Source organism: Lygodium microphyllum, chromosome 5, assembly GCF_053477565.2.
Source record: "Lygodium microphyllum isolate KBCC chromosome 5, Lygodium_microphyllum_v1.1.10, whole genome shotgun sequence".
Classification (NCBI taxonomy): Eukaryota; Viridiplantae; Streptophyta; class Polypodiopsida; order Schizaeales; family Lygodiaceae; genus Lygodium; species Lygodium microphyllum.
The window spans coordinates 171,877,353-172,021,531 of record NC_141139.1 but is presented as its reverse complement, the minus strand read 5'-3'; the positions used below and the strand labels follow the sequence as shown (position 1 = coordinate 172,021,531).

At 42.4% G+C, this 144,179-nt stretch overlaps 1 protein-coding gene across 1 annotated transcript; it reads right to left on the bottom strand.

Annotated features, from left to right (window-relative positions):
* Window positions 1-26,301: 26,301 nt before the first annotated feature.
* LOC148036702 (NADP-dependent malic enzyme-like) lies at window positions 26,302-140,769 on the bottom strand. Its single transcript, XM_087678757.1, has 20 exons — window positions 140,449-140,769; window positions 140,155-140,325; window positions 89,215-89,335; window positions 79,965-80,039; window positions 79,629-79,780; window positions 79,424-79,529; window positions 79,253-79,318; window positions 79,075-79,170; window positions 78,509-78,580; window positions 61,362-61,445; window positions 60,617-60,715; window positions 32,552-32,599; window positions 32,307-32,360; window positions 31,167-31,265; window positions 29,547-29,636; window positions 29,336-29,413; window positions 27,610-27,684; window positions 27,362-27,452; window positions 27,129-27,257; window positions 26,302-27,030 (listed from the first exon to the last, which is right to left on the bottom strand). Exons 1-20 carry the CDS (start codon window positions 140,718-140,720, stop codon window positions 26,942-26,944), a joined length of 2,067 nt encoding a protein of 688 aa, XP_087534883.1. The 5' UTR covers window positions 140,721-140,769; the 3' UTR covers window positions 26,302-26,941.
* Window positions 140,770-144,179: the final 3,410 nt, after the last annotated feature.

Below are 144,179 nucleotides of genomic sequence, written 5' to 3'. Positions count from 1 at the left end.
GAAAACCTACTAATTGACTACTACAAGGTGTGCCGTGGATTGAGACTAGCGGACACCTCACACAGGTACACCCCACAGCAAAATGGGGTTGTAGAAAGAAAAAATTGGCATATTGCAGGAGTTGCATGAGCTTTGATGTGGCTGAAAAGAATATGCTTTAAAAAAATTTGAAGTTGTTCATATTGTTCTCTATATTATGAGCAGAGCTCCCACAACTTGTGTTCATGGGATGACCCGCGAAGAATGCTTTACAAGCAAGAAGCCCGATGTATCACACTTGAAGGTATTTTGTTGTGTTTCATATGTTCATGTGCCGGATGAGCTACGAAAGAAGCTTGATCCAAAGGCTGAAAAATGTATTTTTATCGGATACTCTTTACAGTAAAAAGGCTATCATTGTTATAACCCTGTCACAGGTGGGTTTAAAGTGAGTATAAATGTTATTTTTTATGAGATGAGCACTTGGTATGCACCTATTGGTGATGTATTAGATGATCATAATAATTATAATGATCATAATAGCTATATGTAGAAAAAAAAGCAAGAATCACAGAGTCTTAGTGGATCAGAAACATCATCTAGTACTATACCTAAAGTAAGCCCTTGGTCTAGGAGACTAAGGAATAACCCCAAATATTTAGGTGGATCTATAAGTGTTGCAGGCAAAGACAAAGGGAAGAAGAAAGTGTTAGTCTATTATGCACTGTTTGACTTAGAAGCCCACTTTCCTTTATGTTATATCTTATCTATACTTTGTGTACATTGTATAGTGTGTGGAAGAAGAAGAAAAAATTAGCAAGAAAATGTTTTGGCATCCATCTCTCTTCTTGTGTTCTTGAGTAAGCTTCCTCTTGTGTGTATAGCATGTGTTTAGTGCAGCAGCTCAAGCAAGTCCCCCTACCACGCAATTCTTGACATGGTCGTGGTACCCTTATTGAAAACCATTACTATTCTAACATTGCTGATGGCAAGATCAATGCACTACGAGTCATAGTCAACATTACAATGAGCTTGTCTTTTAAACATGCGGCCCAATAGTGATTTCTTACCAACACTTTGCTTGTTAGGTAGCATATAAAAGACAATGGGTATGCTCTCAGTCTCAATAGAAACCATTAGTTTGCATTTCCCTAAGAGTGGATAGGCCTGTCCCCCAAATGGGCTAAGTTTTGCATTGGTTGTTTGCAATTGGGATTGACCCGTGGTAGTCTAATGTTCATGCGTTCAGATATTTGAGTCGGCTCCCTCTCATCATTAGCGCATTAAGGGTGTATGCCTTCTGGGCAGTCATGGTTATTTGTAGGTAGACTGGTGCCACTGCTTCCTCCTCCTCCAATTCCGTGATGGTTGCAGCGCTCACATTCTGTGATGGTCCTATCATCATAGGTTCATGAAGTGGATGTGAAGGAGGGTAATACTTTTTTATGTGACTTCCATTGAAAAAGCCTATGCCCTCTCCCTCTATAGTTTTGAGTTCCACATTTTCTATTCTACTGATATTACAAACCTTGAAGGGTCCCAATCCCCTGATTCTCATTTTCTACGTGTGTCCCTTGATAGAGTATAGCAAGACTAGGTGTCCTTGCCTAAATTCTCCTTGTTTGACGTGTTTGTCAAACCAATACTTGCATCATACCTTTCACATATTAGAGCATGGGTTACAATGAGATGAGTCTCAAATAGGCATTCCAACTCTACCAACCGATTTGTCCATGCTTCTTGGACCTCCCATCTCACTTGGATTGTTATTCTCAATATTGGAACAAAGAACTCTACTGATAGAATAGCTTTGGTTCCATAGGTCAATCTGAATGGAGTTTATCCTATGGCTATTTTGTAGGCCGTCCTATATGCCCACAAAGCTACCATGAGCTTATTGTCCTAGTCACTGCATGAAGTAGAGACTACTTTTGTTAGGACATTCACCAAGATCTTGTTCCTGGACTCGTCTTAATCATTGGCTTGAGGATAATATGATGAGTGATCACTTTATTGATGAAGTGTTGGTCACTAACCAACTCTATGGGACAACCAAACCATGAGATTACTCACTCCCCCAAAGTAACTTGGCCATGGTCCTAGCATCATTTTTGCAAGTTACTCGAACTTCCACCCACTTAGTGAGATAGTATGTGGTAACAATGATGTACTTGGCTTGAGAGTACTATACCACAAGGATCATAGATTGGAATGAATTATTCCTATATCCATTTTGTTATCCACGGCGAATACGGATAAATATCAATGCAATATATATATATATATATATATATACCTATCTATATGTCGGACTAATGAAGGCAATTTTCCACTTTTCAAATGGTTGGCACATGATCATTGGGGTGAACTCCATTTTGTCTTTACAAATAGGGACTTTCTTCTGTTGGAACTCATCATAGTGCTTCACAAACTTAGTTGCGTCATGGAATAGCATTGGCCACCACAATTGAGACAGGAGCACCTTGCGTGTTGTGGTGTCTCCACTACAATGTCCTCCAACAATCCCGTCATGTGCTTCCATGAGCACATCATGCATTTCATATTTGAAAACACATATCCTTAAGAGTCCATCCTATCCAATTGACCTATAATCAACTAATAGGGTTGGATTTTCAAGATCAATCTCCTTAACCTAGCATTTTCTATGGGTCATTTTGACAATCCATTCTCTAGGATGTGGACTATGTCATCACCCACTAGTAAGCTGTGAGGTCTTCTCTAAACAAATCTCATTTGTTGGACATTTTAAAAAGGTCTGCATCTACTAGGTCATTACTAAGGCCCTATCTAGTAGCTTCTCCTGTGGATATGTAGAATATGTGATCCACCACATAGTGTTGTTTTCCCTTGCGTACTACCACAAACAAGACAAATTTCAAAAGCAAAAGTAACCATTTAGCAATGTGTCCAATACGCACGGTTTGTTCACAAGATAAAGCAATGCTTGATGATCCACAAAGAAGGTAAAGGGTGTCACTAGAAGATAGTGTCTAAACTTCTTGACAGTGAACACCATGGCTAACCGTTCCCTCTTTGTTATGGAATATTTTATTTCCATATCAGTGAGTTTTCTACTAGCACAGTTCACACGACAATCGAGGTTATGCTCACCAGGTTGGCACAACATTGTCCCCACGGCAAACTTTTATGCATCAATGTGCACATGGAAGGTAATGGACCAATCTGGGGCTCTTAAGATAGGGACCAAAGTTACAGCCCATCTAAGTCTTTCATAGGCTTGTTGACATTCTTCAGTCCACTCGAATACTATCAATAGCTTGTACAAAGGTATAACAATCAATGCATAGTTCAGTACAAACCACCGTAGTACCCTGTGTGGCCTAAGAAGCATTGAACTCCCTTGAAGTTGGTCGGAAGGGGAAGGTCTACAAATATCCTAATTTTTTAGGATTATGTAGCTATTCCATTCCTTGACACAACATGCTCTAAAATACAACCATACTTCACCCACAATAAGTACTTTAAGGGGTTTAGTGAGAGACCCTATTTCCGATACTGTTCAAAGACTATTCATAGCTTTTCCAAGTGCTCTTCCCGATTGGTGTGGATGCACAAGTCATCAATGAAAACTTCCAACCATTTTTTGAGCATGTCCTTGAAGATGGCACACATGAGGCGCTGGAAGGTAGCTCATGCATTGGTCAGCCCAACTAGCATGACTATGTAGGCAAACACCCCCCATTTGGTGGTGAATGTCGTCTTGTGCCTATCGTTTAAATGGACTTGTACTTGGTTATAGCCTGAGAAGTCATATAGAAAAATGTAAGCTTCCTTTCACGCCAATCTCTCTAGCATGTGCTCAATGTATAGTAACGGGTAGTTGTCTCTCTTTATGGCTGCATTGACCTTCTTATAGTTTACACACACTCGAATCTTCCTATTCTTTTTCATGACTATGACTATGGGTGATACCCAATCCGTGTGCTCTATCTCATAAATGAATCCTGCCTTCAATAGCTTATAAATATATTCCTTCACTATATGTGCATGCTTAGGATTCATCATGTACTATTGTTGCTTGAGTGGTATTGCATCAAGGGTCATAGGGATGTTATGAGTCACGATATTTAGATAGCTATTTCTTTCATCTTGTTTAAGGACCATGAAAACACATCCATAAACTTCCTTCACAAATCTATGAGGTCGTTCTCTTTCTCCTTAGTTAGGTAGTTTGCTATGTACACGAGTTGAGGCTTATCCTCTCCCTCACCAAGTTGACTTCCTTAACTTTTGTTGGTCCTTCAATGAGTTTACTTGCTTGTCCTTTTCGCTTCGCTCCTATGAACATCACTATTCGATCACCCTTCTTGAACTTCGTGAAGCACTTGGGCAGGTCCTAGGGTTCCTTCTATGGTTCAACTTCTCAAGACTTTGATTGTTTCTTGTGCCTCTTGTGCCTTAGGTGGACTGGAAGGTCCCCCTTGATGCATTTAGTCCCAGGTGGTCAAAGGCATTTCAGGGTCACTATCAAAGCTCACCTCTGATACGAAGTTGTACTTGCCATCCTCACTAGAAGAGGCTATCTCTCGTGGTGGTCACAACTCTGAGGCTAACTCCACTCCAAATAATGGTGTGGTGCAATGCTAAACTAATCTTGCTTGCTCATAATCTACCACCTCTAACCATTCTAGCCAAGCTCAATCACAATCTACCTTGGCAACTCCTTTGTTCACTCTAAACATGTTGACCTCTCAAGGTTTAGTGTTTGCTCTTATTTGCTTAATCACTCTACCATCCGTGTCATATTCTATGGTCTCTACTTCCTCTTTGCTTTCCTCACTAATGGAGTCATAGACTTTGTACTCATCCTTGAAATCCTCATACTTGTATTGTGCATCATTTTCAGGGTTTTTTTTCTCACTTATCATGAGGGTCTAGTTATATGACAAGTTTAAGTCATGCACCTTAGTCCATCGCCACTCTTTGCTTTCCATAAGATCCTTGAGGGGCTTTAAATTGGAAGTTGGGTTGCCAACCAACTCACCTGACAAGTAGTCAAAGATCTCATGGAGTTTCCACTTGTTAGTTGGAACACGATAGGTGATTGGGCATTGGTTGACTAATGAAACTCTTAGGTACACTAACCCCTACTCCTGTGTCTATTGTCCCCTTTCACCTAGTATCTCCTAGGGCATGCATCTTAGTGCCTTGCCAAAAGGGCATTCACTTGTGGGAACTTAGACATTGGATTTTGCATTAGGCTTGGTATGTGTGTCATGGCCTCCTGGTCCAACAAGCCTTATGGCTCATGATTATCCATTTGTTCTACCCATAGCTTCAATCCTTGCCATAGTGCAGGGTTTTTCCTAAGCAATTCTCACAGTGACAATGTCACGGGAGTTGATATTAATGTGGTTAGAAAATTGCATACCATCTTTCCCTCCTCAGTTGCATGGGCTTCCTTCCAATGCTCTTGGGCAGCCCGCCTATTCATGGTATCCATGCTCTTCCCATGCAGCTATTCATGTGGCGGTGTCACCTCTCCTGCTTTCAGTACATGGGAGAGACTAGTGGGCTCATGGTTGAGAGTTCGTGGATCTCATCCTCAATGATAGGTTTAGCATCTCGCAAGTGAGCTTGTGCTTCTTTTATCCATTCATTGACCTTATCCACAGCCTTTAGCTACTGGTTGGGGTCAAGGTACTCTCCAACCTTAGCACTTTCCTTCTCTCTTGTCTTAGGGGCAGATGTTTCTACTTCTTCATCAGTGACCTATTTTTTCCTTTGTTAACATGGTCTCGCTCTCTGTCTTAAGTGTTATTTTTTCCTTAGTCCTCCTTTGCCATCTATTCTTCCCTATAGGAATGCATCTAGGTTGTTAGGTCCAGGTAATGAGATACCTTCTTGATTTGTTTAAGCTCAAGCCAGCCTTCTCTCTATTTGCTTGCTCATTTTCAGGTAGTGAGATGAGATATGCCCTGGATGACCACACGTCCAACATACTATGTGCTTATGGTTCTGAGCTCCTCCTAGGCCTCTACCTCTCATTCTGCCTGAGGCCATAACCATCATAGGCTTATAGTTCATCAATATGGGATTACCCTCTTCATCATAAGAGACATAAGGGTTCACACATAAGTCTTCCTCCAATGGTTGCTCCACAAAGTGCACTAGAGCATCACTTGGTGGATGGGTCAAGATAGGTCCTAGTAGACTGTGGATTCCCATTGGGTTGATGTCTGCCCTCAGAGCAATTGGCTTTGAATCATTAGGTGCTTGTAGAGCCAAAGGGGCTCCCCTTCCAAAGTACGGCTTCCTAATTATTGAATAGTATGGCTGAGTGTAAGATTACTAGTTAAGGAAACCGTCTTGGCAATCGGCATTGCATGGTGTCATGCCCAAATCTTCCATAGTTATTGGTACAAGGCCATAATCTAGGATCGAGACATTTAGATGGCAGCTGGTCCCCTCCACAATGCACAGATTGCATGTGAGGTCGTATTGGCCTTCGTGTTGACTCTTGAAGCCTAGTTAGCTCTAACTTCAGATCAGATATCACTTGGGTGTGGTTGACACTCTTTCCTTTATCTTGTTGACTGGGGGGCTGCTCATTTGCTAAGTGCGACAATTCTCTCAATGTTTCTAAACATGTTGCTCTGTGCTGCATACTCATAGATCTTCTCTCCTTAAGTAATTCATCCACCTATATGGCCTCCTCAAAGGCTCTTGCAAGCACATTTCTTTGTCGGTTTGAATTGCTTGCTAGGGCCTTACAGAGTTCTTCATTGCAAATTCCATTAATGAATACAGTACAGACTACTCTCTCATTGGGTCACTTAGTTGCATGTATCCTCTTGTAGAGACTCCTCACATATGTGATGTAGTGCCATAATTCTTGTTTGTCTTTTTGGTTGATATTCATCAACTTAACAATGAGGTTATTGGAGTACCCTACCTGCGAGAATCTCTTAATGAAGAGATCCTTTAAGTGGGTGAAGTCATTACATTCGGCATTGTCTAGACTAGTAAATCAAGCATGTCCCTTGTCTCCCGAGTAAAGATCAAATGCTTGTGCTCATTGAGTGAGATCCATGAGGTGATTAGCCTCCCACACCTGCTCAAACTGGTCAACGAAGCTATAGGGGTCATTTCTTGCTTGATATTTCTCAAGTTTCTTGGCAACTATGGGTATCTTTGTTTGGCCTGGTATTTAGGGGACTCCTAGCCTAGCTAGCAATGATGTTGTCAAGGCTACCCCACTTTTCTCGGTGCTCGTATTCTCTACCAATCGTTTTGTGAGTAGTTCACTCATTGTAAGGTCAGCTTCTAAGGCTCTCTCCCTATCGGCATTGCCTCCTATTCTATTTCTACCTGAGATGGCTAGGATCTTGTGAATCTCATCGAGCTCTCTCTCCTAACACAACCTCTGAGCCCTTTGCTCATGGTTATAGCTACCAATAAGCTGCAATGCTCTCCCTCCCAATCTCCTCTTCTCCTCATGGTTGGCTATGATATCAACTTTGCTAGCCTTACATGATGTGTTATCCTTGTCTGTTGGTCATCATACTATGTGACAAGTCACTGAATGTCATTCATGTACCCTACCACGTTAAGGTCAAGGACACGGTCGTCGAGGCTGTTCTCATTCAAGGTGGTGCTTACCATAGTGGTTGTCTCCTGATCCACTAGTTCTTCTATGAGATCAACTAGGCCAACTAAAGATACATCTCTAATCTTGGCTAGTCCCTTCTTCCCTCAGCGATTTGATGGTTCTGTCTTTCCTAGGTCTTTGTTTCTGGTGTCTTGGATCACTCATTTGGTTCCCAGGGTTGCACTCCTACTTATGGGTTTATTTTTAGCTTAATCCCCCTTAGTATGTTCCTTGCTAATCCAAACACTTATATGCCATAGTGGTGCGACTTGATGTGAGTTGTGCGAAATTAGGCTTTCCAACTTTCACATGTGATTAAGTATCTACAATGCAAAGTGTAGCATTTGATGAAGTCGATCACATCCAATCAATTTTGTGCCTTGCAGTTTCTTTGCATAGATCGTTATTATTCCTAACAATTGGTTTTGGATTCCTCGCGGGTTTTGATAGCTGGTCTAATGGATGTTCAATCCAAGTGGTTGACTTAGGTCTCTATCCAAGGTAGCGGTTGGTGGTCAGTTATTTCAGTCACTCCTAGACTGCTAGGTTAAGGTTTTTGAGTGCAAATAGCTCTATGTTCTCACTTTTTGGTATGAATTCCAATATGCTTGCTAAACACTTAGCAGTACGCCCTAACAGGTCCTAGAGTGGCAAAAAATAGTCAAAATAAGGGTTCTAAATACCTTTTATAAAAACTCGACTATCTAAGTCCCAAATTTAGATATTTGAGTGGCCTCCAATAGGTAAGTGATTAATCAAGTGGTCAAACTCGAACTCGGATGAGGGGTGCCTGTCCAAGCGTCGAAGTTCACCGTCTGAGGCATCTCAAGCCTGAATTTGGTTTGAGTTTGAGTGGACTTAACTGGCTTGGACGTTTGAGCCCGGTAGGCCATCCGAGGCATGTGGTCATTGTCCGAGCAGCACATAGGAACACTCCAAATGGCACAAATATATCACTTCAATGACTTAATGGACAACTTCTAATGCACCCAAGGTTCTAAATCAATACAACAATCATCAATGGAGACTCGAGGCATACCTAGAACGCTTGAATGTGTCAATGCCAAAAATTACTAGTATTGCTGCCTCTAGACCTATCAGTCCATGTTTCTCTCTCAATAGCTCTCTCTCAATCTCACAATGTGCAAATGAGCTCTCTCTTCCCCCTTTTCACCTTTTGTGTTCTCTCTTTCTCCCCTTACACTCTGTTTTCCTTCCTAGACATAAGAAAAACTTTTTCCTTTCTTCTCCCATTCCCTTTCCTGGTTATACAAAGAGTTATCTTTTCCTTCTTTTTCCTTATTTCCCAAACCTTGATCTCTCAAATCTGATCAAATTGCATTTCTCCTACTCTAACCAATGCATAGAAAGCTTTCTAAACCTAAACTAATCCACAAGAGAGATTGAATAGTCTCCTACTCCCTTACTTCCTACCTAAAACCAAGTGTTGTTCGAAGACAAAATCCTACTTCGCCACTCGATTTGGAGCACACAAGCACTTTAGCCTGAATTTGTTTGTCCCAACAACGAAACCAAAATGTCTTTGCTCTTATGAGAAAACCATTAAGACCCACAAACTGCTTATTGCTTCAAGCATTCCAAGCTGAGAGCTATGGCTACCTCTCACGTAGACGTGTGCACTCTTCCACACACAAATGTAGTGGGCTTACATTTGAATTCGATCGAGTGCCTCCTCCCACGAATCTATCGATAGCTCCACAATTCAAGATGCGTCCTCAAGCAAGCTCCAAGCTTTGATCTCCATAGCCATGTGCACAAGAAGCAAGAAGAGAAGAAGACAAAGATGAAGAGAGGGTAAGAAGAGCTTCTCCACAGTCCCTCACTCTCTCACACACACTTTCTTCCTCTCTCACACTCCCTCTCCCTCTCTCATACATAAGAAGGAAGCAAGAGCAAGAAGCAAGAAGAGAACAAGGTTGGCCACACACAAGAATGAGCTTCTTCATTCATTTCTTGACTTTTATGCATGCCCTATCCCCTCCTTGGGCAGCCATCCCCTTTTTTGTCTGACCTTCATCCATTCCTCTAATCTCTTTCCTTCTCCTTCCTATTAGCATTAGCCTCAATCTGCACCTCTCATTCTTTACAACTTGCAACAGGAGAGAGCCTAGTGCTCTTTTACAAAATAAATTGCAATTCGTCTGGTACTTTTCTTGCTAACATATTAATGTGTGGTTACACTTCGTATCTTCAAATTTTTTTTAGTGCGCCTTTATCCTCTGTCTTCCTATTGCCTTGGGACTATTTTTCATTTTTGATTTTTTTGAAATCTTTCATATTGGTCTTCTGAGGGTGTAACACCTTGTGTTAACAATATTTTGTAAGGGGTAAAGTCAATAAAAGTCAAAGCTAAAGTGTAAAATTTATTTGATAGTGGATTATTATTTTGCAAAGCTTCATTATATTACTTTGGGCATGTGTGTTATTCTTGTACTTCATGCATATTGTTATCATGGTTGTATTATTTTGTGAGAGTTGGGGTCACAATACCCATGCACGTTGTATTTACCTCCCATAGTGTATTCACACATATAACTATTGCATGGGTTATGCACATGTATTTGACATTGTATTAGTACATGCATGGTCTATTTAGGCTAAGGTATAAGCAGGCTTCAAGGAATGGTTAGCCTAGATCCCATAAAGTGGGTAGGAAACCCAAAAGAGAACCCTAAAACATAAAAGGGACACAAACCCTAAAACACAAATGAGGTGCCACCCTAGAAAAGTAATATAACCCTAATATTAATTTGTGTTTATATAAGGGTGGGAGGTCTCAATTTTATTCATCCTCTTGGTACATCTATATTGTAAAAGTTTTATTGGTAAACCATTTCGGTACATCCATGCTGCAAAAGATCTATCAATGTGACTATTCAAGCTTTATATTATCTTATTCTATTCTATCATTTTGCCTTCATCATTAAGAGCAAAAGAGAGAGTATCTATGAGGTGTGATGAGCAAGGATTGAAAGCAGGTGAAGTTATACATTGTCCTAATATTTTTTTTTCCTTATCTATTAGCTTCTCGACTCATTGGTGTACTGGGTGTAAGATACAAAAGAGCGACGATATTGGATTGTGTTATTTGGGTCATGAAATCATCTTTGAGCTTTCAAGCTTTCAAACTACAACATAGAAAGGTAAGTTTGTAAGTTCATTACACATCAAAGTTAGTCTTATATTCTTGCTTTCTTAGTTTGGAGAGAACAATGCATGGTTAGTTAGAGAGGAGTGTTGAGAGAAGGTGAGAGATTGTTGCTAAAGTGAATTGTAACTTCTGAAATAATAGAAATATGTCCATGTCCCAACTGTTGTAGGTTTAGCTCAACATTTTGGTTCCATTTTTTAGAACAAGAATGGTGCAACTGCCAAGGTTTTCATACTCCTACCATCTAGCGATATGGGAGGCTTGTCCGCTTGAGTGGATGAGATTGATGGGATATCGATCATCCACATTTGTGACTTTCTTACTCTGGAGCATGTGTAGTTAGTTTAGAAAGGCCAGGTTAGTTGGATTAAGTCTGAAAAGAAATTGCTAGACTAAATCAAATTACAAAAGTTAAACTTAAAAATACAAAATAACAACACAAAAATGCAAAAATTCAAAATACAAAACTCAAAACTCAAACTTTTCCTACTTTAAAAAACCATGCGATATTATTGTGGATTCAAAATACATTATTGTTGTTGGGTTATGTGTGCATTGAAGTAAAAACAACACAAAAACACAAAACGCAAAGCAAAAATACTAGATTTAAAACACTCAAAATTCAAATATTCTTACTTTTACAATTTGTGAATCAATATTGTAGATGTAACTTTCTTCTTATGGATGACTGATAATGTGAGAATTAAAGAAAGAAGAGTGAGCAAAACTTTGAAAACACAAAACTCAAAACTCAAAATGTAAAAGGCAAGGCAAGGCAAAAACTCAAAGCTCAAACTCGTCTTACTTGAACAATTTGTATCACACTATTGTGGATTGGAAACTTAAAATACAAAAGGCAAGGCAAGGCAAAAACTCAAAGCTCAAACTCGTCTTGAACAATTTGTATCACACTATTGTGGATTGAAAACTCGTAATGCTTGTCGTAGTTATTTGGTTGTACGTATATTGAAGGAAGTTAAGTGATCAAAATCCAAAAAAACATAGAACTCAACATGCAAAAATAAAATGTAAGGCCATTGTTTTGTTGTTTGTCACTTGTCGCCATATATTGAGTCGACTGATTGATTTTGGATCTCATTATTTTCTTTGATCTCGATTAACACCTCTTTTACCACACATATACACATAACTCATGAACACCCATTCACATGATCGTAGTAGGCACATATCTACCATTGTTATCTAGTAGTTGTGGAAGAAGTCAAACACATGACCAAGACTGAGCATAACAAGCATCGCTTGATTTCCATATTTCACATTGGGAAGTGCACAACAAGCAAGGAAGGCATTGCATTGGCCCAAGAAGCACAAGGTCAAACTGAGTTTTAAGAAAAATGGTATTCTAGCCGAGGTCTAGCTGCCAGATACAACAGTGGTCTCATGACTATTGCTGAGCAAAGAAAGGCACTCTATACTTCATACATGATCCAACATATATAGCCCATACATCTCTAAGAGTGCTTACGACTATCCATGATGTCAATATTTCTAAACTTGAAAAAATAGTTCTTTTGTGTGACAAACTTCTTTCAAAGAAAGAGCTACATATTGCAAGTCAATTGGGACAAAGCAACATCATGATTGGTGTCATTAGAAATATTTTCTACCTTACCCATAATCCATGACTTCTAGATGGCCATCCTTTGTTATAGGACAATCCCAACTTTAATGAGTGGTTTATTCCAAGGCTAAGTGACGTAGAACCTCATATTTCCTCTACTTTTACCACCATCTAGAATGAATCTTCATTCCATTGTGTGAAGCAAATTGATGTATATAAAATTTCTACTAACACCGACACAGTGTCTTAAAGTAGTGTGCTTGAAACTCCAAATTCTAGGCCCACAAATATTGATATCCCTACTAACCCACACCACCAAGTTGAGCCAACCGAATCTTAAGAATTCCCAGAGGAGGTTGCTCAAACTCACCTCTAGATCAACCCTACTAAACTCGACCCTCCTTCTCACCTCCATCCTTTGCTAGTATGTCAACCCTTAAGTACCATGGTTGCTCATTTGGCAAAGAATTTCAATTTCTCTAAAACAAAATGCCTACTTTAATTTAATGTCATATTCACTACTTATACCAAGCTATTCACCATGATTGATTTAGGCCTTGCTGATAATGAGATGATACAAGTTGCTTCAACATGGCATTCTACTTGGGAAGAGAGTGCTCACCTCTTCCATAAAAGCCTCTTGGTTCAAGATAAATATGCTAATCCTCTCCCTCACAAGCAATTGCAATCATGATGACTTACTCCCTTTTATGCTTCTATGACCAAAAACAATAACCAATCAATACTTGATCAACTTGAGCAAAATCACAATTCCTATAGTCTATTTTTACATATTTGGTTTTCTCATCAACTTGACCTTGTGGGACCACTTCACTGTGCTTTATTCTCCTAGCTCAAAATCTAGACTTCCCATAAGATTTCAAATATCACTTTACATTAAGCCAATTGCTTTGCAAGACTTTCCTCGCTTAGTGGTTTGATTACTTACCTTTGTGGATTGGCTACCAAACCAACTGATAGATGCCTTTGATGAATTGAAGTACAACCCAAATTTCTACACCCTGCGAATTCCAAGAACAACAAATCATTAACTTTTGTATAGAACTAACCATAGTTAACTTTTAATTTCTATATCATTTCACTCCATATGTTGCACTAACAAGAGCTGAAATCCCTTGAACCAAAGACCCTCTAACTTTTGGAACAATGCTACATCTTATGCAAGGGTAAGATTTAAGGTACATGCACTAACTTCTATTTGAGATACCATGATATAGAGAAATAATATTCATTACTTTCTTTCTATATTTTGCCTTTGAATCCAATTCCTAGTACTCTCAAGATTTCAATAAGTAAATGTAAGAAATGTCAAATGACAAAGCAATGCAATGAAAACTCAAGATTTGAAGCCAACATCATCAACAAAAGCAGCTTTCTCTAAAGATAACCTCACAACAACAAGATCATCTGAAAGACTTCAACAAGAGACAAAGACATCACCTACACACCCAGGATGCAGTCCTCAATTTCCTCGATGTAAAACCTCCATTGACTACAACATACAATGGTCATCTACTCCCTATAGTAAGGAGTTGAAAATTGTTTCATCATTCAACACAAATTTCTTCAACAACAATTTGGTTCTTCATCAAGCATCACTTCACCAACAATAAAGCAATGGGCTTTCCATGTGCCAACTTACTACTTAATCTTCATTGTGCACACTCTTGTGAAAAGCTCCTTTCTTGTGAGCCAGGTTTAATATCTCTATGTCAGCCTTGATCTCTCATACTTCAACTTTAATTTTGCAAGGTTGTTAGCCAAAGTTGTCTAACATTGTATTATTCAAGAAAGAGAGTAGAAGAAAAAAGCACACACAAAAAGATAACCAAAAAAAAAAAGAGAAAAGAAAAGAAAGAAAATGATATATGCACTCACATGCACTACACTACACCTAGGGGTCCTAATGTTGGATGTGTCCGAATAACCCTGTTCGGCTAGCTCCATCTCTAATCACCTAGCCCTTTTTCCATTTTCCCCCACAATTACCCAGGGCACATCAAGGTCAGCACACATCTAGAGAGTCTTAGCTCACCTTTGTTAGACCAATCTCCCTCATTTACTTGCAATTTTTTCCTCTCCACTTCATTTATCCTAGTGCCATCAAACAATTAACTCCAAACCAAGGTACTTCAAGCAAGAAGAGATCGGTTCCATCAACTGTCACTTATATTTCATCCAATAAAGAATCATATGCTTGAAGAGCTTATTGGCTTGGACTCCACTTTTTTTCCATCTCCTTTCAATGTTATGTCCCCAATATCTTCATCACCAATTCCCTTTTCCCTTTGCAATAGCAATTCTTCCCATCTTCATCAACTTTACAATTTCTTGCTTCATTCGCTATCGTCAATAGAAGAACCCTTGGAACTATCTTCTAAGCATTTAATTATGTATGCCCATACACTCACATAATATTGGCATTGTAACCTATTCACGATTTTGGGTCCTCAAGTGTGGGAAAATACTTTAGGCTTGCCTGGAGTTCTCAACCCATCCCCCAAACTAACAATATTCTATGTCATACCAAAAGTTGAAAACTAGCACTCTCTCCTAGTAAGTCAATGCACGTGAAGTTTTCCTTTGCATGTCCAAAGTTCTCTTGAGACTCTAAAGCCATTACTTCTACTTGAACACCAAATCTCCCATCTCTTATATCCTTTGATTTATTTTCTATGTCCATTCCCACCTTATCCCAATACTTCAAGAGGCATATTACTCTTATCTTCTATTATTCTTCATCAGCAGCATTGGCATGAGTGCCATGGAGCTGACACTCATCTCAAAGGGGGATAATATTAACAGTATTTTGTGAAGGCTGAAGTTAAAGAAGGTCCGATAGTAAAGTGCCATATTAATTTGATGGTGGATTATTATTTTGTGACGCTTCATTAAATTATTTTGGACACTTGTTTATTATTATTCACTTCATGGACATTATAATCGTGCTTGCATTACTTTGTGGTAAGAGCACCCTCACTATACCCACACACATTGTATTTATATCTCGTAGTTGTATTTGTCCTTGCAATTGTTATGTGGATTGTGCACATGTATTTGTCATTGTATTAGTGTAGGCATTGTCTATTTAGGCTAAGATGCAATCATCCTTTTAGCCTAGATTCCACATTGTATTTATATCTCGTAGTTGTATTTGTCCTTGCAATTGTTACGTTGTATTTGTCCTTGCAATTGTTACGTGGATTGTGCACATGTATTTGTCATTGTATTAGTGTAGGCATTGTCTATTTAGGCTAAGATGCAATCATCCTTTTAGCCTAGATTCCACATTGTATTTATATCTCGTAGTTGTATTTGTCCTTGCAATTGTTACGTGGATTGTGCACATGTATTTGTCATTGTATTAGTGTAGGCATTGTCTATTTAGGCTAAGATGCAATCATCCTTTTAGCCTAGATTCCACAAATTAGTGTAGGCATTGTCTATTTAGGCTAAGATGCAATCATCCTTTTAGCCTAGATTCCACAAATTAGATAGAACACCCAAAAGAAGATCTAAACCCTAATTTACAGTTATGCAAACCATAAAACGCAAAAGGAGTGAAAACCCTAAAACACAAAGAGAGTGCCACCTTAGAGAAACGACATAACCCTAACTCCAATTTATATCTACATAAGGATGGGAGGTCTCAATTTTATTTACCCTTTTGCATCATCCATGCTGCAAAAGCTCTGTTGATAAACCCCTTTGGTACATCCATGTTCCAAAAACTCTGCCAGTGCAACTATTCAAGCTTTCTATTATCTTCTTTTATTCTATTATCTTGCCTCCATTGTTGAGAGTGGCTGAGGGAGTGTGTGAGAGGTGTGTTGAGCAAGGGACTAAGGGTATTAGCTTGCTTATGTTAGCTATGTTAATATGTTATCTCCCGATCATGACCTCCTATCAAAGTCCAACAAAGACATAGGAGCTCTAGCAATTTAGGTGCGTTTCTTTTCTTTGTCACCTTTCTATGTGCATTCCTAGGCTTGTTTTTGCTTCCCACAATTTGCCTCCACCTCTCCAGCATTGTCATTGTCATTTCGAATTTTTTCGAGGAATCCCCTATTTTCTCTAACATTTTTCTTCAGTGACCAACATTTAGGGCATCTCCTAGATCAACTCGGCTAGTCTTTTGGTATTTTGGCTATTCATAGCCACACCCTCTACTTGGCAGACACACTCTCTTCAATCTTCAATCTTCCATTTGCAGGTGGGCACTCCAACGGTCCGAATCTCCGTGCTTGGTGCTGCAATCATCATGCCCTCACTCATGCTTTGGGCAACATGTAGCAATTGATCAATCCATCTCCATTGTATCAGCATTCTTCTTCATTCAGTGTAATATTCTTCTCTCTCTCTCTCTCTCTCTCTCTCTCTCTCTCTCTCTCTCTCTCTCTCTCTCTCTCTCTCTCTCTCTCTCTCTATGTATGTATGTGTGTGTGTATATGTGTATGCTTCTCTCTATGTTCATGGTTCTCTTCTGTTGCACTCTCACATGGTATCTTATGTTTGGGTTTTCATTGCAAGGGAGTAGCCCAGAGCTTCAAAACGCTAATTATCAACCTACATTTACTCCATTTCCAACCCGTACAAGCAGTCCACTATCGTTTGACCTTCCTAATAGCCAAGCGACAACATCAAGAGCCAAGCGATAGCTCTGACAGACGCCTTCATGCACATTGAAGATATCTTCCTCCATACCTTCGATGCAATAGCATCTTACCTTCATTACCCGTGAAGATACACTCCATGGTTCCAACTATTCCTTGTGGCCATGTAAGGTGGAGTGCATACTCGGTACCTTTGATCTTTGGGCTCTTGTTTCGGATTCCATCCCCGTCCTTAGGAGGATCCTACAAATGGGGATTCTATGAACTGAGCTACCTTAAGGGATTGGCTCAACATTCAAGCCTATTCCTTTCAATTTATGAGTTTCCAGGAATATGTCCTTATGCAAGTTCACATGTTGAAGATCATGACAAAAGTGTGGAAGAAGCTTGCATCTTTGTATTAGCATAGGATGTTTGCCCTCTGCCGACCTATGGGCATGGCCACCCTTGGGAAGGACAAGTATTTGATGCTGACTATTGACAACATGAATCATTATGTATGGCCTTATTTTCTAGAGTACAAGAGCAAGACATACTCTTGTTTCTAGGAGTGGAAGGTGTTTGTGGAGACAGACTGTTGAGACATTGGCAGTCACACTCAGCTTAGCCTCTTTGTATGGGGCAGTGTGCACTCAAGATGTAGAATCCCATATACACAGTGGTGGATAGTGCAACCTAGCCTATTCCTATAAAGCATTGTACTTGCTCTCATTTTGAATGCAATGTCATAGTACTTTTGTACATTGTGTCATTGTCAGTCCACTACACAAGATTGTGTTTATGAGTCCAAGCTTCCATCTTGGAACCTAATTCACTTATGTGACATCATTTGGTCTTGATGTATGTTACTTCATAAGCTCACGCTTCCTCTTTGAACCTCCATAGCCATGCTCTAGATCCGAAATTTTCTACATGGCATCAGAGCCCAATCAAGCATGGCCCAACTCTAGAAATCACTCCTTCAGCTCCTCTCAATCGTTTGTTAGCTCAGGTTGACATAAACCCTTCATCTTCTACCTCCATCTTCACTCTATCTCTCTTACCTGCCATAGTCAGCACTTACCTACCTCTGTTGAAGCAGCCATATCTCTTCAATCAAGTCATATCTCTTCGAGTTTTCCTCTCAACAGTTGTTCCCTGGGTCAAGGCACACCTTTACAGGCCAAAACTACCTAGCATTATGAAACATAGAGCCCGATAGTGTTAAAAAACACAAATCTGCCACAAATTATACTGCTATAAATTGGACATGTTTCATCTTCCTACAATGAACATTATTCCACGATTTATCATAGGGCATTTGTTGCTCATATAGGTGACTTACATCAACTAAGAGGAATTGAGAAAATTCCACACCAACAGAGAGATATTAGAAGATTACACAGAGGTGGTACTGCAAGAAGCCATAGCCAGCCTGTTGTTGTTCAACTAATGGCGCCATAGGGCTTTTTAAGTTTATCATATGGACTACCTCTTGATGAAATTTCAACTCAAATGGTCCACTAGGTGAGCTGCTATAGCCAAACTATTAGGCTATTGTCCTAAAACCGTATCTAGTAGCCATAGCCACTTACCTTTAAGCTCATTTTTTCCTTCATTTTCTCTCTCTTACCACTTAAACCAAACCTCTACTACTCTTATCCACTGAGAATTGGAGTTTCCAGCAAGATTTCACTATCCAACAAGCAAGCTTCGGAAAGCATTTGAATATTTGAAGTTTTCACCAAAGTACAAGCATCAAGTATGGTGAAATTTTATGCTACCATTGCGTGTGTTTTTCAACACACTACAAGTCAACTTAGTTATTGATCAACCTCAATCAAGTGAAGCCATTTTGAAGTTGTTTCCAGCAAGCATTTCCCATCAAATCAGCAAGCAGGGAAGAAATCTAAGCATCAAAGCATCAAACTCAAGTACCTGAAAGCATAGTATCTATTGATACTTATCAAATGTTATTTGACACTACATTCCTTGTGTCTCTTGACATAATTAAATATTTTGTTGCTCAAATCTTAGTGTTTTTGTGTTGATTTGCTGCTCTAACATAGGCAAGGACTTTCCAACTATTCGATTTAAAGGGGTTGGGTTTTACACTTGGCACCCGCAACAAGCTGATTTTGATGACGAAGGGTCTTTGGGCCATTACCAATGGCAAGGAGAATAAGCTTCAAGATGTAGACCTTGCAATTACTTGCCAAAAGAATGATAACAAAGCACAAGCCATCATTAAGCTGGAATTGAATGACAGCTACATCTACCATGTGGATATATGTGAAACCTCTAATGATACATGGAAGAGATTAAATACTTTGTTTGGTGCACAATCAAAGTCATCTAAGTATGGATTACGATTGAATTTTTTAGGCTAAATATGAAATCAAACACATCTCTTGCAACTCACTTAAACTACATGGAAAGTATCTTAACTCGACTTGCAGTAATTGATCTCAAGATGGATGAAGATATTTGTATTGGTGTGTTGTTAAAAAGCCTCTCTCTTAACTATAATAATGTGTCAACTACATTAATCAACATGCCTAGTCCTAAACTGGTTGACATTAAGGCCTCCCTACTAAAATAATAAAAGAAGGTAAAATCAAAAGAACAACCAAGCACCTCTAAAGATGAAGAAATGTTATATCTAAGTACCAAGTACAAGGGCAGGAAAGATCAATTGGTATGTGACTTCTGCAAAAAGGATCGAGCACACGAAGAAATTATGCCATGCTAGGAAGAGGTCCCAAAAGGCCTATCTAGTTGCTATTAAAGAAAAATAAGACCATGGAGCAAAAGAAGAAGAAGAAGAAGACTACCAAGAGAAGAACAAACCTCATCAGTCCTATTCTCATAGACTTTTTTAGCATTGTATTTGCCTAGCCCTAATGCTTCTGGCATAAGCTTGTAAACTTCTCATCTAAACCTTGTACTATAGCCTCTCTACACTTTGTGAGGCCTCTATTATAGCCTCTAGATGTCCACCATGTCTTTGGTATCCATACTTAGCCTTTTTTGTGACAACATCTCACGTTTACCAAGTTTGTGGTGTGCCCACACTTTGCACGTAGTTGCTCACTAAAACCTCTACACACTTTCTAGTTCTCTGGTTGAGATCTTGCCAATCACACTTAGCTTAGCCTCTTTGTATAGAGCAATGTGGGCTCAAGATGTAGAATCCCATATGCACAGTGGTGGAAAGTGCAGCCTACTCTATTCCTCTAAAGCATTGTACTTGCTCTCATTTTGAATGCGGTGTCATAGTACTTTTGTACTTCCAGCAAAGTGTCTGTGTTATTGTTAGTCCACTACACAAGATTGTGTTTATGAGTCCAAGCTTCCATCTTGAAACCTAATTCACTTATGTTGCATTTGGTCTTCATATATGTTACCTCATGAGCTCACTCTTCCTCTTTCAACCTCCATAGCCATGCTCTAGATCTGACATTTTCTACACAGATCAGTTCCAAAGTTCATGGCGTACAAGCGGATCATGGTAGAGAGTTTACTTATAACCTCTTTTCTCAGTTTTAGAAGGATCACAACATTCAAATGGAGTATACCCATCCGAACACACCTTTGGAGATTGATGTGGTGGAGTGTGCGAATCGAACCATGCTAGACATGGCCCAATCCATGTTGGAGCATCAAGGTCTTTCTCATTTCCTTTAGGGTGACACAATGCCTGTTGATTTTCACATCCACAACTGTTCCCCGACTTCTACATTACACGACATGACTCCCTACGAGGCTTGCTTTGGTTGAAAGCCCTCCATATCTCACTTCCACATCTTTGCATGTGATGCATTTGTCCATTTAGATAAAAAGAAGATGAAGACGACTCTTAACTTGAAATCAAAGAGGCTTATCTTCATGGGCTACAGCACTACCACGAAGGGCTATCGACTCTACAACCCGATGACACGGAAGCTTGAGATGAGCAAGGATGTAATCTTCGACGAGGCTTCAACCTTCGAGGATCCTATTGATGGTTCTATTGCAAGTAATTCTTTATCATTGACTGACCCTCCCCCACCCTTAGTTTCGCTACTTCCTTCCAAGTTGCCTCTCAACACCCCTTCTTCGTTTTTTGCTCCTCCCCTTCCTCCTTCTCCGCCTTCTACCGCAACTTCTCCACCACCTTTGATGGATGTGACTACTACTTCGTCATATATTTCCACCCCTTTAGCTTCTGTTATGTATTTTCACTTCTCCTCATACTTATAGTTGTACTTTATGTGAGATACTACTTCAATTATACTTCAAGATTAAATTTAATTGGCCATTTTGGCCTTCTCTCAACCTCTTTTCTTTTTTTGTAAAAGAATCTCTCTCTCTCTCTCTCTCTCTCTCTCTCTCTCTCTCTCTCTCTCTCTCTCTCTCTAGCATAGCCTTATACTACTAGTTAGTTGCTCTTTTTATCCACATTTAGCTTTAGATTCCCTTTGTTATAATGTTTATCTCCAAACACTTGTATGCTTTTTTGAGAAAGTTGTAACTTATGGTCTTATAGTTCATTTTAACATCTTACAAATGTTAACAAATTACCTCATTTCATCTCTCTATTTTTTTGAAAGCATGAAGATATCTTACAAGTGTTAACAAATTACAAAACATGGTTAAGGAGATCGCTCTAATTAAAGAGGAAATGCATCAACTCCAAAAGAAGGGAGAGGGGACTACCAAAGAAGTAATATATTGGGTTGAAAAGGTGGACGAGGACACCAAGGAGCTATATGCATTGATAAATATCTAGAAGGACCTACACACCTTAGCTTAGAGAGTGGGTAAGAAGGGCATTGAAGGGGAGAGTTTAAAGGAGCATGCTCTCATTTTCTACTTCCCTATTGTGCATGCGAGGAAAGATTTTCTCACTGAACATCACATTTTGAGCGAAAGGTATCGATGTATTCCTAGGGAATGATCTCACATCAACCCAACTTGCCCACATGAGTGAATGTATGCCAAGAATCAAGGCAGCTAGCAAGGAAGGCAAGCTAGCCTTCTACGGAGGAGAAAAAGTGGTCATCATGGAGAGACGCACCAACTGACAGTGTGAAACGTATGGGACCAGCCTTGTAGTAGCAACATGGAACTACAACAAAGCCCTAAGACTAGATATGGGGGCATTTGAAGAGCCATTCAAGGGGAGAGACGTAATTTTTTTACTTAGAGACACATCAAGAACCGCATACTACACTCCATGGGTGATAGGCTATAGATGCAAGTCAGCATACATGGAGACACGCACATACCAAAGTAGCAAGGGGTCAAGAGGTGTAGTAACTCTTTTTAGAGAGGAGCTCCAACAGATGATCCAAGTGGTTTGTAGAGATGAGCAAGCTAGATGTATACAGGTGAGAATAGGAGGTGAGGAGTGCACTCTATGCATTGCCTTATGCTATTTCCCCCTATGATATCTCCCTACACACAACCCAAGGGGCAATCACCATATGTAGTCTTACATGAGGATATTTGGGAGTTCTCAAGGGAGAGATGCCATCCTCCTAAAAGACTTCAATGCCTAAACGACCTCCCATCATGTATCTTTCTTCGATACAACTCAAGAGATGCTACCAGAGCAACATGTGGTAGAGTTACAAATGGAAGGACCTCTCAAAACATGGGAGAAGTCACAAAGTATGGGAGATAACTTGTGGAGATGGGTACAGCACTTGGACTGGCTATCCTTAATGGCCTAGCTAGATACCCCCTATCAAGCTCTTTCACATGTAGCCCCCATCAGCATGGCGTTGGGTGCTAACATAGTACACTATGTACTCGTTCCACTGACACTTATACCCTATATCCAAGATCTCTCAATCTCATCACATCTCCTCGGAGTGGTAATGGATCATGCTTATCTTTCATTGTGGATCTATAGTTTACTAATGTACAGACCCAACATAGAGCCCACCCTCATTTGATATACTTCTCTAGAGAGATAGAGGATATCTATGAGACAAAGCTCATCAGACTACTATAGGCTGCAAATCCTGATATTCCACTACAAGAGCTTACCCAACAATTTAGTGAGGCTCTACACACAACAACAGCAGTAGCCTTTCCACACACTAGCCCTACATAGAGAGCCTCCACTAGAGGTGGCAATAGCTGGTATGATGACGAGTGTTGCGAGACTAGAGCTCACCCACAATGAGAGGTAGCATTGGCATTCATTACCCACAAGAATGCAGAGCTAATCATCAAAAGTCTCATATGGCAAAAAAGAGCATTCTTAGCCCAGATAGAGGGAGACTTATTGAGTCAGGACTCTAGAAAGGCCTAGAGGCTTTTCAGAGAACATTGTTCAACCACACCCATCATATCACCCGGTACATGGGAGCAAAACATAGCTAGTCTCTACACAATAGTAGGCTAGTCTCCTCTCCCTAACACACCAAAGCCCTACCCAAAGACCACCACCTTCTTTACAGAGAATAGACTCCGTGAGGCTATTGGCAAACTTAGCATAGATAAGGCCCACGACCATGATGGATTAGTAAATGAGCACTTGACTTATGCTAGAGATTTGATGGCAGAGTTTCTAGCTTGCATGCTTAACATAGCAATGTGTGAGGGCCTCCTAAAGAGCTAGAGCACAAACAACATTCTATCTATCCTCAAGTCCCAAGATCCCACTTTACCCAATAACTAGAACTATTATGGTGAGACATACATTGGCTAAACTATATGCCTCCATCCTTAACCAAGAGTCTAGCATATTGGCAAAGATGTGGGGGCTCAAAGCACAAGGACATGCTTGCTTTAGGAGAGGCTACTCTACATTGGATCACATCCTTACACTCAAAGCAATCATTGAGGGTAGGGCTCATGGCCAACAGATCTATTGCAACTTAGTGGATTTCCACAATGCCTTTGACATAATGACAATAGACAAATTAATACAGAGACTACATGTTATGGGAGCACCCAAGGAGCTTGGTTGGTGGATCTTAGTACTACATGAGAGAATAGTTGCAAAGTATGAGCACCCAAGGGCCTTTCAACTCATGTTCACTCCACCATTAGGGTGAAGCAAGAATGCCCCCTTTCTCTAAAATTGTTTCATCATTACATTGATGGGATTGCTAACTACATATCAGAGGGGGGATATAGAGGAGATCTACTAGCTAGCACTTGGAGGCTGTAAATGACATTGTACTAATAGCAAAGCACTAAAGGGACTACAGAGATACCTACATGCACTACGCTCTTATCCATTAGACAATGGGCTCTGAGAGAATCTCAATAAAACCAAGGTGATGGTGTTTAACACCACCACACTGGATTAGTAGATCAACACCTAAACTCGCATATGGGAAGGAAGATTTGGAGTATACGGATTCCTATATATACCTTGGAGTACTATTCACATGTCCCACTTTCTCTATAAGGGAGACAATAGATACCGGACTGACTCAAGGATATGTAGCATTGGCTGGCTTGGAGAGGATGTGCTTAGAGATACAATTTCAATAACCCCATACCAAGATGTGGCTCTTTAGTACACTGGTCATGTCCACATTACTCTATCAAGTACAAATAATGGGTAGCAATCTAGATCATCGCAACCAATCAAGTCACACATGATCGTTGGAGGTTGATTGAGAGACCCCTTATATCCATAATCTCCAAGATTATCAAATGTAAGGCCTTCGTAACACATAAGATCATCAAATTGAAGCTAGTAGTTGTATCAGCTGCAATGAAGACCCTCATTCGATGATTAGTCATATGTGTACACACGTTATGGAATCTACGTAGACATAGATATGTGTGGTTCCCTATTAAGTCCTCTCAACACCTTGCCAAGGAGGGTGACACTTCTTGTTTGTATGCACAAATTTAAACCTTGTTTGACTTACATGGAACTCTCCACTTCTAGTACTCCCTTGATGCACAATTGCTTACCTTGAGCCGCTCAAAAATTGAAAGGATTATCAAGATGCATCTTACCCAACTAGATATGAGGACACGGTTGGCACAAAAACAAGAGCTAGGGACGAAGATGACTTTCTATAAAGAACATCTCCAAACCACAGATGATGATTTTATTATACGCACAAAACATATGGACACCTAACACCCACCTCTTATATGGAATTAGATGTGCTTTTAAACAAATGTGGTCTTCGCACCGATTAGAGATGGAGACCAACAAATATAGGCCTACACCACCAGAAGAGCGCATATGCCAAATATGTCAACTGGAGCCAGAGACAAAGGAGCACTATATTTGTCATACCCAATATACTATGAGATCCAAGGCCACTCCCATTGCCTCTTTAGAGAGATTTGGACCATTATCTGGAGTCATAGATTACAAAAACCAAATGTGCCTTGGTCTCTTTCTCTTCGAGATACCTTCGCTTCAAGACTCGCTCATCACGAGTACAATAGCTTCAAGACAAGGCCCCACTTAGAGAACTTACAGATTTCTTCACAAGAGAGACCCAAGCGATTTCAGCACAACTACAACCTCGACCTTCTATGCATACATGAGTATTGATTGATCAAACCATCTAGCTTGGTCGATCCAGACGTCTGAGACCTCGATACAAGCCTCAACAACACTTCCAAAGACAAATACGAGAGTATTGCCCGTGCTAGAGCCATGCATTCTACATCCCCATGAGATCATTCCCTAGACAAAGATACTCCCAACTTGCACCAGGGTCATCTAGATAGCTAGCATTACAAGGGGATACTAAGTGCTAGTATGCTCGAACGAAGGCATGGCTGCAATTATATGGGTTACATATAAATCACCTCCCCCCACTACAATACAACTTGAACTGCCCCTACTTCAAGCTCAAAGCTACATCATCAATATGGACATTATTCAAACACACATAGCCAAGACATGGGTGACACCTACTGAGGATTTGGAGACAAAGATAGCTTTATATCGAAAGCATCTTCTATGCATATCCCATGACAGCTTGTTCACCCAAGATACATTGATGCACACCTGTCTCATGGTGTACAATGTGCCATTAGGCAACTTCCTACATCCTCATACCAACTACGGATTGAGACAAGTAGATGCCTCGCCGCCTCAACCTCTATGCTAAACACACCCATTAGAGATATCCTGAGATGAGAGTGATTCCTGAGTTGTTCCACACTATTAGTTTTAGACATCATTTGTACTCATTAGCATGTATTGTTCACTGTTTATTTTCCATTTAGATAGTTATTGCATTAGATGTCAGCTATTTTTTGCACATGGGAAATTCTCTCTCTCTCTCTCTCTCTCTCTCTCTCTCTCTCTCTCTCTCTACATAAAGGCAGTCCGTTTGATATCAAGTGGAGAAATTGCCTATTGGACCTTATTTGAATCATGAGCACGTGTACCAGACCATGTTGGAGTTATAGGCACATCGTTACTTAGAGTATGCCAAACCCTGTTGGAGTTAAAGGCAAATGCTTATTAAGGGTCCATCAATCCAAGCAAGGGAGATGGTGGGGTACATGGCTGATTGTGATTGGCTTTTACAGGCTTGCTGAGGTATGTGGATAATTGTGATTGGTTTTCCAAGCTTGTGGGAGTTTGCTTATCAGAGATAGCTAAACGGTGGGCCCCTCCAACTTTTAGTTGCAAGGCTGCCTGAAATGCCTCACATGCCCAGGCTCTCTTGGTTCATATCAAACATCAACTGATCAATTTGGCTACATGTCTTTATATTTATAGCCTCCACTGAGATTGTCCTTTCTTATCTGTTATCTGTTTCTACATACTATATGACTCAATAACCACACTGTTGAAAAGTGTCCAAGTTAAGAATCCTTCCCAAGATGTTTCCCTAAGTGTACTTGATAGGATATGCATGTACAATAAAGGCATGCATAGACACAGAAAAGGCATCAGTCTCTTAACCTCTTACTCTCCATCACTTGCATTTGCACAGATCATCTGAAGAGGCCTTACCCAAAACTTTCAGTCACCGATACTTTCTGTAAACTGGATTATACATGCAGCTTTCTGCGTAAGCCACTAAATCTGCTGGCTTTGGAAGCTGTGTGGCAAAACCTGCAGGTCCCATCCAAAAGAGAAGACCAAAAGGACGGCCAATCAGAAGTAAGAGGATTTCATGACATTGGTCCACTGCTGAAAATCACAAGCCTTACCTAGCTCATAAGCTTTGTCTGCAACAGCCGCAGCTATATTAGCTGATATTTTTCTTATGTTTTTGAAGGGTGGGTAGATACGGCCCTGGAGAAGGTCATCGTCTGTCACCTGAGCAGCCAGAGCTCTTGCTGTTGCATAAAATGTCACAAAGGACCACATGTTACTCGGGAATTTTCAAACATCATTATGCTCATCACAGAATGAATTACTCATCAGTCTAAACCCTGAATACCTGCTGTTAGAAGCATGTCATCATGCACATGAATTGCTCCAGAGATGATTAAACCCAGTCCAAGGCCAGGGAATATGTATGCATTGTTTGCCTGGAGAGCAATGTCAGATCAGTTCTACCTCACAAAAAAGAAGAATGATTTCCACAAAGCTTGTTTCCAGGATAACACAAGCCAAAACTGCATCAAATAATCATTAACTATATCCATCACTGCAAATAACACAAGCATGAGGAGCATTTCTAAGTACTTGTCCTGGTGTAAAGCGCTTGCCATTCAAGGTGACTGGATCAAAAGGACTCCCCGTTCCAAATATTGCACGCCCCTGTTTGTGGATTGAAGAAATAGCAAGTGGTTAGGCCTCACTAAAAAACTGCACAAAACTTCAAGCTGTCTTCTGATGGTTTGACTCTCTCCATATGATGCAGGATCTTCAAATCAATTAGGACCCATGGTAACCAGTACCATAACTTCTTGTAATGTGAACGAAGCTTGGGACTAAAAGGCAAAAATATCAAACTTTAAAAAGCAAATTCAACCAAAACAGAACAGAGTCAAAATAGAGGGAGAAGACTGCACAGCAGGGGGTGCATATGCACAGACGTAAATAGGGGAGCCTGCAAAAGTCTGAGAAATAGTGACTTCCAACTAATAGCAATTAACATCCATTATGGTACATCATTGAGTTTTCATCTCAATTCTAGACCACTATTAAGGACTCAGAGAGCAGAAGATAGAAATTGAGATGGGTAAAATGGAGGGCTCATAATCTTCTTTCTTCTTCTGCTGCTTCTTTATTCATTCTCACTGCCTGCTTCTTCCTCTTACACACAATAGAGATACAAAAGAAGATAATATCTCTTGTTGGATTTTCTCCTGAAGGACCTTCACACTCCCTTCTATGCAAATGTATCAACACTCCCCCTCAAACATAGTATAAGCTTGAACATAATGAATGCCCAACGCACTTTTGAAGTATTCATACTTATCTTTACCTAATGCATTGGTAAGGAAATCTGGCACTTGGTCATGGGTGTTGATGTGAACCAAGTCTATCTCCCTTTCCAATACATTCTCTTTGATGAAGTGACAGTGAACTTCATTGTGTTTCATCCTTGCATGATAGACTAGATTCTTGGCCAACACAATAGTGCTTACACTGTCACAATAGAGCATCACACTCCGACCAATGTCAATCATAGGGCAGTAATCTCAGCCATGTCACTCGCATGCTGCTATTGCTATCCCACAATATTCTACCTCTGTACTAGACAATGCTACAGTAGGCTGCTTGTTACTACTACAACTTATCATGGTGGTACCTAAAAGAAAGCATAGCCACTTGTAAATCTCCTATACATAATGTTGCCAACCCTTCTCTACCCATAATCACAATAGCTACATGCTCTGATACTATTTGTTGGAAATTTTCAGAATTATGGAGATCGAATTCAATACAATCAATGTTAAGGAAGCAACAAATTATTGTGTGACATTAATGACAAAAAGAAAAAGAATTAGACAGCAAGCAAATCTTCTTCTTTGATCTTCATTCATCTTCATCTAACCTAAAAATTACATTGCATGGCTTTATTGGATGGCGTACCTCTTCACACCCTCCTATGTTCAATTAATTAAATAATGTCCCTTTTAATTATCCTAAGGTTAATCAACTTTGGGAGACTTTCATCAAAGTACATGATGTCCAAGCAACATGGGTATCAATCAAAAGGTCTTAACAAATACAATAAATTGCCACACATAATACATCCAAAATATCACAACACATCATTTATGATGAAGACAACACGCGATCATTACATCCTTCGCCATTTTCATATGCTACAATATAGGGAAGGACTAGCTTGATAGGCTACAATATAGGCAAAGATATCACCGCAAAAGTTAAACTATGAGCATTAAAAATGCATCGTTCCCAATGGCCAGCTACTTCAAAGAGAAGATGTTGGAACTACCTGTGTCCATGTGTAAGCCTCTTCTGCAGTACATTCAGCATTAGCTGTCGGATTTGACAAAGCCAAAACAACAGGTTTCTGTAGCATGAAGCCATATATTAGTAATTACTTAAAATAAAATGATACTTGCTTAATAAATCTACTTCATAGCATGTACTATGCATAAATCCAGAGCATAAAGAGGTCAAAAAATAGCACTTGAAATTGTTACCTCATTGCAAGAGGACATTGTTTCAAGGACTTCTTTTGTGAATGTGCTCCTTTTCCCCGATGACCCAATAAGAATTGTGGGTTTTAAAGCCTGCATCAATGTAAAGAAAGTTCTTGTAGAGGGGTTGACTCCTAGATACACAGACTTCACATTACTCATATGCTTTAGAAGCACTACTGTGATGCATCTGAATTTTATGCCCACGGCTGAGAGACTGACTGTGCAAATGAGCTGAAAAGGCCATGAAAATGAAAGAAAGAACTAAAAACACAACCAACAAAGACAAAACATAGCCAAAAAAAGATCATGGGCTTTCCAGAAAGCTAAACAAGCTCTTCTTAGGATTGAGCCACAAGCAATGAATCATGCAATGCATTTCAAGTGCAATTTGGCAAGAGCCAACCTTAATTATCTGTAGGCTGTGAATGTTTGCTATCCTTAGTTGATGCATTCAGCGCCTACTCCCGAGTTCCACCACCACCAAAAACCAGCCAAGTGGCACACTTCTTCAACTCTTTTGGGGCCTTCCTCCTCACAGACTTCATCACCCTGTACATTCCTCCCATGATTTTTTTCCCTTCCTCATTTTTTTCCATTTGCATCAAGTTGATATGCAGGTTCAATCTACGATTACAAAGCCCAATATGGTAGCCTCAGGTCAAGAGCCTCATTCAAACCAAGACTTCCAATTCCTAGCCTACTGGGTTACATTTTCTGAGCCTAGAGAGTAGAGACTACTAGAGTGAAGGAACAAGCTGAGGAGCTTCAGTGCACGACCTCCATGGTTGGATTGTTAGACATGTGTATCGGCCTATCAAACTAGTTTTTTGAGCTACATTAAAAGAGACCAGTTTGCTAGAGATAAAAGAGGAAAGTATGTTTCCTGTGTATCAACCAAGATGATTATCATGGTCAAGAGGTATGCAAGCTTGATGCCAGAGTCCTTCAATAGCGTATGTTAGGTACCAAGGCACCCCATTGCTCTCCTTTTTCTAGGTCTGGCCCTGGAATTCCAACTTTCAATACCTCACTCAAATCGGCAGGCTGCTCTTTTGTTGCTTGACTTGCAGCAAAGGCAATGGGCTAAGGACAGCTCCAATGTATCCACTTAGGGACTAAAGAATGAAAAAACAGTAAAGAATTCATCCCTTTCACTTGCTAGCTCTGCACTGTCAGACATCTTTTGAGAGATAAATGTTGGGACCCTCCCAAACACCCTTTATTTTAACTCAGGACTTAGTTCTAGAGTTTTGTGAGTTCAAACCATGGGTTGCATGTGATCAACAGTGCAATCAGCCTATCTGAATGGAAAGGCCATTTATTTCTTCGAATCAAATACTACGTAGAGGAAAGGATCCATCTTAAATCCTCAAATTTGATGAGTGTGTTTGTAAAATGGCCCTAATTAAAAAACATGTTTTGAATTGTCACACTTCTACATATAATAAAAAGTTAGATGACATGGCAACAACCCATTATTTCTGCATGTCATACGTAAAATTCATTACCCCTAGATATGCTTTCCCTTATTCATTCACTTAAACCCATAATTCCAAGGAAACTTCCGAAACTCCGGATTGGAGAAGAAACCAAAAACGTAAATGAATCCATCTCCCATACCTTCAGCGCTGACAACAGATCAGGATATCCTTCATGTTCATGAGCAAAATTTCTTTTGAAGTGTTGCAAAGTGTCCCATCTTGATTTCACAATAAGGCCCTGCCGTACAGGAAGAAGAGAAGCTGATAAAGGATCAACTCAAGAGAACAAACTGATTTCAGGAATCTGATACTAGTACATTCTCTTAATCAAATTTAGGGTGGACACGGAATGCCATAAAACGATTTGTCATTTTGAGAAGTCCATTTTTAAAACCAAAAGAACTGATAAATGCCATGTGAGGTGTAGTGCTAAACAAAATGGAACTTCACTACTATGTTGAGAAGTCTGCAAACATTCAGATACACATGTATGAGTCTACTTCCACAACCTAATGAAAGTTTTTATCAAAACAGAATTTGTTATTTTCTTTTTCCTTGAATTTGGGATACAACTGGGATTGGATGGTGAGTAAAGTGAAATTTTGAGCTAATAATCAAAACATGCTGCAAATCATACTGCCGATGCATTTTCAACAGCCAATAAAATCTATATCAAAGTTGCCACTACCTAGACATTAGGCGCAGTCATCACTTGAGGCCCCTCCTAAAGACACAAGTGATAGACAACATGGAGCCAGAGACGGGAGATAATCAACACGTAGTGGCTTGGCATGTTTGAAATGAAGATGTAGACAAAGAAGGACCCGATTCAGGCATGCACAAGAAGGCTTTGTGCCTTTCCTTGAGCCTCTATGAAGCACCTTGTTGCTTCACGAGTAGCCCATCTAGAAGGTGAAGAGAAAGAAAAGAGAGAAACAGAGGAGAGATAGAGAGACAGAGAGCATGATAGTGCAGGACACTCTTATTTTTCAAGGTCTTCAACAAGTTTTCCCTTCCATGCTGGCCAAAAGGCCTCTTGTACATCTGATTATTCTTTAATTTCAATAACTTTTATGGACACACAGAGAGAGAGAGAGAGAGAGAGAGAGAGATTATTTGCTGATGTAAATATTTATATGCAATAATTAAATCTTTCTCATGAAGAAATAAAGAGATACATTCTTTGTACTTAATATAATTACCCAGACAGAAAGAAAGAAAGATATATTAACATCTACATAAGGCCAATGTGACCTATGTGTGAGAGAGAGAGACCGACCTTTGAGTCCACCAACCAAATCTTTCTTCTAGCTTCTTCCAAGGTCACATTGTCCTATTCAAAGATACCAAGGTTGTTCAAAACCCCCAACTTATAGAGATTGCAGCATTTCCATGAATAAATCACCTCATGTTAAATAATCTCAACGCAAAGTACAAAATTACCATTGTAACAGGCTCCAAAAGTAAAACAAATATAAAACAAAAAAGGAGGTCTAGGAGGAGGCAATCCAACAGAATTCTTACCTGTTTTGCAATTTCTAAAGCAATCAACTCCGCAATGCCAGTACCAGCCTGAAGATACGAAATTACAATGAATTGTATTCTATGCTAATCTCTCATATACAGGTTAATTGCATTCTCTGCTTTGCGGTTAACTGTATTCTATGCTGATCTCCATATAGATGTTAATTGCTTTCTATGCTTTCCTAAAAACAATAAAATATCAAGAACACCATGACATACACAAAGAGAAACTTGTCATTTGTATAATGTTTTCCTAAGAAATATCCTTACATGTACACTTGGTGAACAAAACACAAACATGATAATGTTAAGAACAAAGAAACAAAACATATGCCAGAATTTCTAGGACCAACAAGATATCCCTCATTTCTTCCATGCAAGTGGAGAAGGGGAGCCGTTCATGCTCAAGGCCAACTTGCACAATGACACATGCACAAGTTGTCAAAAGACATGCAAGTCTAGCCCCCTTGAAGAGAGAGTATTTCTACACAAGTTTAGGAGTGAGAACCAAAATATAACTCTTCAACACACTAGCAACCAACAGTACACTTTTATCGAGCATGTGGGAGTTGGAAAGTTCCAGCCATGACAAGCTATATATAATGATATTCAAAACATAAAAGGCTAGTGAGAATGCAAAAGCTTGGAATTTAGAGCTCACTCATGTATCAAGGGGTTATAGGACTAAAGTGGGACAAGTGAAATGAGCCTTGGCTGATTCAAAGGGAAGTAAAATTACCAAATTAAATACTCTCAACAGGAGCTAGACCACTTGTACTTTGCACAAAGACAGCAAGCCTAGCACTCCCTTTGGTATTTCTTTAGATTACTAAGAAGGGCTTGGAATTGGGTTTCAAATGGCTGCATTTGAACTTTGTGCAATATTGTAATCCTACACAACTGCATTTAATGCTCTTGCTGCCTACATTTTTGTCATCTGCATCTATGTTTTCAGCCTTCCGTGTGTGAAGATATGCTAGGGTTTGTGCTAAGGAAACACACCATGTACGACCAAGACTGAAACACAAAGACTCAAATGGAGACAAGAAAAACTCAAACCCTAAATGCAAAGTGCAAAAACTCAAAACTCGGACACAAAGACAAACACAGAGAGAAGAAACTTTGAAGTGAATGAATGCTGTAAATGAATGTAAGAGTGTACAGAATGCCCAAGGGCAGAGCAATCCAATGTGGGATCCCAAGTGTTGTGACCACCAGTCGGACTGTGAGAGTATGGCAAACACCAAACATTGATCACCAAAATGTCAAGGAACTGAGGCAACACCAAGAGAGGTATTTGCTGATGTAGACGCAAGTACTACAGCAATCGCTTAGTGGGAGAGATGTCAAGATTGTGGGAGAGAAGGAAGGAGTCTCGCTTGAAGCTTTCTTGCTTGCATAATGGGGGAAGACACACAAGGGTGGAGGCTAAAAACAGTTTTCCTCTTCTTAGTTGTGTAAGCCAAAAGAACTCAAGTACAAAGAAATAGAAGAACCCTCTATATGGGTCTCAAACCAAACTCAACTAACTAAGGTGGCATACTAACTGAGCCACGAACTAGAGTAGATAAGGATAGCTATCATGTAGCTATTATTCAGGGGCGGTGTACCAACCGCATCTGCAACTGACAAGTCGGTGACATAAATACACAACGGTCACCCTGGCGTATCACGAGTGGAGCTCGATATCTCAACAAGAGATGGCAGCAACCTGTCGCCCGCGACTAGATCTTGAAAACACAAGCTGATCAGGTGCAATAATGACGCAATGGATGGAGGCCTCCAAACAGCAAGCCCATGGCTGAAAACAGACCACCTAGGGCTGAATAGTGATGGGCTACAATTGCTCAAGGCTAGACAGCAGATGGTAGGTTGCTAATGGCTGAAATCTACACGGCAGAGTGAGAAGCCTGCACCAACGGATTGGGGCTCAATGGTGGGTAGTCTATCTATTTATAGATGTCAAAGGGTGTTCCAAAGAATTACGGTTTTGAGGGACCACTGAAACTCTCTCAAAACGCCTATAAAAATTTATGTTTTCCATTAATTAAGAGTGTTTTGGGACTGTTTAAAAATGCTAATTAGCTGTAAAGATTGTTTTGGCTCAACATCCCCTCTTGGGCCCAAATCTCAGCCTAAAAGGAAAGGCCTATAATGTTTACCCCAAAGTATCATCAAACAAAGAGTGGGTGCTTGCTACCCAATGGCCTATCAAGACGAGAGGCGATGGTTATCTTACCAAGGGAGTCCAAATAGTCACCCCAGAGAGGACAAGGCATCGCACAAAGGGTGTTCATTGGTTGCTCAGTGGCCTACCAAGCCCTACAAAGGTGGATGAAACCACTTGAAAAAAAAAAAAATTCTTTTGTGGTGAAAAGTTAATTTTAGGGATGGTGTCTGATTAACTAATAGTGACCCAAAAGACGGAAGTGAGATGGTACATCCAACACATTACAAAACAGTACAAGCTTACCCAACCACTCGAGGATATCAATGACGAGAGAACGGTGTAATCCGTCAATGGAAACAACTTAGGATGTATCTAGTGGTGCTCTGCACAATGGGATGTATAGTATGCTACATGCTGAAGAATGCTCATGCAACAGGTGTTACTTGGACAATATCCGTCGTGGGCAAATTTTTCACTTGCCCAAGCACCCTAGTACAAAGATAATGAAATCATACAATGCATAAGAAAAGGTACAATAGGGAGGGAAAGGCGGATGTCGAAGACAAGTGCTGAAACCTATAGAATACCAAGGGTAGGAAACCCCTCTCAATCTGGATATCGATGCTGAAGAACGAAGTGGAACCTGAGGATATCGGTCTTCATGTGGTGCCGAGAACCATGTGGATGAAAATGATAAACCATCTCTAATGGAAGAGTAAGGATAGAAGTCACTGCCATAATAGCATCCACAGAGGTGTTGTACCATTCGCCTCGAGAGGGGAAGCCTTCATACTAGTAAAAGAGCAAAACTCCAAGTAGATGGAACCATGAAAGGAACTGCGTGCATCTCCTTTCTCCACCTCAGGAAGAACAAGTGCAAGCTTGCATCTTAGTTCTACACCGAAATACAAAACCCTACAAAAGAGATAAAAAATCTGCAAGCACAGAGCTGAGTAGCGAGATGCTCCAAAAAACAAAACTGAAAATCTTTTTTTTTTTAAAGCAAAGCTAAGTGCAATGCAATGAGTATGTTACTATCCAGTGGAAGTCTAAAAAAGAAAAGGCTAAGTGTGTGGCCACTATTCATATGAGAAGTATGCATAATGGATCCAAATGTGGACAAGGGGGATTGGGTATAGATATAGTAACCGCCTGTGCAGCCCATAGTGGAGGGATACTAACACGGAGAGTAGTCCATGGAAATCCCAGCATAGGAGTGACCCAAGGGATGTGTGACGGCATTCCATAAGTAGAGGATGGATATCCTTTCATCTCAAAAGGTCGTGCGGGGGGGTTGTGAGTATCTGAGGATAGTGAGGTGGATTTCCATCACAAGCGTCCCAAAGTGAAAGGATGTGGTAAAGTGGGGATATGTGAAAGATACAGTATTAAAGGGTGGCGTTCCCCATAACAATGCACCAAGAGATGGAGTGAATGGAGGGTAGGTAGAAGGTGGAAGGGAGAACGAGAAGGTATTAGGAGCGGAGATAGACAATCCAACCCCTAGTATACTTTGAGTAATAGTGAAATGTAATCCAAGATTTTGGATTGAAGATGTGAGTAGATCAAAATGTGGAGAAAATAGTGGTGGGATGGGAGGGAGTTGAGAAGTATAGTTTCCTTACTCAAATGAAACAAATGGTGGAGACATACCTGATGGAGGCAATTTGCTTCAAGAGCCTCCTCTATTAAAGTTAACATATTGAAAATCATCCGCATCCAGCATGACAAAAGAAGAAATAGAAGAGACTTTTGGCTTGCACGACTCAAAAGGATTATACAAACCTGATAGAAGGCTTGGTTCTGATGAAGGAGATGGATCACCAAACGCGCCAAATGTTATGGTCCCTCCAAGATCAAAGAGAGAGCCAATCTCACTAATCAATACAAATGGAATAGTAGCACTCATTCAAGGAGTATAAACCGAACTCTATGTGATGTGCAAGTACTGCTCAAACTCTTCATCTGTAAGATGACCAAAACGAGAAGAAAAATATGATAAAGGTGAAGTTATGTCTACATCCTCCCAGAGACCATAATGCCTTTTCAAAGCCTCCAATGATGGAGAAGCCTAATAGGGTGTCATAGGATCTAAAGAAGAAGGTCCCTAAGACATTAAGAGTCAGAATCGAGTCACGTGTGAGTCTTGCACAAAGACTAGCCTCCACAATCATCACAAGATACTCTTTAGAAGAGCACCGGCTCTGATATCATGTAAACATATGCTAGGGTTTGCACCAAGGAAACACATCATGTACAAACAGGACTGAAACACAAAGACTCAAACAAAGACAAGCAAAACATAAATTCTGAATGCAAAATGCAAAATGCAAGAACCCAAAACTCAAACACAAAGATAAACATAGAGAGAAAAAACTCTGACGTAAATGAATATAAGAGTGTACACAATGCCCAAGGGCAAGTTAATACAGTGCTTGAGAGTAATGTCCACCAGAGACGGATCCAAAGTGTTGTGACCATCAATTAGAGTGTCGAAGTTCGGAAAACACCAAACGCAGATCACCAGAGTGTCAAGGAATTGAGGCATCAATAGGAAAAACCAAATGCAAATCACCAAAGTGTCAGGGAATTAGAGTGTAGACAGCTCACTTGACAACAAAAATGTAGCTACTACAGTAGTCGCCTGGTGGAAGAGATGGCAACAGCCTGTCGCCTGACACTAGATGCTCAAAACGTAGGCTGATTAGGTGCTATGATGATGCAGCAAATGGAGACCTCCAAACAACAAGCCAATAGCTGAAAACATGCTGCCTAGGAGTGGATAGAGATGGGCTGAAGTCGATGATGGCTGGGCAACAGATGGTAGGTGGCTGATGGCTAAAAGCTGCACGCTAGAGTGAGAAACCTATACCAAAGGATTGAGACTAAATGGTGGCCAGCCCTTCTATTCATAGATATTGACAGGTGCCCCAAAGAATTAGGATTTTGGGGGACCACTGAAACTCTCTCGAACCACGCACCAAACTTGTGTTTTTCATTAATTAAGTGTGTTTTGGGGCCGTTAAAAAATGCTAATCAGCTGTAAAGCATGTTTTGACTCAAGATCGTGCTCCTATAGGCTGGGCAACAATATTTTCAACCTTTGTGAATATTTATTAGTTGTTGTCACTCTGATTCTCCCGGATTTTGCAAACATTTTGTGATCATCTCCCCTTGACACTACATGTGAACTCACGTTTCATGCAGTTTGTGTTGTGCTTGGTCGTACTCTCTCTTTCTATTCTATCTTTTCTTCTTGTCCTCTCCAAATGGCTCCTCTCTGTTGTTCTACTAATGACAAACTTCATGGCCTTCACTACTTTAGCATTGAGTGTTGTTATGAAAACATAGTTTGTGCACAAGCAATTGTGGTACATGGTTTTCCAGAGCTATTGAGGATCCTCAGCCTCCCAATCTCTTCCATCTGATTCGGACCAAGCCAACCATGAGGAAACAGTGCTTACATGTAATTCTGATGATCCCCCTGCATATTCTACTCTTCTCTCTTGTATCTCTAAATAGATTCTACGAGCCCTCTATGGATAGCTCCAACAGATGAAGTTCGAGCCTAAAGATACTATCCAATCATTCTTACTTCGGGTTACACATGTACTTATAGAAGACTATAAAGATCAAGATGGTATGATCCACCACCCATAGTTGCCTTCCTACATAGCGTGGACCTGTTCATACGGTACAGTACGGTATGAATCTGTACGATTCCATATGAAAGTACATCCACTTTTTGGCCACTGCATCAGGCACGTTTCGCGTCATGGCCAACGTAAATTCTGTGCTTTCTGCCCACGTGTTGGTCCTATTTTCTGCCCACATGGCACACTTGCCAGCCCATTGCCACTTGCCATTGGATGCCCGTTGCTCATTGGATGCCAATTGCCATTGGATCCCATGCTCTAGCCTCAGATACTCTTTTCCACACTCTTGTGCCTTCTCTCTTCTTCCACTTTGGATCTCTCTCTTCTTCCACTCTCTTCTCTAGCATATAAAAGGTGCTGCTCCCCTACATCCTTCCACACCAAATCAACAAGCATTTTCATTGCTCAATTCTCTCTCTCCAAGCAAGCTATCTATCTATCAAGATTCAAGCCTATCTTGATTCCTGCCTCCTCTCTCTCTAACTTCCAGCCCCTCTCTAACTTTCAAGCATCTCACTCTACCTCTCTTTCTCAAGGCTCAAGGCCCTTACTATCCCTTGGACCTCTCTCTCTCTCGCTCTCTCTCTCTCTTTTTTTTCGTAAAAGGTAATTGTATTAATTATGAAAAAAAGGTACAAGGTTACATAATTACAAGATACACAATGGCTCTAAGCCACCGTGTGTGAACTTGTCAGTACAAAACACGGACTAAGATACACAAGTCACGGTAAAGACACAAAGGAAATTGCCCTATGCCAGGGAAGCAAGTCTTCCCAAGGGAGCAAGTCAGAGTGCCGAACGAGATCTATCTGCCAAAGCAAGAGGCCTTTAAGCCTGGCAATGTGTCCCGGAACATTAGAGGCCGACTCAAAAAGAAAGGCATTCCGAGTAGTCCAATTATGCCAGCATCCGGAGTATCTGAGAAAATGAAACACGGTCTTCATATGCAACTGTGCCGGTGCCGGATATTTTGGGCGTGCAAAAACCCAATCGAAAGGACTCATTGAGAAGCCAACCACAGCTCGCCAAACCACAGACAAAAGCAACGAGATTTTCTTAGGGAGAGGGCAAGAGATAAATCGGTGACGGGCCGATTCCACAGTAGTGGTGCAGAAGAAACAGTTGTTGTTAGAGATGCGACGCTTGGAAAGGGCCGAGGCAAGAGAAAGACCACCAATCATTACCTTCATGACAGTTGCCTTCCACCATGACTGAGATTTCCGCAACCCCCATACAGTATTAGCTTTAGTGACCAGCCATTGATTATCTTTAATTAGAAGATGGTACACCTGGTTAGCCGAGGCCTTTTCCAAATTTAACCGACCTGCAAGGACCCACTCCTGCCAAGGGCGATCCACAGCTAGGGCAGGAAATGGTTGTCTGTTCTGGAGTACTGACAAAAGCTGTTCTCATAAATCATGGTATCCACGAGGGATTCGGAAAAGCCTCCTGGCAGTACGAAATGAAACGAAGACATTACAACTGGCAAGGGTGGCATCTGCAACTGAGGTCAAGCCCAAATGGGCCATGCGGTTAAATTTTGGTCTAAGCTCCTGTTTGCCTTCCCATGAAAGTAATCTCGAGGCTGCCAATAATTCCAGTTGAAAAGAGTTAGTATTTACACAGTCTTCCGCTGGAGACCAACGCGCCTTCTGAAGAACCAATTACCAGGAGCCGACCAAATGAAGGAGTAGAGGTGAGAAAGGACTCCAAAACCGAGAGTCTGCATTAAGCACATGCCACCAGGAGCCTCGAATTTGTGTATTCCCATGCAGAAGCCCGCGGTCCTCAAGAAAACAACGGGCTATAGCGGCCCACGGGTGATGCTCCACACACGTGCCACGAAAAAGAGACCAACGAAGTGCCAGCATATGAGTTTCGGCATCCAAAATAGCCCCACCACCCAGACGTTTGGGGGTACATGTATACGACCACGAAATCCACGAAATACCGGCATGCAATGAATCCTTCTTCCATAGCATGAAACGAATGGGCCAGGTGAGAGCATTCAAAGTAGTAGGAGTCCAAGGCAACAATGGTAAGAAATATATGAGCATTGGCAGCATAATTGTTTGAGCCACTTTGAGGCGAACATGGAAAGGCCACGCTTGCGACTTCCAATAGAGAAACTTCACTGCCAGTTTCTGTGAAATCCACTGTAGTAGTTGTTTCGACTGAACATCAACACCCAAAGGATACCCAAGATGCCTGACCATGGAACCACGGGGCACAACCTGTCCCTGCCAGCCGAATGACTGTAAATCGGACTCTGTACAACTAAGAAGGGCCGATTTGAAAGTATTGATACGAAGACCAGAAGCTTGACCAAAGAGCGTCCAGACATCTAAGGCCTTGCGTATATTGTCCTTGTCCACACATAAGATCATAAAATTGTCATCTGCCAAAGATTGACAAACGAAGTGCTGACCAAAAGGAAGAGACAATCCGGCCAACTGAGCAAAAGCTGCCATGGAGGATAATATCGACAAAACCGGATGAGTCGCCAAGGCAAAGAAGAGAGGACTCAAAGGACAACCCTGCCTCACAGAACATGCCAGGACAAAGGGCTCTGTAACACCACCATTTAGCATAACTCGCAAAGAGGCCGCCGCACTAATGGTGTAGATCAAGTGGGACATCCGAGTGCCAAAGCCCATCGTCGACATAAGTTCTGCAATGAAAGACCAGTCTAAATAGTCAAACGCCTTTTCCAGATCCAATTGGATCAATACCACTTCCTGACTGGAGTGCCTTGCATAGTCAATAGCCATTTGCACATTTAAGATATTATGCACAATGTTGCAGCCCTTAACTCTCTCTCTCTCTCTCTCTTTTTTTTTTTTCGTAAAAGATAATTGTATTAATTACGAAAAAAAGTACAAGATAACTTGATTACAAGATACATGACGCCAATCCAGGCCATCATGTGAAGAGGGGCTAAGTGCTACAAGTTACAAAGTTATGGCAAGGGGGCAGATGAAATTGCCATAAGCCAGGGACGGAAGTCCTCCCTAGAGAGCAAATCAGAATGCCGGAGAAGATCCAACTGCCAATACAAAAGGCCCTTAAGCCTCGCAATATGTCGCTGAACATTATAGGCGGAGTCAAAAAGAAAAGCATTCCTAATGGTCCAGTTATGCCAACAGCCCCAATATCGAAGAAAATGATACATGAGTTTCATATGTGGCTGTGCAGGAGTGGGGTATTTGGGCTGCCCGAAAACCCAATCAAATGGGCGCAGGGTGAATCCAACCGCTCCTTGCCAAATAGCCGACAAAAAGAACCAGATTTTTTTTGCGACAGGGCAAGAAATAAATCTGTGACGGGCCGATTCCACCGCAGTGGTGCAAAAGAAACAGTTGCCATTGGAGATTCGTCGCTTGGAAAGAGCCGACGCAAGCGGGAGACCACCAATCATCACTCTCCAAAGAAATACTTTACATTTGAAGGGGGTCTTGTTCAACCAGCCCTCCATCACAGTTGCCCTCCACCAGGACCGGGATTTTCGTAAGCCCCATAAAGCATTGGCTTTGGTAACTAACCATTGTTGATCTTTGATCAGAATATGATAAACTTGATTAGCAGAAGCTTTGCTTAAAGGCAGCCGGCCTTGTAGGTTCCAATCCTGCCAGGGATGATCTGAAGCAAGGGCAGGAAAGGGTTGTCTGTTCTGGAGCATCCGCAAAAGCTGTTCCCATAAAGGCCTATATCCCCGCGGAATCCTGTAAAGCCTCCTGGCTGTACGAAAAGATATAAGCACATTACGACTAGCAAGGGTGGCATCCGCGACCGAAGACAAGCCCAAACGAGCCATCCGGTTGAATTGTGGTCTAAGCTCATTTTTGCCTTCCCATACAAGTAAACGCGAGACTGCCAATAATTCCAATTGAAAAGAATTCGTAGTCAAGCGATCCTCCGCTGGATGCCACTGAGCCTTTAGAAGGACCCGTTTCCAGGAACATACCAAATGATTGAGCAGCGACGAGGAAGAACTGGAGAACCTTGAATCAGCATTAAGAACATCTCTCTCTCTCTCTCTCTCTCTCTCTCTCTCTCTCTCTCTCTCTCTCTCTCTCTCTCTCTCTCTCTCTCTCTCTCTCTCTCTCTCGCAAGCCTCTCTTTCACTCATGACTCTCTGTGAAGAAAGCTCCTAGGGTTTGCACTAAGAAAACACAGTGTACGACCACAATAGAAACACAAAGAGATAGACACACACAAAGAAAGCAAATCTCGAACCTTAAATGCAAAACTTAACACTCAAACACTAACAAAAGAAGAAAGAGAAAAACACAACTCTGAAGTGAATGATACTCTAAATGAATGTAAGAGTATACAAATACTCTAGGGCAGAGCAGTGTGTCAGAGAATAATATCCACCAAAGACGAATCCCAAGTCTGTGACCACCAATCAAAGTGTAGGATGGAGAGGATGCAACAAAAGCACATGTTAGGAGGACCTGGAGCACCGAATGCAAGCTAGACAGATGACGAAGAGGGCTAGCAGCAGCTATCTCCTAGTGTGGAGTTGTTGCCTGATGGAGAAAGCTGTCGCCAAGGAAGATGACACCAAACGCAAGATATGGATGCAGTTGCAAGCTGCTGCCAAGTGTAGAATAGGTCCAAATGCAGCAACAAAAGATAGCCTAATGATGGAGATGGGCTGCCAGTTGTGGCCCACACACTGGAGGAGAAAACGCAGCTACAAAAGATGTTGCAGGAATCTCAGGGGCTAGACAGCCACATCTGTGTGGACTAATGGCTAAAATCTGCACTCAAGGGTGTGAAACATGCACAAATGGGAATAAGGCTAAATGGGGGCAACCTGTCTATTTATAGATGTTGAAGGGTGCCCCAAAGAATAAGGGTTTTTGGGGGGCCACTGAAACTCTCTCGAACCACTCCCCTTTTTAGGGTTTTTCATTAATTAAGTGTGTTTTGGGGTTGTTTTAAGAATTCTAATCAGCTGAAAAGCATCTTTTAGCTCAATGCCCCCTCTCAAGCCCAAAACAAAGCCGAAAGGTTAGGCCAACCACTTGGATTTCTACTTACCCCAAGCTATCCCACCCCAAAGCAACCACACCATGAGACAAAGAGTACACATTGGCTGCCCACTGGCCTACCAAGACTACAAAGGCAATGGTTATCTTACCAAGGGAGTCAAAGCAGTCGCCCCAAAGAGGACAGGGCATCGGACAAAGGGTGCCCATCGGCTGCCCAGTGGCCTACCAAGCACTACAAAGGTGGATGGAACCACATTGAACTTTTCTCTTTAAAATGTGAGTTAAATTTTACGGGATGCCGCCAATTGAGTTACAGTGGCCTAGAAGATGGAAGTAGGGAGGGTACAACCAACACATCACAAAACAGTACGAGCTTACCCATCCACTCAAGGGTGTCGATGATGAGGGAAAATATGATGAGAGAGTATGGTGGTGTGGTGTCAACAGCCGCTAATGGAAACAGCTTAGAATCCGCTCAAGAGGTGCTTTGCACAATGAGATACAAACTATGCTACATGCTAATGAATGCTCATGTAGCAGGTGCCACTTGGATAGTCCCCCTCATGGGAAAATTGTTCACTTGCCCAAGCGCCCAAGTAGAAAGATGATGAAATCGTGTAGTGCAAAGAGGAAGGTTGAACAGGGAGAAGCAGCCGATGTCGAAGACAAAGTGCTGAAGCCTGTAGAATACCAAAAAGGGTAGAAAACCACTTCTCAACATGGATATAGATGCCGAAGAAGGAAAATGAGCCCGATGTCGATCTTCGTGTGGTGCCAAGAACCATAAGGAATGAAAGAAGATAACGAAGATAAAGTGGATGAAGCACCCCGCTGGAAGAGCAAGGTAGAAGTCACAGCCATGATAGCATCGAGAGAGATGCTGCACAATCCGCCGCGGGAGGGAAAACCGCCATGCTGAAAGAAAAGCAAGCACTGCTAGGATGATGAAACCATGAAAGGAACAGTACACATCCCCACATCTCTAGCCCAGGTAGGACCAATGTAATTTGCAAGTTAGCCCTACACTGAAATACAAAACCTTGCAAAAGAGATGAGAATTTGCAAACATAGAGATCAATGGTGAGAGGCTCCAAATCAAAACATAACAGAGAGAAAATCTAACTGAAAAGACAATGCAATGAATGTGTGTGTGTGAGTAAATGCAACAGAAGACTTAAGAACGAAAGAGCTAAGGACAATGAATCCCATGGGTTCGACTCTAAGAGTGCGAAGAATGGATGCTAGACTGACCTAGGGTAGCCTAAAGGACCTAGAGACATGCTAGTCTAAGATAGATATCCACCATCGCGTACATCCAATAGCAAGACTCTACCAAGGGAACACACGACGAGGTGGAGAGAAAGGTGAGATGGATGCATGAAATGCAAAGAGATAGGGACCTCCAAACCCATCAGCTATTCCCTCAAGGGTAGTGAAAGAGACTGTCTGCTAAGGTTGTGCTCGGGCTGTATCTCCAACAGCAACAATGGGTGCTAAAGGAGTAGATGAAGCACGAGCGGAAGGCATAGCCCCACTGGACTGTGCAGTTGCAACAGTCTGCTGAGACTTTTTAGGTGGAAGACCTTGGGTCTTGCAGCAACACTCCTCGTCCACATAGCCTGCTCTGTAGCAACGTATGCAAAAGCAGTTTTTCTAAGGGAGTTGTTGCCAGATAGATCTAGATTATTTGGTTCCATCTGAGGAAGAGGAGTCACCCTTTGATTGGCTTGCCTTCGCATCTTGCGAGTTCTTGCTTTCCCTTCCAAAGAAGAGGCAACCAACCCCCTTTGCTCTAAATAAGGCTATGATGAGGATTTCTTGTGGACTTGATCATGCAACCTCACGTAACACAAGAACTGACACTTAAACTCATAGAAGGTTGGTAATCAAGACAATGAGATAATGTGTTGAATTAAATTTGGTATTTTTCGGGCAACTTATTCAAGAAGAACTTGACCTGATCATCGTCTAACTTTGGAGAGCCAATAGTAGCAAACTTGACGAGTAACTACCAATATTCAACCAGGTTGACTTTCAAATCATCCCCTCCCTTAATAGAGAACTCTTGAAGCTCAAAGTCGAAATTTATAAACCGAGTACGATCTCGAGCTGCATAGCGGTCGAGAACATGACTCCAATGCTCTGACGCGAGCGGTAAGTGTTGTAACTAAGAGTGAAACTCCGAAAGCAAGTCCTACATCAACTCAACATTGGCTATGGCATTGCGGGCTTTCCATTAACAGATGTAGTCAGAGTGAGCTACCCAACATAGGCTCTAGACCAATGACGAGGTTCCAAAGACCCTAAGACTCAAGCACTTGTTGCATGAAATTCGACCAAGTGGTGAAATTTAAACCATTAAAACAAGTCTATCTGTGAAGGCATTCTTGGCCGTTGCAACAGAAGTGGTAGTGCTCGAAGGTGGGTAGTGTGAAAAAGTGTAATGGAGGTAAGATGAGGGAATGGAGTGCACTTGGAAATGGGCCCCAGAGTGTCCACCAAGCATGCGGGTAGTGTGCAAGGTGGATCCATAAGTAGGGATGGGCTGACTAGGCATGGGCATGGTAGTTGTATGAGTAACCCATGGTGGAGGTGGCATGGGAACACATGGAGCAAAAGATGGAAATCTATGCATAGATGTAACCCAAGGTAAGTGGGATGATGCACCATAAGCCGAGGATGGAATCCCCTGCATCTGAGTGGTCATGTGAGAGGTGAATCTAAGGGTAGTGAGGGGATGCCCATCATAGCCTTCCCAAGTGCTATGGGTATGCTCATTTGCAGAAAGGTAAGAGGCACTGTGTTAGAAGATAGCATTCCTCTAACAAAGTACCCTGGTGCAAAGAGGTAGAGAATGAGGTAGAAAAGGAGAAGGTACTGGGAGCGGAAATGGAAAATCCAACCTCTAATGTGTGGGAAGCAGATATGGAGTGTAATCCGAGATTTTGAAAGAATGAAGAGAGATGATCAAGGGTGGAGATAGAAAAGGGTTGTATGGAAGGGGAGTGAAAAGTGTGTGTTACATGCTCAAATGAAACAGAAGTTGTAGATGTACTTGAATTCCGTCTGCTTTGTAAGCCCTCTCTATTAAAGTTCACATATGCAAAAACTATCCGGATCTTCCACCTCAAATGAAGAAACAGGCGAGGGTTTTGATTCATTCAACTCAAAAGGGTTGTACGAACCTGACACTGGACCCGACTGAAATGATGAAGATGGATCACCAGACGCTCCAAATGTCGTATATCCTCGGTGATCAAAGAGGTGGCGAACCTCACCAACCAGTCCAAATGTGGTAGCAAAGCTTGTAGGAGAGGTATTATCGTACTTGTTGCGATAGTAGTCCTCAAAGTCCTCCTCTGTCATGTTAGAGAAATTTGGAATAGAAGTAGAAAAAAAAAGGTGAAGCTGAAACCAGAGTGTCATCCTCCTCACCTAGTCCATAATGTCATCGCACGGCCTCCAATGATGAAGAAGGCTGATAAGACATCATAGAAACTGGAGGAGAAGGTGTATGGGACATTGCGATTTGGTTACGAGCCATATTGTGTGCCTCGCAAAAAAAACAGCTCTCCACAATATCCGCAAGATACTCTTTACAAGAGCACCGGCTCTGATACCATGTGAAGAAAGTTGCTAGGGCTTGCACTGAGAAAACACAGAGTGTACGACCACGACGACACAGACACAAAAAGCAAAACTCAAACCCTAAATGCAAAACTCAAAGCTCAAACACAAACAGAAGAAGAGAGAGAATCACACAACTCTGAAGTGAATGAATACTACAAATGAATGTAAGAGTATACAAATACTCAAGGGCAGAGCAATGTGTCGGAGAGTGACGTCCACCGAAGACGGATCCCAAGTTTGTGACCACCACTCGCAATGTAGGATGGGAGGATGCAGCAAACATAGGTGTCAAGAGGACCTAGAGCACCAAACCCACGCTAAACAGATGACAAAGAGGACTGCCAACTATCGCCTGGTCTGGAGGAGTTGTTGCCTAATGAAGGAACCTATCGCCTAGGAAGATGACACCAAACGCAAGCTATGGATCTAGTCGCCAACTGCTGCAAGATGTAGAATAGATTCAAACACAGCAACAAAAGGTTACGTGATGATGGAGATAGGGTGCCAACTGTCGCCTACACACTGGAGGAGCAAACGCAACAGCTAGAGGTGTGGCAGCAGCCTTTAGGGCTGGACAGCCACGTATGTGTGGACTGATGGCTAAAATATGTACTTAAGGGTATGAAACCTGCACAAACGGGAATAAGGCTGGATGGGGGCAGCTTGTCCATTTATAGATGTTGAAGGGTGCCCCAAAGAATTAGGGTTTTTGGGCGACCACTGAAACTCTCTCGAACCGCTCTTCTTTTTAGGATTTTTAATTAATTAAGTGTGTTTTGGGGTTGTTTTAAGAATGTTAATCAGCTTAAAAGTGTGTTTTAGCTCAACACCCTCTCCATTGGCATCATGACTTGTGAGAAGCACAAGGCCTTTTATTTGCACGCCGTCCATGTATAGAGAGACACAAAGAAGTCCAACTCCCACCATTGGATGTGCAAGTATTGCGGAAAGCACTACAAAAGTGGTGTAACCCGACTTCTCCACCATCTTTCCAAGAAGGGGGAGCAAGTTGCTCCGTGTAAGGAAATCCCTCAAAACATCGCACACGAGATTCTCGCCAAGATGAAAGGGGGATCCACTAACACCTATGTCTACTAATGAGGAAGATCAAATGTGAGGGTATCTTCAACCGATGGGGGTAAGGCCTCACCGTTGGTCGCATGCGCTCCAGGTCCACATCCGGCTCCAGCAAAACACAGAGTGGAGGCTCATGCAACACCACAGAGGCAATCCTCTCTCTCTCTCAAGCTCCCAGACATGTGCATGGATCAACTGTATGATTTGTGGAAATAGAAATTGCACACAGCGTGATTAAGTGCAATCTCGCATTCAATATCCTAAAGCAAGAGCACTGAAAGAAGATGTTAAAAGCCATTGCCAATGTTGGTCCATGTGAAGGATGGACTGGTGTCACATAAGACGACGTAAGATCAAAAAATATTAATAAAGAGAAGGAGAGGATTGATAGTGCCCTTGATCCTATTCGGGCGGCATGGATAAAATATGGTTATTCCATTCTCACCCTTTGATGGAGTGATCATAAGAAACAGAGTATCATCAACAAACTTATCTCATGTCAATTCAACACTTACTTTTATAGAGCCCTAGGCATTGGCAAGAGGGGGAGGAAAACTACGGGCGCCTTCATCTATCGCCACATTTGACAAGCTGTCATTAAGATATATACAGTCTTAAAAGTTGAATCTTTCGAGACTCCTCTTTCTCTCTCTAAGTATTGTAATTTATGGTTGTAGATGGGGCCCTCGAATGTGGTGCAAATTTTTACCGACAATGTATCGACTTATCGGCACATGGGCCATTTGCTTGAGGCTGAGTTCCCCACAATTGCATGGACTCCATGTGCAAGTCATTGTTTGGACTTGCTAATGGAGGACATTGGAAAGCTCAAATGGGTAAAGAGAGTGGTCCACAAAGCCACATCAGTTCTCACCTTCTTCACAGTAAAGGTAAAGATGCTTGCGATGTGGCAAAGAGCAACGTAAGCAAAGCGAGTTGAATAAGGCTTCTTCATCTCGAGAGTGTTATGTACAAGGCGGCGGACATAAGCTTATCCATGGTTTTGCAACATTAGTACATCCAACCTACAAGTCGTTGGCGGTCATTGACGATAGAGGGCTCCATTCAGACCAGCTTGCTTATTTGACTTATGTGGTCCGTATGGATGGCCACATTCCAATGCTAGAGAAGCTAGTATGCTATGTGGATCAAAGACGGGTGTCAAAAGATGACATACCAACGAGACAATAGGGTTTGCGAGGAGGAACAAGAAGTGAACTCGGCAAACATGAACAAGAGAAGAGAAGAGAGAAGAAACTCTGATGAATGGAACGATGAAGATCTGAATCATGGAGTGAATGTGATACAAGGGAACAAGGGTGTCGTAGCACAAGCAAGATGATGGAAACAGCCACAAACCGCGAACCGCAATGTCCTCCTGAAGGGGTGTGAGGGTAGTGGAGAGGCTAGAGAGAAGAGGTGAGGGACTGAATGAATCAATCATAAAGAATAAATGAGAGAGTGGCCAACCCTAGACACAAAACGCAAAAATGCAAAAACGCAAACTACGGGTGAAGGGTGAAGCGTTTCTCAACACCCCCTCTCAAGCCCAAAAAGGAGAACAAGAGAAGAGTGAGGTGGAGATGCAATGCTACATGCTGAAAAATGCTCATGTAGCAGGTGTCACTTCGACAGTGTCCCTCGTGGGAAAATTGTTCACTTGCCCAAGCACCCTGGTACAAAGATGATGAAAACATGCAATGCATAGGAGAAATATCGGACTTTGTGTGATGCCAAGAACCATAAGAATATGGCCATACTCAATCTCGGGAGCTGGCTTCATACTGACCAAGGAACGAATCACCTTGTAATCTGAGAATACCACCTGAAATGAGACCTTTGAATATAGTCAGGAGAATGGATGAGCTATAGAACCCGAAACTCAACCTCGGGAGAGAAGCCACTAGCTCCGTGACTCCATGCTCGACGGAATACAAAGGCCTAGCCACCAAGTAGTTGTTGAAGATCCAAGGGCCCCGATCTAGGTAGATTCTCTAGATCCTGGGTATGAGTAGAGGAAATGACTTCTCAAAGAAGAGCCACTACTCAAAAGTGAAAGGTGGTGGTATGTAAAGAACTTCATGGCACATAGGGTCCCTCTCTGAATCGCAAGGAGAAGTAGAAGCCCCTTCTCAAGTCGACGAAAAACTAGAAGCTTCGAAGCTCCCTCTGAGGGCGAAGTAGGAAAATCCCCCTCTGAATCCCAGCCTGAGAGAGAAAGGGAATCCAACCACTCATGGCTCACAGACTGCGAATCATCTAATGATGAAGGAAGTGCCGCCGGTTGTGACGAAGAAGGTATCAGGGGCACGAAAGAAGAAGCTAGAAAGCACCCAAAAGTGGCCTCTCGAACTTGAGTGGAAGAGGGTGGGGAAGAAGGAGGCTCAAGATGAGCCAAGGATGGGGAACAATCGTGGGCTCTCAAGAGAGTGGACTGTGGAGGGGATATGGGCCGTAAAGCCACTATACCCGGAAGTGGATGGGGAAAATCTCCATGCTATGGGGTGGTCTCCAGGAGGGCTTATCGCCTCATAAGGTCTTAGAGCCTCTGTGTGCTCGAAAGAACTTAGTGCGTGTCAAGTGCGCCTTATTGCCTTGAGTATAATACTCTGATAGGTGATATAGAACAATCTCTGTGGCCTAGAAAGGAGAGGTGGCACAAGGAATGCCTAGTGGAAGACGCATATACTCTGGAGGGGTGGAGAACAGTCGCGGGCTCTCACGAGAGTGGATTGTGGAGGAGATGTGGACCATAGAAGCCACTGTACCCGGAAGTGGGTGGGAAAAACCTCCACACTGTGGGGGTGGTCTCCATGAGGGCTTATCACCTCGTAAGGTCTGAGAGCCTCAGTGTGCTCGAAAGAACTTAGTGCGCATCGGGTGTGGCTTATTGCCTTGAGCATAATACTCTATCGCATAATACTCTAATAGCCGATACAGAACGATCTCTGTGGCCTAGAAAGTAGAGGTTGCACAAGGAGTGCCTAGTGCAAGACGCATATATTTCGGAGGCATGGGGAGCAAAAGGTCGATGTCGACAGTCTTTGGTGAGATGACCGTTCGTGCCGCAGTAGAAAGACCCAGTAGAAGGGCAATCTATCGAGGGAGACGCCATGGTACCGGTGTGGTAAACAAGATAAAAGAGGGTGGAAGAGAGAAGAAGAATATCTCACAATGTGCAACAGAAATAATAGAGAAATCAAATGTTGATGCCGAACCCGCCATCGGTCTTTGTCTTCTCTGATGAGGAGAGACAAAGACTAAAAACGTAGGTGAGGAGAGAGAAAGACTAAAAACATAGGAAAAACCAGCAACAGCAATTAATATGCCGAAATGAGCTCCAAACAGTGTGTGGTAGGCTCGAAACAGGTACCAGACTGTTGTAAACAGCAATGGCCAGCTTGGACTGCGATGTCCTCCGCGTCCGCGGTGTGGGCAGCAAGCTGAAATACTTGAAATCTGCAAAAACGAGATTGTTTTCTGAATGGAGAGTGATCAGCAACAGCCGCTTTGTTGTAAACAGCTGCAAACTGAGGGTGCAAGGCTCGAAACAAGTGCCAAACTGTAGATGACAGCAAGGGACAGCTGAGACTGCGATGTCCTCCGCCAAAGGGGTGTGGGCAGCAATCTGAAAACACATGAAACCTGCAAAAACGAGATTTTGATGCAGCAAAAGAAGAGAATAAGTGGATGCCGAACCCGTCACCGGTCTTTATCGTCACTAGAGTGGAGGATCTTTGCCGCTATTTGAGCAAATCCGGCTCTGATACCATGTCAAAAGATGACCTACCAACGAGACAGTAGGGTTTGCGGAGAGGAACACGGAGTGAACTCGGAAAACATGGAGAAGAGAAGAGAAGAAACTCTGATGAATGGAATGATGAAGATCTGAATCACGGAGTGAATGTGATACAAGGGAACAAGGGTGCCGTACCACAAGGAAGATGATGGAGACAGCCACGGACCACGAACCGCAATGTCCTCTTGAAGGGGTGTGAGGGTAGAAGAGAGGCTGGAGAGGAGGTGACAGACTGAATGAATCGGCCGTAGAGAATGAATAAGAGAGTGGTCTATAAATAGACACAATCAGTCTAGGATGGCGCCCCTTTTTGGGATAGCAAACCCTAGACGCAAACACTAAACGTAAAACGCAAAACGCAAAAACGCAAACTGTGGGTGAAGGATGAAGGGTTTCTCAACAAGGGGATGTGGCTTTTGCTTCTCCCATTAGTTGGAAAAGAGAGTCACATGTAAAGCCTCTATTTTGGTGGCAAAACTTTGGATAGGCGTTGGAGACCCTTCACCCCTTAGTCATGAGAGTCATTACTCAAGATTGCTCTTCGGGTGCATGTGAGAGAATCTGGAGTGTCTATTCTCTCATTCAATTGAAAGGAGTGCAACTTGAGATTCTTCAATCTCGTCCTGCTAACCAATTGCTCTTGCTTTCATAAATGACCAACAAGCTTTTTGGGTCATTTGCCCCTTGGTTCACCCAGGACTTCTTCTCCAATTTGACCCTTGGCTGGCCAAATGCTGCCCCAAATCAATTCGAGATGGGCTGGCTCCTGAAATCCCTTGATAATCTTCAATTATCAGCTGCTAATTTCAGTCCCTTGAGCCTTCAATCTCTGGCACGAATCCCAAGGTGGTTGCTAAACCCTAATTTCTGCTGTAAATTAGGGCTTATTGCAGAAATTACAGATCAGCCCACCAAAAATGGCTGAAATCTCCTCCACATGGCTGAGAATGGCTGAGCATAGGCTGAAGGAGATAAGAGAATGCTGTAGAGAGAGAAAATTCTGAGATTTGTCGCGAAGAACTGATCAAAATCAGTTGTTGCCCTGCTGTACCAACCCCAAACAGATGCACCAACAACAATAGGAGCATCAGAGACTGTGATCTTCACGAGAAAGTGCATCAGCAGCAATTATCAACTTCCCAAGGTCAAGAATATGCAATCTCCATCACCAAAATGGTCTCTAATGGCTGGAAATTGGCCCCAAAAGCTGGTAGCAACAGTCCAACACCTCTTTCCAGCAGCTCCAAAATGAAAAAACGAGATTTCCCTCTCCCTTCAGCCCTACTTAGCCTTTTCCCCACTTGCATGACAAAGTTTTCCCAAGTGGCAGCTTTCTTAATCTATTTTCAGCAATTTTCAGTCATTTAATTAATTTTCAGAATTAATTCAGCCCTTAATCCATGCCCAGAAAATTGACCTTGCCCAAATGGGAAAGTTTTGCCAAGTGGCAGCTTTCTTAATCTATTTTCAGCAATTTCCAGTCATTTAATTAATTTTCAGAATTAATTAATTCAGCCCTTAATCCATGCCCAGAAAATTGACCTTGCCCATCCAAAATTTAATTGGCTAGGCCATTTGCAGCCCAAAGTGGTGCCATGCATTAATTGACCCTTGGACAAGCATTAATCCATTCATTAATGCCTAGTCCCTAGTGTCACCACTGACACTTAATAGCCAATTAATGGTCCTAGGGGCAAACTGACACCAAAATTCACCTAGAATCTAGCAAGTGTAGCTTGTTACAACTTTTGCCTTTCACACCCATCTTTTTCACAGGGTCCTTCGGCCTTCAACTGTGAAAAAGTAGCTTGCACCTCACATGTGCAACACGTGCATCTTTTAATAGCACATTTAATTAATCCTTTAATCAAATGTCAATTAAACATAAGCAAAGCATCAAATTTTCACGTCCTCATGACAGACCATCGAAAGGCATCAAGGTAAAGCTGCAACAACTGAGGATGGTCTGCCAAGTCATCCTCTTCCATCCATTTAGCATCCATTGGTGAACAGTTGTGAAACTTCACCCAATAGCTTATGGAAGCTTTACCTTTGACCTTTACTCTTTATGTGCCAAAATCTGCTCAGATACCAATATCTTATTGAGCTCCTCTACATTGGACTGAATTTAAACAAATACATCCTTAGGCACATCAGCATAAAAAGGCCTCAATAAGCTCACATGAAAGGCATAGTGTATCCGCTAGTATAGAGGCAATTTCCATGATAGCCAGCATTAAACGGAGCATTTGCATGACCAGCACTTATTCCTTGAGCCCCAAAAGCACGACGGGATACCGATGCTTGCCCATATGCGTGATTTCGCCCGCGAGGCATCATACCGATGCCGCCATACATCGGATTATGCATTCCATGAGCCATAGCCGAGTACATTGGGTTATGCAAGCCATGCATTGGTTGCTGAAAATTATGGGAAGGTGTGCCATACATTCCCACATTCGGTCACTCACCCACCATAGCATGAAAAATTGTGCTACCACCAAAGTGAGTTGGCTGCCCCAAATTCTCATGCAAACCTTGCTCTCCAAAAACCATAGGATTAGCATTTACATCATGAACTTGCATATGCATTTCTTGCCCAACTGGCACCAACTACTTTTCACCGTGAGCATCTTTAGGAGCATCTTGAGAAGGCTTTGGTTTGTTCTTCGGTGCATCTTGCTATCCGAAAGTTCTAGAAGAGGATTTTCTCTTCTTGCCCTTGTTGTCCTTCGTAGGAGTGTTCAAAAACCGAGTAAACTGAGGATCTTTTGCTAATTCAGCAAATATATTGGCTGCTGCCCTCATTCGATTCTTGAATGCATCATCGAATTCCATTTCCCCTTGTTGATCATCATCCTCTTTCTGCATTGAGGATCCAACATCTTGGCCTTCAGCCACATTTCGGCATGTTGTCCATGATTCCTGCCTTGTCCAAGATCAGGCATTGCATTTCCTTCTTCCCCATGTGAATGTGCATCATGAGAGGCATCATTACTGTTTGATTGCATCCCATTGTATGAAGACATCTTGCTGTAATTTCTTAGCTGAGCACAAAGATCAACACTAGCACAAAGCTTTGGCTTGCAATTAGGTGCCTCGCGCCCACCAAATCAAGAGATTTGATGTATCCCGGCAATGGAACCATGAAACCAGCCTTCCTTCTTGGAATGGGTGGTGATAACCTGATTTAAGAGTTAATTACAGCAATAGATAAATGCACATAAAATGAAATACACACTTTACCATAACATTCTTGGACAGTAGACTCCCTGTTGGCCCCAAAACTGGCACTCCTTGCAGTATTTCTTTAGCTTTCATTCAATTGGAAGGAGTGCAACTTGAGATTCTTCAATCTCCTCCTGCTAACCAATTGCTCTTGCTGTCATAAATGACCAGCAAGCTTTTTGGGTCATTTGCCCCTTGATTCACCCAGGACTTCTTCTCCAATTTGACCCTTGGCTGGCCAAATGCTGCCCCAAATCAATTCGAGATGGACTAGCTCCTGAAATCCCTTGATAATCTTCAATTATCAGCTGCTGATTTCAATCCCTTGAGCCTTCAATCTCTGGCACAAATCCCCAGGCGGCTGCTAAACCCTAATTTCTGCTATAAATTAGAGCTTACTACAAAAATTAAAGATCAGCCCACCAAAAATGGCTGAAATCTCCTCCAAATGGCTGAGAATTGCTGAGAATGGCTAAGCATAGGCTGAAGGAGATGAGAGAATGCTATAGAGAGAGAAAATTCTAAGATTTGTTGCGAAGAACTGATCAAAATCAGTTGCTGCCCTGTTGTACCAACCCCAAACAGATGCATCAACAATAATAGGAGCATCAGAGACTGTGATCTTCAGGAGAAAGTGCATCAGCAGCAATTGTCAGCTTCCCAAGGTCAAGAATATGCAATCTCCATCACCAAAATGGTCTCTAATGGCTGGGAATTGACCCCAAAAGTTGGTAGCAACAATCCAACACCTCTTTCCAACAGTTCCAAAATGAAAAAGCGAGATTTCCCTCTCCCTTCAGCCCTATTTAGCCTTTCCCCCACTTGCATGGGAAAGTTTTGCCAAGTGGCAGCTTTCTTAATCTATTTCAGCAATTTCCAGCCATTTAATTAATTAATTAATTCTGAAAATTAATTCAGCCCTTAATCCATGCCCAGAAAATTGACCTTGCCCATCCAAAAATTAATTGGCTAGGCCATTTGCAACCCAAAGTGGTCCCATGCATTAATTGACCCTTGGACAAGCATTAATCCATTCATTAATGCCTAGTCCCTAGTGTCACCACTGACACTTAATGGCCAATTAACGGTCCTAGGGGCAAACTGACACCAAAATTCAACTAGAATCTAACAAGTGTAACTTGTTACAACTTTTGCATTTGACACCCATCTTTTTCACAGGGTCCTTCGGCCTTCAACTGTGAAAAAGTAGCTTGCACCTCACATGTGCAACACATGTGCATCTTTTAATAGCACATTTGATCAATCCTTTAATCAAATGTCAATTAAACATAAGCAAAGCATCAAATTTTCGCGTCCTCGTGACAGCTATGATGAGCATGTATAGTCCAAAGCAAGTAAACACTTAACCATAAAATTTAAAACTTTTATTTTAAGCTTTAAAGTTTATACTTTACAATTTAGACTTTAGCATTTACAATCTTATGTGCATTGTGCAGGTGAATGTTGATAAATTCAAGTTGATAGACGACACTCTTTGAAATGTACATTAGGAGGTAGAAGGTGGATGATAAGGAGGAGGTGATCTTTCTGAAGCTCTATAGAGAGCTTATGATAGTAGATACTCGTGACACTCGCAATCAACGTGCTCGTGGGTGAGGAGTTCGAGTAGGTGCTAGCAAGGGCATGGTCATTCGGTACCCTCCAACATTGAGCAAAGTGGTTCGAATGGCTTGCAAACATATGTAAGGCAGGGCTCTAGTAGCTCCCATCCCATGCCAATGATGATGGTAACCTCATCAATGAAGATGAGTATGAGAGTATCTCATTATCAGATGCCCAAGAGTCATCTTCAAACTCTCTTGATGAGCACTCAGATGATTCTGATGATGATGATGATGATAGTGATGCCTCATTATAGATTCAAAGATCTCTCTCTTTTTTGTATCTACTATCATTGTATCCACATGCCACTATGATCCATCATCCATGTATGTACTAGACTCTAGTCGTATCACTTGTTGCACGCAACGCATATGACCATGAGGGCCACATGTGTTATTATTTTGTAATGAAATGGCTATTTCCACTTTAAACATGTGTTCTATCATTTCATGATTTATGGTATTTAAAAAATCAAGTTGAATGTTTTTTTCATCGTAATATCATACCATACCTTATAAAATCGTAAGGTACCATTTCGTACTATTTTATCGTACCATACCATATCGTACCTAACAACTATGCCACCACCATATATATGTGAAGTCTCCTCTTGAAAAGTGGTATCTAGGGTTCCTAGGAAGACATAGTACTATGTCCCTCATGTGCCCACAAGAGACTATAAAGGTCAAGATGACATGATCCACTTCTATCCCAATCAATCTCCTTGAGATCTCAAATTTATTGATGCCTAGCATTAATGACAGTGAAGCTATTAGGTAGTTCATTGCACCTGTCCCTCGCTTGTGATTACAACATGTCAAGGCATCTAATCCTAGCTAGGATGAGAGACCATTGAAAATGACTAATCTATATCCACTTTCCAAAGTTAGTGAGTGTGTCCCATAGGTACTCACTTCTTTGTCATGGGCCATCATGTATGCTTATTTGTCATGGACCATCATGTATAGACCACCCTCATCCACATCAATCGCTTTGGACATGGCATCCTCTTGTATGTAAAGTCACTCTATTTGTCCCCAAATCCATACTATAAATCCCCTACCAATAATATATCTCCTGCAAAGAAGATAGAGAAAAAAGTAGGGAGCTTTAGGAAGATTGAGACAAGAGAAGAGAGCTTGAGAGTAGAGGCTAGAGAGGTTGGAAGTAGAGAGCTTGAAAGTTGAGGTAGAAATTTTGAGAGCTTAAGAACGAAGAATTACTAGTGATTGAGTATCAAATACTATGAGAGGAGGATAGAGGAAGGGAAAGCTTGAAATTTGAATGAGAGAGAAAGAGCGAATGTGTTGTCTATGTGAGGGAGAGATAGAGTATATGTGTTGTGCAACACGCACACATGCACACATACGGGCGCCCGCACACACATATATATTCATGTGAAACAGAAAGAGGAAGAGGAGAGTGTTGTGTCTAAGAGAGAGGTATGGTGGGGGAGAGAGGCCTCAGCCAACCATAACGGTCCCCCGAAACAGTTACAAATAGTCAACTTACGATCGCTTCAAACATGTATCTCCACTTTTTCAAGCACCAACAATCATTGCAAACCCATCAAATGATATCCGAGATGCCATCATATCAGATGGAATGGATGAGGCGCCCTATCAATTGGATATGGACAACCTAGTAGGGACCATTACCCTAATTGATTGGTCCTAAGAGCTACCCTCAATTACTACATCTGCAAAGATCCTGTCCCTCTTAAGCACTTGCCCAAAATGTCAGCCAATCTCAGCAATGCGAGGTATGAAGTACTTGTCAAGGTACACATGAGCTATGATAGTCATATCATCACCAAGCATGGAATAATCATTTCCCTGTATCCACGATTATCACAAACCATGGCATAACTGGCATCCTCTATCCATCAATGGAAGAAAGCTACTATGGTCCAAAAATTCAATACAGAATGTTGAGAAACCACTTATTAAATTATTCACTTCAATTAGGATTTTGCACTAACGGCCCCAAAAAGGGCTAGCACCCTTATTCTAGACACTTTATCAGTGGGCACCCACATAGTGGTGCGCCACCCTAGACAGTCAAGGCCTATATATAGGCCACCTCTCCCCTCATTTACACACCAACCCCCACACTCTTCACCACTTTTCTTCTATCATTCCAACATCCTTCTCTCTCCTCGCCACTAATGCTCATACCCTTGTCAAAGGACATTGTAGTTTGTGGTTATCATCCACCACCTCCACTTCGTGTTTTACTACGGCATTCTACTGCCACATTCCAGTGCTACATTCTATCGCCACTTTCTACTACAGCATTCTATTGTCATATTCTACTACTGCATTTTATTGTTGCGTTTTACTAAGGCATTCTACTACGACGTTTTACTACTGCATTCTATTGATGCATTTTGCAGCCTGGTCTACCTTCCTCATATCATAGGACTTTGCTTTGCTCCCTCTACAGCTGGTAATCATCTTCTTTATCCCTAACAGCATTAGAGGACTACATTTCGCCCCCTCAACAGCTGTCCTTCACCTTCCAGTGATTACTTCAATAACCCACAGCCCAAAGGACTGCATTTTGCTCCCTTCATTGTGCAATTTCCCCTGCTGCCGCCTAATTCAAACAGGATAGTACAGTCATTTTCTGAGCTTCAGCTTCGCTGTATTAGCTTTTCTTCGCATAGCATGATTGAAAGCTTCATCATCTTGTTCTTTTGTGTTTTCTGAGTTTCTCTTCTCTCTCAATGTTTGCCATACACTGTTTCTCCGCGCAGACCCTAATGTCTCTCTGATTCGTCGCATATTTTGACATGGTATCATAGCATATCTGTTATTCTGACACGGTAGTGGCCAATGCCACCTTGGATTGCTCCAATGTGCTAAAACTAACCTGTGAACACCCCTTCCCTAGTGGGGTTACTTTCGCAACCTATGCAAGGGTGCCTATGAGAGCTACTTCTAACATGTCCTTCAATGAGTGCACCAGTGGTCTGTCACCTGCCAGTCAGCAAGCCAACAATGATCACCAGTCCAAAAACCTCCAATGCCACCATTCTATCTCTAAGGTCCAGCTCTACATCAAGATCAAACCTGATCTATGGGAAAGTATCGTTCATGGAAGCAATGGGGGCTGTACAGGGAGTCCCCCGAGGAAGGGGGACTGAGTATTGTCTCAACAATCGAGTTTTCTCTTTCATTTTGCTCCTCTGCAGGTTTTTCCAAGGCGTGAGTCTCCAAACCTTGCTGGTCTAGTGACACTTCCTGAAGGGAGGAGAGGATTCAGGAGGAAAGGGCAGGCACTGCTTGAAATAGGGCTGTCAATGCGGGGGCTGTGGAAGCCATTAAGGGAAGAGGCTGGCACGTAATGCCAGGGCTGAGCACAGCGAGGAAAGGGAAAGAAAAGATAGACAGGCAGTGGAAAAGGGCTAGGCAGACAGAAGGAAGAAAGAGGCAGCAGCAGACAGGAACGGTAGGCAGATGCCAGGCGAGAGTAGGCAGGTGGCATAGGTGGCAAGGATGGCGGACAGGGTTGGTGGGAGCTGGCAGGTGACGGGGAAGGGAGGGATAGCAAGAGAGGCTGGACGAAGAGTCAGTAGGCAGGTGGTGGCTGGTGTAGATGCTGGTATCACTTGGGAGCAGCTAGCACTGGTGTCATTCACACAGCATGGTTGCCAAGAAAAACAAAAATGAAACTGTTGTTTCTCCACAACTAGCCTTATGTTTAAAAACCTTCTTATCTCTTCAGGAATTTTAAAACCTCATCTTTGAAAACCTTAACAAATGAAGAAACATCCCTACAAGTTGTAAAATAAAAACTGCTAAAGATAGCCTGCAATATATTATTTCTTCTTTGTCTTCCCTAGCTTGATCTAAAAAGCTATTAAATGGCCATGCCTACCTCTCCAGCACCAAGAAACAGAAAGGTGTGATCTGCTAGCTTGCCACCAGTCAACTTCAAAGCTGCAAGGAGGCCTCCCAGAACCACAACAGCTGTGCCCTGAGAAATAAGTTCCAGATCTAAGACTTTAAAGATGTGTTGCAGATAATACCTCTCTGATTGAAGACAAACATCGCTTAAATTCTATCATGCGAAGCATAACAAACAGCTTAGAATATTTGCAACTCTCAGCTTGTCAAGCCTGCTTCGTTTACTTCAATCAAAAACTGTAAACAAGTGTAGTCTTATTGTATCATTAGCACCTCCTTTGAGTGCCTTTAGTATATTTGCCAAAGTGTTCTGCAGGTTTGATTATGATTTTCATAATGGCTATCAAGACAGACATGAAGAGCTTAAAAATTTTGGACCATGCATCTAGTCAAATTAAACTGAGCATAAATTGTACACTTTGTGGTATTACTGGCACCACCTCGCTGACTGTTTTAAATGCAGCTAAACAGTCAAATCCTAAACTATTATCAGGTTTGATTATAACTTGATAACGGGCATTGGGGAAACATAAGCACCTAAAGGCTTTTACAGCATTCATTTACTCAGAGTAAATGTTGTGACCAAACATAAATTTTACAGTTGTATGTTATCAGCACCTCTCTCTGAATGGCAGCTGAAAATACATTCCCAATCAGTTCTTTATGGCTTGCCAATGACTACAGTACTTCCAAATCTGAAAAATGTAGAAGAGCACCTGAATATCATCATTGAAAACTAGGTGTGTCCTTTGGTACTTGGCTAGCAGATCAAATGCATTGTGATTAGCAAAGTCCTCAAACTGCAAAATCAAAAGTGAATATGAGGCCAATGTCTAAAATATACCACCCACTACAAATCGTAACCCAAGCTAAAAACTTCTTGTGCTTAATATCCTGTTATGCCTGTGATTTGAAGTTCAAAAAAGAGAAGAGAATAAATCATTTCAAAACACAGATAAAATAGAACACCACAATAACCTGGAATCATCAGACTTATTCAAGCAATTTATTGCAAACTACCCAAAAAGCCTAGACGTCTAGAATGATATGAACAAGTATTCCTTGTATTATTTCCACTTCAAGAACATAAAATTCATCAAACATAAGTCCAATGCATTTTAAGGTCGTAGACTTTACAAGCAATTAAATTACCCTTAGAATTATGCATGACCAGCTTACTATGGACAATTTGTCATTTTTTGTGTCCTCATAGACTTCTCTATTCTACAAAGTGGCTGTCCACTGATTCTTGAACCACAACCAATAGTGGTCCACATGAGGAACACTCAAAGAATCCACAGCCAGACGTGTAAAAGAACATGTGTTCAAAGCAAAATTTTGAGTGTTATTTGGTCTTTGCAAAAATCAATCTTCAGCAATTGACAAAGAGAAGCAGCTGCATCAATTCTCTTCAACAAAGACAGGGGCTACCTGATTCTAGACCAAAAGAAACTGCTCTTCAAGCTCAAATAAAGGCTGCTGCAAATGTACAATCTCCAGCTCTTATCTATGGAAAAATCCCTCATGAGTTCAGCCGCCACAGCCCTCCAAGCAAAGACAGCAGTCTCAAATCTCCAACAGTGGCTTCTTCCATGGCTCTGCGCCTAGAATGAGATTGCTGACATAAGTTTCACTAACATACCCTAACTATAACAATTTAGATAAATAGTCCCCAAACCACCTCTGGATCTAGGCTTTGTCCTATTCAGCTCCCATCTCTAGACATGGTAACTTCCTGTGTGAGTCACTTCAGCTAGCTTAAGCAACTCTAACAAAAGGCCCAACAAGAAGTAATGTACCACTTAGTCCCTTAAAGTATCTCACTAACCATCATCGCCCTCCTTATCAAGGAAAGTCTAGTTGTACTCCAACGGAGAAGCCTCCAATGTGTAGAAGTACAGGGGCTAGCAATTGCTCTGAAGTAATCCAATTCCCGACGCCCAAGTTACCTCATTGAAGTCCCATTGGGAATGAAAGTAAAGTTCCCATGAGGTCTCCAAGTGGGTAACTAAGTGTCACAAAACCCAAATCCATGGGACTTATACCAATTAATTGTTGAGAGTGCGCATGTCCAGCTCCATGTCTAGGAATCATGTTGGTGTGATAGTCCATGTCTAGGGCTCTATTTCCATATCTTCAATCGATGGTAGTTTATACCATGTCGCACTGCATTCATTGAGCCATCATTTTTACCTATCACATTGGTGAGGGAATCCAGGAAAACATAGAGAATGACTAAACAGACAATAGGCTATCCAACGTTTGGTCAAGAATTACTCCAAAGTGTTGTCAAGAATGGGAGTTGATTGCTAGTATTACTGCTTGGTTTATTTGGACTGCAAGGTGTAGCCATGATATCAACCTTCAAGATTTGCAAAGACTCTTCTAGGATCAAGAGAGTGACTATGTGGGAGTGCCCATGTCTATGTGTCACCTTCCAGCTCTCGAGGAATATGACAAGGTGTGTTTAGGGCATACAAAAATGAAACGCGGAACAGGAACGGGGACGGGACGGGGATGGTGACGGGGACGCCAAACCTAGGGAATGGGGACATGGGAATGGGAACGGCATTTAAAAAATTAAAATTCATGAAAAAATAATAATATTTCACTCATAATCCATGTGGACTCTGGAGTGTTAAAACAAAGGTATATGAACCACAAGGACAAATCATTTTAAGTTTTAACTTTAAGATATCATGCATCATTCTAAAACTACTCATTAGAAATTGAATTGCAACTTACAAGGCTCAAGAGGTAAGCTATTCAATTATAAATAATAAAATGCATAATACATATGCTATAAATGATAAAACAATGAACAATGAACTAAACTTTAAAGTCTAAGCTGAAAGAACATGCCTATGGTCCCATTGCCAAAAAACTTAAAAGATTACAAATATGAAGTCTAATCTTTGAGAGAACATGCTCATTGCCCCAAAAAAGACTACAAATATAAAGTCTAATCTCTAGAATAAAACAAAATGCGGCATGCCAAAATAGCCTAAAGGGTAACTGCGAGACTGCAAGACTCAAGTATAAATATAATATCGGCATGGCACAACTGTCGACAGCCCAAGTGTCACACTGTCATCAATGATCATAATATCATATACAACAATGTACATGTGTCATGTATCATGAGACTCATGATAAGTAAACTATATCAAAGATCATCATCATGATCTGAGGCTGCTCTAGCTACTCCTAAAGTGCCAGCCTCATCATCATGTGTACCATGAATTGCTGCATCTCCCTCAACATCAACATATGTCTCCTCTTCTTGCTGCATCTCCCACTCTATGAATGGATCGGGCTTTGTTGTCATAATGTTACATAACATCCTCAAATTAGCACTAACGAATACTAGATCCTTTTGCCCTCTCCACACCAAGACCATTCCTCTTCATTGAAGCAATGTGAGCATATGTACTCCACAATTGCTCCAAACAAGAGGAGCTAACTAACTGACTCAAAATACGAATGGCTAGTTGCTGCAACTCAAGACCATCCGAACCATAGTCCTCCCACCACAAAGCTGCCCCAATCTTACAGCGATCCTCCTGTGCATCCCCACAACCAAAAGAATCCCGAAAGATCCTATAACATGAAAGCTAATCTCTGATCTTTCATCTAGTGCCATGATTAGGCACTAGACGAGACAATATAAGTCTCCATACATCCATAACCTCAGTGTCATTCTCCTGACCCTTGCACTGGAACTCAGGATCCACAACAAATGCAACTCCATACATGGGTGAGCTATAGGAGTTGCACCTCATCACAACTAAATGGCGTATCTCCTTATACACCTCATCATTTGGTGCCAACTCTTGCAACTTTTCATTTAGCCTATCCATAGCCTCATATACCTTGCCAATGCAAAGTTGCATAGCATCCATAACCCTCAATAAATGTACAATAGGTGATATCATAGCATCTATCCGCTTTACATCATCCCAAAAAGTGGAGTTATTTGCTTTCTCCAAGCATAAGATACCTATAGGAGTATCTGTCAATGTTGATGAGATAAACTCATCACTAAGAAATAACTACCTCAAGGCACCACTGCATTCTCTTAATCTGCCTAGCATCAAGAAGTCGCTTGCGTGTATCACTCCAAGTATCAGCAATCAAGGAAACTCCATTTTTAGCCCACATGCTCTTTCTAGTCACTGTTGCTTGCTCAACAAGGCGTTTTTCCTTGTTGAGCAAAATGGTGCGTAAGGTCTCTGATGATGGAGATACATACGAAGGGCCATACTCACTAATCTTCTTGCACATCAATTTATAATTCTCTAACCTGGTTGCACGAAATTGAATGTGATCATTATAAAAATAGCGTGCCATTGATGTATCCATCTCTTCCTTCTTCTTGGGATCCCAACTAGCATCAAGTGTGCTCTATCTACATGCAACATGTGGCACTGTTGATGCCATGGCCAATGCAATGCCTGTAGTAGATGTGGAGGTAGCAATTCCTGATATTGACCCTCCTCTACATACATATGAGGGGGATGGTGTCACAAAAGTTGTAGGGTCAACTATAACACTTCGTGGTCTAGATGCAAGATAAGCTTGTTGACCTGCTACACGGTCACAAAGCTCCCTTTGCTTCTCCAAGGTCACATTTAGACAAAACTATACCTCTGAATTTGGTTCATGTAGGAGATGGCCTCGGACCTAATTATGCATAAAACGGAACAAGTGACAATTGGTATTCCATATTCTAATATTTAACTGTGAAAAATTAAAATCAATAAAAATTCGTAATACAAATGCTCCGCTCAATGGATTACCTAGTTTGCTCCACTAGTTTGCTTGTATGGGCAAAGCTTGCAAATCCATGGTCAAGATCCTCCACCACTCAATGGGCGGTCAACATTTACTTCTTCCCACCATGACCAATCATCGGACCTTCTTCCTCGACCACCAGCCCCACAAGCGGGGCGGGAAGATGAAGCCATTTCAGGCTGAAAATTCAAATAAAAATGGCTTGAGAGAAGTAAGAACTCCAGTCTCGAGAGAAGGGAGAAGAAGAAAAGAAGAGGAGAAGAATGGAGAACTTGGAACTTAGAGAAGAATGGTAGTGTAATACACCGGTGGAAAGAGCTTAGGATCCCTCTAGTGGTGCTCTGCACAATGGGATCCATAGTATGCTACATGCTCAAGAATGCTGATGCAACAGGTTCCACTTGGACAATTTCCCTCAGAAAATTGTTCACTTTAGGGGGTGGTGGCCGATTAAGTAACAGTGATCCAGAAGACGTTAGTAGAGATGATAAACCCAACACATCACAAAACAATACAAGCTTACCCAACCACCCAAGAATGTCAATGACGAGGGGTCGTGTTTCTTTGTTTCCATCAAAGGAAGTGGTGTCACCCTTGTTTCGACTTCCCTTCGCATCTTACCAGTTCTTGCCACTATTGGTTTTTCCTTCCGAAGAAGAGGCAACCAACCCTCGCCCCTTTGAATAGAGGTGTGTAGAGACCTTCTTATGGACTTGATCGTGCAACCTCAAGTAACGCAAGAACTAGCACTATAAACTCCTACAAGGTCGGCAATCTAGATAGTGAGATAATGTACTACATAAAATGGAAGTATTTGTCAAGCAACTTATTCAAGAAAAATGTGACCTGATTGTTTCAATTCAGGGAGCCAGTAGTAGCAAACTTCAGGGAGCCAGTAGTGGCAAATCCAATTGATGCGTCAAATCCCATCTCGAGTCACATAATGGTCAATGAGATGACTCCAACCCTTAGATGCAAGGGAAAAATGTTGTAATTAAGAGTGGAACTCTAGAAGCAACCCCTACAATAACTCAACATTGATTGTGGCATTGCAAGCTCTACATTGGTACATGCGATGAGTGTGAGCTAAACAAGGGTCCATCAGGATATACTCGGTACCAACGACGAGGTCCAAAAGTTCCTAAGCCTCGAGCATTGATGGATATGATCATGACAAGGTCCAAAAATTCTTGAGACTCAAGCACTTGTTGCATGAAGTTCAACCAAGTGGTAAAATTTGATCCCTTAAAACGAGTCTTATCCGTAAATGCATTCTTGGCCGTTGCAACAGGAGTGGTAGTACTAAGAGATGGAGAAGGTGTGTAATGGAGATAGGGTAGATAGGGAGGATAGGATGGGGGAGTGGAGTACACTTGGAAAGAATCCCAAAGTGTCTACATGCATACGAGAAGTGTGCATGTGGATCCAAATGTGGCCAAGGGCGCACTAGGTAGGGCCATGGAAACCGCATGAGAAGCCCAAGCTGGAGGGATAGGGACATGGAAAGCACTGGATAAAAATCCATGCATAGAAGTGACCCAAGGGATGTGTAACAACAATCCATAGGCAAATCATGGATATCCTTGCGGGTGAAAGGTCGTATGAGAGGTTTGTGAGTATCTAAGGGTAGTGAGGGGAATACCCATCACAACACTCCTAGAGTGAAAGGATGTGGTAAAGTGGGAATATGTGGAAGGTATAGTGTTTAAGGGTAGCATTCCCCCTAACGATGCACCAAGAGGTGGAGTGAATGAAGGGTAAGTAGATGGTGGGAGGGAGAATGAGAAGGTATTACGAGTGGAGATGGACGATCCAACTCCTAATCTGCTTTGAGCAAAAGTACAATGTAATCCAAGATTTTGAAATGAAGATGTGAGCAAATCAAAATGTGGAGAAGATAGTGGTGGGATGGAAGGGAGTTGAGAAGTGTGGTTTACTTGCTCAAATGCAAGAGATGGTAGAGATATACCTGATGAAGGGTGACTGCTTCAAGAGCCTGTCAAAATGACTGAGTGACCAGAGAGACAACAAGGTTTGCAAGGGAAAACAGAACGTGTATACGGCAAACACTGAGAGAGACAAGTAACACAAAAGATGATGAAAGATGAATCATGCTGATGAAGTGAATCTAATACAGGGGTATCATAGCACAAAGGAAGCCTTGGAGTGCAAGAAGACTGCCGAAGAAGCCTCTAAGTCTGCAAACCCAGGATGAGGAGGTGTCACCTGGGGCAAGAAGACTGTCGTTGAAGAGTGAGGAGCCTCTGAATCTATAAACGCAAGGATGAAGAGTGATACCTACGAGCAAGGAGACAGTCGATGAAGCCTCCATCTGCGAACGCAAGCCTGATGAGGTGATGCCAGCTATTGTGAGTGACGCCAAGTGGTGAGAATGAGCCAGATGTTGAAAACGTAGATGAAGACAGTCTCTAGAAGTGAAACATCTGCTCTCGAGTAACGTCAAAAGGGTAGGAAGTAGTCAGGAACCTCTAATGAAGATGACGCTTGCTAGAGAGAGATGCCAGATGGTGAGGAACCTCCTTAGCAGCCAAACGCAAGAAGGTTGAGCAACCAAAAGGGTGGAGGATGACACCAGATAGGATGGATGCTGATGCCAAGAGTGTGGACTCCAAATGCAAGGTATAGGAGCATAGAAGATGCTGTCGCCAGCAATGGAGGATGGACACCAACTAAAGAGGAGCACACTGCCACCATAAGCGCAGCCCACTGGAGATGAAGGTTGGCACCAAGAGAGTGTGGAGATGGTGGTAGGTGTCATGAGGACATGTATTTTTGAAACCTCACTTAATATGTGGATTAATTTTTAATCACATGATTAAGTAAATGTTGCACATGTGAGGTGCAACTAGGATTAAAGTAAATTTACGAGCCCGATACCCAAAGAAATCACGGAATGTCAAAGGCAAAAGTTGCTATAGCTTATGTTGCACAGATACTTGGTGGTATCTGGTGCCAGATATTCGCCTAGATCATCCATTTGGCCATAAGTGTCAATTGGTAACACTAGAGAAGTGGCGTTTAATGGTACCTAACGCCAATCTGATGGTCAAAGATGGTGCAAAGACACTCGGGAATAGAAGTTGCCTAGCCAATTTAATCATTGGCCCGTCTGATTATTTTTCAGGGTACTGAAATAATTATTAGATTAATTTTTAGTATTTAAAGGCTGAAAATTAATATTTAATTATGAAAAATCCTGTCAAAAATGCCCATGCAAGACTGAAAAACGTCTTTAGAGACTCGAGAGAGGCATTTTTATAAATTCAGTCTGCAAGAGAGAGGGAGGCGAGGCTGCTGGTTTGATTTGTAGCCATTGGAGAACCTTCTGAGGTTGCCAAGGGTAGAAGAAGATCAATCAACGGCAAGAGGCAGCATCTATAGGAGACTGTTGAGACGGGGCAGCAGTAGTAAATGACTGATTTTCTTCAGTTCTTTGCATCTACAAGCTGTTGTGGCAGGGCAGCAGCTGCATTTGACTTGTTTTCAATCATTCGTCGCGACAAAACTCAAAATTTTCTCTCTCTACAACTTTCCCTCTCATCTCCCAGCCATTTCACAGCCTTGCTTCAAAGATCTCAGCATTTGGATCCTTGGAGACTGAGAAATTGCAAATTTCTCTGTTGTAAACCCTCATTTACAGCAAAAATTAGGGTTTAGCAGCAACCTTGGGAAGCATGCCCAAAATTGGAAGCTCCAAGACTTGGATTCAACAAGACTGAATGTGAATTTCAACTGAATTCACGTGCAGGACTAGACAGCCATTGAATTTGGGGCATTTCCATCATCTATAAAGTGGGTAAAGGCCAATTAAGTGCCCGAATCAAGGGGCAAAATAGATTGAAGACTTGCTGGTCACTTTGGACAGCAAGGGAAGTTGAAATTCCGAAAGGGATCGGGAGAATCCCATTGTAAATCAACTTTTTTCTTCAATAAAGCTAAAGAAATACCGAAAGAGGCGCCAATTTCAAGGCCAATCGGATGTGCATTGTCCAAGATCAATAGCTAAATTTGTATTTTCAGATTTTCATTTATTGTTTGTTGCTGTAATTAAGTTGTAATCAGGGATTTACCACCCTATCCAAGGAGGAAGGCTAGTTTCAGTAGGAGAGGAGAGAGAGAGTGTGTCAGAAGACTAACGAAGAGAGAGTGGGAGTGATGGACTGAAGGATCAACCGTAAGGAATGAATAAGAGAGTGGCCTATAAATAGGCACAATTAGTCTAGGGTGGCGCCCCTTTATGGGGCTGCAAACCTAAATGCAAAACGCAAAATGTAGAAACGCAAAATCACAAGCTGCGGGTGAAGGGTTTCTCAACAAAGCCTCCTCTATTAAAGTAAACATACTGAAAATCACCTGGATCCTACACAACAGAAAAAGAAACAAGTAAGGGTTATAGCTCATACGACTCAAAAGGGTTATACGAACCTGACATAAGGCCTGGCTGAGATAAAGGAGATGGATCGCCAAATGCGTTGAATATCATGGTCCCTCCAAGATCAAAGAGATGGCAAATCTCACCAATCAGTACAAATGGAATAGTAGCACTCATTGGAGGAGTATAAACCGAACTCTACGTGATGCACAAGTACTGCTGAAACTCTTCATCTGTAACATGACCAAAATGGAAAGACAAAGATGGTAAAGGTGAAGCTGTGTCTACCTCCTCCTCAAGACTTTAATGCCTTCTCGAAGCCTCCAATAATGAAGAAGCCTGATAGGGTATCATAGGATCCGAAGAAAAAGGTGCCTAAGACATTATGAGACAAAATCGAGTCACATGTGAGTTTCACACAAAGACTAGCCTCCACAATCACCGCAGGATACTCTTTAGAAGAGCACCGGCTCTAATACCATGTGAAGATATACTAGGGTTTGCACTCAAGAAACATAGCATGTACAACTGAGACTGAAACACAAAGACTCAGACAAAGACAAGCAAAACTCGAATCCTAAACGCAAAACACAAAAACTCAGAACTCAAACACAGAGAGAAAAAACTCTGAAGTAAATGAATGCTATAAATGAATGTAAGAGTATACAGAATGACCAAGGGCAGAGCAATGCAGTGTCATAGAGTAACATCCACCGGAGACAGATTTCGAGTGTTGTGACCACCAATCTAAGTGTCGGAGTTCAAACACAAATTACCAGAGTGTCAAGGAACTAAGGCGACAACAAGAGAGGTGTTTGTTGATGTAGACGGCCTGCATGATAGCAAAAACGCAAGTACTGCAACAATCGCCTAGTGGAAGAGATGCCAACAACTTGTCGCCTGGCACTAGATGCTGAAAATGCACACTGATCAGGTGCTATGATGACACAACAGATGGAGACCTCCAAACAGCAAGGCGATGGCTGCCTAGAACTGGATAGTGATGGGCTGCAGTCGGTGATGGGCTGGACAACAAATGGTCAATGGCAAATGGCTGAAATCTGCAGTACATGGGTAATGGCTAAAATCTGCACGATAGAGTGACAAACCTGCACCAAAGGATTGAGGCTGAATGATGGGCAGCCCTTCTATTTAGAGATATTGAAGGGTGTCCCAAAAAATTAGGGTTTTTGGGGACCACTGAAACTCTCTCAAACCGCGTACCAAATTTGTATTTTTCATTAATTATGTTTTGGGGATGTTTAACTGTAAAGTGTATTTACCTCAACAAATGCTAGCTATGAGCTCCCATCTAAATGTCCCCAAGTCCACATTGCCTATGAGAAATTTGGCATAAGTCATGCTCACAAGTTGACCTAAAACAAGAAAGGCATGACACCCCTCTATATCCTCATATCCAGAGGCTGGGCCTCTATCTATGACCCGAGCAACCACCCCCCATGTAGCAATTATAGAGTCTATAGTGCCATGAAACACCATCCCAAGGGCTCTCCTCCAAACCTCCTGAGCTCTTGTGCAATGCATTTGTGTCTCCTCGTACTCCCTTATCTAGCACAAGGAACAAGATCTCTAAAATAAACAAACCACATACCAACTACTAAACTCTTATGTGCTAGTAACCAAAGAAAGAATAAAATCTTTCTTGATCCAAAGTTATCCTCCAATCTCCTCTAGAAGTCTAAAGGAACGCATGTGATATACCCTAGCAGCCAAATGCTAACCTACACTTGGCATCACTTTGATCCTACAATTGGCACATCCAAAGGCATCTCTGTAAATAGATCTATCCATACCCACTCCCTAGACATTGAAGCCTCTAGAATAGTCTCCTATATATGCAATTTCTCCATCCATCTATTGTACAAGTCCAAGGATCTGGGTCCAAGTACCAAGCCATGTCACAACAAACCACAACTCTAATCCATTGTTGAGAGCATCCTATCAACTTTGACCAATCCAAATCCTCATGTAAGTCTTCCATCCTATGAACTCTGATAGATCTAGATTATCTCATCTAAGTCTTCCTTCCATCTCTACTAAGAAGGTAAACACACTTTCTCCGCTAGTGGCTACCACTACTAATACACTCATCATGTTCCTGCTATATTTTGGTGTGAACACTTCCTTATCTCACGGGCACTTTTGACCTTTTAGCTAGAGAAGGGTTTTTTTCCCATGTGAACACCCGTCAATGGGTGTTTTACTTAGTACCTTGGGGATTATACTTTCATTCATTCTCACATAGTGAATGTGACCTTCCAACACTCTCTTCTCTCTTGTTGTTCACCTGCCACTCTGAGTATGTGTGACTGTGCACATGCTGCTGAACCCTAACTTAACAGTGGTATTAGAGCATACCTCTCAACCACCACCTTGCTCACGTATCACCATAGCCGCCGTTGAGCCTCAAGCTCGACTGCTCTCCTACTTCTTGATTTGTGCACCACCTTCAGTTCAACCCTTCAGTCTGTGCAATGCCATGCCTCAAGTATGAATCACTGTGTTTCAACCCATCCTACTCATTGCCCGTGGACTGTGTTGTGGCCGAATACACACTACATCCTAGTCACAACCTACACACATGCCAACAAGAAACTGTGATTGTACACTATCTGCTTACAGTTCTAGCAACCTACCACATGCAATCACACTGCCCAACAAACCATCCACCTCCCATTCAGGTCGCTTGCTAACAACCCATCCACCTCTCGCTCAAGTTGCTTACGGTCCACATTTAATGCGCCAACAATTACGCCTCGTCACTGTCAACCCCATCTAACTACTGATAAGTCTACCACGTACGCCTTAAGGGCCCGACAACTTGCGGAAATCTAACATCTAATGCCCAACAATCACATATTTAATTATTATTGTTCACCAAGCCTTAATCACCATTAAAACACTTAAATTTCTCCTATTCGCATACATTGTCCCCATGAATCACAAAATTTGGGCATTTTGTAGCCAATCACTAATTTCCCCCAAATTTCCTTTTGAATTTTAGGGCTCTTACTTGAAAACCCCGAATCTCACAAAAATTTCAGAGTTGCTCCTATTCGCATGCATTGCCTCTATGAAGCACAAAATTTGGGCAGTTTGTAGCCAATCACTAATTTCGCCCAAATTTCCTTCCGAATTTTAGGGCTCTTACTTGAAAACCGCAAATCTCACAAAAATTTCGGAGGTTTTGTGCTCAATGCCCAAGTCCTGCGCCAAAATGCGGAACTTTTCACATTCGAGTTTCAATTTCACTAAGTTTCATTGACTAAATTTAGGGCCTTGCAAAATTTCCACAAATTCATTGACATTGAGGCTAACTATACCTTCTGCATCCACATTCATTTTCAACTAAAAATTATTCATTGATGACATAAATTTTTCAAAAAATTGTGATTTTTTGTCTTTTCTTTACTTTCTTTTTATGATGCAACTGCATTTGTACTTTGGAAAACGAATGCTTACACAAACACCAAAAATTTCAACAAGCAATGGCTAGGCAAAATGATTTGCTCACATGTTTGGGAACTTGGACAAATTAGATGTCACTAATTATCCCATGTGCGCATACATGATGAAGCATGTACTTGTTGCCAAACAGCTTTGAAAGGGACATTATCCATCAATATACTACATCTTACACACCTCAACAAAATGGTGTGGTTGAAAGGAAAAAATCAGATTTTGATGGAAATAGCACGTTGGATGCTGTGACGCAATAAACTACCCCCAAATTTTTGGCTTGATGCTATCATGTGTGCAATGTATGTGTTGAATCGTAGCCCAACTAAAGCATTGGCTAATTGTATGCCTTATGAGGCTTAGAACAGGGCTGGAAACCAATGGTGTCACACATGCATATCTTTGGTTGTTTGGCATATGGTTTAATGCCACAACCACAAAGACATAAATTGGAAGACAAGGCTATCAAATGCATCTTTATTGGTTACAGTGCAAAAAGTAAAGGGTACCCCTTGTACAAGCCCTCCACCAAAAAGATTTTTTGTTAGTAAAGATGTGGTATTTGTTAAACATGCTGGTCAGCCCTTCATGGACTACAAAAATCAACCCAATGTGGGGCCTATGGACATGTTTGACAGTTTGTTGACTTGATTTCAACAAGGTGGACCTAATTTTTGTCCATTTCAGCAACCTATTGAGGGTTTACAATAGCAAACACATGATGAACAGTAGCCTAATTTCCAGTCCATTGATAAAGGCATTACTAATTATGAAGTAGTTGATGAGAGGGCTGCTATTTGGAAAGCTAAAACAATCCCTAGCTGGCTGTTAGAAACATTACGAGACAGCAAACAGCCCGTTCCTCTTCCTGGTAGAGTTAGAGCAGCTACTAACCATGCACAAGATAACTTGGTTGCACAAGCACTTGTAGCTACTCCATGCAATGAAGAATCTACTTCTTTACATGATGCTTTACAAAACAAACATTGGATGGCAACTATGCAATCAGAGTTAAACTCTATTGATAAAAATGGCACATGGGAGTTATGTGACCGTGAGAGTGCACAACGGAAGAAGAAATACGAACACAGAGGGAGACACAGAGAGAGAGAGAGAGAGAGAAAGCAAAAGATGAAGGAAGAAAATCTGCATTGACTGAAATGAATGCTGAATACAAAGCTGTGGACTAATCAGTCCCTACACGCAGCCCGGAGCGTCAGTGAGGGCACCAAATCAGGCTGATGATGACGGCAGCACCGAAGACGAAGAAAGATGACGGAGTCGGAGTGTGCACCTGCCAAGGGAGGAGGTAAGATGATAATCCAACTGACTGCCAAGTAGGAAATGGCTATAAATAGCCAAAAAACCCGAAAAATGGCCTATCTGAAATTTGAGGCGACCAACATTTAATGCTGGTAAAATGCCAAAAATGCTCAAAAATTTCCAAAAAGGATGGACAATGTCCGGCATGTGAGGCAAGTTGAAGAATGCAAAAACTGCCCCGAGAAACGCACATAGAATCCCGACTGGAGGAGAAAATGCACTGAAATGCAATAAACTAAGTGCTCTAGAATGAGCTACCTCCTTCGTCAAAACAAGTGATAGATAGGTAAAAGCTCCTAAAGTCCTCGTCTGACTCAGACTGAGGCTCACAAGCAGGAGAAGACAAGGCATGACAAACATGACTGCTAACAGTGACTTGCTTGCTGGCAAGCATGCTATGCACACTAAGTGGGTTTACAAATTAAAACACAGATTTAATGGTAGCATTGATTGATAAAAGGCACATCTTGTTGACAAAGGGCATACCCAACAACATGTGATTGACTATGATGAGACATTTGCACCCACTTCACATATGACTACCATTCGCAGTATCATTGCTTTGGTTGCTTATTATGATTGCATGTGCATCAATTAGATGTGAAAACTACTTTTCTGAATGGTGATCTTCATGAGGAGGTTTATGTCACTCAAATTCCTTGCTTTGTTCAAAAAGGGTCAAAAAGCAAAGCTTGCCGATTGCAAAAGGCCCTCTATGGTTTAAAGCTGGCACCTAGAGCATGGTATGAGAAGATACATGCATACTTGATTGCTTTTGGCTTCAGTAATTCCAACATTGAGAGCACACTTTATGTGCACAAAGATGGGGATAGCCTCTTGATTCTCATTCTTTATATGAATGACATGTTGTTGACTAGACCTCGTGAGACACATATTTTAGCTTTGGAAAGCTGAATTGAAACATGCTTTTGATGTGGCTGATCTTGGCCCCTTGCACTACTATATTGATATACAATTTACTGCAATTTAGGGGGGCATTATTTTGCAACAGTCTAAGTACATTGGGCAGCTCCTTGAGCATTTTCAAATACAAGACTGCAAGCCTATCTCTACTCCCGTTGAGACAAGCCACAAGTTTACACTTGAGGATGCAAGAGAACCATTTAATGCTTCTCTTTATCAGCACGTCGTTGGCTATTTATTGTATTTGTGTAATACATAGCCAGATATTCAATTTGGGGTCTCTTAGTTGGTGTGCTTTATGCACAGCCCTGGTATTACACATTGGCAAGCAATTAAACATGTTTTTCGTTATCTCAAAGGGCACTCAAACATTCGGCCTTTTATTCTAAAGGCACTACTCTTTGCTCTCATGCATTTATAGACGATGATTGGGCTGGTTGTTATGACAGGAGGGTGTCCACTAGTGGCAATTGTTTCATGCTTGATGATTCATGCATATCTTGGCGGAGTAACAAGCAATCTACAATGGCCACACCTAGCTGTGAAGCTGAATACAGAGCAGCATTTACAACTACATTGGAATGTCTATGGCTCAAATGTCTTTTGGTCAATCTTAGTGTGGAACAACAATCAACCACTCCTATCTACACTAACAGTCAGAGTGCCATGGCAATTGCAAGGAACCACTTTTTCATGCTCGCACTAAGCACATTGAGATGCATTATCATTATGTTAGAGAGAGGCTCCATGCACGGGAGATTGACTTGGTTTATGTCCCTAGACAAGACAACTTGGCAAATGTGTTTACAAAAGCTCTCTCTAGAGAGAAGTTCAAAGCCTTTCATAAGGCTCTCGACTTCATACCATTTGGGAATTGATCCACCTATTCCCTATATACATTCACATCATTTACTCAAGGGAGGTTTGTTACACTTACCGTGTTCCTCCTATGTTCTAGTATGAATGCTCCCTTATCTCATGAGCACTTTTTACCTTCTGACTAGAGAAGGGTTTTGTCCTTGTGTGAACACCCATTAGTGGGTGTGGTACTTAGTACCTTAGGGATTGTACTTTCATTCATTCTCATATAGTGGATGTGACCTTCTAGCACTATCTTCTCTCTTGTTGTTCACTTGTTCACTATGAGTGTGTGTGAGCATGTGTGTGGTGTTGAACCCTTACCTAACAACCACAAGAATGATCTCTCCTCTAGTGAAGAGACCAATCCAAGTTTGCAAAGTCTCTACCAATCCTCCATTCCAAGGGTACCACTTGCTCTGCCCCTAGATCTAGGTTGAAGAATAACATCCCAAGGAACCTTAACCCTTGCAAGGCTACAATCTCCACCTGACTAAATGAAATTCCTAATGAGTCACTTCACCTAGCCAATGCATGAGCTAGAGAAAGCCCAAAAAGGAGTAATATACCATATAGTGCCCAACCTGATTTACCACCACCACCCTCCTTGCTAGTGATAATCTTGTTGTGCTCTAGTATAATAGCTTTTGCCTCATGCTAAGTGGTAGGGGTGCCAATTGCTGTTCTGAAGAAATACCAATGCCTACATGGCAGCCCAAGTATCTCAGTGAAGTGCCATGGGGGACCCAAGTAAAATTCTTATGTGGCTTCAAATCTATCTGCTGAGTGCCACAAACCCAAAATCTGTAGGATTTTTGCCAACTAATAAGAGCTCCTGAAGCTCTACAAAACTCTCCATCACAGCTACAAAGGCCCTAAAATTCTCATTGGCCCAATCCAGGTAAATAACTCTGTTATCAGCAAACTCTACATCCAGCAACTCCTCAAACTCTAGGATGGGAAGTCTAATGCCTCGAATGCCGGTAGCTCTATCCCTCAAGAAGAAGCTCATGGCCTCTGCAACAAATAAGAAAAGGAGAGGTGCAAGGGGGCATCCCTGCATCACTAAGCTCTGAATGCTAAATCTGTCACCTATGGCCCCGCCAGTTAGGACCTGGCTGTGAGCTGATAAGTAAAGAGCCAATACATCTCTGATCCACTGCCCTAGAAAACCCATTCTTAGCATGGTACCCTCTCAAAAGCTCCAATCAACTCTGTCATAAGCCTTCTCGAAATCGAGAAGCAAAACAATGAGGTCTAGTTCCCTAGAGCATGCAAGAACTGTGGACTCCGTGAAAATATTGTCCAAGATGCAGTGCTAACGAACAAAATAAGTCTGAGTACGGAGATTGATGTCTGGCATCAAGATAGATAATCTGAGGCTGATCACTTTGGCTAGGATTTTATACACTGTTCAAGCAAAGCAACTGGTCTCCACTGGGTGATCTCCAATCTGCCTCCACTGCCATTTGGGATGAGGTTAATAAATTCCTCAGACAGCCCCTCACTGCTGTTAAGCAGTCAAATTTAACCCAATAATATGGTATTTAATTTTGCTTATAAAAATTTATTGGGCTCTAGAATAGCCCCAAAAAGGAAAAACATTTCAAGGTGACCACAACCGCTTCTGCAGGTGTCCACGCTGCTGCTGCCATCAAAATGCAGCCTGTTTTGGCTGTCCCCAGCTGCTACCCCTGCCAGTACTGGAGTTTTCAGCAGCCAAAACTACTATCCTGCTGCAAAAAGGAGCCCTCCACTGCCCGCAATGCAACCTCTGCCCCTCCAAACACAGCTTGCACTGCCAAAACTGCTTTGTACAGCCAAAACGCAGATCCTCTTCACAGTTTGACATCAACTACTAGCTCCTTGACAATATTTTCATTTGATCCATACAATGACAAACACTCCTATGGTTACCTCCATAACAAGTTATATAGCCTGTAAAAACAGATTCCACTGCCCTATTGCTAATGGCAGTTGATTCTCGGGCACAAAAAGATGGAAACTTTATAGCCATGAAGATTTTTAGCATAAGATACTTGAGTATCTACAGTTATCAGGTCCTTCTAGAAAGGAAAACGGGGGTGCTACCTGAATGAGGACTTTTTCACCATAAGCTTGTTTTACAGCTGTCATGAACTCGTCCAGTAGATCATCATAAACCTGCAAAGCACCTGGCAACTATGAAAACCATCAAAACTCCAAGTTATCCTTGCAACTTTGAATATAACAGTTGTCATACTAAAAACCATCATAAATACAATATGAACAAGTTGGAGGTCATTCTTCAAATTTGAAATGCAGTGTATGCAAAAATAACCATAAGTTCATGTACAGTTCAAAGTGCTGTATGCACAAGGTCTCTTCTCTAAAGAAGGATTGAAAGTACTACTCAAAATGCATATCTAATGAACAAATTTTGATAAACCATGTATCAAATGCTTCAGCTTCTCAAAACATGAAAAAACTCCATTTAAAGAAAGGGTTCAGGTACACATACAAGTTTGAAAATCCTCACAAAGAAGTCACAGTGACCAGGCCCAGATAATCATTACTTGGTCCTTTTTTGTTGAAAACAAAAGTAGCAGCAACTTGGATGATAAATCCAAAAAGAATTACATGTGACCCACAAGCTAAAGCAAAGCAAAGAAATATACCTTGCCTGTTGCACGACGTTGCCGTAAGCCAATGTAAAATAGATCTTCCAACAATGTCTCATTGTTGGTACCAACATCTATGGTGATTGGAAGACACTGCAGAGAAGAAATGGCAAGTCTTTTGGGATTCCAATGAATTCACAAACAGTGTACCTGATCTTAATACTCTCACACTTACTGCTGAGGGCCGCACTCCACCAAGAGCAGTGTAAAGAGCAAGCTTACCAACAGGTATTCCCATCCCCTAGGTATTAATTCAAAGAAGTATAAGTGATTTGATCCATGGAACAACTTTGCAACAAGCTAACAGAACATTTTCATGACCTTTAGTGTCTTCTAGAATGACTACCTGACAGCCAAGATCACCCAACCCAAGTATACGTTCACCATCTGTCACAACAATGACTTGCACGAGCTTCTCTGGCCAATTCTTCAGTACATCTAAAACTTTTCCCCTACGAATTGAAGGAACTATAATCACCTCAAAATGCCATAGACCAAGAACACATTTTTCTTTTTGCACAGTTTAATGTTAAAACAGCTCAAATCATCACCGCTCTTTGAGACTGATATAGAGACCACGCGGTCTTCTAAATATTGTTCCATACTTCTGGCACGCCTCACCAACAGTAGGAGTATAAACAATAGGAAGCATTTCTTCTACATGATCAATCAAGACCTTGTAGAATAACCTCTCATTCCGTTCCTGATACAATGTTAACAATTAAGATCTGTGTTCTCTTGAATCACTGCATTCAAACTATTTAAAAATAATCCTAGGCCTCAATAGTGTAAAGTAACTGCATTAAAATTGAAGCTGTCAAAGATTCAAGGCAAGAAACAAAAGGGTTGAATGGATTAAGAATTTGAGAGTCAAGCTTACAGTGTACCTGGAGATCCATGATAGCAACATACTTTTGCAAAGGATCCTCGTACAAACGCAAATTATGCAAAATCCTCTTTACCTACAACCAGTATAAAGAAGTTCAACTGAGCGTCATGCACCTCAAAAAATGTTTTAAGCATTGTGATCTTACAGTAGAAGCATTGAAGATTCCATTTACTAGAAAAATTTACATACTAAACAACATTAATATTCAACTGAAATCAAATCAAATTCAAATCTACCTAGACTACACCCAATATCCTCCTAAATCATAGATGCAAGCATTCAATGATATTAAGAAAGAAGAAAGTGGGCATTTAGAAAAAATTATACCCATTCATGTTTCAGGCAAGGTCCTTTCTCTACCTTTTGACAGAATGCCTCCACAATAACACTTTCCTCATCTCAAACATTTCATAGATGCTTCAAGCATTGTTGAGAACTAGAAATTACTTAATGAACACATGTAAGTAGATTATCACAGTCAAAAGTGAGAAAAGGGCAACCCAAGTCAAAGGATGCACACAAAAGGAGCATTCAGATTCAGATTCAAACCTAAGCTAGCTTTTTGATGTGTTACCAAAAGAGCTTTAGGAAGAGTGACTAGGAATGATCTGAAAGAGAGACTAAGTACAAGATGCCGACGAGCTCCTCCATGCCTGCTCGTGCCGTCTGATGCAGAGACTCCAACAGCACCACTCAGCCTCCCCCCACCAGAGTCCTCCAGTGCACACCTCCCTTCTGCATCCACCACCCCCAGTCCTCATCACACTCCTTACGCCCATTCCTGCCACGTCTCTTTGCACCCTTCTGCCACTGTCACCACATCCTCCCTGCCACCTCCATCTCTGCCAGTAGCTGCAAGAGTCGCGCCCCTTGTAGTTCCTTTCGCTTTGCCTGTCTGACCCACCATCACCCCCCCTGCCTCCTCATCACTTCTGTCCCCCATCCTATCTCTGCCCTCAGCCCCGCATGACTGCTGCCTAGCAACACCTAGAGGTACATCTCCTCTCCTCTAGACTCGACACCATCTTCCTAGTTGTGCTCACAATACTCTTTTCCTTTATAGCAGCCCTTCTCCCCACCTTTTGATCGACTCAAGAGTTCCCAAGAGTAGAATATGCAATGGCAACCTCAGGTTTGATACTGGTGCAACTTATGAGCACACCCCTGTCATGCACCTTATGTGTGGTTCTCTCCGAGGAACAGCTCCAAATAGTCCATTCCATGGAGCAGCTAGAGGAGACCACGGGTTTTGGACAGGTCAGGGCACTCCCCATCCTAGGCACACCTCCATGGTTGGCTTCACTCCACCTTGCACATCAATACCTCACTCATAGCTGAGGCAATGCTGATGGGAGAAGGTATTTTTATAATTTATCTTACCTCAGTAAAGGCCACAAGAGAACTCATTGAGGGCGCCCTGGTAGTGTTCACAAAGGTGGTTATTTGCATGGTCTCACGGAAGAGTATTCTTGCCGCAACTGTGAATGCCCTTGGTCAGAACTATTTCTGTAGGCCATTCATTAATGGCCGGTGCTTCTTTCTTTTTTTGTAATAAGTAATTATATTAATCACTTGAGAAATACAAGTCGCAGCAAAGAAACAAATGAAATTGGCACACACCAAGCAACTAAATCCTCCCTAGGGAGAAAGCCAGCATGCTGAATAAGATCCAACTGTCCATGGAGAAGACCCTTGAGCTTAGCAATACGACTTTGGACCCCAAGGCTGAGTCAAAGATGAATGCATTCCAGGTGACCTTGTTGTGCCAACAGCCCTAGAACCAAAGTAAATGAAACAAGATCTTCATATATGGCTGGATGGGAGTGAGATATTTTGCCTTACCAAAGACCCAATTGGAGGGATGCAACAAAGGCCCCACTGCAACTCTCCAAATGTCAAACAAGAGGGACCAAATCTTTCTAGCTAGGGGGCACGAAATAAATCTATGGCAAGAAGATTCCACATTGGTAGTACAAAAGATTGCCATTCAAGATAGGGCGCCTTGAAAGAGCCCAAGCAAGGGGCCACCTATCAGCATTTTCCAAAGAAAAACTTTACATCTGAATGGAATCTTATTGAGCCACCCTTCCATAACAATCAATTTTCACCATGCCTTGCTTTTATGTAGTCCCCAAACAACATTGGCTTTAGTCACCAACCAACCGAGTTCTCTAATCATAAGGTGACATATCTAGTTAACAAAATCCCTCCAAGCTTAGCTGACCTACAAGATTCCAATCCTACCAAGGATGATCAAAATCAAGGGCAATGAAGGGTTATCGGTCCTACAACCACATTGAGATCTTGCCCCATGAGTCACAATATCCACAAGGGATCTAGAGAACCCGTATAGATGTGCGGAAAGACATCATCACACTTCAAGCCAGTAGCATCACATTTGCAATAGAGACCAAGCCCAAAACATGCCATTTGATGAAACTTCGGGTGCTCATCTTATTTCCCTTCCCAAGAGAGCAAGCAAGGCACGACCAACAATTCAATCCACAAGAAATTAGTAGATAATCTATCCTCCATTGGATACCAATTCACCTTATGAAAAACTATCTTCCATGAGAACACCGAATGTGTCACTAGCACAAAAATAGGAATCGAAAGTTGGAATTCAATTTTGAGTATATGCCACCACGAACCCTGAATTTTAGAATTGCCATGTACAACTCCTTGGTCTTCAAGAAAATAGCGAACAATAGAAACCCAAGGCTAATGACCAGCACACATAGTTTGAAATAGCGACCATTAGAGAGTAGCATGTGAGTCTCAACATCCAAAACCACCCCACCACCCATGCTTTTTAAAGTACAAACATGGCTCCAAGAAATCCAAGAAATACCAACATGCACAAAATCCTTGTTTCACAATACAAAACGGATATGCAAGGTATGGTGGTTCAAACTACTCCTTGTCCAAGGCAAACAACCACATGGTTACCACAACATGGGCAACATATGTATTACCTTCCACCTCTATAGTATAGCTTGGATTCCTGTTTCTTAGAGCTTAGCTGAGAGGAACTCAACCGAATCATTAAGATGGGCATTATTCAGCTACATACAACTAGGACATGGTTGGCACCTTTCCAAGATCTGGCAATGAAGATGGCTTTCTAACGAAAGCATCTTCTATATATCCCCTCATGCTTTCGTGATATGGCCAAGATACATGGACACACACCTATCTCATGGAGTATGGTATGTCATTGGTCAACTTCACACATCCTCGCATCAATTACAAATAGAGACTAGTTGCTATGGAATAAATTCCCTCCCCAAAAGGACCAATTCTGCCAGCCTTGCCAATTTGAGCCAAAGACTGAGAAGCACTACTTTTGCAGATATCCGGTGTACTATGAGATCAAAGGGCACTTCCACTTTTTGTTCCAAGAAGGATTCAAATCACTATCCAAGGTGATGGACTTTCCAAATCAGCACTGCCTTGGACTCTTCCTTTTGGAGTTGTGTTGAGCACATAGACCTCGACCCACTTAGTAGATAACTGATGAGACCCATACTATAGCTAGATCAAAGCCATGATCCATATGCGTTTTTCTTTTCACTTCATAATGAGATGACATTGGACATAGATATACTTTGGTCTTGTCTTATATCTCTCTCTAATTTTTCGTAATGAGTAATTATATTGTATCAAATCACAAAAGAAATACAAAAGTCACAATAAGGAAACAAAAGAAATCGCCGTATGCCAAGAAACCAAATCCTGCCTAAGGAGAAGACCAGCATGTTGAATGAGATCTAACTGCCAATGTAAGAGACCCTTAAGCCTAGCAATATGTCCCTAGATACCAGCAACTAAGTCAAAAATAAATGCAGTCTAGGCGACCCAGTTATGCCAACAGCCCCAAAATCTGAGAAAGCGGAACAAAATCTTCATAGGTGGCTATGTCGCCAGACTAGGATATTTTGCCTTGGCAAAGACCAATCATAGGGACAATGTGACAAGGCCGACAACAATTCTCCAAATATCAAAAACGAGGGCCTAGATTTTCCCAACCAAAGGGCAAGAAATAATTCTATGATGATTGGATTGCAGACTAGTAGTGCAAAGAAAACAATTGTTGTTCAAGATTTAGTGCTTTGAAAGATCTAAGGAAAGGGAAAGTCCGCCAATCAACACTCTTCAAAGGAAGAACTTGCATTTAAACGAAGTCTTGTTTAGCTAACCTTCCATCATAGTAATTTTCCACCAAGACTTAGATTTATGCAAGGCCCAAACAAAATTGGCTTTGGTAACCAGCCAATCATAATCTTTAATCATGAGATGATACACCTAATTAGCCGAAGCCTTTTCAAGATGAGTTGGCTTGCAAGATCCCAATCCTACCAAGGATGATCAAAATCAAGGGTGGAAAAGGATTGCATATGCTACAATACCATCATGATCTAGCCCCGTAAGTTGCAATATTTGCAAGGGATCCAAAAAAGCCTCCTAGGTGTACGGAAAGAGATCAACACACTGCAAATCACCAAAGTTGCATCAACAACAAAAGACAAGCGTGCACCATACCATCAAATTTTGGTCAGCCTCATGTTTCCCATCCCAAGAGAGTGGTTTTGACAGCCAACAATTCCATGCAAAAAGAGTTAGCCGCCAACCAATCCTCCACTGGATGCCATTGCACCTTCTGAAGAACTAGCTTCCACAAGCATACCAATGAGTCACCAAAAGAGGAAGATGTTGAGAAATGGGCATCAGTGTTAATGGCATGCCACTACAAGCCTTGAATGCAAGTATTACCATACACAAGACCCCCAATCCTCCAAAAAAAAAGGACGATAAAGGCCCAAGGGTGATGATCAATACACATAGTGCGATAAAGTGACCAATGAAGAGCTATCATATGAGTCTCAACATCCAAAATAGCCCCACAACCCATACTCTTCGCGATGCAAACATGGCTCTAAGAAATCCAAGAAACACTTGCACGCAAGGAGTCCTTTTTCCATTACATGAAATGGATGTGGTGGGTAAGATCATTCAAGGTAGAATCCTCTTCCTGTCACCCTTCTCTAAAGCTACAAATGCCTCATCTTGACCATCGTATGCCAAGATAAAAGCCTCCCTTGTAACCTTAAGGACGCCTCATGCTCAAGCCACATACATGACATATGAGTGAAGCTCACTGGCATTGAGGATGTCTGGACCCTCAAAGAAACAACTACTCCATCAAACTCTAAAGGGAGCTTATAGAGCACACTTTTGACTAGATGAGCCTCTAAAAGCGCGGACTACATGTGCCTAAGTTAATGTACCAAATTTAATCTTATTTCTATGTAACACGAAGTAAGAAAGATTGGATAGTATCCTTCAGCTCAAACTTCATCTACTAAAGCTGGCCATAGAGAGTCACTGCACACATGGTCAATGGTCCATGGAGCTTTCTACAACATCTGAAGCTTCTCCAACACCTTTGGAGCAGTCCTACAAGAGGTGACCACCAATAGAACCTCTTTAGAAATGCATCAAAAAATAGTAGAATATGCATGAGCATCATCTATATCCCATGTAAGTAGAGCTTCATCATAGTTGGCATAGTCCCAATCATCTAGAAGGGAAGTTGGAGTCTCGGGCCACACAATAGCTTCTAAAACCAAAAAAGAGAAAGAGAGAGGACAACCAAAACAAAACACAAATTGCACTTATCACACGAGTTCACATGTAGTGGATAAACAATTGATCATAGAAACAACTACTGCAACAGGGAAAATCTGACCAATCGCAACCAAAAGAGCCTGGAAAGACAATCATCCAACTTGCAAGGAAGACAAAAATGAAAAGCCCAAATGCTTAAAGGTCAATCAAGAAATAGTAGAATATGCATGAGCATCATCTATATCCCATGTAAGCAGAGCTTCATCATAGTTGGCATAGTCCCAATCATCTCGAAGGGAAGTTGGAGTCTCGGGCCACACAATAGCTTCCAAAACCAAAAAAGAGAAAGAGAGAGGACAGCCAAAACAAAACACAAATTGCACTTATCACACGGGTTCACATGTAGTGGATAAACAATTGATCATAGAAACAACTACTGCAACAAGGAAAATCTGACCAATCGCAACCAAAAGAGCCTGGAAAGACAATCATCCAACTTGCAAGGAAGACAAAAATGAAAAGCCCAAATGCTAAAAGGTCAATCAAGAAACATCAAGGACAGCAAATAGTGGACCTGCAACAACAGAAAACAGCACTCTAGGGCCTAACATGGATGTTTGACACCATGTCATAAGTGGGTGCAACAATGGAAGGGTAGAAGACTGTTGCAATAGGCTGCACAACACAAGAGAGACTGCGAGAAAAGAGAGAAACTAAAGAATAGAAGAACACTGCAAAGAGATGGCTCAAAAGTATATCCTTGGGAAATGGAATCCATATACCAACACATGAGACAATCGCATACAACAGTGAGTCACCAGCTGTGTGGACACCAGAATCAGTCCCCTCTATCCAATAAGACATGCAAATGATAATGACAGGAGGAGAAGAGCAACCAGCCTATAAATAGGCCATGAGCAACTAAAAGTTGGCCAGCTATAGAGCTCATAAAACAGCTGCCAAAAAAGAATGCACTGATAGTAATGTGTGTGTGTCATATGGTCATCTCCCTCAAGTATAAACAAACTTTAAAATATTGTAACCACTCTCACAAAAGGCTGAAGCTTCACAAGTTATTGCAATTTTGTAGGTCACAGATATTTAAAAGATATGTGGCACCACAAGTCTATGCACCAAGTTCAAATGTGGCATGCTACCCTCTTACTGGTGCAAACAAGAAGATAAGAAGCTTGAGTCTTGAACATCAAAGAAGTATTCCGAAAAGTAAAAGTATGTACACAATCCAAAACCCCTGACACAATTAGGGCAATGTGGAGTGGTCCTTGACAAAGATCTCACAGTTTTGGATCCCCGATCGTCTGTGCTAAACAATTGTAAAATGTGGAATATATTCCAAAGTGTGTGATGACACAATTAGGGCAATGTGGAGTGGTCCTTGACAAAGATCTCACAGTTTTGGATCCCCAATCGTCTGTGCTAAACAATTGTAAAATGTGGAATATATTCCAATGTGTGTGATATCACAGTCACTTCTAAGCCAGTAAAGGAATTTTCAAAAACTTGAGATGTTAGAAGTTTTAGACATGTAAATTAGGAGTCTCAAAATCTCATTATCTGTGTCAATGGTTGCTAGCTCTTTGCTTGGGCTGTAGGCAAATGATTATCAGCTACGAATAGACTAGAAGTCTAAGGTTTTGAGGCTCTAGATTACATCCTCACCCATTCCTTTTTTATTTGGAAAAGGCCTTTATTACTTCAATCAACAGAAGGATCATAATTTTATGATTAAATGTACAATGAGAAATAGTGGGGTGAAAATTAAGCTGCTACAAATCTCTTTGCTGAGTCAATGACAACCTTATGAATGCTGTTGTTGCAACGAGTGAATCAGTACTTGACAATCCACGCTGGCTGTAGAAATATGGCATAATCAGCCATGTGCCTATCATATCCAACAAGCACCAGAGAATCCTGGAAACCATGTTTCAGGAGATCTTGCAACTAACAAGGAAGATAACTTGTCAAGGAAACCTCTTAAGTAGAGAAAATGCCAAAGTAATTGGTGTACTGTTTTGCTCTCGCATGTTCAATGAGGGCGTGTGGAAACAGTAACTCCTTTTAGCTAGAAAGACTTCACTGAACAAAAACTCTTTCCTTGAGCGTGGGCTTGCTTTTTCCATAATGCAGATTTTCTTTCACCATTTAGTTGTCCAAGTAACACTCCAAAGTTTGTTTCCATGACGTGAATACTGAGGTTTGTCAACAAATACTCATTTGTGTGACTTACAAAATTTATGAAGATAGACAAGATCTTTTCCCCTAGGATTGCTAACACTGTTGGAGAATGGTTCACCTTTCTAGACCTCCCTGTGGACAGTCAACAAAAGGGATTGCAAGGATTGCAGGTGATGATGGAGTCTATTCATGAGGAATTCCAGATGTTGAGAACACACTTCCTACTTTACAGACTTGGATGGATCTTTTCACTCGGAGGTATTTTGCTACAAGTGAAAGCCATCAACAATCAGGGATCAGTTTACTTCACTGTTAAGGAGAGGATGTTGACTTGGTTGAGTGTGCTGGCTGCAACAAGCCGAGGACCAAGGTGGTGGCTCAATGCCATTGGAGGTGCAGAAGGAGCTGCTTGTGACAGAAAGGGTGGAGACATTGGATGTATCACAGGAGAGCCTTGCAAAACCTCATTTTTCAGGAGAGAGCTCCTAAAATCTCTCTCTCTCAGTACAGGACCAGGTTGGGAAGGAGAATTAAGATGGGTAGGAACAAGGAAAAACCTAAAACCAAATCCTTATTTACACTTGGCACTTTTCGTTCCTTTTTGACAGATTTCGTTTGCATTTGGTTGAAAATATTATAACCTTCACTAGAGTGGTTCTCAACAGGGTTAGTTGACACCTAGCCAAGCTGAATACAAATGCTTAAATGTGAGTTTTGCCCGTGCCTTTGTCTTCAAGAAAGCCCCTTTCTTAAGAGTTTGTAGCCATGCCAGCTGGCTCTCTCCAAACTTTCAGTTTTGTCAAACTTTGGTCCTTTGCATTTAGACTTGCTTCTAAAGTGTTCAGATGAGTTGAATGCTCTCATGTTAAACAACAATCTCAATGTACCATGTAGCATAAATATCAAGGCAACTTTTGAGGTTTGCAAGGTTCTCAGCACACCAAGAAATTTGTCATGAACAGAGAAACAGTTTGGTACATAACTCAGAATCTTTCACTGTTCTGACTATACCGTCTAACTTAGGTAGACATTGTAAGCATTACAAGTTCATAAGGTGATAAAAAAGTATTTCTCAAGCAAAGGACAAAGAACAACTTGACGTGTTCCTTTTTCATATTATTTTATCTTAGTTCAAATGGGTTAGATTAAAGAATACTATTTTAGCCAACCCAGTGCATAAGCGTTGGTGTACTGCAACATTGCTTTCAAAAATCAATGCGGCTACATACTCCATGAGCACCTACTTTAAACCTTTAGTTAAGAAATGCAAATTGTTCATAGTATCCAGAAGTCAACCACTACATGGGTTTTCAAATGTAGCTTAGTTAAGAAGCTAGTATTTATGCTCTATTAAACCCCCATTGCAGCCCAAGTCCCATGCTTTGTTTGACTGGAAAATCCAGGACAAGGAATGCACTGCTTACTTGCAATTGTTGTGTAAAAACTGCTGGGGGAAGAAGCCCTGTAAGATAATGATTGTCCCTTTCAGTTTCCAAGAAAGCCAGTCCTTTGTTATATTTTGGATCACGTAAAAGCTCAAGACCACTGCACAAAACATAGAATTAGTACAATAGATCTCCCTCCCTCCTATCTGTCCCTTCTTTACCTCTCTCTCTAACTACAGGTAATCTCTTTCACTCCCTCCTTCCCTAGTCCAAAAGCTGTATTTATAATCGTGTGTAATCATAATTGGATATTCCTGATGAGATTGACCTCAGCAGATTACCTTGTTTTTTAGCTATTCTGATGAGATATATTCTGCACAGTTGAATTCACCATTTTGGTCTCGTAAGTCTTTTTGACCTATAGAAAAAAAAAAAGCCCTTTACTATATGTAGAAAGCACATAGTTGACTGACTGACACTGCTGCTGCTTGCAGCCACCTGCTAGCATTGCTGGGCTGCTGCTTCCGCCACCACATCACTTTCCTGCTGCTCCCCCAGCTCTGCCTGCCCCTGTCAACATCCTGCACATCCCTGCCAGCCTCCCACCTGCTCCTCCAAACTCTCACCTTCCCCTGTCAATCCTGCCCGTCATCTCAGCCTTCCGCCTGCTCCTCCGGCATCCTGGCTGCCCCCGTCAGCCCCACCACCTGCATCTGTGCCTCCAGGTCATGCTTGAGCCTGCACATTCTCTTCCAGCTTCTGCCTACTACCATCCTGCACTTGCACCTTCCACTCCAGCTCATACCTTACCCACTGTCATCCCCCCTAGCTGTTCCCCCACCCTCCCCCGGTGAGAGATGGCAGCAGAAGAGGAACACAACCAAGAATTAAAAATGAAGGCAATGAAGAGAGAACTAAGCTCAATACAATGATCAGCCCCTCCCATGTGCTACAATGCATAGCTGTATTGGGAGAGCTAGAAGTGAGAAGGCAAGAAGTAATAATAAGCAACTAAAGGGAGTGCCTACAAATAGGCAAGAAACCCTAAACATACTCTTGGGTGCCATCCTGGGCAAAAAGATGGATGTGGCCCAAAAATAGGGACAAAGGACAATAAGACCAAAATGTGACCAAAAAGAATGGACCCAGACAGAACTCCTTATGTCCCGCACTAACTCAGTGTAGGGCTCACAACCAAGAGCCGAGCATGACCACTAACAGCCCCTCTCAAATCGTGGCTGCCTAAACTCCCAAGGGATGGTCAGATGCACTCCCGAACATTGTTATACAGGATCTCAATGTGCTAGATGCAAGCATGACATCAAACAAAGCACCTGCTGCCCAATAGCCACATTGAACCTCTTTTTTTTCTTTTTGTGGGAAAAGATATGGTTTGCAACCTATCAAGTAACCATAACCCTAGGAGGGAGAATGAAAAGGGATGGTTAGATCCATCACATCACAAAACAAACAAGCAATCCCAACCATCCATGGATGTTGATGACAAAGGAAAAAGGGAGAAGAAGTATGTAGTGGTGGTAACGTGGTGAAAGAGCCTCTAGTGGAAGTCGCTCAAGATCCACTTGAAGGTGCTCTACACAATTACATGCATAGAGTAATGCTACATGATGAGAATGGACATGCAACAAGTGCCACTTGGACAGAGTCCCTTGTGGGGAAATTGTTCACTTGCCCAAGCACCCTTTTACAAAGATGATGATGATCATACAATGCAAGGGGAAGGTACAACAAGGAAGAGAGGTTGATGTCAAAGACAAATGTCGACGTGTAGAATACCAAGAAAGGGTAGGAACCCCCTCTCAACCATGGATGTTGATGTCGAACGAGGAAGAAGAACTTGATGTTGGTCTTCATATAGTCACAAGAACCATGATGAATCTGATAATGGAGATAGACCTAACACCCCTTAACAAGAATAGCCAAAGGAGAATCGGCCATCTAGATATGCAAAATATACCTGTACTTGATCGAGAGAGAGGACTCCAATGTTGATCAACTAAAATATGCAAGCTCAAACCTCAACCTCAAGAGATGGCTCCATGCTAGTCGAAAAAACTCCATGATAGCAGGCCACCATGCAAATAGATCGAATGGATGGAGGAAGACCTCCCCCTCCCCAATTGGAAGAGCAAGGAAAAGTCAACCACCAAGGCAGTTGGAATGGGCCCATATTTGATCTCGAGAGAGGGCTCCAATGCTAACCGAGTGTCATCAGCATGCCTGAAACTCGACCTCAAGAGACCTCCTATGCCAATCAAGAATGTGAAGGCACAACCACCAAGGTAGTAGTCCACCTAAACTATAGAAAATGATGGTTAGATGATAAAACACCTCAACTAAAAGAAAAGAAAGACAAATGCTAAGAAAAGAAGGATGCTTTGGATGTTGTGAGAGTGAGATGCAACAAAAGAGAATGAAAAAAGAAAGTGTGCAGTGGAAGACTTAATAAAGTATAGCTAAGCCTAAAGAAAATTAGCCTAAGATCCTTAAGGATAACCTAGGACTCCTAAGAGACTAGCATAGGGAAAGATAAGGACCAAACCAGTCAAAGATACTGCAAGGCACTGACTAAGGGGAAGATCTAGGACCCACCGTACCAATGGTCAGCCACCACTCATGAACACGGATACTAAGGAGTGGAGAAACTGTGCTACATCCCTAGGAAGACCTCCTCTCAACCTCCTTGGAGTGCCACTACCACTACCACAAGGGGCTATGGTTGGTTTAGGAATGGGGATTGGATTCAACTTTGGTGGGGCTAGAAGATCCTTAGTTTGGGATGAGGTGATGTTAGATGTGTTGAGCTAAAACACACTTTACAATTGATTAGCATTTTTTGACAACCCCTAAAAATGCTTAATGAAAAATGCAAATTTGGTGCACAATTCGAGAGAGTTTCAATGGTACCCCAAAACCCTAAAAATCCCTTCAACATCTATCAATAGACGAGCTGCCCACCCTCAACCTTATCCTTTTGTGCAAGCTTCCCACTCTACCATGTAGATTTCAGCCATCAGCCACCTACCATCTATTGTCCAGCCATCACCGAGTGCAGCCCATCACTATCCAGCCTTAGGTGCCCTCTTTTCAACCATCACCCTACTATTTGGAGGTCTCCATTTGCTGCTTATAGCACCTATTCAGCCTGTGTTTTCAGCATCTAGTGCCATGAGACACATTGTTGCCATCTCTACCACTGGGCGGCTGCTGCAGTACATACATTATTTTTGTCCAGCAGGCAATCTACATTTTTGCTCTCCTATTGAAATCTGGCAATTCTTTGCCTGGGGTGATCAGTTTTCCACCTTCCTTTGGTGGACACACCTTCACATTTATCATCTTGTTCTTCTCATTTTGGTCATTTAACAAATGAAGAGTTTGAGAAGTACTTGTGAATCACATACATATCGGTTTACACTCCTCCAACGAGTGCTACTACTCCATCTAGACCAATTGGTGAGATTGGCCATCTCTCTAATCTTGGAGAGACCATGACATTTGGCATGTCTAGTGATCCATCTCTGTCATCACAGCTAGGCCTTGTGTCAAGTTCGTATAACCCTTTTGAGTCATATGAGCCAAACCCTCTTCTGTTTCTCCTTTTCATGTGCAGAATCTGGATGGTTTCTAGTATGTTAACGCAGAGGCTCTCGAAGGAGACACAATTCATCAAGCATATCTCTACCATTTATTTCATTTCAGCATGTAAACCACACTTCTCAACTACCTCTCATCCCACCACTATCTTCTCCACATTCTAACCTATTCACATCTTCATTCCAAAATCTTGGATTACATTCCACTTCCGCTTAAAGCACACTAGGGGTTGGATCTTCCATTTCCGCTCTTAGCACTTTCTCTTTCTCCATTCCACCATCTACCTACCCTCCATTGACTTCACCTCTTGGTGCATCATTAGGGGGAATGCCACCCTTTCACTCTGTACCTTTCACCTATCTCCACTTAACCACATCCTTTCACTCTGAGATGACTGTAATGGGCATTCCCCTCACTACCCCCAAACACTCACAAACCCTCCACACAACCTTTCAAATGCAGACATATCCATCCTCTGCGTATGGACCATTGTCACACATCCCTTGGGTCTCTCTGTTGAGGTAAAAATGCATTATCTTCTCTTAAACAGCCCCAAAACATGCTTAATTAAGAACAAACCTTGTTTATCTAAAAGAAATGCATTCATAGAGAGTGTATGTATCCCATAGGCACAAACCCAATTGGAAGGGCCCAAACTTTCTATAAATAGATATGCTGCCCTCCAGCTTGAATCTCGTTTTTGCAAGTTTCAAGTGTTTTCAGCTTACTGCCCACACCCGATTCACGAAGGACATCACAATCCAAGCTGTCCATTGCAGTCTTCACTCATCTAGCACCTATTTCCAGCCCTCCATCATCATTTTCTGATGTTTCCAGAAAGTCGACTGCTGCTGTCCACCCATCTAGCTGTCGTACAGCCTACCACATTAGCATACTGCTGCGTTTGCAGTACCCAGATACCGCCCTGCCTGTTTTCTCTCTCCGCCCTATTGCATTTGCAGTTTTTCTTTTACCTCAACCTGCGTTTGCACTTTTTCTCTCCCCTCAGCCTGCGTTTACAGCACGCTCTCTCTAGATTGCCATCTGCATTAGGTCCAACCACACACAAGCTGTGTTTACCGTTGTTCGACACTCCGAGGCTGCTTGCTGAGATTCGGGATCCATTCAAAGTACAACACACTCTCCAGCTCATTACCCCTAACCTGATCCTTGAGATAAAAGAGTTCAAGATTCAATATTCATTCACTGCATAGTGTGTTTGCTGCATGAGCATTGTATATTTAGTAGTCGTATCACTTCATTCATTCTATGTGTTTATTGTCTCTAAGTTACCCTAACCCTAAATGTGTTCTTCTATCAATTTATGCTTTGTTGTACAATGTTATTTGTGTTTCTATGTTAGGGTATTTTCTTTACATGGTATCAGAGTCAAATTCTCTGAGAGAAACCTAGGCCTTGATCTGAAAGCTCTACACAAAAAGTAGAAACAACAAAAGGGCGGATGACTTTGAACACTACTTCCACACCACTTCTCACATCCAAGCTAAATCCATCAAGAAACAAGTCGAAGTGGGCCTCACAACTTGCTTCACAATCTCCCAACATGGCCAAGCAGACCTTGGACTACCATGGAGTTCCACGACCTTACGAGATCACTTAAGCTGAGTACGATCTCATTTTGATGCATAGAGCCTGGCAGTAGATAGAAGGTAAGTCTGAATTTCACCCTTTAGATTCAATGCACCAATCTACTGATCATGCAAGAAGTGCACAATCTCCACCTAGGACTAGCCATCCACAAGTGTAAACTGGCACAAGATACACTCCATTGCCTTCATACTTATTCTCTCCAATGCCAAACATGTCTACCATTTCAAATTCTATTAAGGTTGATTTCCCTTCTCCTATTGGTATGGATGATTTTCATGATGAAGGACGTATGCAAACCAATTTCCAGTTTATGAGTAATGAGAAAGACAAATATTTATTTATGAACTCAAGTCTAGGTAAGCAGTTGAAACAAGAAACTGTGAGTACTCCTTCCCCTTCTTTTCCTTCAAACAATTTTATTTCCGAAGGTCAAAATGAAGTAGGTGCATCTTCATCATCGTCATTTCAATTTAATGCATTTAATGGACAAAAGGAACCTACATTATTTCCCACATCTACAACTATCTCAAATCCATTTAATCTCCCTCTCATCCCACCCTCTTATTCCGTTGCCACATCCTTTCGGTCTCCATTAAGTGCACCGCATGTTGCATCTCATGTAGGATCATGTGTTTTCATTCACCACACCAGAGGGTTTTTCAAGCTTAGGCACAGTTGTTAGGACCTCGTCTCTTTCTCAGTCGAGTGGTGTTCCACCTTTTCCTCACAAACTTTCGGAATCATTGCAACTTGGGCATTCCCCCCAACCTCTCCCAAGTGTGGATCAGTTGGTGCCACAGTTTGCCTCCATGGCATTACCTAATGGACCCTCTGCTCATTAGGTTGTGTCCCTGCCGACATTTGGACGAGGCTTATGTGTCCCAATGCCTCCACCGCCACCGCCACCTTATGGAAACATTCATGTTACAGTGCCTCCGCATCAATCAGCAGTCATTGGACACTCACAACCTATTTCTGCCTATCCATCTCTTCCCCCTCCTTCTTATCAGACATCTCCACCACCACCACTACCACCATCTTATCCTCCACATCCATCTTACCCCACATTCCCGACACCTCATGGTTCTACCTCATCTTCTGCCAAGCATACATTCAATGATAAGACTCATTTTAACGCATCAAACTTTACAACTTGGTTAACTTGATGAGACATGTCCTTGACTCACAGAACCTATGGGATCTTGTGTAGGAATTGGAACCCCAACCCGATCCCGCACTTGTTCCATACAAGGTTATCCACTCATGGAAGGCTAGGAATGTCTCCACTATTGTCGAGCTAATGCGAGGCTTATTGCCTGAATTTCATTCTCAGCTCCAACATTTAGACTTAGCATCAAAGCGATGGGCACACTTGACAGACCGCTATGTGGCTCAAGATAGAACCCATCGAATAAATCTTGACCATGAGCTTAAAAACTTCTAAATCTCTGACCAAGATGACTTGAAAGTCAAGTTGGTTGATTATCAACGTCCCCTTGATGAATTCTCCACTACAAGGACTCTTAAGTCCTCTAACGATCAGGTCACATTGTTTCTTAACAAGCTACCACGTAAATACTTCAATTTTGTACAGCAAGTGGTTTCTCTATCCAATTTACCCACATTCTATGAATTTAAGTCTTAGCTATTGTGTTATGCACGGCTGTTTGATCAGTTTCATATGAATAATCCCTTAGAGGGGGCTCTTGTTGCTCATTCTGAAAAGGAGCAGCAAGGGAAGGATAAATAAAATCAAAATCAAACACAAAATCCTATAGGGGAATCACAAGGAAACTCTCAGCCTCAACTCAAACCCAGGTAGCAGAATGTACCTAAGAAAAATAGATATTGTCAACATTGTCAAAAGGCTGGTCGTTTTGTCAACGAGTGTCAATCAAAGGCAAGAGGCACAACACCAAAACCCAAGTCACAAACCCCCGCCCCCTAGTCGGGCAACCCCCATCAGGGGAGATAGGGTAATGGCACGTGTCCTCATAACATCACGACATCGTAGTCGTGGTCGTAGTCGTGGTTGTAGTAGTAGTACTAGTAGTAGTAATAGTAGTTTTTTGTTTGTTGTTGTTGTAGTAGTAGTTTTTTTTCTTTTCTTGTTTATTGTTGTTTAATTTTATTGTTTGTTGTTGTTTGTGTTATAGTAGTAGTAGTAGTAGTAGTAGTAGTAGTAGTAGGGAAAGATCAGACTCACACTGTCTCTAGTCAGCCATCTTAGTAGACAACGTTCTCAACTCCATGGGGCTTGTCTAACTAGTCTATAGAGGCTCACGTCATCTCCATAAAGACATCCAATGAGAGTTTCATCCACATCTGTGAGTTGCCTTCCGACGAGATTACCACGGAGGCTCACTCGTCACAGTCGAGCACATCAGCACCTATCTGGATTGTGGACAGTGGAGCTACACATCACATGACTCCTATAGAGGACATCTTCCGTATCCAAGCCTCTACAACTAGGTGGGTCTGCATAAAAAACAAATCCTCGTTCAAGATCCAAGCTCAAGGTTGCGTCAATTTTGCCACTGACAAGGGTCCGAATCTGGCTTCACTAGACAATGTATACTATGTCTCTTAGCTTGGAGTGAACTTGTTATCTGTTCAACGGCTCTACCAGTTGGGGCGAGCAGTTTTCTTTATAGCGACCACAATCAAGGTCCTTGACTCTTAGACTAGTTTAGTGATTGCTAGCGATGAGGCACAACCTAATGGCCTATACCACATGACCCATTTTCTTATTGAGCCGACAATCAAGAGCTCCGTATTCCATAGCTTCCAAGCATTAGCCACATCTTAGGAGCCTATAAACAATGAGCGTCTTTGGCATTTCTCCCTAGGGCATCTTAGCTATGACTCTCTTTATGAGTTGTCTCACCATGAGATGGTTGAGGGCCTTCCTCGCCTAAAGATAGCTTAAGATACCTGTAAAGCATGTCAACTTGGGAAGCAACATTGTATCCCATTCCCTCAGCAATCTACACATAGAGCTGAGGCATCTCTTAGATTGATTCACGTTGATCTTTGTGGGCCCATACCCACTATCACCTTGAACAACGTGTTGTACTTCTTTTTGATAGTTGATGATCATTCAAGATATATGTGGGTGTACTTCCTCAAGCATAAGTCCGATGCTTTCACATATTTCTCTGCTTGGATGCTATTGGTTCATAATCAGACAGATCGTCGTGTTGGTTACATGAGGAGTGATAGCGGTGATAAGTTCATCTCCTACGAGTTTTCTGAGTTTCTACGACAGCATGGCATCTCTCGCCAGCTCACCTCTACCAACTTCCCCTCTCAGAATGGAGTCATAGAGCATAGGAACCGCACAATCGTGGAAATGGCACGCTCTATGTTGTTTGCAGTAGAGCTCCCTGAGCGCCTTTAGGTTGAGGCTACTATACTACAGTGTACATCCTCAACCGGTACCCGATTGTGGCTCTGTCACAAAAGACCCCGTACGACGCATTCTTTGGCTCTTGGCCTATCATATCCCACGTCAAAGTCTTTGGGTGTCGTGCATACACACACCCCTGATGATATTTATCGCATATTTCTCTGAAGCAAAAGCCTACCATTCGTTCGATCCTCGGACGCCGAACAAGGTGATCATTAAGGGACGTCAGCTTTAACAAGAGGGATAGCGTGTCATCCCCTGCACCGAATTTTGATCCCTCTTTCCACATCATTGGAGATCGTGCCTACTGAGCCTGATCTAGTATCGTGTCTTTGTTGCATGAGCATTGTATATTCAATAGTCATATCACTTCATTCATTCTCTGCGTTCATTGTCTCTAAGTTACCCCAACCCTAATTGTCTTCTTCTATCAATCTGTGCTTTGTCATACGATGTTATTTGTGTTTCTGTGCTAGGGTATTTCTTCACATACTTCTACACAGGATTTCCATCCTCTGCTCCACATGTCCCTATTCCTCCACCTTGGGCTCCACAAGCGTTTAGCATGCACATACCCAATCTGCCCTTGCCCACATTTGGATCTGCTATGCACACGCCTCGTATGCATGGGGGATACTCTAGGATTACTTCCCAAGTGTTCTCCACTCCCCCTCCCTATCCACACTACCTCTGTTACACACCTCCATCTCCTAGCATTACCACTCTTGTTGCAACGGCCAAAAAAGCCTTCATAAATATGACTCTTTTAACGTGTTGAATTTCATCACTTGGTCAAACTTCATGCAACAAGTGCTTGAATCTCAAGGACTTTGGGACCTCGTCATTGGTATCAACGAACCTCAATTAGCTCACCCTAATCAAATCTACAATAGAGAGATTGCAATACCACAACCAATGTTGAGTTAATGCAGGGGTTGCTTCTTGAATTCCACTCTCAATTACAATATTTTGCCATTGCATTTGAGTATTGGAGTCATCTCATTGACCGCTATGCGGCTCAAGATCGCACTCTGACGTATATATCTCGATTATGAGCTTCAAGAGTTTTCCATTAAGGAAGGGGATGATCTAAAAGTCAAGTTGGCCAAATATTGGTGATCACTCGCCAAGTTTGCCACTACTAGCTTCCCAAAGTTAGATGACGATCACGTCACGTTCTTGTTGAACAAATTGCCCGACAAATACTTCCATTTTATCCAACACATTATCTCACTACCTAGATTACCGACTTTCTACAAGTTTCAATGTCAGTTCTTGCGTTATGTGAGACTCTATGATCAAGCCCACAACAAGTCCTCCGCACACGTCCATTCAAAGGGTAAGGGTTGGTTGCCTCTTCTTCGAAAGGGAAAACCAACAATGGCAAGAACTCGCAAGATGCAAAGGCCAACCAAAACAAGGGTGACGCTACTTCCTCAAATGGAACCAAAGAAACACAACCCCTTTGACAGCAAATTCCTAATAAAAATATGTTTATACACATTGCCAAAGGTTAGGCCGTGTGGACGAGGAGTGTCGTACCAAAGCCCAAGGTCTTGCTCCTAGAAAACCACAGCACACTGCTGAGACTCCCTCCACTATGGCTGGCCAGTCTAGTGGGACTAGACCTCCCGCTGCTACACCATCTAATCCACCTTCCCTAGTGGCTACTAGACATGTAGCACGCGAACAATCTTAACAGCCTATCTCCTTCACCACTCCTAAAGGATTAGCTAATTGGTCTGCTGGTGGCTCACCTATTGCACATTACACATCCATTCCTAGGACATCCACTACACCTTCTAAGACCACTTCCCCACCTCACCGTATGCGATGGTGGCTACACACTTAGCCTCTTCTTTTTAAGACTTCTATTGGATACTTACATACTCATTGCATCGCACTTAGCTTTGCTTTCTTTTATTTTCAATTTTGTTTTTTGGAGCATCTCACTGCTCACCTCTGTGCTTGTAGATTTTTTCTCTTTTGTAGGGTTTTGTATTTCAGTGTAGGACTAACACGCATACTTGCACTAGTCTTTCTTGAGCTAGAGAAAGGAGATGCACACCTTGGAGGTTTGCTCTTCTAACAGCATGGAGGCTTCCCCTCCCGAGGTGGATTGTGCAGCACCTCTCTCGATGCTATCATGGCAGTGCCTTCTATCCTTGCTCTTCCAATGGGAATGCTTCATCATCTTCATCCACATGGTTCTCAGCACCACATGAAGACTGACATCCTCAAGCTCCTCTTCTTTCTTCAGCATTGACATCCAAGTTGAGAGGGGGTTTCAACCCTTCTTGGTATTCTACAAATTTGACACTTGTCTTCATCATTGTCCTTCCTCCCGTGTTGTACCTTTTCCTATGGATTGCATGAATTCGTCTTCATACTAGGGTGCTTGGGCAAGTGAACAATTTCTCCAAGAGGGACACTGTCCAAGTGGCACCTATTGCATGAGCATTCTTCAACATATAGCATACTACATATCCCATTGTGCAAAGCACCACTGGACAGATCCTAAGTTTTTTCCACTAGCGGATTACACCACCATCCTTTTTCCCATGACACTTCATTACCTTTCCCTCGTCATCGACATCCTCGAGTGGTTGGGTAAGCTTGTATTGTTTTGTGATGTGTTGGGTATACCATCCCTACTCCCATCTCTAGGTCACTGTTACTTAATCGGCTACCACTCCTAAAATTAACTTTCCACCACACAAAAAAAAGTTCAATGTGGTTCCTATTAGCAGTCATGTTTGTCATGCCATGTCATCTCCTACCTATGAGCCTCAATCTGAGCCAGACAAGGACTTTAGGAGCTTTGACCTGTCTATCACTTGTTTTGATGGAGGAGGTAGCTCATTCTAGAGCACCCAGTTTATTGCATTTCATTGTATTTTCTTCTCTAGTTGAAATGTTATGTGCATTTCCCAAGCAATTTCTACATTTTTCAACCTGCCTCACCTATTGGACATTGTCCATCCTTTTTGGGATTTTTCTGAGCATTTCTAGCATTTTTACCAGTATTAAATGCTGGTCGGCCATATTTTGGCCCCAAATTTCAAGTTGGCCAGCTTTGGCTATTTCTAGGCGTTTCCCACTTGGCAGTCAAAGATCTCATTCAATTTTCTTTCTCTCCAACATTTGCACTCTCTGGCTCTGTCATCTTGCTCCATCTCCAATACTACCATCATCATCAACTTGATCTGGTGCCCTCATTGACACTATGGGTTGCATGCAGGGACTGATCAATCCTCCTCCTGTATTCAGCATTTATTCCTTGTTCAATGCAAGTTCCTTTTCTTCTTTTCTTGCATATTCAAGTTTCTTCTTCCATTGCATACTCTCACATGGTATCAAAGCATGATATCATTGCCTAAGAGACAAAAAGGTGATTTCTCGTGGAGGAGACCACCATAGACTGCCAAGCGGCCTTGCCACATCCGCATTTTGCTGAAAATACAGCTTTCTGCTTGGAGGCATCCGCTTTTCTTGTGCCATGTACATGTTTTGCTACCCACTTTCATTCTTCTTGGAGGCGACAGGTTTCCTTAGTCAAGCGACAGTCTTCTGTTGCAAATGCAATGTTCCTTGGTCAAGCAACAGCTCTCCTTAGCGCAGTGATCCACTTGACTTCTATGAAAACCTTGAGACTGCATAATTGTATCAAACTTATGATACCATTCTCTTGGTGCTATATATATATATATATATATATATATATGTGTGTGTGTGTGTGTGTGTGTGTAAATCACCATATAAGAATACACTCCTTACATCCACCTGTATTAGATCCATATCTTCAGCTGCAACCAAACCCAAAATGGTTCTCAATGTAGTCATCTTGACTACAAGAGAGAGGATCTCATCAAAGTCAACTCCACGTTCTTGCTTGTACCCCTTCACAACCAATCTTGCTTTGTACTTTGACGAGGAACCAGAAGTGACCTTCATCTTGTAATCCCATTTGCATGGAAGGGTTTTTTGCCCTTTAGGCACCTGCACCAAGTCCCAAGTGCCATTTTTCTCAAGAGATTCCATCTCTGACAACATGGCTTTATACCATTTCTTGTTGTCTTGTCTATCCATTGCTTCCTTGAAGCAAGACGGTTAACCACAGTCTGTCAACATGACATAATCAGCCACATTGTCTGCACCAGGAACGAATCTATCAGGTTATCTAGTATCCCTAGACGATCTCCTAACCCAATGATCATTGTTTGCAGGCTGTTGACCTTGCAAATTTCCATTTTCAACTTGTTGTCCTAGCATTTCAGCCTGCAAATCAGCATTAACAGCTTCTTTTCTTGGTTGTTCCTGCACATTGAGTGGCTCATCATTATGGGCAATGGCTGGCTAATCGTTTCCAGCATTATTTTCTACATTTGTAGATACATTTACAACAGGTATTTGCTGTTGTACAATTGGCACATTTTGTTGTCCAAAAGGTATTTCTTCGCAGAATACAACCCTACGAACTTCTTCTATTCATTCGGACTGTTTGTGCATGGGATCTTCCCGAAAGATAACATCATTGCTGCGTACTACTTTTCTTTTCTCGGGGTCCCATAATCTATACCCAATTTCACCTTCATCACCATATCTTAGGAAAATACATTTACAAGACTTTGGCTCAAGTTTGTTGCGTTCTTTCTTACCTATGTGCACAAATGCTTCGTAGCCAAACGCTTTCAAGTGTGCATACGAAGGTGTCTTGCTCGACCACACTTCTTGGGGAACATTTCAATGAAAGAGACTTCTTATGAGACGTATGTGCATGTTCCCCATGAACACAATGATCATAATACTCAAAATTAGCATAACAAAGACAAGGCAAGTAACCCAAACCAGAAAGCACCTTCATTCCAGTTTGACTCATGTGTCCCAACTGGCCATGCCACAAAGAAACACTTGGCTGCTCGGTCACAGCAACAACATGGTCATGCACACTAGATACATGGAGAGGATACAAGGTATCACTTTTACAATCTCTGGCAATCACTCTAGATTCCTTACAGATCTTGCATTTCCCATCACCAAAGGTAGTATGAAATCCATCATCATCTAGCTGCTCTGTGCTAATCAAGCTCTTCTTGAGCTAAGGTACATGCCGTACATGCTGAAGTGTGAAGATAGAACCATACCAAAACTGCAATTGCACACTGCCAATACCTGCAATGTCATATGCATAGTTGTCCCCAAGATGGACAACACCATGTCGACCCCTTGTATAGTCAGAAAACCACTCACAATGAGGGGTGACATGAAAGAAAGCACCTGAATCTAGAATCCAAGTATGCATGTCATCATCCGTATATCCAAGTAAAGCATGTGTACAAAGAGTGAAGAAACAAAGAGTACATCATTCCCATTGTCACTGTCATGTGTGACTACATTCACCTCTTCAATTTTGACACTGCTCTTCTTAGGCTGACTCTCTTTCATCTCTTCCTTGCTATCATCTGTCTTTTTACCCATTCCTTTCGTTTTCTTCCATTTGTAGCAGTCACGTTTAAAGTGACCCTTCTTATCACAATAATGGCATTCAACATCCTTACCACATGATTTACTGCGTCCCTTGCTATTAGATTTGCCTTTCTACTGTAATCTGCCCCTAGTATACAAAGCACCGAAAGACTTACTAGATGCATTATTCTACCGATTCATTTATTCCATGAGTAGAGCACTCTCTATATCAACATACAAAAGGATCCCATTAGAATTGCTCATAGCAGTCCTAAATGTATCCCAACTCTCTGGCAAAGTGCAAAGCAAGAACGTAGCCTTAAATTCTTCATCAATCATGAACTTCAAGGCAATCAACTGGCTGAAAATGAAGTTAACTCACTCAAGTGAATAGGCATTGCTGTACCCTCTTTCATACGCAAATCCATAAGCTTTTTCAACTAGTAAACTTTGCTTGCGGCACTCTTCTCAGCATACAGTTCTTCCAGTCGAGTCCAAATAGCATAGGCAAAATCCAAACCTTCAATGTTAAACAGCAAGGCATCAGAAATCGATAGCTCGATGGTTGAGCATGCAAGCTCATTTAACTCATCCAACTCTTCCTGTTCCATATCTGCAGGCTTTGCCCCTTTAGTCTTAATCCGCCTTGCTTGCTTCTTCTGCAACAGGATATTATAGAATTGTTTTTGCCAGACTGCAAAGTTATGTGCTCCTTCAAGATTCTTAATGTGCATGAGATGACTACTGTCAGTGCTGCCAACCATGATTTTCAGCCCAAATGTGACAAAAACATTCAGCAAATGCAGGCCCAAACTGTCACACAAGTGACCAAGGTACAAACAAGTACCGACTAGCAATAAATAACCACGTAAAAGCAAAAATTTCAAATCTGCAAATAAATTTTCAGAAGCACTAAACCTTGTGCTACAGCACTCCACAACTGATTACAGCTGTTCCAAGGACAAATACATCACATAGCATGAGAAGTCCCAAATTTTAGCCGCATTTTCTATTGTATATGCACCCACGGGCACAAAATTTGAGACACACGGTCAAAAGCCCCAAACTTTTTGTGCTCAAAGCATCAACCATACATCAGCACTGTCTCTGACATGCATAGAATAGGCCAATTTTGCCAAAACAGAACAATTTCAGCAAAACTCCCAATTTTTTTCAAGTGCTAGGTGTCCAAATTGCATGGAATTAAACCCGCATGTACATAAAATGACCGAATGGTGCACAAATTTCGCCCAAACAGCAAAAGCCCCAAATTGCACAGGGTCCAATGTGCATCAATATCAAGAAATTGGGTAAATTTCAGCCCAATTCTTGCATGTACATGAAAAGCGCCAAATGTCGGAGGCAGAATGTCACAAATTCTTGCAATTTCTAAGACAAATATCACTGTTGTGTCTTGCTCACATCAAATCTGGACAAATCTTCAAATCTTTGGCACAAATCTGCCCAAAATTCTGAACTATGCTTACACGCACAAACGCCCGCCAAGAGTAAGTGATGGCTAAAAGGATTAAGGGGAAGATTTGATTTTTTATCAAAGAAAAAAAAAACCTTTGTGTGACCTGACGTGGGTCCGTTAACCCGTCAGGTTCGTGATGAAAATCAGTCAAATGCAAGTGTTGCCCTATCCCAACAGCAATAAATGTTGTCGCCTACACTTGGAGACTCAAAATCTACTGATGCCTTTAGCCTACAACTGTGGCCCAGCTGAGCTGTCGACTACTTCAAATCTACAAATGCCTATTGGCAATTTGGCAATGGCTAAAACTCAGCTCACAATGGCTGCTCCAACTCCTCACAATGTGTTTTCAGTAAGAATGAATGATTTTCTCTCTCTAAGCCTTTGATTTTTCTCTCCCAACCTTCCTCGCGTTTTTTTCAACCTCCCTTTGTAAAATTTAACAAGTGGCAACCTTTCCAAATGAATTTCCAACATTCTCCACATTATTATATTAATTTTCAATCTACAATTACTGAAAAATGATATAATAATTATTTCAATGTCCACAAAAATAGTCTAACCAGCCAATAATTAAATTGGCTACACCGCTTCATCTCCCAAGTGTCCTTATGCCAGGTGTTTAGCTTGTATTTTGCCAATCTATAATTTTCTAGTCATGAGCTCCATCAAAGTCTACCAGGGACAAAAGCTCTAACTGTTTCAGCCCATTCTATTTATGTGTATTTCTTTTTCAATGAGTGTAGGTTGGGTAGCTTGTTATAACTGCCATTGGGAGACCAGCCAAAACAAATGATTGTGCTAGCATTCTTTGTTTAAGTGACACCTATTTGACCTATTTTCTATTAGGGGTAAAGGCACCTCCGCCTAGCCGCCCATGTATTACTACACTGACAGCACCCACCACTGCACACTGTAGGTGGCGGGCACCCGTCACTATCACTTTATTCTTTATTCTTTTAGTGACAATTTAAATAAAGGAAGGCCCAGTCACACATTGTGACTGTCAGAGTTCCCATTTCATGTCTCTCTCTTTCTTGCTCTTGTTCTCCCGCCATAGCTCTTCCAAGCAAGCTTCGAACCTTCTCACCTTTCAATTGCACACTACAAATGGCAGGCATGTTGAGAAACCCTTCACCTGCAGTTTGCGTTTTTTGCGTTTCTGCATTTTGCGTTTAGGATTTGCAGCCCCAAAAAGGAGCGCCATCCTAGACTGACTGTGTCTATTTATAAGCCACTCTCTCATTCATTCCTCACGGCTGATTCATTCAGTTCGTCACCTCTTCTCTCCAACCTCTCCACTACCCTCACACCCCTTCAGGAGGACATTGCGGTTCATGGTTCGTGGCTGTCTTCATCATCTTCCTTGTGCTACATCACCCTTGGTCCCTTGTATCACATTCACTCCATGATTCGGAACTTCATCATTCCATTCATCAGAGTTTCTTCTCTCTTCTCTTCTCTTCTCTATGTTTGCCAAGTTCACTCCGTGTTCCTCCCCGCCAACCCTACTATCTCGCTGGTACATCATCTTTTGACATGGTATCAAAGCTGGATCTGCTCAAACAGTGGCAAAGATCCTCCACTCTAGTGAAGGCAAAGACCGGTGGCAGATTCGACATCCACTTTTCTTCTTCCGCTTCATCAAAATCTCGTTTTTGCAGGTTTCAGGTGTTTTCAGGTTGCTACCCACACCCCTTTCGCAGAGGACATCACAGTCTCAGCTGTCCCTTGCTGTTATCTACAGTCTGGCGCCGTTTCCAGCCTTTCACCCATAGTTTGTAACTGTTTACAGCAAAACGACTGTTGCTGATCACTCTCCATTCAGAAAACAATCTCGTTTTTGCAGATTTCAGGTATCTCAGCTTGCTGTCCACACCCCAAATGCGAAGGACATCGCGGTCCAAGCTGGCCATTGCTGTCTACAACAGTCTGGCGTCTATTTACAGCCTATCACACACTGTTCGGAGCTGATTTCAGCATATTGACTGCTGCTGCTGTTTTTTCCTGCGTTTTTAGTCTTTCTCTCTCCTATAGGTTGTCCTACCTATGTTTTGAGTCTTTCTCTCACCTACTCCCTGCGTTTTAGTCTTTCTCTCTCCTGCAGGCTGTCTTGCCTATGTTTTTAGTCTTTCTCTCTCCTCACCTACGTTTATTCTACTGGTTGCAACCTCCTACTACTGGTCACATCCTCCTCCCAATGGCAGCTCACTTCCAGCCCTTCCACTACCCTCCCACCCCTTGAGGCAGACATTGCAGTTCGTGCTTCACACTACCCTCACACCCCTTGAGACAGACATTGCCGTTCATGGTTCATGGTGGCTGACCTCTTCCTTCTTCAGCAAGGCACACTGGCATCCATGGCTTCTTTACCCACAGATGACCAGACTACTAGGTGTTCTTACTGTGGCATCACTAGACACACCACTTATGCTTGCCGGCTTCGACCTTTGCTCCCCACCCCTCCAGAGTACATGCGTCTTCCCACAGGCACTCCTTGTGCCACCTCTCCTTTCTGGGCCACAGAGATTGTTCTGCATCGGCTCAAAGAACTATGCTCAAGGCAATAAGACGCATCAGCTGCGCACTAAGTCCTTTCGAGCACATGGAGGATCGATTGGCGCTACGACCTCCTAGAGATCGTCGCAATGGCAACGGCCATCTTCTCCCACCTATTTTTGGCATAGTAGCTACCACGGCCCGCGATTCTACAATCCACTTCATCGAGAAACAATGATTGTTTGATACCATCTCGTCGTCAATCCGCTCCTTCGACAGTGGCTACTCGACTCCTTCCTCTTCTTCGGCTACCCAGTCCGCTCCACTGAGAGACAGCGACTATTGCCCCCCTCTTGCTCATTCCGAGCGCCACCCTTACCCACCCTCGACTACTCAAGTTCGAGAGACTACCTCTAGGATTTCTTCAACACAACCGGTGGCACTTCCTTCGTCATCAGACATTTCGGAGTCTGTGATCCATGAGTTTCTAGATTCCCTATCTACTTCAGAGGGGGATTCAGAGAGGGATGTTATTTCTTTGCCCTCAAAGGTATCTACTTCTTCTTCGACTTCAACGGGGGACCCTCCACCTCCCACCTCAGAGGGGGAACCTACTCCACATGAAGTTCCTCACCCATCCTCTACTTTCTTGGAGTGGCTATCTTCGACCAATCATCTCTTCTACTAATACCCAGGATCTTCAAGTACCACCTCAATCGGGACCTCGAAGGTTCAACCGCGACTTGGTGACAAGGCATTCGTATTCCTTCCAGCATGGATGCACAGAGCTAGTGGCTTCTCTCCCAACTTGAGTTTCGGGTTCTCCAGTTCACTCACTCTGTCTACTAGTCTTTACTGAAGGTTCCCTTTCCAGTGGAAATCTTGGATCTTAGGGGTCCTCTACATCTTCTTGCCTTGGTCACTTGGTCAGTATGGAGCTACCTCCCAAGATTGAGTACGGGAATATTCTTATGTTCTCAGCACCACACAAAGTCTGACATTCCTCCTATGTGTTGCATGTTTTCATCATCTTTGTACTAGGGCGCTTGGGCAAGTGAACAATTTCCCACGAGGGACATTGTCCAAGTGACACCTACTGCATGAGCATTCTTCAGCATGTAGCATTGCATCTCCACCTCACTCTTCTCTTGTTTCCCTTTTTGGGCCTGAGAGGGGATGTTGAGAAACCCTTCACCCGCAGTTTGCATTTTTGTGTTTCTGTGTTTTGCGTTTAGGGTTTGCAGCCCCTAAAAGGAGCGCCGCGCCATCCTAGACTGACTGTGCCTATTTATAGGCCACTCTCTCATTCATTCCTCACGGCTGATTCATTCAATATGTCACCTCTTCTCTCAAGCCTCTCCACTACCCTCACACCCCTTCAGGAGGACATTGCGGTTCGTGGTTCGTGGTTGTCTTCATCATCTTCCTTGTGCTACAACACCCTTGGTCCCTTGTATCACATTCACTCCATGATTCGGAACTTCATCATTCCATTCACCAAAGTTTCTTCTCTCTTCTCTTCTCTTCTCTATGTTTGCCGAGTTCACTCCGTGTTCCTCCCCGCCAACCCTATTGTCTCGCTGGTACGTCATCTTTTGACATGGCACCCGTCACTATCACTTTATTCTTTATTCTTTTAGTGACAGTTTGAATAAAGAAAGGCCTGGTCACACATTGTGACTGTCAAAGTTCCCATTTCATGTCTCTCTTTCTTGCTCTTGCTCTCCCGCCATAGCTCTTCCAAGCAAGCTTCGATCCTTCTCACCTTTCAACTGGTACCAGAGCATGGTTGCTTGAGCATTCCAACTTGGTTCGTGGCGTCTTCAGCTTCCTATCAAATCCCTACACTCAATGGGTCTCCTTCCCGGCAGCCATAGCCAACTCTCTCGAGCTCTTGTCACTCCCCGACTTCCCGAGCACCTTCCCAATCCCTTTGGGCACTCTAAGGGCATTCCAACAAAGATATTCATTCATCTTCTTCAGGGTTTCATGCTAGTTCCAGGTCTACAGGTCTGAGCTGAAGAAGAGGCCAACACCATTGTATCTTGCAGGCTCCATATCTTGACATAGGCCTTTGTGGCGCACTCAAGGCCTGATGTGGGCCTTCCCTGGCAACCATTGAAGCCTTCTACCACCCTGACTCAGCATCAAGACGGATCAGCAAGTCCATACAATCAGCATTAGTTTGCGCCTAATCTACATGCCCTTGGACAGCACAACAAAGCATGAACTTGGCCTAATCTGCCTCTTTCGCATCACATAATCATTTAGGCATTATGTTTGGCATCATTTGTGCTTGCCTTGAGCTTTGGGGCATCACATTTTGAGATTCTTCTTGCTGTCATCAACAGCAAACCTGCTGTTACAAGTCTCTGACAATCATCCTCTCATTACTTGAAGCTCATATCGACCTTCATTGATGCATGTATGAGATACTTTAATCCCCATATGCTTGGTGGATGTCATGCTATTGTTTTGCCATGATTTTGGCCTGATTTTTGGGCTGAAAAATCATAGTTTTTAGCAATGAATCACTGTTGTACACAGGCAGGCTGAAGCTCACTTGCTTATGTTTGGATATGCCTCTTGGAATGATATGCCATGGTCCTCACTGATGTACTTGGGCTGATTTGGGCTTTGCACTCCCTAAGCATACACCTATTTATGTCAGGTCTTGTCAATGTTGTGTACACTTTGCCCTATTACACATGGGGGTATGCCGGCTTACTGCCGGATTCATTTGATATGCTTGGGTGTTTGCTTGATGTCCGTATGACTGTCACATGCTGATTTATGCTCACTTGATGTTGGTTATGCTTTGACAATCAATAGTTGACTTAGTGCATTCATTTTGCCTACAGTTTGCTCTCATTGTACCTAGCTGTAATTTATTACAGCAAGAAGTTATGTATGGACTATGATGAATTTTTCATGCTGAATCATCCTAATTTTATGCACTTTTGATAGTACTTGGTGGGCAGCATCATTAGCTATCAGTTCGTGGTCATTTTGCCTTGGTTTTGGTGGTATTTTGGTGGTCATTAGTTATCAGTCAGTATGCTTGGCAACTTTGGGATAAGATCAAGAATCTCTATGATAAGAAATGTCCAACAAGTCTGATGTATTGGCTGAAGCAGCTTATGGACCTGCGGATGAAGGAGAATGTGACAATGTCTGCTCATTTGAGCCAGTTCCACGCTATTCTCAAGAACTTGACTTCGTAGGGCATTACTTTTATTGATGAGGTTACACCATTGTTTTTGCTTGGGACTCTGAGTGACTCATGGGATGTATTCCGCACTGCCTTATGTGCTTTTGCTACTACTTTGAACTTGCATGATGTAGAGAGTGTTCTTCTGTAGGAAGATATCAAACGTAAAAACTTGGATGCCTCTCGTATGTTGCATGCTTTGACTGTTAGAGGCAGAGATGGTAATGAAAAGAATAACTATGGGAATGGCCGTGGCAGAAACTCTCAGAAGTCTAGGTCTAAGTCATGCGGTAAATCACACAGCGAGTCTCGTGGGAGAAATGCTAATGTGAAATGTCATCATTGCGGCAAGAAGGGTCATATACACCCACAGTGTTATAAGTTGCGCAATGAGAAGCGCAAAGAGAAGGAAAAAGACAAAGTACAGGAAAAGTCCTCTAATCGCAGCATTGTGCCTTTGAAATCCAGTGTGAAAATAGAGGAGATAAATGTCATGCAAACTGAGAACTCCGATGGGGAGTACATACTTGCAGCTAGTTCTTGTGATGCTACGCCGTTGACCGAGGTTCACTCTATGTATGCGCAGTGCTAGCTTTTGGATTATGGTGCTTCAGTTCATATTACACCATGTCGTGAGTGGTTCCACCCCTACCGCATTGTCTCTCGTTCAATTCACTTGGGTGATGACAAGTCACTTGCTATTATTGGCATTGGGGATATACGACTGCAATTCTCTACTCGTAGTACCTTTCTGTTACAAGATGTGCGTCATGTACCTGCGCTTACACGCAATCTTATGTTTGCAAGGCAACTTGATGATGTTGGGTTTCATGTCTCTTTTGGGGGTTCTGCCTAGAAAATCACACGTGGCAGACTTGTGCTTGCTAGAGGTGCCAAGGCTGGCAACCTCTATCCTCTTGTAGTTGATGGATCCTCTGATGATCATGTTTTGTCTGTGGGTTCCATTCCACATGTATCTCTTTGGCATGCCCGTTTGGGCCATATGTCCTTGAAAGGAATGAATATGCTTTCTGGTTTGCAGTACTTATCGCCCCTTGACTATGCATGTTTTGATTCATGTGAGCATTGTCTTTATGGCAGACAAACTAGGAATACATATAAGAAATCTAGTAGGACACACATGAGTGAGCCCTTTGCATTAGTACATTGATTGAGAACTAGACTCGGCATAGACTGAAATGCATTAGGATTGACAATGGGGAAGAATGTGTCACATGCCTTTGAGTGGCTATGTGACAAGAGGAGTATTAAGCATCAATTGACCGCCCCCTATACCCACCCTAGAATGGTTTAGTTGAGCGGATGAATAGAACCACCCAAGAGCGTATACACAGTATGCTTTGTTAACCGGTAGACGAACAAGGTGGAAAATCTGGAAAAGCTAAAGCAGAAGACAAAGGCCAAGGCAAAGTGAAACTGAAGACAAAGGCACACAAGGAAAATCTAGAAACACAAGAAGCGCAGAAAAGTCCTAAATAAGGGAGAAAAGCGCACAAGGAAAAGCGCAAGTCAATACTTTTGTAAAAGAGCGCAAGCGCATCATGATTTAATTTAAGGAGCATCGGGCTCTCACCCATGCAATTTGTAAAGGTAGATGGGCGGTAGGAAGGAAGCTAGGAAGATAGGAGAACAATGGGAAAAAGAGCGTAGGCCACGGCCAACTATGTAAAAAAGGGGATAAGGGGATGACCGCCCAAAAGGGATTTAGGGTTTTGTATATAAAGTTGAAAAGTGAATGAGAGGCTCATTCTTGTGTGTGGCCAAAGCTTCTTCTTCTTCTCTTGTTTCTTGCCTTCTTGCTTGTGCTTGAGTGAGGAATTGAGGAAGTGTGAGGGAGTGAGGGAGCGAGAGAGTGAGTGTGTGAGAGTGAGGGATCGTGGAGAAGAAGCTCCTCATCTTCTCTCTTCATCTTCACTTCTTCTCTTCTCTTCTCTTTTCTCGCGCGGCTATGGGGGATGGAGCTTGACGGAGAGAGCTTGAGGTTGCTTGAGCTTGCCGCAAGGATCGTGGAGCTACCGGAGTGCAAGAGAGAGGAGGGAACTCGATCGAGCATCAAGGTAAGCTCACTACACCCGTAAGGTAGAAATTGCACGTCGGCTATGTGAGAGGTAGCCATGGCCGCTCGGCTTGGAACGCTTGATCAATAAGCGGTCCGTAGGTCTCGGGTTAGAGCTCCGTAGCTCCCCTTCATTTTGGTTTGTACTGCTAGGCCGACCCTGGATAAGGAACGCTCGAGTTATTGAAGATTGGGGTAACAATCTCATCTTCTTAGGGAATAGAACAGAAGCGGTAAGGGTTGAGATGGATACTTGGAAGACTACCCCAGCCAACCTTGATGCTATCTCAACCATGCTAAAAGGTGATGCACATGCAAGCAAACCCTATGGGTCATTGACCAAGTACATCCCTTGCCCTGAGGACGAGCGGGTGAGCAGTCAAAGGGGCAAGACTCTGATGATGAGGAGTACGAGGACTGCCACTCTATTGGAGACAAGAGTGAAGAAGAGTTAGACACGATAGAATATGACACTGAAGGGAGAACGATCGAACAGATCAAGGCAGACTCTAGGCCTAGAAGGGAAAGGGCAAACTAGAATGAAAGAGGAGTCATACGGATAGAGTGCGATAGATCCTGGTTGGAGCACATAGAAACCATGGATTACGAGCAGGCAGGAGTGGCGTAACCATTGGTAGTTCTAGTACTTAAGACGGATACACCTACTGAATTACGACCCCCGGGCAAAACTCCTTCCTCAAGCGAGAAATGTGAGTGTAACTCGGAGTCAGGAGTCAATATGGAGAGTGATCCCGAAATACCCCAACCCTCTAAGGTCAAACGCACCAAAGGGGACTTGCCAGTCCACCTAAGGCGCAGACGACTAAAGGAGGAGGCCGGGAAGCGAACTAAGGACTGAGAAGCAGAGAGGCAAAAGAAGCCACAGAATCTCCCCAAAACGCTTCACAAAGTTTAAGAAGGGTGATAGAGTAGTGATTCTGCTAGGAGCAAAGAGACAAGGGCAAACCAATGAGCCAATTGAGGGACCCGCCAAGGTCAAGGATGTCAACTTGGCAGGGGAAGGCGAGAAGCCTCGACCTATGTTCATTGCTGACGACTTAACCAAGCATGAGGAGGCTAAACTTGTTGCTTTCCTACAAGAGTATGTCGACGTGTTTGCCTGGTCCTTGAAGGAACTTAAAGGAGTCAATCCTAGGGTTGTGACCCATAATATCCCAATGGTTCCAGATGCGGTGCCAACAAAGCAATGACCTTACTCTATAAATCCCAAACACACCTTTGCAGTGAAGGAGAAAATCGATAAGCTCTTGAAGGCAAGATTTATATATGAGATTGAGCACACGGATTGGGTATCACCTATAGTGATCGTTATGAAGAAAAATGGTAAAATTTGAGTGTGCGTGAATTACAATAAAGTTAATGCCGCTACGAAGAGGAACAACTACCCCTTACTGTATACCGAGCACATACTGGAGAGGGTAGCAGGCAAAGAAGCCTACAGCTTCCTGGATGGCTTCTCTGGCTATAATCAAGTGCAAGTGCACCCTGATGACACGTACAAGCCTGCCTTCGCCACGTAGTGGGGTGTATTTGCCTACATCGTTATGCCCTTTGGGCTAATAAATGCGCCTGCGACCTTTCAACGATTAATGTGCACCATCTTCAAGAATATGCTTAGACGCGAGCTAGAGGTGTTCGTAGACAACTTATGCGTACACTCTAGTTGGGCCGAACACTTAGAAAAGTTGAGAGCTGTCTTTGAACGGTGTCGGTTATACAATCTTTCGTTGAACCCCTTAAAGTGCCAGTTCTGGGTGAAGCACGGATGTATCCTAGGGCACGTAGTGTCAAGGAACGGCATTGCCACTGACTTCTCAAAAGTCAGGGTCATTATCGACCTACCACCACCCATTAACTACAAGGGCGTTCAGTGTTTCTTAGGCCATACGGGATACTATCGACGCTTTGTACTGAATTACGCACTGATTGCTAGACCATTGTACAAGCTGTTGATCGTATTCGAGTGGACTGAGGAATGCCAGCGTGCATATGAAGAGTTGAAGAAGGCTCTCACCACTGCACCAATCTTATGAGCCCCAAACTGGAGCATAGCATTTCATGTACACATAGATGCCTCTAAGTTTGCTATTGGAGCTGTTCTATGCCAACCTGGTGAGCATAACCTAGATTACCCCGTGAGTTTTGCCAGCAGGCAGCTCACTGAAACAGAGATGAACTATTCCACTACAGAAAGGGAAGGATTAGCCATAGTGTTTGCTGTAAAGAAATTTAGGCATTATCTGTTAGCCACCCCCTTCGTCTTTTTCATTGACCATCAAGCCTTGCTTTATCTCGTAAACAAGCCGTGCGCTACAAGTTGCATAGCTAGATGGTTACTTCTCTTGTTGGAATTCAATTTCTCTGTGGTTGTACATAAGGGAAAGCAGCACTACATGGCTGATCACATGTCCCGCATACCCACAAGAGAAGCTGTTGGACAAGGCATACCTGACGACCTACCGGACGCTCATCTCTTTGGCATGTCTAGCGAAAGAGACTTGTTTAGAGCCAATCTGACGCCATATTGGGCCGATGATGTAGTTCAAGTACTAGAGAACGGTCTACCTGAGAGACAGACCTATTGAGAAGCTAGGCTAAGGAAACTTATCTTAAAGATCCAGCCATACCAACTGATCGTTGGCCAACTCTATAGGCTAGGACAAGACAGTTTGTTGCGTAGATGTGTATGTGAGCACGAGATGCACTATGTATTGAGAGAAGCGCATGGTGGAATAGCTGGAAGACACTTTAGTGGGGATACAACAGCCCGTAAGGTGCTACAATCCCAACTATGGTGGCCCATCCTATTCCGTGATGCTGCTAATTTGTAAAACACTACGATGAGTGCCAGAGGACTAAGATGCCTGTGTTCAAGGATAAGATGGAGTTGACCCCCGTAATAGCACGACAACACTTCGAAAAATGGAACATTGACTTCATTGGACCCATCAGTCCTACGGCACAGTACTCCCAAGCACACTACATCATTGTGGCAACTGATTACCTGACGAAGTGGGCTGAGCCAAGAGCCACTAGGAAGAACGACGCTAGAACCACTGCGAAGTTCTTGTGGAAGCAAGTCCTTTCACGTTTTGGTTGTCTAATTGAACTAGTAAGTAATCAGGGTGTGCACTTTATTAATGAAGTGATATCCCACCTGCTCTCGACCTTCCTAATCATTCATAGAAGGTCCTCGCCCTACTACCCTCAAGCAAATGACCAAGCAGAATCCACGAATAAAATACTAGTCAACCTGCTTACGAAGGTGATATCCACATCACGAAGTGACTGGGATAACAAATTAATAGCAGCCTTGTGGGCCTATCATACGAATAAAATACTAGTCAACGTGCTTAGGAAGGTGGTATCCACATCATGAAGTGATTGGGATAACAAATTAATGGCGGCCTTGTGGGCCTATCATACAGCTTATAAGACGGCTGTAGGACAGACGCCCTTTAGGATGACTTATGGAACGGAGGCCATTCTACACTTAGTTCTTTGTCCCTAGCTTAAGGATAGCAGCCCAGGAGTGTTGGAAGGGAAGAGAGGCTTGGACCAACCGCTTAGTGGAGTTAGAGCATCTCACGGAGACTCAACTCTTAGCCACCCACGCTCTGATTTGTGAGAAGACACGAAGAAATATGTGGTTTGATAAGCATGTCAAACAGCGCAACTTTGATCAGGGGAGCCTTGTTCTACTATACTCTGTGAAGGGCACAAACAGAAAATGAAATTTCGAGAACTAGAACCTTTCCAAGTACGCACAATTAGTAGAACAGGCAATGTTGAATTGGAGACGCTGGAAGGTGAAGGAATAGGCTTTTTCAATGGCAGTCGCATGAAAAAGTACTATCCTCCTTCCCATCCGTTGCACGAGTTACCTATGCTTAAAGCCCCTGTCAACGTCTGCGTGGCCACTATCCTCCTTCCCATCCGTTGCACAAGTCACCTATGCTTGAAGCCCCTGTCAACGTCTGCATGGCCACTATTACCGAACTGACAGATCAAGATGAAGAAGCAATGGCACCCGCCTACCTACGAATCACGGTCACTGCAGAACGGACGTATTCTTTTGATGCCTTAATCGACAAAGGTGCCGACTATAATATCTTGACGCATGACCATTGGACATGCATTGGTCAACCTAAATTACAGCCCACAAACGCTAAACTCAGCCCATTTGGGGATAACACTTACTCACTCTTAGGAAAATGCAAAGTGGCTATCTCTATCGAGTCTGGAAGTATACTAGTCTTCTTTTATGTGTTGCCAAACACTAAAGGGGCTGGTAATAAGTCACTACTAGGTCGCACTTTTAGGAAGCAGACGAACTGCAATGTGGACTATAACCTAGATCGCATCCATCTTGCTATAGGCAATGTGCACATAGTGACTACTTTCAGCAAGGGTTATCTTAATCCTTCCACAATTGCAAAGCCACCGATAGAGACCCCTACAACCACACCTATGACCAAGCCTAGGGAGAAGGGCTGTGATCTTTCACCCCACGCTCAAACTGCTAGAACCAAGCCCACCAAGGCCAAGGAGTCCACGCTCGTATGGGTGCCAAAACGACAAGGGCCACCTCCTTGTAAACTGCAGAAACGTACTTCTAAACGCAAAAACTATCAGTCACAGCCTAAGAGGCAGCTCAGATGCTATCGACATAGGCGCACGACCATGCCGCGATGGATCCCCAAAGATCTCTTGCGAGCACAAGGATACTATGAGGGCAACCCCTGGATATGGGTGCCTAAGAGTAGACATTCAAGAGGCTCAACTCTAAGCAACCTCACTTCAGCTAGAGAGGCTTGCACATACGAAGCCCAGGCTGCAAAGCAAGCTGGACCAGCACCGGTTGTGATTAATGAATCCCAACTCATTTATGGTCCAAAGCTAGATGTCCCAAAATTATCCAAGTCAAAGGAGTTGAGCACCCCCATGCCGGCTCAGATAGAATGCAGCACACCTCCTATGCCCCTGGAGCCCCCTGCAGCATCTCAAAGTGCTTCTGAGTGCAAAGTCCCATCTGTGACGCCATCAATGGAGTCGCCACTGTCCAGCCCAATTGCACCATCACCACCAGCAGGTCTTAGGCCTTCATATGAAAGACCATATTTCCTTTCAATGGCCAAGGATCTTGCTGAGACCTCGGGAGATGACGTAGTGATATGCATCAAGGAGTTAGATAACACCTTCACCACATTCGCTAGGAGCTATGAGAGACTTGACCTAGGACTTCCTGATGAACCCCTTGCTTCTGATGTTCGTGCGTTGCCATGCACTTGGAAAGACTACGAATTTATGACCGTCAAATTCCCCAAAATTACCGCCAAATTAATCACTAATGGAGAAATCTCAAAGGAGCAAGCCATTCTCAGAAGACTAATTACCTCGTACCGCAAGCCTGCTCGCTCTACACCTGAACAAGAACTGGAGGAGCTCACGCAACTTGCCAGCTCTGATTCTTCATTCTTACAACTGTGGTATGCCTTGCGACTCCAATGGGAGAAAAAAGGTTGCCGCATCATGACCAATGCCGAGCAAAGAAGAGCAATCAAAACAATTGAACACGACCCTGCTTATGTGGCACCTCTTTTGTTTAGGGTTTTGGCCATTACACGCAACACACACTTAGATAACCCTGTGTTGGCCCACCCTTGCATTGACCGATTCCTTACGGAAGAGGAACTGCACGTTGCTAGCCGCCTCAACTCCGAGGACATCTTTTATGATGTCTTGATCTATATCACCCAAGCTTCTATACGACCATGTGAATTTGATCGTCATGCCCAACTTGAATATAACGCTAACCTCTATACTTGGTTGTTGGCCAAGTAACTCGCCCCACAAAGTCCATGTGAGTCCTCCTTCTTCCCTTGCTAATCCTAAGAAGGATTCCTTTAAAACTTAAGGAAGGGGAGGGGGAGCAAAGTGAGAGCCAAGTGATGTAGCAAGGTGTAGTGATGAATGAAAATGATCAGCTGAATTTAAATAGGAAAGAATGCAAGCAAGAAATAGATGTTGCTTTTGAATTATTTTCAAGTTTCATACCTCTGAAGCAGCACGGCAAATTGTCACATGCATTCTTTCTTGGGTTTTTGTGTGATGAGTCAATTCATAACGCTAATATTGGCATGGTGTAATGACAAGCACCTACCATGGTAAGACAAGAAAAGGGGGATAAACTTCCATTCACTGAAGAGGAGCTGCCAAAGTATGGGATCAGTGTTGAGACACATGGATTTAACCAATTCACATTCAAACATACCCTGAATTTAGACGATGCCATCCTGGAAGAGCCGACAGTGAAGGAGTTGGTCGATAAATGTAACCTCCGAAAGTATATGGAAAAGGTCGGATAGACTGTAGATCACAGCATGTGCGCTGACTTTTTAAAGAGCTTTGATGAAGATAGGAGCTGTGGCACGGTCACAGTAAGGACTGGTGACCAGGAAAGAAGAGTGCAAGTGCAAGAAGGAGAGGCACCCAAGAAGAGATGTATATACCATGATGGAAGTCAAAAAAGATGACGTGCACACAGTGGATGGAACCAGTTTGGTTGATATTCCAGACCCCACAACAAAGATGCAAGCTAAAATGGTCCACGCCCTTTTCTTAGGACAGAGACACAATGCTTTAATGGACAAAATCGGGGTGCCATTACTAGAGAGCATCGCTGCAAGAGTTCCAGAGCAGGTGGATTGGAACGGTTTTGTGCAAAAAACTATCAAGAGTTCAGCCGCGCTCCTGGCTCCAGCCGCAACACCAACTGGTAGGGAGTCTCCTGCTTCTACTGCACGATCCGCAAGAAAAAAGCTTGCTCAAAAGCCTCCACAATCAAATATGGCGGTGTCCTGACGGCAATCATCCATGAGGCTATCAAGGATGCTGGTGTAGATGAAGAGCAAGCTGTGCATCAAAGCTCACCTCACCGCGAGGAAGAAGGCTCGGGTGAAAGGACAATAAGCGACAAAGGAGAGCCGGAGGTACCACCTACTCAAGCGGCTAAACCACGGGAGCAAAAAAAGAGTGACAAGAGCCAAAAGGAGAAGAAAGAAAGACTGAGCAAAGAAGAGCGAACCGAGATGAAGAGGGCTCAAAGAAAGTCAAGAAGGGTGAAGGAAGAACGAAGGAAGAAATAAGAGGAAGAACTCCAAAAAATTAGAGAAGAATCAAAGAGGGCAGAAGAAAAGAAGCAAAGAAGGGCAGAGGAGGAAGCCGAAGAACTAAGAATGAAAGAACTTGCTGAGTTGGCAGAGGCCACTCATAGATCTGTCGAAGAAACCCATGAGGGAGGAGAGATCGATCCTTTGAGTCCCCGCCATGAAGCTTAAGCAAGTGGCAGTGTGGAAACGGCCCCAGTAGTTGTAGGCAAGGGCAAGTCCCTGTTGCACCCCCTACCTTCCTCCTTTGTGCCAGTACCAACCGACACCACAACCACAACCACCCCGCAACCCACGCCCTCTCTAGACACGGCCCAATTGATGAACATGATGCAGCTACTTGTCAGTAAAGTGGCTGAAATTGTATCAGAATCCGGAGCAAAAAGGCCCGCTACCGCAGATGCCGAGTCTAGGTGAGATCCAAAACGATAGAAGCTAGAGGCATCAACCGCTACAACCCCTACTCCCGTGCCATCTGGTGCCGACTATGATACTTATGTGGCTGAGCTTCTAGCACAAGTAGACAAGGTAAAAGAAGAAAAGAAAATAGCCCTGGTGGAGTTAGAGAAAGAAAAGGAAACTTCGGCAGCCTTAAGGCCGGAAGTTTCAAAGCAAGGAGCTGATCGAAGAAGGGAAGTGAAAACTCTACAAGATCAGCTGGAAGCAAAGACCAAGGAAGCCCAAGACAATGAGAGCCGCCTAAGACAAAGGCTGGAAGAGGAAGAGCAAAACCTGGTGGCAGAACAGCGAAGCTTGAAGTTACTAGTGCAGCAATATACTGACTTGCAACAGAGAATTGCCAAACTGGAAAGGTACAGACAGATAAAAGCTCAGGAGGGCGAGCCAAGTGAGCAAGAAGAAGATGCCATAGCTTTCTGGTTATGGTATGAACTTGAAGAACAAGACAGATTGGAGAGGGAAATAGAGTTCCTAGAACAGGAAAGGCCGGGAGTTCCCGCAACAGAAGCACAAAGGCTGCAGAATGAGGCACAACGACTGCAAGATGCATTGGAGATTACCAAGGGAGACATAGAGGCCCTCATGGCCATGGCCTTCACCCAAAGAAGATTGTACTTCGCAGAGATCCAAAGTCACGAGCAGCTTGTGCAAGAAAAGTCAGAGCTATTTGCTGAGGCAAATAAAAGATTCAGCATTGTAAATCAGGCAAAAGAAATTGCCGAAGAATAGCTGGCTCAAAAATCTAGGGAAAGAAACCAACTCTGGTTCTTAACGAATGAGCAGCAGCAGGTTGTGACAACCTTGGCAAGTGAGCTGGAAGAGGGAAGAAAGAAGATGGACGAGAGAGCCAGTGAGTGGGAAAGAAACAATTTTGAAAGAGTTAGGGATTTAACAGAACGCTTGGCGGTGGCTGAGTGCGAGAGAGTGCTTGCGGAGTCCAGGGCACAAGCTGCTGATGTATTGCCAACACACAAAGGTAAGCCTTCCTCAGCACAGTACTACACGTCACTCAGGCGGAGGGCAATGATTCAGTGGAGAAGGTAAGGCTAGAACTGACCACCCAAGCACTAAAGTATGGCCTTCAAGAACAGGAGCTTCCAACAGGCACAAGAATCACAAAAGAGCAGCAATTTCACTACCTACGTCGTGCCGGCCTCTCCACTGTTGAGCTTAAGAAACTTGGGTTTGAAGAGAAACAAAGAATGCCAAGTCTGCCTCTATAACATTTCTGCTCGGAATATTAAAGAGCTTGGGTCACCGCCCACCCGCGCAAAAGGCCGTGCAAAGTCATCTCCCACATTGCAATTATTAGCAGCTTAATCCGTACCCCGCATGCGCAAAAATGAGGCCTCCGCATTGAGCAATCGAGGCCAGGGGTTTGAGACCGCATAGCCGCGGAAGAACACCCCTTTTGTAGGGTCAATTGGGATAATGATGAAATTTAAGCCAAATTTTTTTTTTAATAATTATCCCTTCCCCCAGCCGATGCATGGCTGGAGAAGAGGGAGTGTGGGGAGGAATGGCCTAAGGTAGAGTGGTGTAGGGAACGCATGGGGAGAGAATGGTATGCATAAGCCACATGGTGGCTACCATCTCCCCCCCCTAAGGCTATATGAACCCCCCTGCGGAACAGAGAGGAAAGGGAGTGGAGGCTGCTGCGCTGAGAAAGGCACGATCAGAAAGAGGTGAGTGAGAGGCTGCGGTGCTGCACAATCAGAGAGGAGGAACAAAGGAAGGAGTAGAGGCTGCCGTTCTGAGGAGGTAAGGCAAGGGAAGAGACTGCTGGCTGTGGATGAACGAAGGAGGAGAAGACGAAAATGAAGCCGCCGTGAGGGAGCCGTAGAAAACCGCCAGCCTACCACACCGAGTCCGCCGCGCCGCTGCCATACCACTGCCATCGTCCTAATCACCCCCGACAACAATCTTTTCCTCTTCCCAATCATTGGGGCCCTTCCACGTCGATTCTATTAAAAATCAGAAGCTTCTAAGGATAAGGGCCATAAGCCTTGTTCCTACGTGCCCTTCCCCGGTTTTAAAACCAGGTTCGTAAAGCTCAAATTCCTACGCGAGGAGAAGGTATCGACCTACACGCAGTCTCGGAGAGCGAGAGTAAAGGCTACGGGGAGTCCATAACCACGTCTACGATAGCTCCCAAGAAGACGCAAGGCGCACCCGCGGGAGGTTCTTCCCCAAACATACACGTGGATATCCTCACGGATCCACAGGCCCAGGTTTTACGATTTTAATCCCGCATATAAGAAATGCTTTAAGCACGCTTAATTCCATAGGGAGAATGCATTTTACACTTATCGTAAATTCATGTAGTAGTGATAAAAGTACATTTGAGAAAGTATCTCTGTAAACGATAGACAAGGATTGGTGCATATCATGCAATTGGATTGTTTGTATCTCCAAAGTTATGAATGTAAATCACTTATTCGTCCTATGAACTTAGTCGCAAATTGTCTTGTCGTGCATTTTTCAAAGTGGAAGTCTAAAATGCATATTGCCTAGGGTTAAAGAGGAAATTGTTAAGTGCATTGGCTGTGAAGGAAAAGAGTATCTTGCATTTAGTCAATAACTTCCTTTGTTATGACTCGCATGAGGAAATTATTAACTTCCATTGCACGGCATGAAAATGAAACTATGGACATTGCGCGTTGCATGCAAAGATGTTTGTCGAACGGATTGAAGGATGCATGGCACATGAACTTCATTAACGATGTTGTATCTAAGGGTCGCATGTTACATATTCGTCATGCGTAAATTTCATTTCATCGAGTTGCATTTAGAAAAGATTGCATGGCTTATCAAAGCATGATAATTCAAAAGCTTAGACAAAAGGTTGTAGGCATAATTCCTTGATGTAAATCCGAGTAGGTCCTATGTAAGTTATTCTCCAATTTATCATGCGTAATGACTTTAGCAAGGAAAGATAGGGTTATTGCAAACCTTTTTGGTGCATAGAAGTAATGAATCGCATGTTTACATGTATTGTGACGTCTTGCAAACTAGTTTAGCATCTCTAGGAAAGGATTGTTCTTGTCGCAAGACAAGTAGGTCAATTTACCCAAATCACTTGTGATATTATAACCGTTAGGGTTTCGTATAGGCATAACTAGTCGACACGATAAACACCTCAAGGACTAGCTAGGGCTTGGCACGTCAGAAATGCAGCCTAGTATCGTACTTGGACGCCAAGTCGAACCCCTCAAACCCAAAGGTCCTACCCACATTCACGGAATGTTTGGGTCAATTGGACGCTCATGCAAACAACGATCTAGGGTTTCTACCCTAAGGATCGTTCGACCTAATGCTAAAACTCGGATTGAGTTTGGAAACCCTAGGACCGAACGTTGTCGGCCTAGTACAATTAGGGTTGGGTTGGGTAAGAAGACACCCTAAACCCTGCATTCCTTGACCAAGAAACGTCGTTCAATGGAAGAAATGATCCCATGAGCTAGATGTGACATTTGTGCAACAAGTTGCAACGTCGCATGACCTTGTGGTTTAATCACAAGATAGATTTGCCATTCCTTGGAATGAGGTTGGTAGGTTCTAGCGCAAGTTTAACTTGCAAGAGGACGAGTAGTCATCCTGTTACATTACCTTTCTTCGGCTAATTTGCCAAGTTAAGAGAAGTTAAGTATTTGCTTGGAAACAAAGGATCAATCAAGTCAGAGCGACATGGTCGCCAAGATTTACTGTTAATTTATGAAACCTAAGGTGTTGGTTAAGTTGGGTTAACAGGGTATGGCTCTAACCCAAGGACAACAAGGTGAACAAAAAAACCCTTGGGGATCTTGCCAAGTTGCAATTGATCCCGGATCGAATGCTGAATGCATTCGGAGAGAAGGATTCACTCCTTAGCAGTTGGCCAAATAAACGACCACTGGATTGATTGTATTTGTAACAATTTAGGAGCACTGTTTGCATTGTTTGCTCGAGGAACTAGGGATGAAAAGATAATTAATGCTTCAGGTTGAAGGCCTGAAGGGAGAGGCAGCATCAGTTACCCCCGACTGTCTGCCTGACCCTAACCAAGGGGATTGTTAGCCGCGCCGGAAACGTGGACCGAACCCACCGCGAGTGATCTCTCCGTTGGGCACTACTTGGAGCAGGAGGACACTTGGGTGCTAGGGGGGCTCTGGCTGTAAATCCCTTGCCTTCCGAGCCCTGCACAAGAGGCCAACATGACTCGGGATTGGATCTCAAGGCCCGCATACTAGTCTACGGGCGGAATCTTGGATTAGTAATCCCTGTGGATTACTAGATTGCCTTCAGGCAGATTATGGATTACCTTCGAGCGGATTATGGATTGCCTTTGGGCGGCTTATGGATTAGCCTACAGGCTGGATTATATGATGTTTTCCAAAGATAAATAAGATCAATTGTTGAAAAGGAACTTGGTTGACACTGTTTTTCTATGTCAAGTGCTAAGATTACGTGAAGGAACCGATGTCTAACTGGCTAATTAAGGAAGCTATCTTATGCGTGTCCAACTAAACATGGTAGGTAATTAGACAACTAAAACAACCCTGAGGAAAGTGCGGTGGATGTGGCCATGGGTCTGTCCTACGGATGAGTGGTTCCGGTTAGCCGAGAACTTTTCTCAAGCGAAATGGATAGCAGGGAACTTCTCTTGAAGGAAATGAACAGCAAGGAACCTTGACCTAGAATCTAGGTTACTAGAACCCCGATTTATGTTGATTTAGGGGAACGGAATGGGACTATGCCTTATAGACAGAGAGGTCAAGCTTTGCATCCCTCTCATTTCCCATTCTCTTTGAACCAAGTGCAGCATAAATCTGCTTCGACCCTGACGTTTCTGCGTAAAGTAGTTCTTGCCTGGGATTCGACGCTAGCTACCATTCTAGGAGTTTGACCATTAGGAAAACCCTGATTCAGGTCGGTCCTAAGTGGGAACGGCCGGAATACTTCCGCTGCGTGGCAGAATCGGAAAGACCTAGATCGCAAACCCCGTAACATTCCAAGGGAGTGTCGGGCGGAGCTTTCTAGACTCTCCTTCCGATAGGCTGCTAAGACGTGTCCTGAAAGGGAACAGGTGGACACGTTACAACCTCTACCAGACCTCCTGCCTGAAGAGCCCGAAGATGCCCATATACCCAAGCACATTGTGGCAGTCAAAAGAAGAAGACAAGAACTAGCAGAGAAAGCCCAACGCAGAGTACGATCACTGCCAAGACAATTCCCTAAAGAGCCTGTGCCACTACGGGGGAATGCCCATTCTATCAATTGGCCTTAGGAATTGGTCATATGGTGTCAACGGGAGTTCCAGACGAGGCCGTTTGAACTTTCATTTGCTTATCCTCTCTGGACCGTGCTTTGCCTCTAGGTATTCTAGCCAAGATCAAGAATCTGGCTAATGATCTTGCAAACAGGTGGATAGAGGAAAGAAGCCTCATAATAACCAGATGGAGACAAGAGCCTAAAGACTACTCGCAAGACAAGGTAACCAAGGTTCCCAAAACCGTCCAAGGCTACGAGGCACAGCCGAAGTGGCGGAGGAGGATTTGGGATACCAATTTTGACGCCTAGACCGCCTTCTGCAGCTCTCTCCCTGAAGAATGCAACGACCCCATCTACATGCCCTACCCCCGTAGGCCTGGAGTTAACTATGATCGAAATATTTATGGGGATTTTAACTTTCCTGAGATATATAATGTTAATGCCCGGAGCCCCGAGGAATGCCTAGTCTTTAGGTTAGAGGATTTCCTCCCATCTATCAACCGCTTCCTCGCACATTTTTATTCTTGCCCAAATCCAACCTTCTTAAGCACATGTAATTATCTTAGGCTTATCAAGTTCCTACTAATGCAGAGACCCACAGCCGAGGAAGTCCACCTCCCTCCATTCTTTTTTGACATTAACCTAGGGATAGATAGTAGAGCCATGACTAGACTAATGATGAGGACAACCCTGCTTCCCTCCTTTTTGCCTAGAAATCTTAGAGGATATGAGTGATACCCGCTTCACGAGGTACAATCATCCTTTCTTATCATCCACACCTCTGAAGGCCCGGACCGGTATTAAAGAATATCTACAAAGTCGCACATTCCTATCCCAATGCTTGCGACCGCCTCGTAATCCAGCTGAAGGTGATAAGCATTAGCTAGGACATCTTCCTTGTATGTAATTCTTATCAAATATATTATTATTTTTTAAACGAGGGTTCACTTTACTCACTACACCTAGGGTTTACACCTAGCCCCTCCCTCACTTCACGCTTAGGGCACATCAAGGACAACACTTCCAGACCTATCACCCTAAGTTTTGCACTGCACCTCCAACAACACACGAACTGGGCTCTCAAGTGTGGGACATTACCAAGGGCTTACCCAAGGTTAGGCCCATGTCCTAGTTCCACTACACAAGCACTTACACCACACCATGAGACAGACACACCCCTTAGGGAGTACACAACTTTCTCTTGCAGGCTATGATCGTGACTCAGTGAATAGCTACCCAACTAAAGAAGATCATCCACGACATCCGCTAATGACCAGGAATTTTTCCCTGAGTCGGACAGGACACCACTACAGCAGCTTCAGGAGCTTTTGCATACTCCAATGGTTGAATGGACCAACATGCTTGATGTAGCCGACCATCTGCCTGTTGATGGCTACCATGACAACCAAATCAAGCTCAAGGAAAACTCAATGATGGACCCACCATTGGCATAGATTTGGAAACATCATGCAGTCACAATGCAAAGGATTTCTCATACACCTTCACGTGTACTTCTCAACATGGACAACTTTGCTTCATCCACACATTGTTACGAGAAACCATCTCGCAGTCTTCTAACTACGTAATATCTAAGTATGCATGAGCACTCACATAATATCTGCACCGAAATATATACACAATTTGGGTTCTTAAGTGCACGACAATACTCTCAGCTTGCTTAGAGTTCGACCTGTCTCCCCAACTAATTGAACTATGTCTTGTGCACGATAGAGAAGACTAGCACTACCTCTAGGGACAGACCACCTACGAGAGGTTTTCAATTGCAAGTATTGAAGACTCCAATGAAAGTGTCGTTCACTCTTCATCGGCACCCAACTCTGAATTCTTATCATTTATCATCCTGCAAGCCTACCAAGAATCATCATGTGCAGAATCCCCAACAAACCAACACTTGTGCTGGCCATCAGTGCAATCCCCAACAAAGAACAGCCCTACCACTAAATCCAACAACCTTACCACCAGCCACCTAGGCCACCAACGTACCCCCAACGACCTTTCTCCACACCACCACCAACACTCCACGGCAACTACCGATGTCCCTTTCACCCACGTCTTCAGTGCATGCCAAAGCCTGCTATCTATGACGGTGAGTGCCATGGAACTGGCACTCGTCTAGAGGGGGGGTAATGTTAACCGGTAGGCGAACAAGGTGGAAAATCTGAAAAAGCTAAATCAGAAGGCAAAGGCCAAGGCAAAGTGGATCTGAAGACAAAGGCGCACAAGGAAAATCTAGAAACACAAGAAGCGTAGAAAAGTCCTAAATAAGGGAAAAATGCACACAAGGAAAAGCGCAAGTCAACACTTTTGTAAAAGAGCGCAAGCGCATCATGATTTAATTTAAGGAGCATCGGGCTCTCACCCGTGCAATTTGTAAAGGTAGATGGGCGGTAGGAAGGAAGCTAGGAAGATAGAAGTACAATAGGAAAAAGGGGCTAGGCCACGGCCGGCCATGTAAAAAAGGAGATAAGGGGATAGCCGCCTGTGACATTAATGTGACATTAAAGTAATATTTAATGTGACATTAAGGTCACAAACATTGAATGTGACATTAAAGTGACATTTAATGTGACATTAAGGTAAATCAAGGGAAGCATGCACGAGGATGACCGTCCGGGCTCTTAGGCGCCCGAACGGGGTTTAGGGGAGCCTAGAACCAAAGAGAGTCCAGGAATAGTAGGACTCACCAAGGATTGACGGCTGGCAATTGGATCAAGATGGGTCTGGCCAGCAATAAACTAGGCAAGGCTGGGAGGTGAAGGAATCACTCGTGCTCATTCATCCCGACTGCTTTCTCTGGCTTTTATGGTCTTCTTCAGAGTCATCTGTCATTAACATCAGAGCCGACGGGTCTTGTCTTGTGGATTCGTGAAGCTGTTCGAAGAGAAGACGGAGCGGACGGGTTTTGCCCAGTTGACCCGTGAAGTCGTTCGTTTTAGGCGCCCTGGTAAAAAGTCAACGGATTTCGCCTCGTCGACTAACCCGTGAAGCCGTTGGTCTAAGGCGCCTTGGTAACACGTCATACTAATTGACGTAAGGCTTATCTTCGCCACGTCACGTATTTTATGGCGGGGGAGCTATCTTTTACATCGAACGTTGTATGCTAGATCGTGCGACGAATTCTGGCTGGAGCCCGTCTGTAAACGCATCAACGGACCTGACGTCTTGTTCACCTTTCCGCAAGCTGGTCCTTCAGTTTCGTGAAACTGAAGCTATTTTCTGATTCATGTGTGATCAATCGACTGCACGCTCTGGAAATTTATCTCACCAGCCCGATTGCACTTGCATCACAAGTACAAGCTCAGTAGAGAACAAGTTCAGGAAAGGTGCATTGATGGCCTGCGTGAGCATTAAGAAGGGGGCTGAATACTAGCTGTTTCTGTAAAGAAGCTCCATTTCGTGCGTGACCGACTTTGTTTGAAAGATAAAATTTGTTCATTACTCTTCGGGTTTATTTACAAACCAGCAACAGCTGCCTGCCATTAAAATCAGGAAAGTACTTTACTTTGTATGCAAATTTCTTATCTTTGATTTCCAATTCCCGTGTATTAATGGCAGAAAAAGGGAAAGAGAAAGTAATGGAAGGTTCTAGTTCTGGGGACCACCCTAAGGTAGATCCCCATGAATCGGAACTGCAAGAAGAACAGTGGGAAGAATTTTTTGCTACACGAGAACAATTTGATGATCTTACTGCTCGTGTACAGGCTCAGGGGGTTCAAATGGAACTTTTAACCCAAACACTCACTGAAATAAAATCTCAATTAAGTTTATTGTTAGAAAGAGATAAAAATAAGATAGAAACCTCGGATGTCCCATCTTCATCGAAAGATTTAGATATGACTATGCGAGATCCTAAGGAACCCCACCATAAGTTGAGGGATAATCCAGTTTTAAAGGATATGAAACCCCCTCAGTTTCACGGGGAGGAAAAAGATAGAAATAAAGATACAATCTTTAATTTCCTCCAAAAATGGAAAGATTTACATAAACTTAAAAATACCCCACCACATCTCCAAGCACTAGAGGCTAGTTTAACTTTGGGGCCCAAAGCATATAAGTGGTGGCGAAATTTAAAGGAGGCAAATAAAATACCTGAAACTTGGGCTCAATTTGAATCCGTCTTTTTAAAAGAATTCCTTCCTGAAAATGAAATAAAAAGAAATTGGGAAGATTGGGATTATGTCAGACAAAAGGGAAGACCCCTGCTGACATATTTGGAGGAATATCGTGAGATAATCCTCAAATTGGAAGGAATAGATTAATTTCAAAAGACAAGAGGATTCATTAGGGGACTAGATAAAGCCTGCAAAAAGGAAGTAAAAAGAAGTTCACCTAAGACGCTGGAAGAGGCAATTAAATTTGCATTAATCAATGAAGATAGTATGCGTCCAGGTACACTCACTAGTCTCACTGATACGGAGCCCAAGTCTAAGGAATTGGAAACCTCAAAATTTGTGGGCAAATTTAAAAGGAAAATGCCATTTTTTAAGGGTAAAAAACAACCTTTTGAAAAGGAACCATATGTGAGGCCAAAGTTAAGTCCTGATGACTTTGATAAGGCCAAAAAAGAAAAGTTGTGTTTCAACTGCCTATCCCCTAACCATGCTGCTTGGAATTGCCCTCAAAAGAAAAAGGGGGAAGACAAAGGAAAGGATAAGGACAAGGGCAAGGGAAAAGAAAAACAAATCCATGTAGTGCAGACCTTAGAATTAAAGGGGCATGAAAAGTACAAATCTTTAGAGGTCTTCCACATGGATATACAACACAAGTGTTGTATATCAACTTCTATGTGGCAGCCTACTTTTGGGCCACATGATTTAGTTAGAGTACATGGATTGATAGCTGGAAAGAGGGTTAGAGTCATGATTGATGACTCTGCTACACATAATTTTATAAATTATGCACTTGTCAAAAAATTGAAACTTCCCCAACAAAAGAGTGAGCATCAATATGTTGTTCGTATGATACAAGGCCAAGATAATAAAATATGGGATACAATGGTATCCAATTTGGAAATTGAGATTCAAGGATATAAAGATAAACTTGATTTCCAAATTATGAACATGGAAAGAGTTGATATTGCTCTAGGGAGGGAGTGGCTATGGGGATTGGAACCATCCTTAAAACGTAGTTACCATCATAATACACTGGAATTTGAAAGGGATGGTAAGACTTTTGTCATTCAAGGGGAACATGAAGTATCTGAAAATCCTTTGCTGTGTTCTACTGAAGTTCAGAAGCTGATAAAGAAGGAAGTTTGTGAGGTATATATGTTATGGTCTCTTCCTGTACAGAACACTTTCACTTTCTGTAATATAAAGCAACAATTTTCTTATGTTGTGAGTTGAATGTAAATAATGAATTAAGTAGTTTATTAGATGATTTTAAAGATGTGTTTCCTTTTGATTTACCAAGTGGCCTTCCACCAGATAGGGGTGATATAAATCACCCAATTGGCACAAATAAGGATACACACCCTATTTCTAAACCACCCTATAGGTTAAGTGAAACACAGCATCAAGAAGTTGAAAGACAAATTAAGGATTACCTTGATAAAGGGTTTATACAACCCAGTAATTCACCTTGGGCTTCACCAATTTTATTAGTAAAGAAAAAAGATGGTTCTATGCAACTTTGTGTTGACTATAGAGCACTTAATAAAATAACGGTGAAGAACAAATTTCCTATGCCCAGAATGGAAGATCTTTTTGATCAATTACAAGGGGCAAAATTTTTCACAAAGATAGATTTAAGATCAGGCTATCATCAAGTACGAATTAAGGCACAAGATGTTCCCAAGACAGCATTTCGTACTAGATACGAGCATTATGATTTTTTAGTGATGCCTTTTGGCCTCACTAATGCACCAGCTACCTTTATGAAGCTGATGAATAGTGTTTTACGGCCCTATCTAGGACATTTTGTAGTAGTCTTCTTGGATGATATCTTGATCTTTAGTAAATCAAGAGAAGAACATTTGGAACACTTACAATTAGTATTCCAACTGTTAAGAACACATTCCCTTTATGCGAAGAAAACTAAATGTGAATTCTTTGCACAAGAGGTCAAATATTTGGGGCATATTATCTCGAAAGAGGGAATCAACATGGATCCAGAAAAAGTAAGGGCAATTATTAAATGGCCATCTCCAAGGAACCTGAAAGAGCTGCAGATCTTCCTAGGTTTATCTGGATTTTATCGTAGATTCATTCGAGATTATGCCAAAATAGCTGTTCCAATGACAAACCAACTTAAAGGGAAAGGAAAGAGCTTCAATTGGAGAACAGACCAAAATGAAAGTTTTCAAAAACTTAAGGTAGCTATTGCTACAGCTCCAGTATTATTAATAGTGGATCCCAATAAACCATTTGTGGTTGAAGCTGATGCCAGTGATAAGGCGATAGGCGCGGTCTTATTACAAGAGGGTCGACCAGTTGCTTTTGAAAGCAAGAAATTAGATCGTGCAAAACAGAATTATTCTATTTATGAGAGGGAGCTATATGCAATAGTACATGCAATGAAGAAATGGAGTCACTATCTGTACGGTGCCAAACTTTTGATTTTATCGGATCATGAAAGCATTAAGTGGCTTAATGATCAACCGGATTTACACGGGCGTCAAGCCAGATGGGCCGAACTCCTCCAAGAGTTCGACTATGAGATAAGATATAGAAAAGGAAAATATAATATAGTAGCTGATGCACTCAACAGAATGCCCATCATTAATGAATTGAGTTTTACTCAGTTCACTTCCAACTTGCTTGAATCTTTAAAAGGGAAATGCCAGGTTGATCCGGCATATTCCAACATATGGGGATCCAATTGAAAGTGCTTCTACTGAGAAAGGAATATCTGAGGATGTTCAACAAGAAAATGGAGCATCAGGGGTTGCTCAAACTGGATTCAAGTGGAAGAATTTTACCATTGATAATGGTTATTTACTCTACAAGGATAGGGTATGTGTCCCGAAAGATACAGAAATAAGGCGCCAGATACTCTTTGAGTGTCATGATACCCCTAGCACGGGACATCCAGGAGTTAATAAGACTTATAGTCTTATTAAAAGGCAGTTCTATTGGCCTGGAATGAATAAGGACGTCCTTGACTATGTGGTCAAATGTAATAAATGCCAGGTTAATAAAGCTGAAAGATTAAAGATGGAAGGACTTCTCCATCTACTAGAGATTCCTTCGGGAAAATGGGAGAGTATCTCCATGGACTTTATTGTTGCTTTACCCAAAACACAGAGGGGGCACGACTCTGTATGGGTGATTGTGGATAGGTTAATCAAAATGGCTAGGTTCATTCCAACTTCAACTGATGTTAAAACACCAGAATTGGCTAGATTGTTTGTAGAGAACATATACCGATTGTATGGCCTTCCGGCAAATATAGTTTCTGATCGGGATAGAAAATTTGATAGCCAATTTTGGCATGCGGTATTTAGGAAATTGGATACTAAACTTAGCATGAGTACGGCGGATCATCCGCAAACTGATGGACAAACTGAAAGGGTTAACCAAATCCTTGAAGATATGCTTAGGGCATATGTAAGTAAAAGGCAAACTAATTGGGAAGAGTATCTACCGATAGCAGAGTTTGCATATAATAGTGCCAAGCACTCTTCCACTGGATATAGTCCATTTATGTTAATGTATGGGTTTCAGCCCAGAGCTCCTTTTGCAGTAGGACTGCATAAGGAAAAGCTTCAGGTAGCTAAAGATTTTTTGGAGGATATGAATAGTATGTTAAAATTTGCTCAAGAAAATATTTAAAAGGCTCAAAATCGAGCTAGAGCATATGCAGATCCTCACCGAAGAGACATCTCCTTTGAAGAAGGAGAATTGGTCTATCTTAAGGTGCCTGAACAAACTAAAACTATGAAAAAGAGACAATGTCCAAAGCTTTCACCGAGGTATTGTGGTCCTTTCATAATACTTAAAAAGGTGGGGGAATTGGCTTACAAGCTCCAACTACCTGCTGGTAGTAAAATACATCCAGTTTTTCATGTAAGTAAATTAAGGAAGAAGCTAGGTGATTTGGATAATCTAATCTTAAATGATGATATTGAGGAGCTATTAAATGACCAATCTAATCCACATGAACCAGAAAGAATATTAAATGTTCGTAATAGACGAACGAGGAATACTATTTATCAAGAATGTTTGGTTAAGTGGAAAGATTGTTCAGAAGAAAGCTCAACATGGGAGCGAGTAAGTACTTTAAAAAAAAGGTTTCCCAATTTACAGTTAGACCTTCCAAGTATCGTTTTCGAGGACGAAACTGATTCTTAAGGGGAAGGAAATGTGACATTAATGAGACATTAAAGTGATATTTAATGTGACATTAAGGTCACAAACATTGAATGTGACATTAAAGTGACATTTAATGTGACATTAAGGTAAATCAAGGGGAACATGCACGAGGATGATCGTCCGGGCTCTTGGGCACCCGAATGGGGTTTAGGGGAGCCTAGAACCAAAGAGAGTCCAGGAATAGTAGGACTCACCAAGGATTGACGGCTGGCAATTGGAACAGGATGGGTCTGGCCAGCAATAAACTAGGCAAGGCTGGGAGGTGAAGGAATCACTCGTGCTCATTCATCCCGACTGCTTTCTCTGGCTTTTATGGTCTTCTTCAAAGTCATTTATCACCACCCAAAAGAGATTTAGGATTTTGTATATAAAGTTGAAAAGTGAATTAGAAGCTCATTCTTGTGTGTGGCCAAAGCTTCTTCTTCTTCTCTTGTTTCTTGCCTTCTTGCTTGTGCTTGAGTGAGGGATTGAGGGAGTGTGAGGGAGTGAGAGAGTGAGTGTGTGAGAGTGAGGGATCGTGGAGAAGAAGCTCCTCATCTTCTCTCTTCATCTTCTCTTCTTCTCTTCTCTTCTCTTTTCTCGCGCGGCTATGGAGGATGAAGCTTGATAGAGAGGGCTTGAGCTTGCTTGAGCTTGCCACAAGGATCGTGGAGCTACTGAAGTGCAAGAGAGAGGAGGGAACTCGATCGAGTATCAAGGTAAGCTCACTACACCCGTAAGGTGGACATTGCACATCGGCTATGTGAGAGGTAGCCATGGCTGCTCGGCTTGAAACGCTTGATCAATAAGCGGTCCGTAGGTCTCAGGGTAGAGCTCCGTAGCTCCCCTTCATGCTTAGCCATGCAAGCCTATCACAAGCTTTTGGGCTGAGATAGTCAATACAACTGTGTATATCATCAATAGATCATCTTCCAGTGGTTTGGAATTCCAGGTTGCAGAGGAGGTATGGACTGGGAAACCTCCATCTTATGCACATCTACGTGTCTTTGGATGTGAGACATTCTCCCATGTGCCTAAGGACAAGCGTAGGAAACTGGATCCTAAGAGTGTTAAACGCATTTTCCTTGGCAATGGAAATACAGACAAGGTGAGTTATTGCTGCTGGGATCCGCATGTCTAAAAGTCATTCGCAGCCATGATATAGTCTTCCATGAAGATAAGATGCATCAGCAGCCTGAGAAGGTGGTAGAGATAGACAAAGTTATATTCCAGGAGGAGCCACGTGCTCCTGCATAGCCAGTTGGATAGCCTGCAACAGCAGTTGGTACACATGGCTAGGATGTTAGACATGCACCAGAGCCTACACTGAGACTGTCTACTAGAGATAGACGCCCACCTGATAGATTTAAGCCCTCGATGCATTATGTCTTGATTACAAATGCAAGAGAGCCTCTCACCTACAATGAGGCTATGCACAGGGGTGACGGTCACTCTTAGGAGAGGGCTATGCAGTCTAAGATAGACTCCCTGCATAAGAATATGACTTGGAATCTGGTTGCATTGCCTAAGGGCAAGAAGGCTTTTGCCATGCAAATGGATGTACAAGCTGAAAAGTACCCCTGGGCACCCCAAGCTGGCTTATAAGGCAAGACTTGTTGCTAAGGATTTTAAACAGGAGCATAGTGTTGACTTTGATGAAGTATTTTCTCCTGTGGTTAAGATGACCATCCTACGCTTGGTTTTGGCCTTAGTTGCGCAGCTTGACTTAGGCATGTATTAGATAGATGTCAAGACTACATTCTTGTATGGGGATTTATATGATGAGATATACATGGAACAGCCTAAGGGCTTTGCAAAACCTAGCAAGGAGCACCTAGTGTGCAAGTTAAAGAAACGTCTTTATGGCTTGAAGCAGGCACCTAGGGAGTGGTATCATTAGTTTGATGCCTTTATGCAATCACAAGGCTACAACAGGAGTGCTATGGATCCCTGTCTTTACACGAAGAAAGTCTGTGATGGCTCATTGCTTATTTTGGTACTTTATGTGGATGATATGCTGATAGCAAGGAAAGCTCATAATGAGCTAGATGCTCTTAAATCTTAGCTAAAGAAGAGCTTTGAGATGAAGAATTTGGGACAGACCTCTCACATTCTTGGTATGCGGATTAAGCGCAACAGGCATCAAGAACTACTCTATCTCTCACAGAGGAAGTACATTCATAAAGTCCTTGAGTGTTTCCGTATGCAAGACGTGAAGCCTATTGGTTCTCCATTACCTTCTTATGTGAAGGTTTCACAGGCCGATTGTCCGTAGATAAATGAGCAAAGAGCCCAGATGGCCAAGATCCCTTGTGCATCAGCCGTGGGTAGTTTGATGTATGCATGATAGCCACTCGTCCAAATATTGCCTTTGCAGTTGGTGTTGTGGCACACTATATAGCTACACCTAGCACGAAACATTGGAATGCCGTGGAGGGTATCATGAGGTATCTGAAAGGCACAGCACATATATGTATTTGCTATGGCAACCAAGATACAGGAGTTGTGGGATACACAGACTCCAATTATGCAAGACATGCAGATAGTAGAAAGTCCACTTCTGGCTATGTATTCACCTATGCTGGAGATGTTCTCTTGGATGTCCAAGGTTCAGAAGTGTATGGCTTTCTCTACCACTAAGACCGAGTATATTGTAGCCACTAAGGCTTGCAAGGAGGCCATATGGTTAGGTTGTTTGGTTCATGACCTTGGGATTGATGCTATGCCTACGCTGCATTCAGATTCTAAGTGCTATTCAGTTAACCAAGAATCTGGTCTTCCATACGAAGACAAAACACATTGAGGTGAGATATCACTTTATACGTGGGGTCATGGAGGATAGGTCTGTTGACCTTGTCAAGATCTCCATTGACGAAAATCCTACAGATCTACTCACAAAAAGCCTCACTACTAAGCGCTTTGCCTTTCTCAGGATATTGATGGGCGTTGGATGAGATAACGTTTTTGCTCATCCTGTTGTACATATGTACATTGTACTGCCTTTTCTTTTTTCTTTTCACTCCTCACTGGGGCAAATTCGCCTTTAAGTGAAAGGTTGTTGGAAGTAAAGGCACCTCTGCCTAGCCGCCCGTATATTACTATACTGATAGTACCCGTCACTGCACACTGCAAGTGGTGGGCGTCCATCACCGTCACTTTATTCTTTATTCTCTTAGTGACAGTTTGAATAAAGGAAGGCCCACCCACACATTGTGATTGTTGGAGTTCCCATTTCGTCTCTCTCTTTCTTGCTCTTGCTCTCCCGCCATAGCTCTTCCAAGCAAAGCTTCAATCCTTCTCACCTTTCATTTTCTACTAGCTAATTGCATCATTATTTGCACTCAGGTCTGATCAACCAATTTTGGACTGATCATGCTATTTATAGCTTACCCCCCATACGCCACACTTCGCATATTATCTTCTTTGTCTACAAGTTCAACACGCATGGTCTCCATCGTTCATTCACCTCTATTGCAACCGTAGTCAAATTAGGTTGGAGATGTCGACCATAGGAGATCAACAACTAGTTATTGTTTTCACTTTGGGTATAAGTTTTATCTCTTGGAGTAGCAAGAAGAAGCCTGATATTGCCCTATCGTCTACAAAGGTGGACTATTGAGCACCATCTTCTACCACATGTGAGAAGGTGTGGCTTCGACGATTGTTAGGAGAGCTTGGCTATTCTTAGAGAGGTCCCACCATACTACATTGCAACAAATAGAGTTGCATTACTTTGGCACGAAATCTCGTATACCATGCTACGTCGAAGCACATTGAGATACAGTGTCATTTCATTCGGGAGAAAATCTTGGATGAGCCCATTGATGTGATTTACTGCAAGACAAAGAACAACTTAGCAGATTTGTTTATAAAGGCTCTTCCTCAGACTATTCTCGATAGCACTCTAGATCCCCAAGCCTTATGCCCCATCCATGAGCTAAGAGGGGGTGTTACAAAATTTATTCATCCCTTGAATAGGCATTGGCAAGCTATTGTTGTACAATTAGCACTCCCTAACACAATTATGCATTTTCTATTTATCAAGTCAAATAGCTCGAGACAATCTACAACCTATTTCCAGTCTCACCAGGTAATTGCGCAAGTCTTGCAAAAGCTGTGCAAGTTGCCACATGGCAGCTAGCAGTTTTGCATAGCATTATTTCCATTATTTTATTCAACGATTCCATTATGGCAATAGTCAGCTAGTCTAAACTAGCCAACCTGATTATTTTATGCTTTTCTTCATGCCTACTTATAGGCAACCTGCTTTGGTCATTCCACTTGTCAGTTTTCAAGTGAAAAGAGAAATCAGCTCGCAAAGATATTTCAATAGCCCCTATATACATCTACCTTCTTCATTTCAGCATTTGTCTAATTGCAAATTTCTACATTCTGCTATCTCTTTTCTCTCCCTCTCTCATGTTCATTTTCTTTCAGTCTTATCAATATGCTTCCGCATTTGTTGCACTCAACACCTATAAGTGTGCAAGAAATCCTAAGAGTACTCTTGGCTAGCATCCCAAGCTAGAAAGATGGACAAGGCCCAAAAATAGGGACAAAGGACAATAAGATCAAAAAGAGTAGACCCAGACAATGCTCCTAATGTCCCTCACTAACTTAGTGTAGGTCTCACAACCAAGAGATGACCACGATCACTAGCATCCCCCCAACTCTACACCTACTCGCCCTCCCTTTTTCAACTTTTCTCCCAGCTACCCCTACCTACCCTCTTCGTGTTCTTCCCCACAAGCCCTCATTACCACCTTCCTCTGCTACACCCACCTAGCTATGTGCCTACTCAACTACCATGGAATGCACCCCCTACATTGGGGGCACTATTTCAAGTAGTCCATGTGCTCTCCTCCTCGATTCTTCCTTCCCCACAAGTGTCGGCATAAGAATCACAAAACTCCAACAATTCAGCAACACAAGAACCTGCACAACAACAAGAAGTAAAAAACTTAATTCGTGAGACAGCAGCCAATCCATCTTCTCCCTCTGAGAATTCAGTCAACCCCCATCCCTCCCACACCAATACTATCCCACAAACAATTTAATCATGATGCAGAGCTCGACATTAGACACAAAGTGGCCACCCTTGAGGCATCATCTTTGGCATGCCAATAGACTAGTCTCTCCACTGATGCATACAACTATTTGCAAAGGTGAATGTCATCATTGAGTCAACATGTCCACAAAACTAAGAGTGTTACAAGAATGTATGGCAATTGTTGCATCTAGCATTGTCCTCCCTTGCATGGCTCATTGTATTGCATCCCTGTTGAGCTCACTCTTCACTCTTGTTGGCTCTTCTTTGTTTTCTCCTCACCCCCATCCCTCCACTTTCCCACCATCTCTTCGTCTCTTTGCCCTCCCACTAGCATCTCCAAAGCCCAAACTTTAATTGACATCAATTTCTCCTCTAAGCCATGTTGCCATCACAGGTTCAAGAACCTTCTTGAAAGCTCATATGGGACACCTATACAAAACCCCATAGAGTGTCAAACCTTCTCTCTCTTCACCCTACTCTCCTAACTTATTTCAGTTTTCAATATATTGTTTCACTTGTTTTAAGAACTTACCATGTCGGTCCATAATATTGCCTACCAGGCTTCCACATATAGTACTATCATATTTAAATCTATATACCTAAGAGCCACTCACAAATCCAAAAACTAAGAGGTATCAATAATCCACATCTAAATCAATGGGGCAAGATGTCCTTGCACAAGCCATGTGACAATAGCCAACCCCCGGCAAGCAATCAGCAAGACACACAAATTTTTTAAGGCCTAATAAACTATGCCCTACTAAACAAACAATCCATTGCACTATTACTGTTGGTAGTATCATCTACTCTGACAACCGATCTATCTCTAAACCTGTCTTAACATTTTCAACATGGAATTCACATGTTGACACCTAAGATTTTTCTTCTTCACATAATCCTCAAATAGCTGGAGAGACTGGAGCTTGATGTCAAGTGCCATCCACTTATATACAATTGCCTATAGTGATGGTAGTTTAACTCTACACCGCCACCGCCTCTTGAGCACTTGGTTCTACCTACGAAATCACTACCCAGTCCCTCCTGCAGCAGACAGTCGCTGAGGTGACTAAAGCGGATATTCACCAGCACTTTGGATGCAAAATTTATAAAAACACCAACTGTTGGCATCATTAATAGAAGCTTTGAGATATCTCTCAGCTTCTAGTAGACAAAACAGACCGACAAATTGGGCTGTACTTAGCTGTAGATCCGTTTGAATTCCATTTTTCCGGGAGGGAGAATAATTCATGCCCAGTTTGAAGCTTACGAGAGGGAGAATACTCAATACCCAGTTTGGACATGAGCTTCAGCAAAATCAGAATTTAAAGGCGAAGAAAATGGGTAACCCACCAAGCGACATTGTGACTCCAAGGGGTAACAGCTTGGTCCGCAGTGGCACTGTCTTCTCCAAAGACATCACGAACTCCTCCACCGACGGTGTGGGATGGATCCTTGTCCACAACAGAGGAAATACCGTTCCTCATGTCGTGTGATTGTCTCTCCATTGTAAAAGGAGATGCGCTGCACTTGTCAAAGCGTGGGAAAACACGATGAGAAAATCTCTCTCTCTCTCTCTCTCTCTCTCTCTCTCTCTCTGTCTCTCTCTCTCTCTCTCTCATATAGACATGCATGCCTGTGTAGTACCTTCCAGAAGCAGAGAACCGCGAGATGAACAGACTAAAGAATGGAACCCGAGGGCCAATGGGAGGGGCTGAGGGGAAGGGATTGGGGAAACATGGAAAGGAAGAAGGAATGGCATGGTCCGTAAATGGGGAAGCATGACGGAAGCGTGAAGAGGACGAAACTGCTGCTCTTGTGGCGATGGTGGAGGTGGCAGGGAGAAGTACTCGTACGAATGCTACTAGCAGTGATGGTGGTGGGGGTGGCGCTGATTTCAATGCACGTTTGCGTAGCATTATTTTTCCCCTTCTCTCTCTCTCTCTCTCTCGCGCGCGTTGTAATAAGTACCTGCAGAGTCTTCTACGTCTATAAAGTTTGCCAGTGCGTTGCATTAAAATCACACACATTTTGACAACCTTACTGAATAAGCATTGAAATTTGATGTAAACCCTCCATAGTATAAACATCTATCTAAATGCCCCTTATTTTGTAAATGTGCATAGTATCAACATCTAAATGGCCCTTATTGAGACAAACTTCAAAGCCACCAAGATGTTTATAGCAATATTTGATAAGGAAGAGCCAACCTCATCCTTTGAGATTGTTTTTTTTTCCTTTTTTCTTTTTTCTGATAGAACCCATTAAAGGAGTATTCAAAGTATATGTACAACTCTAAGGCTCCGAACAAGGAAGGAGGAATTTTCTTTAGGAAGCATTAAAGGAGTATTGAAAGTATATTTACAACTCTTAGGCTCCGAACAAGGGAGGAGGAGATTTGGTAGGAAGCATTAAAGTAGTATTGAAAGTATATGTATAGCCCTGCGGCTCCAAACAGAGAAGGAGGAGACTTGGATGTCACTACCATCGTGTTAGACAGAGTCCCAATGTGCTTCCATGTGTTAAAGCACCTCTCAATGTCTTATGGGATTGTAACAGGCAAATCTTTCAAAACAGCCACCCCAAGCAAGAGATATTGTGCATAAATGTGATTTATTATTGTACTCACTCTTCTCATTAAATAAAAAATATGTTTGGTTGGTGTGATGTAAATATTTTTTAATGGATCTTTTCTTTTCTTTATTTATTTCCTAAGTACTCAATAAAATGATTATAGTTATATTCATTACTCTTACTAATTTTCCTCCTATATTTAAAGCTACATATTATATCTATTTATTATTGTACTCTCTCTTAGCATTAAAACATGTTTGCTTGGTTGTGATATACATATTAACGCTTATTTAGATCTTTGGGTCCCTTTTGTCAGTCTTGCTTCAATTTTGCTACTTAATCAACAAATATTCAATAAAGTGGTTAGAGTAAGTTGCCCTAGGGTAAATGAGGCAAAAGGCTCAAAATCTTATGCTTCTCACACCAAGGTCACACGACAGTTTAGAGAGGGGGAATGAAATGGAAAATAGGTTTTAACAATGGTAGTTGGCTCATTGTCTAGAGGGGGGGAAAAATTTTAAAGGAATAACATCTAATTGGCTTCACTAAGAAAAATGTATGTCTACCTATTGCATGTGTCCAATAAGAGAGCTTGAATCACCTTCACTTTGCTAGCATGATACCGGTACCCTATTTTTCACTAGTACTAATAAGGTGAGTGTGGGGTGAAGATGGACCACGTCACTTGTTCATATCCTATTCAGTGCTTGTTATTTCTCATCCTCATATATGGGCAATCCTTGACTCCTGTTAGCATTGCTCCAAGGTGCAATACTTATAATAAGATATGAAGGTGCACCCATAAGGCCAAGATTTTCAATTGTACATTTATCTCAAATTTACTAGAGGCTGCATATGCTTATGTCATCATAGGCCCAACTAACACCTTTGTTCCTTCTTCTTTAACTTACCTCATCTCATATTACTACACTAATAAGAGCCTTTTCATTTTTATGGCTTTTAGGAGTTGTAAGGTCTTCCTTGCTGCACTGTTGGACAATTTCACCCTACTCTTTGTTTGTGCTTCTTCATTTCACATTTGGTTGTCTTAGTTCAAGCCATGTTGTGCGTTTGAAGGATAGATTTCTATTGCCTTTGTCTTTTGACATTGTGTTCGAATACATCTAACACAACTCAACCATCATAAAAATCATGTGACGAGGAACAATCCCACCATTTCATCATGAATATTGTGAGTATCAATTACATCAATTCTAACACCAATAAATATACATCTTTGTCTTACACCAATTTCTTTGTTGTAGTTGTATTATACATGATATAAAAAGTAGCAATTCTAGCACCAATAAATATACATGTTGGTATTACACTAATTTCTTTCATTGCAATTTTTTTATACATGATATAAAAAGTAATGCAAACATTATGGTTCTTTTTTTCAAAGATATTCAATACACTAATTATCTAGTAGGTAGTATTCTCCATTCCTCGCTTCCAAACCTTCTTAATGACAAGAAATAGCTTTTCTACCCCCTCATGCTTTAAAACCAATTAATGCTCCTCTAACATAAACATCCAAAAACTAATGGTTTTTATTATGTAAGTTTCTTTTCTTGACCACATGATTTTTCTATTTGTTTGTGTTTAATCTATTGAGCCCTCTTAATTCCTCAAGTGTAATAAATATGGCTTCTTTAAGAGCTCTTTGGAGAATTTTACCATGTGCCTTGTCAAGCAAGTCTTTCGAAAGGATACATTTTCTATTCATAAAGTATTCAAGAACTAGGGCTACCTTGGAGTTACTAGTATTTTACCTAACAATAGTTTGCTTCTCTTATTGATGCAACAACAATTTTCCAAGTAAATGATCTTGCATAGACTCTGAGGGCTTGTTTTGTTCATATTTGCCTCCTCACGCAATCTTATTGTGTTACTTGTTATGGGCAAAGTGTTTCTCTTTTACAACCATGGTGTGGTCTCCATCTTAATAGTGGAGTTTTAGCTTGGCTTCTTGCGGGTGGTTTGCCTTTAATGACTCTTCTAGTTTCAATATGTTAATTGAGGTTATTCTCTGATACCTTCAATGTAGTGCTAGGATGGACCCTCCAATTCCACTGAGTCTCTAAGCAAGAAAACCCTCCATCATGAAGACGAGAATATCATGGACACTGCACTCTACGATGATAATGATGACATCAAATCTAAGCTCTAACCCATTGAGACTTTAGTAGCTAATTGCTTAGGGTATTAAATGAGTTGCTAATTACATAGGGTATCAAATAATGGAGGTCTTGAAGAGAACCTCCACCAATATAAAAGAACTTCTTGAAAGGATAACCTTTACTTGGGTCCCCATGCTTGAAAGTTGTAATAGGTACAACAGTCGAGAGCTTAGATGTAGAATACATCTACATGACCAAACACTCCAAAGTAGACAACTCAAGGCTTTTTTTTTTTTTTTTGAGAATATCAATATTATTGCATTGCATGTATATGAATAAGTAATGGATCATAGCAACTTACTTCTAGAGGGATCGCATTTGCTTATATAGATTATACTAGCCATTAGATCTTCCAATCGTAGAGAGAGACGAGGATCTCCATTATTTGTATTATCACATAACCATGATCCCATGGGGAATCTATTCTAGTTGTGGATTCATTTGCGAGTAAAATAATAGGTCATCATGGATGGTCCAATATCCAATACGTTTTATGCATAATGTTATATCTACTAGATGTTACTAATTACACTTTGTTAAAGATACTCAACCCTCTTATGAAAGAGAAAATAGCAATGCTCAAGGTAGACATACTCATGGTAGGAGAAGAGAATTATCTAG

Coding starts and splice junctions, on each gene's coding strand:
- LOC148036702 (XM_087678757.1), bottom strand. CDS start 140,720: ATGCTACGCAAACGTGCATTGAAATCAGCGCCACCCCCACCACCATCA. Junction 79,171..79,252: donor GTGGAGTGCGGCCCTCAGCA/GTAAGTGTGAGA, acceptor TCTTCTCTGCAG/TGTCTTCCAATCACCATAGA. Junction 78,581..79,074: donor AACGTCGTGCAACAGGCAAG/GTATATTTCTTT, acceptor GGTGCTTTGCAG/GTTTATGATGATCTACTGGA.